Raw genomic sequence first — 137941 nt, forward strand, 5'->3', positions numbered from 1 at the left:
TGAGCCAAGCTATTTGCACTGGTTCACACTGGCTGACACACCTAGGGCCAGGAAACACACCCATTCCCACATATCCTTGTATTCAACTATGGTGACCTGCCACAAAACAGTAACGGGCAGAGAGGATTCACTTTGTAAAAACAGGCTCTGAATGTGCAAAATAGTCATCTCCCTTATATTGACGTGATATCCCTATTGCGCAATCCACATTTCAGTTCTTTAAAAGCTCATTGTCCAACTCATTAGCTTATCGTTATCAGCTTATCTAGTTCTCTTCTAAATCCTGTGGATTGATTTAGCTTTAATAAGGGTTAATCAGTAGGTGATAAAAGCTTTTATCTGGACTCACCTCATTAATGTAAGAATAAGTTCTTGAGTAACAGTGAAAGTGCTTACACATGGCCACTGAGCAGTAGGTAATGAGCATGTAACAGGGCAAGTGTTTACTGAGGGGTTGTTATGTGACCATAAACATCTAAAACCTGCAGAAAAGTTGTTGAGCAGCACACTGTTCAGACAGGCATCCTGCTGTTTACATATGCACACATCACAGGAGTCGTCTGTCCAGAAGTAGCAATTGCTCTGAACTGAAATTGTTCATCAAAGGCAAAAAACAGCCACACCTCAGTAGCAAAAAGTCAAATATGCAAAGATCTGAGCAAACAGGTGCAGTGGCAAGACACTTTGAGTGAGGAGGATAGAGATCCTTTTCTCTAGTGCAACAACACAATTCTAGTCTTGTAGCTGTGTACACAGAAAATCAGCAAAGGGTTAACTGTGGTCAAATGACAAATGATCTCTGCAGTTGATAAAATGATGTGACATTTTGCTCATCTACTCATTCACAGAATAGTTATATAGAAATGTGTTTTATATGAGGAGCCTTTTTACTGTTCTTTAGTATTGTTTATTTAAAAGACTGTTGCAGTCCAAAGAGTGAAGCAATAACACCCTTTATACAGAGATCTTTAGGGTCCCTACTTATCTTACACATGGTTGGGATTACTGCTTCACTTTTATCTCAGCATGCACACAAATAGTGATTGTTAAAGAGCTGCACCCTGTTTTTCAGAAAAAAAAACCCCAAAACAAAGCAAGAGTTCTCTTTACTCATGGGGGTGTCATGTAGTAATATTAAAATATATTTGTGTGTGCATATGTGTGTGTATGCGTGCCACTCCCTGTTAACTCCTTACAAAGCAACTTCCCCTGTGTTTGCTCTACTCCATGCATGTTGTTTGTTATTTCACCTCATTGAACACATGTGACATGTGGAAAAGGGGTGTTTCAAGGACGCTGATCATTGGTGTGTTAGGTGGAACAGCACACAGACACACAAGTACAGGCAGCATAGTCATGCACACACACACGTACGCTTTCATGCACATCCCACATGACATCTTAAACTTGGATGCACTCACATATCTTAAATCATTCTTATTGTTTTAGTCGTTATACTCATGGCTATCAGACATTTTAATCTACAAACCTGTAAAATCTCATTTGCTGACCCAGTATTACCCATAATCCCGGTCTGAATTTGTCTGAGACACCACCCAATATGACTGTCTCCTTGACTCATATCTGCTTCTCTCATTTCTTAACCACATTGTTGAAACAGATGCACAAATCAGCTGTAACGTCATTGTACAGTATAACTCTTGATGATCATTTGCAAAGTTTTGAATTGAGTCTACAAACAAGATTGAAATGTGAACAACAACAGTATTTTGAGAGGAAAATTGACACATCATTACTATACATGATGGCTGTAAAGCAGTATTAAGTGAAATAACAGTCTGCTGTAAGAGGAACAGTACTTGCAACAATAAGAGTGATTTTTGAGTTTCGTTCTGAAATATTGCACCCTCCAGATGAAAAAAAAATCATGTGAAATGGCTATTTAAAAATGATTGCGGGGAAGAGAATATGATCTTCCTGCTGACAATTACTGAGATCACTATTTCTATCGCTATTTACTGCTTATGAAATCATGGAGAAATATGAAGAAGAAAGAAGTCTCAAAATATTGAAAACATTTCAAAATCCAAAACAGAAAAAAAGTTATTCAATATAAAACACACAATTTAGTAAGATCTGGTACAAGGTCATTGTTATACAAAAACTTTAGCGAAACCTATTTTGTAAATACACACTTTGCCTTTTTATGTAAGTAAAGGACTCACTCCTGAGTCATTTTGGTAATGATAACTTTGTGTCAGTTTGTGTGCAGTAATTTAAATGCTGTAATAATATGTTTATGTCATTGTCTATCATATGATACCCATTCTGTGGTGCGCTTGCATGTGTACTTCGTTCTTCCTCTGAAATGTGAAACAAAAACGAGGCAGATGGAAAAACTATTTGAAACTGTTTTATTTTGTTTAAATTGATGATAAAATGACATACAAGTTCATATAAAAGATTCAGCAGATTTTGTTGATCCGTTGCAAGGCTGCTCTCATCACTGTGTGAGTAAGTTAAAGGCCACCCCTTTCATACGGGTGTTAGTTGGGTATACTGAGATGCGTCACGTACCATGCTTTTTCCTAAAACTGGCACACTGAGTCAAACTGATGACTTTCAGGGTTTTTTTAATTACTATTATCAGTTAAGATGAAGCAATATGTTTTTTTGCTTGAATAAAAAATGAAATGACAAAAAAAAATCCTTCCTGTCGAAGTGAGAAGCTACCAGTAGTCACTGGTAGTTTCTCACTTCGACAGTATTTGACAAAAGTAGTGTCGAAAGTGCTCACTGTTGGTTAAATTTTGATAAACGTAAGAACTTATGAACATTTAGTGTAGGTATTTTATGGTGAATTGATGTTTCTTTGAACTTTTTTAAGCAGAAGTCACTTTTCCTGTTGCCTGTCATTGGAGCCTGCATATGAAGCAGTGGGTGGTCCCGTGGTTGTTGAGGGCCAGTCCCTCGCACCGGTCCCCTCCCCTCCATTCTCCTCCCTCTGCAAACCAGGAGCCCTACCCAGCTCCCTGTCCAAGCACTCTGCTCAGCCCAGAGGAGCAGCCACACAGAAAAAAAAGAAGTTAAAATCAACTTAGAGCTGAGGAGGGAGGGAGAGAGGGGTGAGAAAACGCCCTGGAAACTCGGTTGATCGAGAAATAGGAAAAGAGTGACAGAATCCCTTCAGACTGCAAAGTTGAGACTGGAAGAAGTGCTTTTTCTTGGGCTGGGGAGAAGGGGAGAGGACACGTTTTCAAGGATGCTCAAGCTGGTGTGAGGCTTCTTGGGCGCAAAGACTGCGCACAGGTAAAGATGCACTTTTTTTCTTTTCCTAGATTGAAGTGAATGTTTTTTTAAACTGTGTTTCTGAACTTTGTTGCCAGCTGTGCTTTGCTTCAAATTTAATTGTGCTGCAAAATAGAAATGAACTTATAATAACTTGGTGAAAGTTCAAACAATGAAGCTGCAAAAGTGATTAAGTTATCAGCCCAGCTGGCACTTGTAGTGAGTGTGTATCAGTGGTAAGATTACAGTGACTTTATCTTACTTTATGACATGTCTCCTGTGGTATCCTATGGTTTTTTTGAAAGGGGAAGCTTTGCTGTGGCTTTGGATTGTATTAGGAGAAAAACTGTTTAATATTAGTTCACTTTTTTTTCTGTAAACGTGCAAAGTGGCAGTGATTTTGTGATTATCATCAAAAGTTTTAAATGATGATTTTAGATAGAGTATAGGTCATAGTGGGTGTGTACGCACAGCTACCACACAAATGCAGAGGCTTGACTGTAGTTGCGCACTTCAGTTTTCCTTTAACTGCAGCACAAAGGTAGTTATTCAAGGTGTATATGAAGGCTAAACCCATTCTTTTAATGAGAATATACTGCATCTTCATATGGTTTTAGACAGTCCCTTTAGAAATAAAGAGGTAACACCCAAAATCAGTCTATTTGTAGAAATTTTATTATGTCGCAACTTGATTTTTTTTACACACGTAATCCCAAATATTTGGGATATAAAACTCTTTTACAGCCCTGGATTATCTCAGACATTAGATGAAAGTTGAATGAAAGAAGCACTGGAAAGATATAATGTTATCTTGTTTGTTATCAGGTTTTTCCTTTATATATCCAAATAATTTTTTGGTGACTTGCAAGTTTAAAAAGCAAAGGTTCTTCCCTATAGCCTGCAGTGACAAGCTTGGGTGTGGACGCCTCTCCTTCACCTCGCTCCACACCCCTCCTTTTTTCTCCCTCTCTTCTTGCCTCGCTGTCTCCTCACTGAGGCACACCCTTTACGCCCCCCCCAAAAAAAGAGAGAGGAAAATCTCCATACATGAGGCGTCTCAGTGGGGTTCGCTAAGTACATCCAGACTCCTTTATCATAACTTTTTCTCTGCTTATCCTCAGTTGTACTGTGCCATATAATTATATATACTCATAGAGAGCAATGGAAATCTCATATTGCTGTCTTTTTAATGTAGTCTGGTTTTGATGAATGAGACTGACTTGTCTGAGGGTCCTTGGTATGATATGAGTCAGTGTTTGAACAAGGCATACCACCTCTCCAGCTATACACAAGCGTTACGCAAGAGAATGTTTAAAAACTATCACTGCTGCTTTGTACTGAGGCATGTATGTTTTTTTTTTTTATGACTGGCTTCTTAAAGTTTTGGGCATAGCGAGATTTCTCCTCTTTCTTTCTTTTACCTTGGCTCTCTTAACCTGGGCTTTCGGCCAGGGTGTGCAGGGGAGGAGAGACGTGGGGAGAGGAGAAGGAGGGAACAAGACGGGGAAAGAGAGTCAGGGAGTGAGTTAGTGAGGGGGGATGGGCGGGGCGGGGGCGAGGAGGGGAGTAATGGAATGTAGTGGTTTGGAAAGACAAGCTAATTGAAACCAGGTTTGAGGCATACAGGGGGAGCTAAGACTTCGCACATTTGGAGAAAGAGAGAAATACATTTTATCTACCCAAAAGTTGAGGGATGTAACGTTTTCTGTTTGACTTAAGCACGTATTTAAACATAAACGGCATCTTTCAAGGTGTGGTTCCAACTTGAATAATCACATAGTGATAAACTGTATTTGTTCATATTGAGGAAATAGCAGATAATAATCAAGACCAGACATAATCCCTTGTTGAATCATGATTGAAAGTCAAATTTCAACTGTGTGTATGGTTGCCTAGCCTCCACAGCCCTCTCCTGCCACACCCAAAAGTCATTTCAGTGGAGTGTTCGAGGGAAAGCTGCTTTCTGCTTTGCTCTGCACAGTTGTTTCTACAATATGCAGTTAACTCATGTTGAGTGCACCACAACTGTAAATGTCTGGCATTGCTCAAATTGCTCTTGTCAAGGTGATTGACTGTGACACAGACTGCTTGAAGAGCAATATGGTGACACAGGGCAAAAAGGTCCTTAGGTCGTAGGTTGTCATTTAAGCTATAGTATGTTAAGTGTTCTTAAATTTAAAAAAATCATGTTTTACCTGGTGATAATGTTGTGAAGTATTGTTTTCCATATGTTACTATAGGTGCAGAGTTTTGCTCCAAGTAGGGCAAGGGCTTATACAAACAGCTAATATATATGGAACATATATTTCAAGCGCTGACATTTTGAGAACTGGTTCTTGACTGCCTACAGCTAAAACACTTGTCGGTCTTGGCTTGGGGCGGATACTGTTTGTTTAAATACTGGAACTGTCCAGCAATGCAGCAGCACAGAGGCTACATTATGTTGTCACCTGAAGCAACATAAGACTTGGAATTCTAAAAACCACGCTGTGAAATTTTGAAGCAGCTTTATTAATCAAATCTTGCTCTATCATTGTAGCTAATTTTTACAGTACACAGTGCCACTCACGCTGATTTTGTTGCACTTGCCATCCATGTGACAAACAGCATCTTTACTAGCCTAAAGACGAAGGACATGCCTTATGACTGTTTGGAGTTTTAGCTCGTATATGTCAAGGTATTTATCACAGCACTCCACCAGAAGAATACATTATGTATTCTTTCCCTGTTGACTGGCAGGACAGATGAGACAAGTGGTGTTACTCAGCTGTGCCAGTGTTAAACGGAAAGAAACTGGTCTCTAGCACACTTCCTCTGCCATTTCCTCATGGGTTTGTTGAGTGGGTGGTTGGAAGTAGGGACAGCGTGGGGGAGGCAAAGAGAGCGAGGTGGATATAGTGAATAAACTGAGAGAAGGGATGGTGATTACAACCAAACTATAGCTTATTTTTTCACACTTAGTATTCATTTAGAAGCTAAGTTAGACTCTTGGATGTCCTGAAGCTCCCATGGACTCACTAAAGTCCCACCCTAGAGATGGGTTAAATAAAACAATAGCAAATTTGAAGATACACAACTGTTCCAGTGAGGGAAATTTAGTTTTTTCCAGCTGCAAGTAAACATCCAACTGTAGTGTGTGATTTTAGAAAGTCTTTCTAGGTAATCTACCCAGCAGCCACTCCCTTCTCATCCACCCAGTGCTGGTTTGGAATGTTTCAGCATGCCCTCAGTATGCTCTGTGCAGCGTCTATGATTAGCATTGCTTCCCTTGTTGTTGAGAAATAGTGATTTGAGAGAAATGATGAGACAGTCATCACCGGTCACACGTAATACCCCTGATAGTCACACCCATGCATATGCTGTTTCAGATTGTTTATTATAACTTGCTTAGAATTTAATAAGGGTGTGAATAATTTTTTCCTGATAAAGCAAGATCATAGCCAGACATCTTTGATATGAAACTGTCAAAAAAACAATAAAACTTATGTAACTTGCTGTACTGCACGCCCTACCTGTCCCCCACTACTGTCTGACCTAAACCCCAACCCCCACAAAAGCTGTTCAGTTTCTGTGAATAAGGAATGACATGCAGCATCTGTTACAAAAACTATTTGGAATGAGGTGTCCAAAATGTCAGAGCAGCAGGGCTTGGAATGTAAATTTAGAAATACATTCAGCTTTGTTTAGGTTTTCTTTATCTGGCAAGATACCCAAGGATGGCACTCCTCGCAATCCAACACTCTCTCTCTAAACAACTCTGCACTACTCTGGTGTGATCTACATACTAAGTATACATACAGAGTACATATCCCCATGCTGTGCTTATGCCTTAAGTTCTACAGCTATGGAAGTCTTATTTCTATATATACATTCTTCTGCTATGGTTGCCGTCTAGCCCTCCTCTTAACCTTCTTGTCTCCTGCTCCATGAATGGACTTGCATTTGTTCTTGTTCAAACAGCAGCTGTGGAAGACAGAAACAAATCCTGACTAAATTGCCAAACTAAATTGAGTTGAAGTTGGGCAGTTACATAGTGTGGCCTAGATAAAGTTGCTATGGTTGTCTGTAAACCTCACATGATGTGTTATATTTGTGGTATAACTGTTTAAACTTCACTATCCGTCTTTCTCATTAGCTCTTTGTAGTGTAACTAGTTATGCCAGTTCAAACATTTGCATCTTTGGCTCGGTTGATCTGTACATCTCTTTGCAGAAGAATTGCAACTCTGCTTCTCTACATCCTATGTTTTTTACTTTATTATCTGCTCATTATTTTTGGTTCTGAAACTGCCCCAAAGTACCAGCCCAGGATCACTTCTCATTTCAGTCCTTTCAGAACTTACGTCATCACCAAAATGTTTTGTTTCATTTTTGCAAAAATGCTGCTGTTTTTTTCTTTTTCTTGTATAGCCCAATATTACATACGTTGTCTCAGGGGGCTTTAGAGACCAACAATAGCAACTATTCCTGACACAGCAAAAGTTCTCTAGGAAGACAAGGAAAAACTCCCCTAAAACATTAGTGTATAAGGAAAAAATGGAAGAAACCTCTGGAGAGGAAATTCAAAGAGCGAATCTTCCACCCTGGATGTCTAGGGATGCAATAGAAAACAATGAGACATAATAGGATGAGTTATCTGTAACTTACTGCCTCATACTGTATATTAACTTTCTTTGACTGAACATGAGGCTTAAAATGAGATTTACATGGAAATCAAGGCATAGTGGAAGTTCACTTTTAATGCAACCTCTGCTCTTGTTTGTGATCTCGTAAAAACAAGAGAAGAAAATTTTAAGAGTATTCTTCAGTTTTTCCATTTTGTGTACGACTCCTGCCAAAGTCACAATGGTTTAATCAGCAGCAGGCCAAGTTGGCGTCAGTGGGCAGGCTTTGGTCTTGTGCAGGACTTGTGGTTTGGTTTAGGGCAATGTGGACTATGGAGTGCAGAAAAGAACCATTTATTTTGACGCACATTCCTTTTATATGTGTCACACATGCATGTCCTATCTGCATTTTTTGAGGGAAGAGTGAACCTAAACTGGGGCCTGCTGTGTCTCTCAGTATCCTTCCTTTTGTGTTTGTTGAACTTGTTGCCTCAAACTACAATGGAGTGAGAGGAACAGGGAGTCTACTCTGTTTTGACAACAAGACTGATTTGGTCACTGCTCCTCTCTCCCTCTTTCCTTATCTGCACTGAGGCCTTTTTATTTGCTCATAATCAAATCTTATCACTCGCCAGCACCGCTGTGTCTTATTCCCACACTGCTGAGCTTTAATCATTGTCACACTGCTCCTGTTTTCCGTTTACCAAATTGATTGGATTGCACTCAACCTGATGGATTGACTGAAGCCACTTTGATCAGTTTCCAGAGTGCTGTGACCCACTTAAGCACAAACTATAACAGTCAAACAGTCCAGGTATGTGCCCTCAAGGCATGAAAGAAAAGATAAGGTCTGGAGCTGGGTGAAAACGGATGGCAGAGAGGTGTAAAGTGCTGTTTGGTGCATCAACCAGGTGCAGTTCCTGGGTGGGTGGGTCCTCAAATGATGATCATAATGATAGTGAAAAGGGGATCCCTTTAGCCGACCCAGTGTTTCTCCTCAGTTATCATTTGAGAGTGTGTGTCAGTGTGCCAGTAAAATGTGCATATCTGACTGAGTGTGGTGTTCTTGTTTATTTGAGCAGAACCTGGAGGTTGGGGGTGTGGTGGACTGACTACAGGGGGGTTGGGCACTCAGGCTGGGTGCAGGGTGGGCGACATAGAATGAAGTTAGAGTCAGAGTCAGAGAGAAAAAGGACATTTCTTTGGAGTTAGTCACCGTGGGGAGAGGCTGGGCTCACTTCCAGCTGGCCCAACGGCTCTTTGAAGGAATGTGTGTGACTGGAGGCCTGGGTGGGGCCGCGCACTGAGCTGTTCCCTATGCAAGTAGTGCACAGAGGCAAAGCGATGTGATCCACCTCGTGGCGTGGTGTTTCTACTCCTCAACACACCTTGTGTTTTTATTTGCTTTCCCCTCTGTTGGTAACCACACTTCACCTTACTGTGCAAGCCCTGCTGTCTGTTTATGAGTGTGTGTGTGTGGTCTCACCAAACTATTAAGAACAGAAGGTGGAGCACCCTCTTCCTTATCTTTTGAGTTTGTGTACTCATATATGGGCATTGCAAAAAAAATACAATATTTCTTTTTTACAGTACATATCTGGGAGTCATAGCAAATCCCATTCATCAACAAATCTCACACAAACAAGTCATAAGCATTTACCCACATCAGTGATCGAGGCCACATTGCTACTTTTACCTTTGTCTTTAATTCAGCCCTTCACCTGAATTACCCCCAACATGGTGGTCTGATTAATAAGTCTGTGTAACAAGAGTATGGGCTAGAAAGTGTACACAGCTGCTGAACTGCAAGTCTCCCTACACAAACATAATGACAACCACATATTGGCTGGCATTTACCTTGGCTATGTGCCATCTATTTTAGTAAAGCCCCCCCTTCAAAAAGACAGTCAACAACAATGAATGTCTTTGGCAAAACTTTAAAGAGTTTTACAAGTTTTGCACCAATGTCACTAGTGTTAAGGAGCATGTTTACTCACTTTCTCTCTATTGAATTTACTGTTTAGCATAGGTATTTGAAGCCTGACTGTTAAGAAATGTTTTCAGTCTCACAAACACAGTTATTTGGCATAATTTTCACTAAAGTAATGAGCAGTTTAGTTTATTGAACATGGGGGATTGGGTAGGGGGAGGTTAATGATGGGCTTTGAGAGGCTGTCTCTGAAGAATTTTTCTGAGGGACATGTTCCCGCCGGTATATGCCTGTCTGTACACATCAAGTCTGGTTATGTTTGTACTAGGACTAACAAAGAGAAGGCTTTGTTTCACAATATGCCAGTAGGTTGAAGCAATAATACTTGTAAGTCCAATAAGATTTTTGGCTAGCTGCAGCGGGTAAAAGTAAAATTTATTTTTGGCATGCAAAATAATACTTAGAATCCAATTTATAGCTATACCGACTTATATGTCTGCTGATTTCTGGATCAGCCATCATTATTGGCAGTCCAGTCTTGGACTGCCAATGATGATGGCAGTCCAAGATTCCTCTACAACTGGATTTACTTCTTTTCAACTCTCAGTTTCAAATTCCATCAAACTGAACTGGATTCTTGAAAGGTAGCATGCTAGTGTGTCTGTCTATCTCCTCCTTTCACACCGAACAAGTAGCTGGATTTATTGACTTAAAATGAGTGTTTTGTATCATTACCTGCCAGGATCAATATGCTACGATTGGTTAGGTAATTATTAAAGCCTCTGAAGGCTCTGGTTGGTCATGTAAGGTCTGAGCATGGACATAACACTGCATGCCTTAATGCAACAATAACAAGAATGAGAGTAATATGTTTCATTATCTGTTAAACATGCAGCTGAAACATTGTATATTATTGCATTAGATGATTCATTAAATCTAACCCACTATTCTTGTAATTTAAGTCATTTTTAATCATGTTAAGTAAATCCTAACCTTGTTTTTGTTTTTCTGTCAACAGAAGTCAAGAATCGAAAAACCGAAGCATCAGACTGAAGCCCTTGGCTTTGCTTGAGCAATCCGAGGTAAGTGTCCTTTCACAAAATGCATAAAAAGATTCACATAACACGTGTTACTGGTCAAACAAGGGAAAGACAACGAAATTTCTTATCATCCATCACTCCACTCCAAGGCCATCTAGTCAGTGTCACCTCAGAACAGCGTTTTATTATGTGGCCAGACACCAAACCTCTGTTGGAATGTTTGTTGCAAAGCCTCCTTTGAACCTGGAAGGTCATGCCACTGCAATTCTACTGTGAAAGGCCTGCCTTGTGGAAACCTGACACTTGGTTGCTTCTGCTCCCTGTGCCTTCTCTTTGCACGCCTCTTTCCTCCCCCAGCGACCACCTGTTCCGCTCGAACCCCTTTCCCCTTCTTATGAAACAACCCTGTCAAAAGCCCGCCAACCTCAAGCTGTTTTAACTGTTTGTAGCCGGCAGCTGTGGACGAGTTATTCATTTTGAGTGGAGGGAAAACTAGTAGACGAGGCGATCCCAAACCCAAACTGTATGCAGCCCCTGATGGCCAGTGACAGACCATAAGATAGACATACACCGAAATGCTCTGTGGTTGCACTCTAGCTAACAGAGGCTTTTGTCTGGCTGGTTGCCCCACACCCCCCTTGCTCAACACACATACCAGGCCATAATAAAACATGGTAGATAGACTAACTCGTCTGCCCCCCTTTACCCTCATTTTCTCTCTCTCTCTCCCTCAAAGCTTTTTGGAAAAATCTAATTTTGTGTGGTCTTCAAATATGCTTTTGATGACATCACTAATCAAATTTAAGAACATGTGACACCAGGAATGTCACTCTGAGGCATGTCAGATAGTGAAATGAAAGGGAAAGAATAGAGGACTGCTTGATTGTCATGTTGCCTGATAGCTTTGAGTCACAGACTGCCTGCCTGTCTTATGATCCCAAGAACAGAGGCTTACTTATGAAGCATCTGTTTACAACACAATCCATATCTAATCATATGATTCTTTTGGATCATATTAATTGTTCAACTGATATCATTTTCAAGTTAAGGCATATTCTAAACTTACCCCAAAAAGGGAAATTCTGATAAAGATTGAGGAGGAAAATTGAAGTCTTCCTGTAAATATTCAGGATGTTCTATGCACAGTGTGGTGCTGGAAGCTTCTGAGGAGATTCTTTGGTGATAGCCCTGTATTTTCATTTCTACTTGGCTGTTTTCTTTCCCCCTCTGCACTGTTAACTCATAGGCTAACATTCCACAGAGCAGTTTCACAACCATTCCTTTCCCTTTCTCACTCACTTTCATTTTTTTTTTTTTTTTACCATTTCCTCTTCTCTCCATCTCAACCACCCCCTCACCCCTACCTCCTCCCTCTTTCTAAGTTTCTTCCTTCCCTTCTCTATTGCTGTGAGCCTCAGCTCCTCCCTGCAGTTTGCTGCCAGAAATATGTCAAAGCTGTGAGAACAGGGACGGCCCAAATAGTTCACTCTGGACCATGGAGAGTCTCAGAGCGAGGATGAAATGTGGGAGGAGGAAAAGAAGTTTAAATATGAAAAATAATTACATATGAAAATAGATGAATAGAAAGAGAAAGTAATAGAGCTGTGTCCAGAGGTTAGCCTTTTTGAGTGAGGGATGGAGAAATGAATAAAAATATTGTTTTCGCTCTCTTGCTCTTGGGGAATTTTTGTGAACACATGAATGTTGCCTTCTCCCTCCCTTTGTGAGCCTTTTTTTTTGTAAATACTTAATCCAGCAAATGATAATATCTGCCTTGTTTGAGAGTTAAAATGCTTTGTCTTCATTGTCCGCAAAGCAATGTCAACAAGCCCTAAGAAGCATGTGGAAGAAAAAAAAAATACCTCAGTGAGGAAAACCAAGATCATGTGAAAAGTTTGTCAGCTATTTTTGTTTGCTTTCATTGACTGCATGAAGTGAAGAGGTTGATGTGTAAAATGAGCCGCATTGTGACTCATGGGGAAAACACAAATTCCTTTGGTGCAGTCCAAATGCACTCAGTCTGGGATCAGAAGGGCCTGGTTAAGATACTATAACTGGCAGTGTCAGTTGACCTGAGTAGAATTTGATCTACAGAAGTTAATTGGGTGAAGCTGGGTTCTTTGGCACTGCAAACTGCCTTGTTTGTCCCCTCTATACTCACACATTTCAGCTGTGTTTGATGCATATTTGGCAGATAATGTAAGGCTTGGGGTCTTAATAGATTCATGTTACAAGCCTCAGTCAAGTCACACTGACAGACACAAAGAGATAGAAAGAGATAGTAGGCGAGGAAGAGAGAGAGAGAGGGAAGAATATCAGGTTGTAGATGCCTGCGGGTAGTTGGCGTCATCTTTGGCACGAACACCATTCCTATCCCTGGTATTATCACTCTCAGTGGCCCTGGCCCTTGTTATTCAGTCCTGAGAGTCTGCAAACTGCTATTTTAGAGACAGGGGTTAATATTACCTCAAAGCATTGCATACATTTTCCAGTATTCCCAGTCATGCAAGACCAGTCTATTTATTGACTTGTGTTAATTGGTGTATTGCTTGTTATGTGCCCTTGGACTGGGTCCAGCAAACTAGGGAGAGAAGTATACAAGTCACTTGGTATTGTAAACTTTCTCACATGCCTTAACTTTCACAACTTTCAGCTCTGTTAATTTTAGTTTTATGATCTTTACCTGCACAGAAATCTTCATCTGTTCTGTTTTCGGTGTTTTTTCATTAATTTGGATATTGTACAACGTAACGGTTGATGTCCAGATTTTCAGACAGAGAGGAAAAATGAGATTTTGTTAAAAAGTGACAAACACACATTTCCCAAAAACATCTCTGGGTCTGTCTCTAATGTAAAGTCATTGTAGCATATCCAACTATTGTTACTGTGCATGGCACAAAACTAGCAACATGGTGATATCTGATACACGACCTAAATAAAAAATTGTAACTATAGCCTACAATTTAAATGGTTACGATACCATTATGTTAAGAGACAAACAGGTCAACAGTCAACAGTCACAAAGAAAAACATGCACCACCTAGATTGTCTGACATCCCACTTAACTAGCCAAAACATCGGTGTTGTCTTCTTCTAACTTTCTCATCTGTTCAAAATACTTTATATTGGCAGGGGGCAAGAGTGGCAGATGGCCGTTGAGGGAATGATGCATATTACCGACCCTTTGGAAACAGCTGTTTCTTTATCTTTGCCTCAGGTTCCTCTTGTTCCCAGCAACTTGTTATCTTACAGAGCAGTCTGGCAGCTTCAGCGAATGGGGAAGGGATTTGTGGCTTACTGGTTTAGTTATGTTATTTACAGTGGTGATAAATAATTTGTGCAATGAAAAACATTTGTAAGTGTGGTTTTAGTAATATCTCAGACTGACAATATTCTGTCAGATAATTTTGAAAAACAGAGAATGTGAAGCGATTTGTTACAATTTTTTTTTTCTTCTCAGTCATAGTTTTTCCTTAAAAGAGAAAGTCTTTATTCAGACCTTAAATTGATCTGTCTGATCACATGGAAATCTAGCTTTACAACTAAAGTTCCATCAACATGTTAGAGGCTAGTTATGTCAGTTTCTTATGTGTATACATGTGTTATCTTGTTATATATTCAAGTGTGTATGAATTACATGATCTCTCATGGCTTGTTATGTGTTACAGTATCTGAAAATCTGACTACTTGATGTCACCTTAAATAATTGTCTTGGAGGAGGCCTACTTATCTTGGGGTAAATTTTAAGCCAAGACAAGCCCAGTGAATGGCAATAGATGACACAAACAAAGAACGGCACTCATAAACCAACTGCAAAGGCATAATTACCCCCCCCTACACACACACACACACACACACACACACACACACACACACACACCCACCCTTTTTGCTGACCACCTAGAAGTTGTATCTTGCATTGCTCTGAATAGGTATTGAGGGGATTGATAAAGTCATTGAAATTCCTCACAGTCCCTTTCCTAGTTCGTCTCTGGTTGTCAAGTCCACCCCATAACAACACAGACAAACAGTCAGCACCATGACTCATATCCTGTTTCTTTTGTGCTGTCCCATGGATAGGCTTTTGCCACTTATATTGTTTGGTTAGAGGCAAATAGACAGTTTGCTGAAACCTACTGAATGGCTGTACATTTTTGATGTGGTAAGCTGCACCAGGCAGTTGAATGATTGTCTCATTAAAATGACTGTTGTGAATTAAGCTTTTTCAGTGTCTCATGGTGCAATATCATTCAACAGAATTGTGTCAATACTGTCAAATATTGACTGGTAGCAGTTGGCATGATCAAATCAAATGTTCAAACACTGGATGAAAACACAGCACATTGAATGACTATGATTTTTAGAGGAAACTATTTACAACAGTTATCTGTGTACAGCTTTTCTAATGAATTTTCACAGATTATTATTTAGATTCTCTTTAGTCAGAAAGTCCTCTGAACACTGAATTGTTGGTTCATGCATTGAATCATTAAATTTCTGGGTGGCTACAGTTCAGGTGGTTGAAAGCATAGTCTGTTAATGTTAAGCTTGGTGATTTGGACTATGTGTCTTCACGTCTATGCAAAGAGTCTTTAAGCAATGTGAGTCTTTAACGCTGAACCCCTTATGTGTGTGTATGTTGGAGAGAAAATGTAATTCACTTTGGACACAAGTGTCTGCCAAATTAATGTAGTGTGGAAACATGCAAACCATTGCTGGCTTGGTAGAGACACATGGCTCAGGCAGCCTTGTGTAATTAAAAGGGTGGTTTGTGGAGAGTTTGGTATCAATTAAACAATTGGTTGTCTGTTCCAAAGAGGAGAGTAGGTAGGACTAGTCGGCATGTTTGAAAAGGCAGGTCTGAGATTGATATAAACAAACCATACAATCGTGACAACTGCAACTGAGTTTACTTCAGTGCACAAAAAGACAGACAGTAATAGAAAAGTTAAAGGACCAATGTGTAGGATTTAGTGGCATCAAGTGGTGAGGTTGCAGATTGCAATCAACTGAATACCCCTCCCCTCCCCTTAACCCCTCCCTTTCAAACATGTAGGAGAACCTACAGTGGCTGTGAAACTTGTGAAAAATGCAAAAGGCCCTTTCTAGAGTCAGTGTTTGGTTTGTCCATTCTGGGCTACTATAGAAACATGGCGGTGCAACATGGTGGGCTCCGTGGATGAGGACCCACTCCCTATGTAGATATAAAGGGCTCATTCTAAGGTAACGAAAACACAACAATTCTTATTTTCAGATGATTATACACTAATTAAAACATACTTATGAATATTATATTCCATTTCTGCCAAATCATTCCCCTAAATCTTACACACTGGTCCTTTAAGCATGTCTGTTAATTGGCTTGATATGAACTGATAGAAGTAAGGTGAATTATTGCGACATTGTTTGCTTACTCAAATGGATTGTTTGCTTATTAAAAGGATCCAGAATTGTGCCCAGCGATATCTAGTAAGGTCTAATGACCACACCCAATAAGTAATATATGTGCTTTTGTAATGCTGAATACACTTTAAAGATGAAAAAGGTGGATAGTGTGCACATTCAACCCTAGGTGTAGGTACAGGTGCAGGACAAAAACAGCAACAAGGAAAAGGAGGGGATGACCGTACACTGAAATTTACAAGCTCCCAATTATTTATTGCATCAGTTCAATGCAATGTGCAAGGTCCTAATTAGGCAAAAACTTTTTGCCTTTTTTGCTTGAAGACCTTGGAGATAAAAATGTTGCAATAAATACTTGGAGGCTTGCAAATTCCAGTGTGCAGATAGCCTCTCCTTTTCCTACACCTTAAAGGTGACTAACTTTGTGATGCAGTGGTAATCATGAATACAACTACAGCAATGTAGATTGAAACTGATATTTAGCTGCCACTAATAAACAGAATAAGAAGTTTGATGGGCATTGTGTGCATGAGCAAATACAAATATATACTTGGTTTAGTATTAGACTACCTTGTAAATGTGAGTTGTGTTTGTGTTAAAGAGAGAGGGTGTGCGCTTACATGTTGGTGTATGTGTTTCTGTGTGTGTTTTCATAAAGCAAGCCAGCTTTAACCATCATTGTTCTCTCTATTGACATTGGAGCTGGGGTGTAGGCGCAGGATTGGGCTGCTTTCCTCACTGCAGGGTGTGGTCTGACTAAACCCAATTTCCAAAACACGGAACACACAAGAGGGAGGGAACTGATGGTTTGGTGTTTTGGGGAGAAAGGCTGTGTTGTTTGAAAGGGTTTTAACACCATCTAGTGTTCATCATTGGGTCTTACAAGTCAGACCTGTTACAGAGCAGGGTTAGTAAATATTAAACTTAGGCAAATGTTCAAGTTATATTAAAGGTGAAAGAAGAACATTTTGTCTGGAACAAAATACTTGTGCAAGCCACATGTGGTGTTTGTCATGATTTTGTCTTAATGATTATTACTATCTTGTCTTTATGCAGGAAAACCAAGGTAGAGTTTCCATCACACCAGGGCTTGAGTAGAAGAACACAAAACAAGGTATTTTATGAAGTTAAAGACACACTAAATCCACATTAATAGGTGGAAATGCATATAACTAAAGTTATATCCTCTACCTTGTGTTTTTTCTCTTGAACCCATTATTTGTATGGCCATATTTGCAGATGGCTGAAGAGGAGGAAACTAGGGAGGTGCTCTTTCCAGACTGGGAGGGTCCAGACAAAACTGGCTTAACCATTGAACAGACAAGGGAAGGAGAGATCTTTGTCAAGGAGGTGAAAGGAGAGTCACCTGCAGCACGGTCTGGAAAAGTATATGAAGGTAACACTTTTTTTTCTTAAATCAGTGTCTTTTATCAAGTTTTCAAGTAAAATTTGTCTCAACTATATGCCAACTAATGTCTAATATTCTTAAAATACGTTTTGCTGCTGTCTTCACTTAATTAATAGGTGACCAGATTGTGGGCGCTACTATCTACTTTGATAACATGAGCTCAGAAGAAACAGCTGAGCTACTGAAGACATTGAACCGTCACAAGGTTGGACTGAAACTACAAAACAAAGGAGACAAATCCCCTTGCTGCTCACCCCTGAGCACACCATGTCGTTCACCAATGGGCACCCTGACATGGGAAGGGAAGACCCGATTTGGAGGTTCCAGTCCAGACATCATCCTTGTAAGTTTGATTAATCTCTGAATAATCTCTAATCTCTTATTTGTTTGTTGGAAAGCTACTAAATAAAATACATGCCTTCCTTTCTTTTTCTATCAACAGAGTGGGGATGATGAGGACTATAAGAGAATATACACAAAAAAAATAAAACCAAGGCTGAAGTCTGAAGATCTTGCAGAGGGAGTAGATGTGCGCACAGAGCGGCATAGCAGCACAAGCAGCGATGGCAGCACAATTACCACCATCACCCGCCGCATCACTACCTACACTGTGGATATGCCAAGTGGCATAAGTGAGCAACTTGAACTTTCAAGCCCAGAGTTCAAGGGGCTAAGACATGAATCTGGGGATGGCTGTCCTCGTATCAGAATCTCACATGGCAGCCCTTCAGGTAAAGTGGGAACAGAAGAGGGAGTTTTTGAGTCAAGCAATGTCTCTTACACAGGGCCACAACTTAGCTCCACAGAGACACACTTGGGCACTGGGGGAGTTCAGACCACAACAATTACAAGAGAGATAGAAAGAGAAAGAGGTACAGGTCTTAGATTTAAAGGGCCTAACTTTGGAATAACAGGGGGTAAAGGCCAGGGAGGCATTGAGATCTCAAGAGGGAGTGGAGAGCATGGAGATGGAAGCATGACAATAAGAGATAGCACAAACACTGGTAGTAGGCATGTTACAAAAGGAGAGTTGGGAGGTGCAGAGGCAATCTCAACTGATGAGAATGGAGGGTCAGTTAGTCTGTCTTTACCAGGAAAAAGCATGCAGATTATGACTACATCAATGGACAAAACACAAGAGGGAAGTGTTGACACCAGTTTAGGTGAGAGGACAAAGGTGAAGGTATCTGGAATTACCATCAGTCACCCGCAGGCAAAGGAATCAGGTAGTATTCATATTCCAAATGTCACACATGATGGAGGTTCCATGGATATTGATACTGAATTGAGAGGAAGCAGGATAGGAGGATCAGTACCAACATTAGGCTATGATACCTCAGGATATTCCTCAGGGCCAGGCAAGGTTTCAATGGCGGGTGTGGATGTGAACCTTACAGGTTCAAAGTTGAAAAGTGAGGTTGATGTCAACCTGCCAAGCTCAAAGGGAGGAATAAAAGCATCAGGAATAGACACTGAAACTGAGGACACTGTAAAAATGTCAAAAATCAAGATGCCTGCATTTGGAATGAAAGGAATCAAGAAAGAGGGAACTAGTGTTGAAGTTAAACTCAGTGGTGAGACAGATATGTCAGTACCGGTGACACATGAAGAGGTGCGAAAACCTGAAATAGAAATCAAAGGTACACATATGCTAATCAAAGGTCCCAGTGCTAACATTGATGGACCAGCTATCAAAGCTCCTAAGGTTGACATTAAAATGCCAGAAGCTGTTGTTGAAAGCACTGATGTGAAAATAAAAGGACCCAAGTTCAATTTGCCATCCATATCAGGATCAAAGATGTCAGATTTGGAAATAGGTAAAGTCAAAGGAGATATGGATGTATCAGTTCCACAGATTAAGGGAGAGATAAAAGGTCCAGAAGTTGATGCAAATATGTCAGCTCCAAAGATTCAAGGTGAAATAAAAGCTCCAAGAGTGGATATTGAAGGACCAGATGTTGACATTGAGTGTCCTAGTGGTAATATCAAAGGATCAAAATTTAAAGTGCCATCAAAAATCTCCATGCCAGGTGTGGATTTAGGTGTCAAAGGTCCAAAACTCAAGGGTGATATGGATATCTCAGGCCCAAAGATAGAGGGAGACATAAAAACACCTGATGTTGACATCAAAGGTCCAAAGATCAATATTGAAGGACCAAAGGGTGGATTTGAAATGCCTAAAATCAAAATGCCATCATTTGGCTTGAAGGGTCAAAAAATGGAAGGTCCAGATATTGATATAAACCTTCCCAAAGCTAACATTGATGTGAAAGCACCTGCTGTTGACATGGAAGTACCAGAGGTTGATGTTAAAGAACCTAATGTGAAACTCAAAGGACCCAAATTTAACATGCCAACTGTTTCAGGACCGGAAATCTCCATGCCAGGTGTGGATATCAATCTGAAAGGTCCCAAACTCAAAGGTGACATGGATGTGTCAGCTTCAAACATAAAAACACCTGATGTTGACATCAAAGGTCCAGAGGTAAATATTGAAGGGCCAAAGGGAGGATTTGAAATGCCAAAAATCAAAATGCCCTCATTTAACATTAAAGGTCCAAAAGCAGAAGGTTCAGATTTAGATCTTAACCTTCCCAAAACTGGAGCTGATATAAAGACCCCTAAAGTCGACATTAAAGCCCCAGAGATTGACATTGAGGGATCTGATGCAAAAATCAAAGGACCCAAACTGAAGATGCCCTCCATAACTGGACCAAAGATGCCTGATTTTGACATCAAACTAAAAGGTCCCAAGGTTGAAGGAGATGTGAATGTTTCAGTTCCAAAAGTTGAAGGAGACATAAAAGCACCAGAGGTGGATTTTGAAGGACCAGATGTTGACATTGAGGGCAATAAGGGTGGATTTAAAATGCCTAAATTCAAAATTCCATCATTTGGCTTGAAAGGTCCAAAAGTGGAAGGACCAGAAGTTGATGTAAACCTTCCCAAAGCAAAAATTGATGTGAAAGCACCTGAAGTTGATGTGAAAGTACCAGAGGTTGACATCGAAGGACCTGATGCAAAACTCAAAGGACCCAAATTCAACATGCCAACCATTTCAGGACCGAAACTTTCCATGCCAGATGTGGATTTCAATCTGAAAGGTCCCAAACTCAAAGGTGATGTGGATGTGTCAGCTCCAAGGATAGAGGGAGACATAAAAACACCTGATTTTGACATCAAAGGGCCAAAGGTTGAAATTGAAGGGCCAAAGGGTGGGTTTGAAATGCCTAAAATCAAAATGCCATCATTTAACATTAAAGGTCCAAAGGTGGAGGGCCCAGATGTGGATCTCAACCTTCCCAAAGCTAACATTGATGTCAAAGCACCTGATGTTGACATTAAAAGTCCAGAGGTTGACATTGAAGGACCAAACGCAAAACTCAAAGGACCCAAATTCAACATGCCAACCATTTCAGGACCGAAACTTTCCATGCCAGATGTGGATTTCAATCTGAAAGGTCCCAAGCTCAAAGGTGATGTGGATGTGTCAGCTCCAAAGATTGAGGGAAACATAAAAACACCTGATGTTGACATCAAAGGGCCAAAAGTTGATATTGAAGGTCCAAAGGGTGGATTTGAAATGCCAAAAATCAAAATGCCATCATTTAACATTAAAGGTCCAAAAGTGGGGGGCCCAGATGTGGATCTCAACCTTCCCAAAGCTAACATTGATGTCAAAGCACCTGACATTGATGTTAAAGGGCCAGAGGTTGACATTGAAGGACCAAATGCGAAATTGAAAGGACCCAAATTCAACATGCCAACCATTTCAGGACCGAAACTTTCCATGCCAGATGTGGATTTCAATCTAAAAGGTCCCAAACTCAAAGGTGATGTGGATGTGTCAGCTCCAAAGATAGAGGGAGACATAAAAACACCTGATGTTGACATCAAAGGGCCAAAGGTTGAAATTGAAGGGCCAAAGGGTGGATTTGAAATGCCAAAGATCAAAATGCCATCATTTGGCTTGAAAGGAAAACAAGTAGAGGGTCCAGATATTGATGTACACCTCCCCAAAGGTAACATTGACATGAAAGCACCTGACGTTGACATTAAAGCTCCAGAAATTGACATTGAGGGCCCTGATGCAGAAATCAAAGGACCCAAACTCAAGATGCCATCCATAAAAGGACCAAAGATGCCTGATTTTGACATCAAACTAAAAGGTCCCAAAGTCGAGGGAGATGTGGATGTATCAGTTCCAAAGATTGAAGGAGACATAAAAGCTCCAGGGGTCGATATTGAAGGAGTGGATGTGGACATTGAGGGCCATAAAGGTGGATTTAAAATGCCTAAATTCAAAATGCCATCATTTGGCTTGAAAGGTCCAAAAGTGGAAGGACCAGAGGTTGATGTGAACCTTCCCAAAGCTAACATTGATGTCAAAACACCTGACGTTGATGTGAAAGTACCAGAAGTTGACTTTGAAGGACCTGACGCAAAACTCAAAGGACCCAAATTCAACATGCCAACCATTTCAGGACCAAAACTTTCCATGCCAGATGTGGATTTCAATCTGAAAGGGCCCAAACTCAAAGGTGATGTGGATGTGTCAGCTCCAAAGATAGAGGGAGACATAAAAACACCTGATGTTGATATCAAAGGTCCAGAAGTCAATATTGAAGGTCCAAAGGGTGGATTTGAAATGCCAAAGATCAAAATGCCATCATTTGGCTTGAAAGGAAAACAAGTGGAGGGTCCAGATATTGATGTAAACCTTCCCAAAGGTAACATTGACGTGAAAGCACCTGACATTGACATTAAAGCTCCAGAAATTGACATTGAGGGCCCTGATGCAGAAATCAAAGGACCCAAACTCAAGATGCCATCCATAAAAGGACCAAAGATGCCTGATTTTGACATCAAACTAAAAGGTCCCAAAGTTGAGGGAGATGTGGATGTTTCAGTTCCAAAGATTGAAGGAGACATAAAAGCTCCAGGGGTCGATATTGAAGGAGTGGATGTGGACATTGAGGGCCATAAAGGTGGATTTAAAATGCCTAAATTCAAAATGCCATCATTTGGCTTGAAAGGTCCAAAAGTAGAAGGACCAGAAGTTGATGTAAACCTTCCCAAAGGAAAAATTGATGTGAAAGCACCTGACGTTGATGTGAAAGTACCAGAAGTTGACATCGCAGGACCTGACGCAAAAGTCAAAGGACCCAAATTCAACATGCCAACCATTTCAGGACCGAAACTTTCCATGCCAGATGTGGATTTTAATCTGAAAGGTCCCAAACTCAAAGGTGATGTGGATGTGTCAGCTCCAAGGATAGAGGGAGACATAAAAACACCTGATGTTGACATCAAAGGGCCAAAGGTTGATATTGAAGGGCCAAAGGGTGGATTTGAAATGCCAAAGATCAAAATGCCATCATTTGGCTTGAAAGGAAAACAAGTAGAGGGTCCAGATATTGATTTAAACCTTCCCAAAGGTAACATTGACGTGAAAGCACCTGACGTTGACATTAAAGTTCCAGAAATTGACATTGAGGGCCCTGATGCAGAAATCAAAGGACCCAAACTCAAGATGCCATCCATAAAAGGACCAAAGATGCCTGATTTTGACATCAAACTAAAAGGTCCTAAAGTCGAGGGAGATGTGGATGTTTCAGTTCCAAAGATTGAAGGAGACATAAAAGCTCCAGGGGTCGATATTGAAGGAGTGGATGTGGACATTGAGGGCCATAAAGGTGGATTTAAAATGCCTAAATTCAAAATGCCATCATTTGGCTTGAAAGGTCCAAAAGTGGAAGGACCAGAAGTTGATGTGAACCTTCCCAAAGCTAACATTGATGTCAAAACACCTGACATTGACATTAAAGGGCCAGAGGTTGACATGGAAGGACCAAACGCAAAACTCAAAGGACCCAAATTCAACATGCCAACTATTTCAGGACCGAAACTTTCCATGCCAGATGTGGATTTCAATCTAAAAGGTCCCAAACTCAAAGGTGATGTGGATGTGTCAGCTCCAAAGATAGAAGGAGACATAAAAACACCTGATTTTGACATCAAAGGGCCAAAGGTTGATATTGAAGGGCCAAAGGGTGGGTTTGAAATGCCAAAAATCAAAATGCCATCATTTAACATTAAAGGTCCAAAAGTGGAGGGCCCAGATATGGATCTCAATCTTCCCAAAGCTGACATTGATGTCAAAGCACCTGACGTTGACATTAAAGGGCCAGAGGTTGACATTGAAGGACCTAATGCAAAACTCAAAGGACCCAAATTTAACATGCCAACCATTTCAGGACCAAAACTTTCCATGCCAGATGTGGATTTCAATCTGAAAGGTCCCAAACTCAAAGGTGATGTGGATGTGTCAGCTCCAAAGATAGAGGGAGACATAAAAACACCTGATTTTGACATCAAAGGGCCAAAGGTTGATATTGAAGGGCCAAAGGGTGGATTTGAAATGCCTAAAATCAAAATGCCATCATTTAACATTAAAGGTCCTAAAGTGGAGGGCCCAGATGTGGATCTCAACCTTCCCAAAGCTAACATTGATGTCAAAGCACCTGACGTTGACATTAAAGGGCCAGAGGTTGACATTGAAGGACCTAATGCAAAACTCAAAGGACCCAAGTTCAACATGCCAACCATTTCAGGACCGAAACTTTCCATGCCAGATGTGGATTTCAATCTGAAAGGTCCCAAGCTCAAAGGTGATGTGGATGTGTCAGCTCCAAAGATTGAGGGAGACATAAAAACACCAGATATTGGCATCAAAGGGCCAAAAGTTGATATTGAAGGTCCAAAGAGTGGGTTTGAAATACCAAAAATCAAAATGCCATCATTTAACATTAAAGGTCCAAAAGTGGAGGGCCCAGATGTGGATCTCAACCTTCCCAAAGCTAACATTGATGTCAAAGCACCTGACATTGACATTAAAGGGCCAGAGGTTGACATTGAAGGACCAAATGCAAAACTCAAAGGACCCAAATTCAACATGCCAACCATTTCAGGACCAAAACTTTCCATGCCAGATGTGGATTTCAATCTGAAAGGTCCCAAACTCAAAGGTGATGTGGATGTGTCAGCTCCAAAGATAGAGGGAGACATAAAAACACCTGATGTTGACATCAAAGGGCCAAAGGTTGAAATTGAAGGGCCAAAGGGTGGGTTTGAAATGCCTAAAATCAAAATGCCATCATTTAACATTAAAGGTCCAAAAGTGGAGGGTCCAGATGTGGACCTCAACCTTCCCAAAGCTAACATTGATGTCAAAGCACCTGACGTTGACATTAAAGGGCCAGAGGTTGACATTGAAGGACCAAATGCAAAACTCAAAGGACCCAAGTTCAACATGCCAACCATTTCAGGACCGAAACTTTCCATGCCAGATGTGGATTTCAATCTGAAAGGTCCCAAGCTCAAAGGTGATGTGGATGTGTCAGCTCCAAAGATAGAGGGAGACATAAAAACACCTGAGGTTGACATAAAAGGTCCTAATGTTGATTTAAAATCTCCAGGGGGACATTTTGTTGGGCCAAAAATGAAGTTACCAAAAATTTCTGGACCGAAAATATCACTGCCAGATGTTGACATCAATCTGAAGGGGCCAAAAGTAAAGGGTGATATGGAAGGGGACATTCAATTGCCGAAAGTTGAACTTGAGGGACCCAATGTGACTGCTGATGTTCCAGACATTGGCACAAAGAAATCAAAATTTAAAATGCCAAAGTTTGGATTTAAGGGTCCAAAGGCAAAGGCCCCAGAAACCGATGTAAAGTTGGGACAAGGAGACATCAGCATCAAAGGGAAGACTGGTAGTTCTGAGGGTCTTGATGTTGATGTGAGTATGACTGGCCCAAAAGCTAAAGGATCCAAATTCAAGATGCCAAAATTTGGTTTCAAAGGACCAAAGGTTGAAATGCCGGACACTGATATTAATCTTCCCAAAGCTGGGGCTGAAATGAAAATTCCAGATGTTGACATGGAAGGACCAGATGTTGACATTGACAGTCCTAGTGGTAAAATCAAGGGACCAAAATTCAAGATGCCACATATCTCAGGACCAAAAATCTCCATGCCAGATGTAGATTTCAATCTTAAAGGTCCGAAACTCAAAGGAGATGTGGATGTGTCAGTTCCAAAGGTTGAAGGAGACCTAACAGCACCAGAAGTTGACATCAAGGGTCCTCAGGTTGACATTGAAGGGCCAAAGGGTGGATTTGAAATGCCTAAAATCAAAATGCCATCTTTTGGCATTAAGAGTCCTAACATGGAGGGTCCTGATGTTGCAATTGATCTTCCAAAAGCTGATATGAAAGTCAAACCTTCTGAAATTGACATTAAAGCCCCAGATGTTGATGTTGAAGGTCCTGATGCAAAATTGAAAGGACCCAAATTAAAGTTGCCATCCATATCAGCACCCAAGATGCCAGAATGGGATATCAATCTGAAAGGACCCAAGCTGAAGGGAGATGTAAATGTGACAGGTCCAAAGATTGAAGGTGATATAGAGGCTCCTAAAGTAGACATTGAAGCACCAGATATTGACATTGCAAGTCCCAGTGGTAAGATTAAGGGGCCAAAAATGAAAATGCCAACCATTTCAGGGCCTAAAATTTCCTTACCAGATGTGGATTTCAATCTGAAAGGACCAAAACTGAAAGGCGACGTTGATGTGTCACGTCCAAAGATTGGAGGAGACATAACAGCACCTGAATTTGACATCAAAGGTCCAGAGATGGATATTGAAGGCCCTGACGCAAAAATCAAAGGGCCAAAATTCAAAGTTCCAAACATCACAGGACCAAAACTCTCCATGCCAGATGTGGATTTCAATCTAAAAGGTCCCAAACTCAAAGGTGATGTGGATGTGTCAGTTCCAAAGATTGAAGGAGACCTAACAGCACCAGATATTGACATCAAGGGTCCTCAGGTTGATATTGAAGGACCAAAGGGAGGATTTGAGATGCCCAAAATAAAAATGCCATCATTTGGCATCAAAGGTCCAAAAGTGGAGGGTCCAGATGTCGATATCAACCTTCCAAAAGCTAATATCGATGTCGAGGCACCTGAATTTAATGTTAAAGGGCCAAAAGTTGATCTTGAAGTCCCTGATGCAAAAGTCAAAGGACCTAAATTCAAACTGCCATCAATATCAGGACCTACAATGCCAGACTGGGATATTAATCTGAAAGGGCCCAAGGTAAAGGGAGATGTGGATGTGTCAGTTCCGAAGATCGAAGGAGACATACAGGCTCCTGAAGTTGACATTGAAGGACCAGATGTTAATATCGAGGGCCACAAAGGAGGATTTAAAATGCCTAAATTCAAAATGCCATCCTTTGGCTTGAAAGGTCCAAATGTTGAAGGCCCAGATGTTGATGTCAATCTTCCAAAAGGTGACATTGATATTAAAGGCCCTGAATTGGACATCAAAGGACCAGATGTTGACATTGACAGTCCTAGTGGAAAGATCAAGGGACCAAAGTTCAAGATGCCACATATCTCGGGACCAAAACTCTCTATGCCGGATGTGGATTTCAATCTGAAAGGTCCCAAACTCAAAGGTGATATGGATGTGTCAGTTCCAAAGATTGAAGGAGAACTAACAGCACCAGATGTTGACATCAAGGGTCCTCAGGTTGATATTGAAGGACCAAAGGGAGGATTTGAGATGCCCAAAATAAAAATGCCATCATTTGGCATCAAAGGTCCAAAAGTGGAGGGTCCAGATGTCGATATCAACCTTCCAAAAGCTAATATCGATGTTGAGGCACCTGAATTTGACGTTAAACGGCCAAAAGTTGATCTTGAAGGCCCTGATGCAAAACTCAAAGGACCTAAATTCAAACTGCCATCAATATCAGGACCCACAATGCCAGACTGGGATATTAATCTGAAAGGGCCCAAGGTAAAGGGAGATGTAGATGTGTCAGTTCCGAAGATCAAGGGAGACATACAGGCGCCTGAAGTTGACATTGAGGGACCAGATGTTGACATTGAGGGCCATAAAGGAGGATTCAAAATGCCTAAATTTAAAATGCCTTCCTTTGGTTTGAAAGGTCCAAATGTTGAAGGCCCAGATGTCGATGTCAATCTTCCAAAAGGTGACATTGATATTAAAGGCCCTGAATTGGACATTAAAGGACCAGATGTTGACATTGACAGTCCTAGTGGAAAGATCAAAGGACCAAAATTCAAGATGCCACATATCTCAGGGCCTAAACTCTCCATGCCAGATGTGGATTTCAATCTGAAAGGTCCCAAACTCAAAGGTGATATGGATGTGTCAGTTCCAAAGGTTGAAGGAGACCTAACAGCACCAGATATTGACATCAAGGGTCCCCAGGTTGATATTGAAGGACCAAAGGGAGGATTTGAGATGCCCAAAATAAAAATGCCATCATTTGGCATCAAAGGTCCAAAAGTGGAGGGTCCAGATGTCGATATCAACCTTCCAAAAGCTAATATTGATGTTGAGGCACCTGAATTTGATGTTAAAGGGCCAAAAGTTGATCTTGAAGGCCCTGATGCAAAACTCAAAGGACCTAAATTCAAACTGCCATCAATATCTGGACCCACAATGCCAGACTGGGATATTAATCTGAAAGGGCCCAAGGTAAAGGGAGATGTGGATGTGTCAGTTCCAAAGATTGAGGGAGACCTACAGGCTCCTAAAGTAGATATTGAAGGACCAGATGTTAATATCGAGGGCCATAAAGGAGGATTTAAAATGCCTAAATTCAAAATGCCATCCTTTGGCTTGAAAGGTCCAAATGTTGAAGGCCCAGATGTTGATGTCAATCTTCCAAAAGGTGACATTGATATTAAAGGCCCTGAATTGGACATCAAAGGACCAGATGTTGACATTGACAGTCCTAGTGGAAAGATCAAGGGACCAAAGTTCAAGATGCCACATATCTCGGGACCAAAACTCTCTATGCCGGATGTGGATTTCAATCTGAAAGGTCCCAAACTCAAAGGTGATATGGATGTGTCAGTTCCAAAGATTGAAGGAGAACTAACAGCACCAGATGTTGACATCAAGGGTCCTCAGGTTGATATTGAAGGACCAAAGGGAGGATTTGAGATGCCCAAAATAAAAATGCCATCATTTGGCATCAAAGGTCCAAAAGTGGAGGGTCCAGATGTCGATATCAACCTTCCAAAAGCTAATATCGATGTTGAGGCACCTGAATTTGATGTTAAAGGGCCAAAAGTTGATGTTGAAGTCCCTGATGCAAAAGTCAAAGGACCTAAATTCAAACTACCATCAATATCAGGACCCACAATGCCAGACTGGGATATTAATCTGAAAGGGCCCAAGGTGAAGGGAGATGTGGATGTGTCAGTTCCGAAGATCGAAGGAGACATACAGGCTCCTGAACTTGACATTGAAGGACCAGATGTCAATATTGAGGGCCACAAAGGAGGGTTTAAAATGCCTAAATTCAAAATGCCATCCTTTGGTTTGAAAGGACCAAATATTGAAGGTCCAGACGTCGATGTCAATCTTCCAAAAGGTGACGTTGATATTAAAGGCCCTGAATTTGACATCAAAGGACCAGATGTTGACATTGACAGTCCTAGTGGAAAGATCAAAGGACCAAAATTCAAGATGCCACATATCTCAGGACCTAAACTCTCCATGCCAGATGTGGATTTCAATCTAAAAGGTCCCAAACTTAAAGGTGATGTGGATGTGTCAGTTCCAAAGATTGAAGGAGAACTAACAGCACCAGATATTGACATCAAGGGTCCTCAGGTTGATATTGAAGGACCAAAGGGAGGATTTGAGATGCCCAAAATAAAAATGCCATCATTTGGCATCAAAGGTCCAAAAGTGGAGGGTCCAGATGTCGATATCAACCTTCCAAAAGCTAATATCGATGTTGAGGCACCTGAATTTGATGTTAAAGTGCCAAAAGTTGATCTTGAAGTCCCTGATGCAAAAGTCAAAGGACCTAAATTCAAACTGCCATCAATATCAGGACCCACAATGCCAGACTGGGATATTAACCTTAAAGGGCCCAAGGTAAAGGGAGATGTGGATGTGTCAGTTCCGAAGATTGAGGGAGACATACAGGCTCCTGAACTTGACATTGAGGGACCAGATGTTAATATCGAGGGCCATAAAGGAGGATTTAAAATGCCTAAATTCAAAATGCCATCCTTTGGCTTGAAAGGTCCAAATGTTGAAGGCCCAGACGTTGATGTCAATCTTCCAAAAGGTGACATTGATATTAAAGGCCCTGAATTGGACATCAAAGGACCAGATGTTGACATTGACAGTCCTAGTGGAAAGATCAAAGGACCAAAATTCAAGATGCCACATATCTCAGGACCTAAACTCTCCATGCCAGATGTGGATTTCAATCTGAAAGGTCCCAAACTCAAAGGTGATGTGGATGTGTCAGTTCCAAAGATTGAAGGAGACCTAACAGCACCAGATATTGACATCAAGGGTCCTCAGGTTGATATTGAAGGACCAAAGGGAGGATTTGAGATGCCCAAAATAAAAATGCCATCATTTGGCATCAAAGGTCCAAAAGTGGAGGGTCCAGATGTCGATATCAACCTTCCAAAAGCTAATATCGATGTTGAGGCACCTGAATTTGACGTTAAAGGGCCAAAAGTTGATCTTGAAGGCCCTGATGCAAAACTCAAAGGACCTAAATTCAAACTGCCATCAATATCAGGACCCACAATGCCAGACTGGGATATTAATCTGAAAGGGCCCAAGGTAAAGGGAGATGTGGATGTGTCAGTTCCGAAGATTGAGGGAGACCTACAGGCTCCTGAACTTGACATTGAGGGACCAGATGTTAATATTGAGGGCCACAAAGGAGGATTCAAAATGCCTAAATTTAAAATGCCATCCTTTGGCTTGAAAGGTCCAAATGTTGAAGGCCCAGACGTTGATGTCAATCTTCCAAAAGGTGACGTTGATATTAAAGGCCCTGAATTTGACATCAAAGGACCAGATGTTGACATTGACAGTCCTAGTGGAAAGATCAAAGGACCAAAATTCAAAATGCCACATATCTCAGGGCCTAAACTCTCCATGCCAGATGTGGATTTCAATCTGAAAGGTCCCAAACTCAAAGGTGATATGGATGTGTCAGTTCCAAAGATTGAAGGAGAACTAACAGCACCAGATGTTGACATCAAGGGTCCTCAGGTTGATATTGAAGGACCAAAGGGAGGATTTGAGATGCCCAAAATAAAAATGCCATCATTTGGCATCAAAGGTCCAAAAGTGGAGGGTCCAGATGTCGATATCAACCTTCCAAAAGCTAATATCGATGTTGAGGCACCTGAATTTGATGTTAAAGGGCCAAAAGTTGATCTTGAAGTCCCTGATGCAAAAGTCAAAGGACCTAAATTCAAACTGCCATCAATATCAGGACCCACAATGCCAGACTGGGATATTAATCTGAAAGGGCCCAAGGTAAAGGGAGATGTGGATGTGTCAGTTCCGAAGATCGAAGGAGACATACAGGCTCCTGAAATTGACATTGAGGGACCAGATGTTAATATCGAGGGCCACAAAGGAGGATTTAAAATGCCTAAATTCAAAATGCCGTCCTTTGGTTTGAAAGGTCCAAATGTTGAAGGCCCAGACATCGATGTCAATCTTCCAAAAGGTGACGTTGATATTAAAGGCCCTGAATTGGACATCAAAGGACCAGATGTTGACATTGACAGTCCTAGTGGAAAGATCAAAGGACCAAAATTCAAGATGCCACATATCTCAGGACCGAAACTCTCTATGCCAGATGTGGATTTCAATCTGAAAGGTCCCAAACTCAAAGGTGATGTGGATGTGTCAGTTCCAAAGATTGAAGGAGACCTAACAGCACCAGATATTGACATCAAGGGTCCTCAGGTTGATATTGAAGGACCAAAGGGAGGATTTGAGATGCCCAAAATAAAAATGCCATCATTTGGCATCAAAGGTCCAAAAGTGGAGGGTCCAGATGTCGATATCAACCTTCCAAAAGCTAATATTGATGTTAAGGCACCTGAATTTGACGTTAAAGGGCCAAAAGTTGATCTTGAAGGCCCTGATGCAAAACTCAAAGGACCTAAATTCAAACTGCCATCAATATCAGGACCCACAATGCCAGACTGGGATATTAATCTGAAAGGGCCCAAGGTAAAGGGAGATGTAGATGTGTCAGTTCCGAAGATCAAGGGAGACATACAGGCGCCTGAAGTTGACATTGAGGGACCAGATGTTGACATTGAGGGCCACAAAGGAGGATTCAAAATGCCTAAATTTAAAATGCCGTCCTTTGGTTTGAAAGGTCCAAATGTTGAAGGCCCAGACGTCGATGTCAATCTTCCAAAAGGTGACATTGATATTAAAGGCCCTGAATTGGACATTAAAGGACCAGATGTTGACATTGACAGTCCTAGTGGAAAGATCAAAGGACCAAAATTCAAGATGCCACATATCTCAGGACCTAAACTCTCCATGCCAGATGTGGATTTCAATCTGAAAGGTCCCAAACTCAAAGGTGATATGGATGTGTCAGTTCCAAAGATTGAAGGAGAACTAACAGCACCAGATGTTGACATCAAGGGTCCTAAGGTTGATATTGAAGGACCAAAGGGAGGATTTGGGATGCCCAAAATAAAAATGCCATCATTTGATGTCAAAGGTCCAAAAGTGGAGGGTCCAGATGTCGATATCAACCTTCCGAAAGCTAATATTGATGTTAAGGCACCTGAATTTGACGTTAAAGGGCCAAAAGTTGATCTTGAAGGCCCTGATGCAAAACTCAAAGGACCTAAATTCAAATTGCCATCAATTTCAGGACCCACAATGCCAGATTGGGATATTAATCTGAAAGGGCCCAAGGTAAAGGGAGATGTGGATGTGTCAGTTCCAAAGATTGAGGGAGACCTACAGGCTCCTAAAGTGGATATTGAGGGACCAGATGTTAATATTGAGGGCCACAAAGGAGGATTCAAAATGCCTAAATTCAAAATGCCATCCTTTGGCTTGAAAGGTCCAAATGTTGAAGGCCCAGACGTTGATGTCAATCTTCCAAAAGGTGACATTGATATTAAAGGCCCTGAATTTGACATCAAAGGACCAGATGTTGACATTGACAGTCCTAGTGGAAAGATCAAAGGATCAAAATTTAAGATGCCACATATCTCAGGACCTAAACTCTCCATGCCAGATGTGGATTTCAATCTGAAAGGTCCCAAATTCAAAGGTGATGTGGATGTGTCAGTTCCAAAGGTTGAAGGAGAACTAACAGCACCAGATGTTGACATCAAGGGTCCTCAGGTTGATATTGAAGGACCAAAGGGAGGATTTGAGATGCCTAAAATAAAAATGCCATCATTTGGCATCAAAGGTCCAAAAGTGGAGGGTCCAGATGTCGATATCAACCTTCCAAAAGCTAATATCGATGTTGAGGCACCTGAATTTGATGTTAAAGTGCCAAAAGTTGATCTTGAAGTCCCTGATGCAAAAGTCAAAGGACCTAAATTCAAACTGCCATCAATATCAGGACCCACAATGCCAGACTGGGATATTAATCTGAAAGGGCCCAAGGTAAAGGGAGATGTGGATGTGTCAGTTCCGAAGATTGAGGGAGACATACAGGCTCCTGAACTTGACATTGAGGGACCGGATGTTAATATCGAGGGCCATAAAGGAGGATTTAAAATGCCTAAATTCAAAATGCCATCCTTTGGCTTGAAAGGTCCAAATGTTGAAGGCCCAGACGTTGATGTCAATCTTCCAAAAGGTGACGTTGATATTAAAGGCCCTGAATTGGACATCAAAGGACCAGATGTTGACATTGACAGTCCTAGTGGAAAGATCAAGGGACCAAAATTCAAGATGCCACATATCTCAGGACCTAAACTCTCCATGCCAGATGTGGATTTCAATCTGAAAGGTCCCAAACTCAAAGGTGATATGGATGTGTCAGTTCCAAAGATTGAAGGAGAACTAACAGCACCAGATGTTGACATCAAGGGTCCTCAGGTTGATATTGAAGGACCAAAGGGAGGATTTGAGATGCCTAAAATAAAAATGCCATCATTTGGCATCAAAGGTCCAAAAGTGGAGGGTCCAGATGTCGATATCAACCTTCCAAAAGCTAATATCGATGTTGAGGCACCTGAATTTGATGTTAAAGGGCCAAAAATTGATGTTGAAGGCCCTGATGCAAAAGTCAAAGGACCTAAATTCAAACTGCCATCAATATCAGGACCCACAATGCCAGACTGGGACATTAATCTGAAAGGGCCCAAGGTGAAGGGAGATGTGGATGTGTCAGGTCCGAAAATTGAAGGAGACATACAGACTCCTGAACTTGACATTGAAGGACCAGATGTTGACATTGAGGGCCATAAAGGAGGATTTAAAATGCCTAAATTCAAAATGCCATCCTTTGGCTTGAAAGGTCCAAATGTTGAAGGTCCAGACATTGATGTCAATCTTCCAAAAGGTGACATTGATATTAAAGGCCCTGAATTTGACATCAAAGGACCAGATGTTGATATTGACAGTCATAGTGGAAAGATCAAGGGACCAAAATTCAAGATGCCTCATATCTCAGGACCTAAACTCTCCATGCCAGATGTGGATTTCAATCTGAAAGGTCCCAAACTCAAAGGTGATATGGATGTGTCAGTTCCAAAGGTTGAAGGAGACCTAACAGCACCAGATATTGACATCAAGGGTCCCCAGGTTGATATTGAAGGACCAAAGGGAGGATTTGAGATGCCCAAAATAAAAATGCCATCATTTGGCATCAAAGGTCCAAAAGTGGAGGGTCCAGATGTCGATATCAACCTTCCAAAAGCTAATATTGATGTTAAGGCACCTGAATTTGATGTTAAAGGGCCAAAAGTTGATCTTGAAGGCCCTGATGCAAAACTCAAAGGACCTAAATTCAAACTGCCATCAATATCAGGACCCATAATGCCAGACTGGGATATTAATCTGAAAGGGCCCAAGGTAAAGGGAGATGTGGATGTGTCAGTTCCAAAGATTGAGGGAGACCTACAGGCGCCTGAACTTGACATTGAGGGACCAGATGTTGACATTGAGGGCCACAAAGGAGGATTTAAAATGCCTAAATTTAAAATGCCGTCCTTTGGCTTGAAAGGTCCAAATGTTGAAGGCCCAGACGTCGATGTCAATCTTCCAAAAGGTGACATTGATATTAAAGGCCCTGAATTTGACATCAAAGGACCAGATGTTGACATTGACAGTCCTAGTGGGAAGATCAAAGGACCAAAATTCAAAATGCCACATATCTCAGGACCGAAAATCTCCATGCCAGATGTTGATTTCAATCTGAAAGGTCCCAAACTAAAAGGTGATGTGGATGTGTCAGTTCCAAAGATTGAAGGAGAACTAACAGCGCCAGATTTTGACATTAAACGGCCCAAGATAAAGGGAGATGTGGATGTTTCAGTTCCAAATATTGAAGGAGACATAAAACTTCACAAAGCCAATATTGATGTAAACGTACCTGATGTTGATCTCAAGAGGCCAGACCTTGATATTCATGGTCCTGATGCTAAAATCACAGGGACCAAATTCAAAATGCCATCCATTTCAGGACCCCACATTTCCATGCCAGATGTAGATTTCAATCTTAAAGGTCCAAAACTCAAATCTGATGTGGATGTGTCAGCTCCAAAGATTGAAGGAGACATAACAGCACCTGGTGTTGACATCAAAGGTCCAGAGGTTGACATTAAAGGGCCTAAGGGTGGCTTTGACATACCTAAAATCAAAATGCCATCCTTTGGTTTTAAAGGTCCAAACATGGAGGGTCCTGATGTAGACATAAACCTTCCAAAATCCAACACTGACTTTGAAGTACCTGATATCAACCTGAAAGGTCCCAAAGTGAAAGGAAAGATTGATGCATCAGTGCCCAAATTGGAAGGTGATATCAATGGTCCAAATGCTAACATTACAGTGCCCTCCATCAGCATGGAAGGTGCCTCTATTGATCTTGAAAGAACAGGTGTTACATTTCCCAAATTCAAAGGTCCTAAGTTTGGAAGGAAATCCCCAGAAGTGGAGGGGCCTGAATCCATGGTTAAGACACCCACGTTCAGTGTGGGAGCAAAAGGCTCCAAAACAGACGTTAGTCTTCCTGGTACTGAGGCAAGTCTTGATGCCCCCGATATTGACATCAATGTAAAGGGGAAGAAGGGTAAATTTAAACTTCCTAAAGTAAAAGGAAAGGTCAAGAAACCTGATGTTGACATAGAAACACCAGCAGTAGAACTGGATGTAGACACACCCAATATCCATGTCAAAGAAACAAAGGTAAAGAAGCCTCTCTTTGGTAAGCTTCATTTTCCTGATGTGGAATTTGATATCATGTCACCAAAGGTGAAAGGTGATGGATCTTTATCATCATCTGCTAGCTTGAACACTGCAATTGAGGGTTCTGGTATTGACAGTCCCAATGTTAGTTTGGAGGGGCCAGATGTGAAATTAAAGACACCTAATGTTAAAATGTCAAATGTGAATGTGTCTACTCCTGATGTTGATACAAATCTAAACAGACAAGGGGGGGCAACCATGTCTGCCAGTTTTAAAGGCCAACAAATGAATGTGAAAGGTGGTGCTGAGATGGATGCAAGTGTTTCAGGGGGCAGTGCAACTACTGGCCTTCAGTACCCAGAGGGTACTGTAACATTTCCCAAAATTAAGGTGCCAAAGTTTGGTATTGCTTTGCCCCAGTTGGAAGGCCAGAAGGGTGGAGGAAATGTTGAATCAGAATTTGCGGCTAGTGGTGGCATAAACATACAGCCTCCATCTGTTAGTGGCCATGTCAGTTCACAAAATATTGAGGTTCCCAGTCCAGAATTGAGGCACAGGGAAGGCAAAGTAAAGGTCAAGATGCCAAAATTGTTTGGCAAATCAAAAGCAAAGGGTAGTAGTGCAGGTGACCTTCGGGGACCAGAGGTAGAATTGAGTACCAGTGGAAAAGGCAGTAAGGTCTCTAAAGACTTAAGTGTACATAGTGGGGAACTGATGGGTGGAAAAATGGAATTAGAGGGTGATCCTGGACTTAATGTTTCACCCAAAGGCAAGTCAGCCTCACTGGATCTATTTAAGAAATCAAGACATCGATCTTCTTCTCTGAGTGATGAGGGGGGGCTTGCAGTTAGTTCCCCTTCAGCTCACTTAGAATCAGAGGGTGGTGACATTTCATTAGACCTAGGAGGAGCCAAGGTGAAAGGAAAGAAAGGCAAGTTGAAGTTTGGCACTTTTGGAGGTTTTGGTTCAAAGTCAAAAGGCTCATATGAAGTGACACTTGGTGAGGACAGTGAAGCAGGAGTCGAGGGAAGTGCAGGTGTTTCTCTACCCTCTAAAAAGTCAAGATTGTCTTCATCTTCCAGTAGTGACAGTGGGTCAAGAGGTGGTTTCAGGTTCCCAAGAGTTGAACTAACTGTTTCACCAAAAAAATGATTAATTATGAGGCAAATTAAACTTTCTCATGTACACCCAAATACCCTCTCCCAATGGGGCAAATCCTTCAAACTTCAGCTCTTTAAAACCAGAGGGGAAGTACACAATCATCTCATTGTTGTAAACTAAGAGTATTTTTCATTAATTAGACAAGAGTGCATGAGATTGTTTAAAGTCCCTTCAAACTGTAAATAAGATTAATTTGTATTGTAATAAATATTGTTTTTTTGTACATAGTCCAGATTTATTAAACATATACCATCTCACCAAATTTTCACTAATAGTTTATTACAGGGTTTGTCATTTTGGCATATTTCATTCTATCAAATGAAAGTTGTTAATGAATGGGTGTGGTATATTTGTATCCAGGGGTCTATTGCACAGAACAGATAGTCACAATAGCTTTTCTGAAGGAAAATGTTGTTTATACATCCATAAACAAATATAAACAGTTATCATTTTTTTATGTATGAAATGATTTTATTTTCAAGCTTTGATATTATATAATCAGTGCAGAAGCATATTTACGCAACATAGAGCTGGCCCTGTATAACATATTCTAAAGAGTGATGGTGTTGTATAGACCATAATTGCAAAGACAATCACTGTTTGGAAACTATCAACTCTCTAAAGTGCTGTCAGTGCCTTCCCAATCTTTTTTAAAGTGAATTTATTCACCTTTAAATTCTGTGCCATTTACCAAAAGTATGCATTTGCTTCCTTTGTTTTTAATCATGTGTTGCTTCCTTTACTGTGCCATTTTCTGTCTTATTTGTTTTATGATTCTCTGTATTTTTTTCTTTGTCACTCTCTTTGTACACACACTTCATGATTACGTGAAACATGTCACAAATAAACAGTCACTTTTTGATGTCATTTGTTTGCTAACAAAATCTGTGTTGCATGAGAGTTGCATAGTTTTGATCAGACATGACAGAGATATAGAGAATGATTATTTGGGTCTTTTCTTTTGTGTGCATTCTGCCAAATAAACTAAATTAAAAAAGTTATTCAGTTTATGAAGTTTTTAATCAGTATTTGTCAATGCCTTTATCACACCCAACATATCATTTGTTTGATATGGTATGATATGATATGATACATGATATATATGATATATGGCTATATTTTATTGGGATTGTCTATATTTTGTTCCACACATTTTATCCAATTTCCCAGTTATGTCCTTAATGTTGCTCAACTGCATTACCTTGAACAGTTGCCCATGTATCCAAATCCATCACGCTCTCAAATTTATTTCAGTAAAAACATTATTCATGGTGAAGCAGGCATTTGGATTATTACTTATTTTTATTGGTAATCATCCATCAATTTATGCAACTTTAATTATCAATTGTATTTGTGAGACTTGTGAGACTTGTCATTATACACTGTTCACCACAGATTCAGAGACATAACAGACAACACTGTACTATGCACTATACTATACTTGACATACTTGACATACTTTATAGATTATTTATAAGCCATTGAAAAGAAAGAAAGAAAAACTTTTTGATTGCCAGGTTGTGGAAAATGGATAGGCTATATCATCTGTGCCTACATGATATGTGTACCATTTAACTTGTTATTATCAGGCCACCAAGTTATCTCAGTTTTCTACTTTGGTTTGTACTCATGCATTCTATGGAATAGAATGAAATTTCAAGAACAAAGTCACTGCAGATAGCCAAATCACGCTAACACACCCTTTGCATTTGGGTGTTATACTTAAGTAGGACTACTACTGTTTAGCCGCTACTGCTACCAATGGTGAAGGAGGCTCTTGTGAAGGACATATTCCGTATGCACAACTCTGATTGTCAGCCATTCCTAATATCAACTGTGGCCCAAAAACATACACTAGTGGAAGGGGGCGCTCCTCTGTCCAGTGACTCAGGGCCAACTGTTACTCCATCAAGATGGGGAATGATTCATTTCATAGGCAATTTCATGGTATTTATGACTGCTAATTTCTGTGTTATCTATGTGAAGTACTGGCATAACAAGCCCAATAAGGCTTTTGTCACACATAATAGGTAGCTAATATTTGCAACATTCACATTTTCCTCACATAATATATTTAGTTAAACATCAAAGTGGAATGATACAGTTCAACTGTAAGCATGGGTTTAAGTGTAAGCTTGATTTAGTATTCTTATTGTTCTTCATATTACTGACATCTAAACTGCTGAGGTCATGTTCCTCAGTGCATGTTACTCTTTCTTTAGCCGCACTTATTGAGAATCTAAGTTCTTATCCATGTACTGATGGTCACCTGCGCATAACACTACATTTGTTAAGAAAACAATGTCTGTTTGAATTTGTGATTATTATATGCACAAATAAGTTTTATCTGCTTCATAGGTAACATGTCAGAGCCTTCTGCTGCATATCAGGTGCAGAGCAGGGTTTAAATAAATCTTAAATCATTGTACAGTACTTCCTTGTCATCTGATGTGCCTATTAGGGGAATGACCACATAGTGGAAGGTCCCTGCACTACACAAAAAAGCTATTTGTATTTTCTGAGTTATTATCACTCCCCAGTCTCTTCAGTGCTTAACTTGGTCACAAGATCAGAGCCTATAGATGCCAAATATAAACTGTGTATATTCTTCATTCGTGAATAATCCATTCCATGCAAGTTGGCTGACTGAGCTATGGTTAAAAGGTAGGTTGTAGACTAGATGTGAACCACAGTCCTTGATGTTGAAGTTTTTAACACACTTTTTACGTCACACCATCCCCCCAATGTCCTGCCTCACAGGTTTTATGGTGGTATAGCAATATAACATCTTTTTTCGACCTTTGCTACTCAGAGAAGACAATTAATATTTACATGACTGCAAGTGGTGGTTTATCAGCATTCAGTATACTGTAAATAACAGCTATGTAATGCATAACTGAATAGACAATTACAGTTAATTGTACAATTATGTCACACACAAATTTATGATTATAATTATAATAAGATTTTATTATACTGCCCAGAAAAAAAGATTATTATTAATGTAAGACATAGAGCAATACATAGTAAGTAGCACTTGACATTATTGGATTAATTCAGCCCTAGTTACTATCATCACACTGTTCACATTATCTATAATATACCTCACATTGAGCTTGAACGTGGGACTGTAGATGAAGAACTGCACATTTTTTGAAAATAAAAATATTTTATGGCTCAATACCCTTGACATGCCTGTCACTGACATCAAGGTTGTGCTCATTAACCTCTGTGATGAATGGGAGAAAAAAAAGAAGAAAAAAAACCCCTCCGTGATGAAGACATTAAGATGAGTGTACTGACAAGAAAATGTTAAATACGCCACCCAGTGGTTGAACTGTAATGCATCGCCACTGCTACAAGAATTTGATGAATACAGTTTGAGACTTTGGTTGATGTTTTTGTGATTAAATAAATATCAAAATGGACTAGTTACAGCTACCTTCAGTAGCAATTGTATCTTGGTAACATTAAAACTTATAAATACAAGTGCAATTACAGAAACATAGAAACAAAGCAGTTTTTTGTCTCAAACACAGGATATGATCCCTGTGCTCCTGCTTGCTTGAATACAATTGTTGATGTAGTGCAGAGGAAGGGACTTATCAAGAGTTTCCTTTGAAAGAGGAAAGTGCCCCCTTCCTTTCTAGAGAGGCAAATATTTTTGTGCTGAAAGAGGGACACAGGAGAAGAAAAAGTTGGAACAGTCCTGCACAGTTGTGATGCCTAAAGTTAGGATTACATGTAGATCGTCTCTGTTGGCTATTCATTTTAGTGGATAACTTCCCTCTGTGAATGCAAAGGAGTCCCACTTAGAATCCATTATCAGGTAAGAGCAAAGATTACGGATTGTCATAATTTTTTTCCCTACAAATTTTCAGAGACATTTGTTGTAAATGAGCATGTCTTATACATTACCAAGGATTAGTGTATTGCCAGAAATACACATTAGTTTAACTGGTTTGTTTAAATTAGGTTGATTCCTCAGTAAGAAATCCACCATCTACCAGTGTTGGATCCTGCATTCTGGATACAGTGTGTCCTTTGTTACGTTCAAATGTGTGTAAAATAGCGTATGATGTTGACTCAGGAGGCACTGTAACCTCGTCTGAAGGTTCAGCCATAAATGGAACATTAAATGTTATTTCTCAACTTGTCCCTTTTCACCTCCATAGTGAGTGAAAGGCTGCACCTAATTTCTGCACTGTAGTCATAGGCATATGAGGTTAGGGATGTTACAACGAAGAATTAGAAACATGTATATTTAAAGGTAGTATTTTATATTGCTCTGAAATTTCAAATCGCCATTTGTGTGTATGCCTTTTGTTAAGATAAGAGTGCTGGTGAGAATGTGAGCACATGTTTGTGTGTGTGGTTGTGTTTGTCATTGCATTTTATTTGCTGAGCTATATCCTCTTGTTAGTCTCATGAACATGGACAATGGTCAATTATATTTGAAATATCAATGCCCAACACAGCTGAAAATTTGACATGCAAAGCATTTCTTTCATCTTTCCAAGCTGCATTCAGTTTGTATTCATGCTAAGATCTTATAATTGTAACCGGGGATGAAGGGGCTTTCCATTCATGCGTGTATCTCGTATTATCCAGAATACTCCACAGTGTAACCCTTTGACTACAATCTAAAATATAATAAATATAATGTCTCTCAAACAGTTAGATGGCAGATCACGTTACCAGATTTCTGACAAGGCACGTAGGTATTTTCACTGGGGAGGCAGATGTTGGATAATAATGTGGTTTACCACACCAGTCTGACATCTGACATCTTATGTGTCATGCGAAGTGCAGCCAGATGGTGTCCTTGACTCCTGCAAGAATAAAAGAGGTTACCCAGTGTGATAGCTTGTTACTATACATCAGATCATATCTCACTCTAATGGGGCTGTATTATTATGATGTACCTAGACGTTCGAGACAAAATGCCTTATTCATTTTAGAAAACCATAAAAGGAGTGCTTATATTTATAAGTTGCCCGCCCACTGGGTTACATGTAATGTGGAATCCATTTGGCATTGCTTTTACTGGTAATGAGAGATTTCAGGGAAATTGTGCAGTTTGCTCTCTTTGATTTTTAAATATGAATGTGTTTGGGTACATTACAGCACACATAGCCTACAGCTTGATTGCAAGATCAAATTGGCAAAGCTGCTTCCATAATATGTTGGATTTTGAAAGGTATCAAGTTCCAAGGAGTGCCATGTGCCTCACTGACATGGGACATGAGAAGAATTTCTGTCTGATAAAAAAACAAAACAAACAAACAAAAACAAAAAAAATAAAACAAAAAAAAAAAAAAACAAACAAAAAAAACAAAGGGGACATTAAATATTCACTGAGTTCCACTTTTTATTCAATTGATGCATACAGCTAATACTACCTGGGGTGATTAATACGACGTTTAGTTATTACTTTGTGTAAAGATCTGCTGTTGGGGGTTAACTTCCATGGAAAGGCACACTTGCAAAGAAAATAAATAAACAGCGTCAACAACAACAAAATCCCTACATAATTAGGTTGTTTATTAACAAAATTAACCTCAACATGGGCAACGAGATATTCCTTACTATCATTTTGCTCAGTTAAACAAAAAAGTTATTTACATTTTAATGTCTGTAGTTAAGTGTGTCCTATCCTGGTTGTGGGACAGCAGAATGAGGTTCATATCACCACAATTATATGTACATTTAAACAAAATGTTTTGCATGTTATTACAGCAACAACAACAAGAGTGTTTTATGGCATTATGTAGTGCACAACTGATCACTTATACTTATACTACAGCATGGTCGACAAATACATCTATTTGCTGCTTTTAATGAATGGCAATTTTTGACTTATATGTTACATTATATATGATCACTATCCCTGTCATGAAACAGTTGATGTCAGAAGGTGAAGGTCTAAGGCAGGAGGTCTACTAGCAAACCAAGATGGCTTCCTTTTCAGACAAAAGGAAACCCAGAGGAACTAAACCACTGCTGTGGTGGATACACAAACTCAAAGCATGTGTATAAACCCTTTCAATTATCAGTCACCAGTGGGGACCAGTTCTTGCATGCTGGCCCTTTTGGCCCCCAAAATAACATAATACAATGTAAAATATTTTTATATGCAGAGAAAGCTCTTATTAATAATTCAGTGTTTTGCCTCTTCACTGTGAAAATAATGTTTGAAGCTCACCCATTCTTATTGTATCATTAGCATAAACACTTGGATATAAACAAAGGATGATCCACACTCTTCATGCAGTCTTTCAGCCTGCTGTAGTTTCTACCATAGAGCTGATTTGAATAATGCATTGACCTGAACATTTTATAACATGTCTTTCTTGATCTCATTTGTCTCTGTAGTAATCATAATCTTTGTCTCTACTTTAATATTTTTCTGTGTGTATGAAGAAAACGAAGACTTTAAGTAAAAGCAATATTCTCAGCTAATTTTAGTGGGAACAGTTAACTCACAAATGCTTCTGTGCCCAAGTTGCAAGCATTTAAGTGGAAAGAAAATGTGTGGATTTCATCCTCAGCTTTAAACATGGTATTTATAATCAGCAAATGGATGCAATACGCAGTTTGTGAGCAGAAGATATTTCAACATCTTTTATAGGTCAGATCAATTTCTGTGTAATTACCCCATAAATTACTTGGGCAAGTATGGCTTAGGTAGATAGTGGACACGAGCTGGTTACGAATAACCTCTTGTTAACAGTAACTGTCCTCTCTTCAAAACCTGCAGTGGGAGTGAGTGGAGGTGGATGAGAGCTTTCACAGTATTGAAATCGAGCAGTTTGAGTGCATAGTTCCCCTTTCACCTTTGTCATGGAAGTGGGAATTTGGAATGAGCACAGAAAGACAGTGTTGCATTTTCATTTTCAACCATTTTTCAGGATTTGAAATTAAGCTCACTGAAGTTCTATTAAGTCTGTGTAATGTTATAGTGATAAAAACACAGCGTTACATAACATGGAGCTCAGGTGCAGAAAAACCAACACTGATTGAATTATTCCAATTTAGAAATCCATAAACCCTTACCAGATGCTATGCAGTATCAAGCAGGTAGGATACGGCTGGTTCTGTTTCACATTCTTTCCTAGTTCACAATTCATTTCTAAATCCAATTACTTCACTTGCCCCATGGGCATATACAGTTTCCTTTGACAACTGACTCATAACAAAGTACTTAAAGCACTCAGATCCAATAGTGTTGACACAATACCCTAGCATACCATGTTTTCAGATGCCTGTGATGTGTCAGCATTGATTGAGTATCCCCAAATTACCTTTGTATGCTGTCCTTTTGATTTTGAAGCAGGAGTTTAGATATTGTATATCAGTTACTTACGATGGTGCACTGTTAAGCTTATGCAGAAGCAGGATTTATTTTTGAAATGTTTTCTGAAGCCCTGACAGGGGAATAGGCAGCTTACTGACCTTGAAGGTTCATCAGTATGTAGTTTTTCACTTGTAATCGCAGGGGGCTTTCAAGACAGTGACTGAAGGAGAATATTTTTTCTGCATGGCTACCTACACTGAGCCCATGGGATTCTGTCTGATGTGAGAATAGCAGACTACACAGATGTGTGTTACTGTGAGATACATTTTGCTTGCCTTTAACAGTGTGAGTTGGTGTGTGTTGGTTATTTATGAGAGAGTTAACACTGTATCTCCACATTTCTGTTAATGGATGTGCATGTGTGTGTGTCCACAAACATGGATAACAAGCTCTTACTAATACACCTGATAGTACAATGTAGTTAATCTTCCTCTTTTCCTCCTTCACTAAGCGATGATTTACTTTGTTAAGGTGTGACCTCATCATCCTGGCTCCATGATACCCCACCTCCCCCTCACAGCAAGAGCAGGCAGCCTTGTTATCTCACACACACACACACACATACACACACACACACACACACACACAAACATTCACATACTCACACAGGGACAGAGCAGCAGCAGAGGGGACTGGGCAGGGCTTGGGAGATTTTCTCATTTTATTTCCAGAGTATATGTGTCTATCTCTGAGAGAGAGAGAGAGTGTGTGTGTGTGTGTGTGTGTGCACAGGAGAGACAAGCAGAGAAGGAGAGAGAGAGAAAGCGAAACATGGGAGGCGAAGGGGAGGGAGTGTGGATCATGCATGTGCATTAACTCAGCTCCAGCTCCAGCGGCACAGCAGCAGCAGCAGCAGCAGCAAACAGAAACAGCAGCAGCACAGGAGGGAAAGAGAGAGAGAAAGACAGAGAGGGAGAGTTGGAGGGAGGGTAGTAGTCTCAGGCACAGAAACAAAAGCTGCAGAGGACTGCTTTCCATCTCCACTAAAAGAACAACGGAGGAGTAATAGGAGGAGGAGGGGGTAGTCATGATAGTGATGAGACAATAACGGAAGAGGAGGCACATTGTAGTCAGTGAGGACTGAAACCAAGGCTCTTCTCTTCTCTGCTCTCCATGTTTTTGGGCACTCAACGTACCATTGCCTTCGTCTCCAAACCCAGAGGAGGATGTCTGTGTCGGGGAAGAAGGAATTTGATGTAAAGCAGATCCTCAGGCTCCGCTGGCGCTGGTTCAGCCATTCATCCCAAGGTTCGGCTGGAGGTGGGGGTGGTGGCGTTGGCGGGGTGGGAGGCTACATCCAGCAGGATGGCCTGGACCACAGAGGGACCCCCGTCCAGGGCCGGCTGAAGAGTCACTCACGGGAAAGAGGTGTAGGAGGACTACGGAAGACTAACAGCCCGGCCCACAGTATCTTAGCACCGACGCCGGGGCCCACGCCTGTCTATGTCAGAGGGGGTCATCAATCATGGCACCATCAGCAGAACACCATCCAGGGTCTCCAGGTCAACGAGGAATCTTCAAAGAGCAGTTCATCGCCCAGCACCACAAGGAAAGTGGAAGCCAACATTGGCCAAGAAGATGTGAAGAGCAGCACAGAGGAACCTGCAGAGGTGGAGGCCAGAGAGAGGTATGACTGTTATGAGGTGGTAGAGACACAGATTGATTATGTGGTGCCACATCAGTCATGCTACATATCATATCTTCAGTTACTGGAATCCAGATTATGGGATGCTATTTTGGGAACACATGGTTCCCTCAGATTTCATAGAAAAGAGTATGGATGTTAAATAAAATCTTCATGTAATGAAGAAAGTCTGGTGCCTGAGGCAGCATTCCGGTGTTAAAAAGTAAGAATGTTTTGTTGTGGAGAGGAAAGATGAGCACAACCCTGCCTTAAACAGCAAATGTTGCTTATGTAGCACATATCAGTCGTATTCAAAACATGTTTTCAACATGAGACTAATTATATATATATATGAAGAGTACAGCTACCACCTCATTTCATTCCACATTTGCAGTGCAATTCTGCATGTACATCCTTTAATTAGGTAAATATTAAATTATCTGCACAGCTATCTTTTTCCAATTTACTCAGGCTAGGCAGCTGCCACCATGGCTCACCTGGGGACAGCTCACTCTTGTTGTCCACAACGTGTTAGCCAGGATAAACCAATAAAGCATCCTTTTAATTATTCAGTGGATCAAAAGCCAAGGCTTTTTCTGCTCCCTTGTATGTGTTGTGGTCCAGATTACATGCAAAGTATGTCTTTGCCCGAGTCCTTAGAGTATTTAGCTTTTACACAGAACACTAATGCAATCTTCCATAGAGTTAAAAGTGTATGGCGGGAAAGAGCCATTACATCATGTAACACACATAGGCCCTATAAAAAAAGGAAGCAGTGCAATCACATGAATTATCCAGACTGCCACTACAACCACTTCATAAGCCAAAAGCTATCATAGCTAGTGGTCGGCACAGGGTATTTGATTCATTTTTTTTTTTTTTTTTTTTACCAAAATCATTATACAAACCCTGATGCAAAACTGTCACGGTCATAGATGTTTTTTTTCCAGCTATAAATCCCACCCCCTGCCTCTCCAGGTTGCGTTTTTTCCCCTTGTCTTCCTTGTGATCCTACATCTTCCTTTAGGAAGTAAACAGGTTTGGAGATGTGTGTGAGTGTTTGTGTGTGTATGTGTATGTGCTGTCTGGCTGAACACTAAAAGCACCTCACATCAAGGATGAAAAGACTACGTCTCCTTTTATCTTGTCTGTGACATTCTAAGGTGATTGGTAAGCTTTGCTGATTCCTATACGCTTTTGTTCACCTGGTGATGAGGTGAACAATGAAAGTGAACCTGTCCCTTTGTTTCACGAGGAGCTCACTGTGATTAAACAGATAATTCTAAATACATACTCTCTACCTACAGCCAAAAATGTGTCAATGTGGATAAAATGACTGCTAGGGGCAGTGGACGGTCGGGCTCCCTGAACAGAACATGAATTATTCTGAGTTAAGATACAGTTTTGAAATCAGCTCGACATTCTGCTCTTCATGTTGGCATAATTGGCAGATGTTCATGTTTTGGGGGTCCCTATGTGTGAAGAGTGCATGCATAAAAGATGTGCCTCACAGTAAAAATGTGTAACTCTCCAGCTCTCAGGGGGACCTTGAGTTCATGCTGGCCATGTAAAATACAGTGCAACCATCATATTTTGACAATGATACTGAAATATTAAAATGGTTCTGCTTTGTTGGATTATAAAATATATCCTTGGTTTAACTGTACTTGATTGTAGTGATATCCATTTATGCATTTGATAATTAGCAAAAGAATCTGACATATAAAGTCATTTTGATAGCTTTGATTCCTGTTTCCCCTGCCCAAACTATAAACAAGGTACACAGGAAATACATCTTCCATTCTAAATGGCAGTGTCACTCATTAAGAACATTGACAGACAGTTCCATCACCCCCTTCTCTCACACAAATAAATTGATCACCCTGTCAGCATCTGTTTTACATAATTATTAAATCAAGGAATTAACATTCTCTGATTATTCAATGGTTTAAATGGCAAGCAAGGTAGTAAAAAACACTTTGATGAGAACAATAATCAGGGACATACATTGTTATGTGCGTGATGCTACTTTTCAAACAAGATTGTGTTTAATGGAAAGGCAGTCACTCGATGACTGTGAAAGTCTGGTTGCTGGAAATGTTTGGACAAGCACCGCATCTGTAGATGTATAATTTTGCCAGTGACTGTGTGTCACATCATGGCTTGCATGTTCATCGCCGGCTAAGCAGATGTGTGGATGTCACTGAGATATGCACATTCATTTACTCCACCAGCTGGGTGGCCCTATTATGTCTCACATCATAAATCCTTGACACATAATTTGTCACAATCCCTCTGGCTGAATCTAGAAATGAGTTCTGCTGGATGTGAAAAATACAAAAGTTTTAGCAATTCTTCTGTAGTTGGAAAATGTCATTTTGTGGTTCATGCTCCTTAGTGATTACTTTCATTCACACAATGTCAACAAGAAATCCATCCCATTGTTTTCTTCCATTTCTCCATTGATTTGGTTCTCACTTCTGTTATTAATATTTAATATTGTTGTCAATTGGATCCAACTGACAATGTCAGTGAAAACAGCTCATCCTAACTTGTGGGTGCACCTTCTTTGAATAAATTATGTGATAAACCATCCATTTAGGATTCTGCTTGACTTGAAAATTTGTTATGATGATATTTTGATGACATTAACATACTTAATAAGGATAAATCATAAATTGAAATCATTAATTTTATGTGTTCACAATAGTTCACTGGTATTTATTTGTCTGGGAGGTTCTTGGAAACCTCAACATAAAGCTAATAAAACAGATTATTCTCTTTTTATTTCATGTAGTTAATTAAGTTTTTGTAGCACATTCTAAAAATCTGCGTGGGTGTCATGAGTATTGAAGATAACTCATAAAGTCAGTGACTCATTTATGTCATGGTCTGTGCCACGGGTATAATTATTCTCACTCTATTAGCTTTCCCCTGAATTTGGTGAACCTTCCTCATCTAACTGACTGATATGTATCTAGAGAGTTGTTTAATCAAATAATATCAAAAAAATAATACCTTGTTGTTTCCCACTCTTGCTTCTAATGCCCCAACATATCTATATACTGTATTTGTTCTGTCCTCATGACTCTCATCCAAATAACCCTCTCCCTATCATTGGCAGAGAATATATGACAGAAGTTAACCTGAATGGAATGGAAACCCTGACCTCTCCCATATAAACACTAACAGAGGCTTGAGTCAGCGGGCTGTTAGTTTGAATGATATCTCAATTCCCTCTCCATCGCCTTGGAAAAGAAATAGCACCACCTCTCCCCCATGTCAACAGCAGTAATTCAGATATTTGTTGGATGCCTCATAACACCGCAAGGCTTATAAGGTCTCGGTCTGTGTGTGACACCCCCAGCGGAGGCATCCAAGATGCTGTAAATTACCAAACAAAATATATCTGTTGTAATCTCAAAATGACATCCTCATGGATAAGGAGATTTTGTGATCATGTAATTGATTCTGAATGTTTCATTTTATCATCGCCAAATCAGCATTCTTTATGCAACAAGGCCATCTTAGATGGAAGCTGAAGATCAAGCCAGAGATTTTGGTAGCCCCTTTTACTGCATTTGCAAAAGGCTTTGAACAGTGGAGAGAAGAGATACAGAAGCATTATATACGGGACACATTCTCTCATTTCCGTTCAATCAGTCATTTTTCCCCCCAGATGGCCCTAATTCAAAGAAAATAATCCCTGACACAGCTTTTCATGAATTTTACATGGGTACTATTAGTAGAGGCCATGACTTAGTTCAACAGTGTCCTGAGGCACTCACATTCAGTAATTTGCATTGAAAATGAAACAAAGGGGCATGGATAACTGTGATCAAGCTGAAAATGTGGTTCAACTAAATCATATCTGGGAGGAAGGTGTTTAAGACAATATTCTGTGCATTTTTCCATAGTATTTAGATTATATAATAAAATATAACATCTGAGAGATGATTGTGGAAAATGTACAGAGGACCATACAATATAGTGTATAAATACACCATGTTTACAGTTCTGCAGACAGGATGATTTTTTAAAAATATGTGTTTGATTTGAGAAATCATTGACCCAGTTTTAGGGTCCTGTCAACAACAGGCAAAATATTTAGCCTTCTAATTCTTAAGTACATCAATCTAGATAGGTTGAAAATGCATATACGATCTAAATATCTAATATATATATAAATATCTATAAATCTCTCATACATACAGAAAACCACATGGGACACAGGACACACTGCTGTAATAATGCGGATTCAATTGTTTACCCACTCACATCCGATGTAAGTAAATTATGGACAATCCAACAAGGATGACAGTCTCATACACTATAACCTGCCATCAGCGAACCAGTGAGGAGCTTTCTGCTAAGATCTGCACATTTTTCACTTACAGGACGCCCCCAACCCCCAACACACACACAATTTACACTAAATTCCTCTTCCATTAGAATGCGGAGCAATGTAATCATAGTTCATCCATGAACAAGGCCAGAAAATTATTTACCATACCATAAAAATGTACTTCACCAATGGTTTTGTTTTAAGTCAGTTACACTGCTAGTATGCTGTGCTTAACAACAGAAAAAGTGAAATCTCTATTTTGAAATATATTAATTTTCTAACACATTATTCCACAGTGGCCTCAAACAGATATCTCATATATGTGTGCAAGTCAATTATGCAGAATTTCATTATTAAACTATCAGATATTTTGACTTGATTTTACATTTTTACCATGCAAAATTGAACTCCTGTTCACGTAGTTTTTTAATATTCAAAATAGGAATGGGTATCCCACCTGAGATGTTCATTATCTGTTCGCAGGCATTATGCTGACATGACTTCCCCACCACGCTTCTTCTTTACAACGTGTGCGGTTTTGGTAAAAGCTGAGGGGAAAAGCAATAAGAAGGCAATATTTCATTCCTGTTAATAGCTGTGGCAATTTTCCACTGCACTCTTTTACATAAAGGACCCGCTGGCCACTTTTAGAGCAGATTTCAAAAGACACAGTTCCTGTTTGCAGCTACATTTCCTCCATCTTTATCAATATTAAGCATGTATGTCCGGTATAACAATGGCATCAGACGAAGAATGTCAGTGTTGAGCCTCGGTGAGATAGGAAAAGTGCAGGGAGGAAAATCTATTTCTCTGCAGAGTTATCTCAGTCTCACTGCTGGGCTCAAGTTATTACAGTCAGTGTATATATTTCTTTCTACACAAAGCCGAATGCCAGTGTACTGACTGTCAAAGTACAGAGGCATAAAGATCTCATGGAATATACTGTATAGACCTGGCACATGCTGTGTGAGGCTTTGTAGGAGTTGCTGGATTCTCAACCCAACCCAAGCTACTCAGCAGCCTTCATGGGCAAATGGCTGTTATAATCCATTTTGAAAGAGACATTTCCCATTTGGCCTAGGCAGGCACGACTTTCCCTCTTGTAGAGGGATGGAGTTGACACTAGTTGGAATAAGACTGAGATCTTCAGTAGCATGTCCGACTCATAACCTTTACTGCTAGGGGCTAATCTGGGCTGACAAAAGCACATCTTGAATCGTCCAGCCATTCATCTAGAAAGGCAGTTTTGGCACAGTGTGAAGTCAGACTGATTACAGCAGACAGGACCGAGGAGAGAGCATTAAATGTGATAATTTATACAACTCCTCTGTATTTAATGTGTATCTTATATTTCTGTACCTTGTGCTAAAAAATAGCATATGGAGTTTCCATAACACAGTCTCCTCCAGTCGTGACAACATAAGGAAAAACCTCATTGCCTCTGCTTCACCTGTATAGCAGAGTTTTTTGAATATGCAGTGTCTTTTCTCAGATCTAATTAGTCACATTGTGGTGTGATATTTTTGGATAGGTGTGAAGAGCAAGAAGCATGATGAAACTTCAGGTCACTGAAAGAAACCTGATGTGTACAGTAGGATATGTTGAGATGGGAAATAAAAACCTCTTCTGTTCTTTGGTATTCTATCCTATTGGACTAATTTACATTCTCACAGTTATAAGACTGCAAGTTAGCATATTTAAAATTGTAGTTTGCAGAGCACAAAAGAAATCTATAGGCCCTGTTAGACTCTGTGACTCTCTGTGAATTGTTTAGTAATATGTGATGTACAGCACTGTCCCTACAGCAGTTTCTCTGGAGTAAGGTGTTCTGGGGCTTTAGTGCCTCAATAAAATTGGGCTATACCTCTGATGATCGAACCCACTACTGAAAGCGAAATATACACCTCCGAGAAATTTACTGCCCCCCAGAATGTGATACCAAAGCAATTAGTGTCGAAGAGATTGGTAGGCGTGAGAAATCCCTATAGCATGCCTTGGAGCCAATACAAAGGCAATGCATCTCAGTTTTACGGCCCCATTGCTTATTCAGTCTTGTTTGGTGTTCCTCTCCAAGACACCAGAGTCAGTGGGGAATTATAGTGACAAGGCAATAAATTGCACTTGCATTTAGCAAAAAGTCTCCCAATAAAGATTAGACTATAGGATACTGCAGTGACCAGAGTGCAATATAAACAATTCCCAGAGAAAAAATGTTATTGCTTTTGGGAATCAAAGAGGAGAAAATCACACACTTGGCTAAAAACTTTATAATAGTGCGTTAATCAGGGTGTCAATAAGAGCCACCACCCCCTACATCCTCCCTGCATTATCAATCTTAGTGTATGTCAATACATTGTGCTGCCAAGCATTACAGGGTTTTCAGTTCATTTGTATTGACGAATCTGTAAATTTACACATTTATGCAGCTCTCATATCAGCACATGAGTGGTAATGAGTGAGGACATAAAGTGTTGCTTTAAATAGCAGTGACATTTTTTCTTGAGCACTATCAGTCTTAACACAGCAGAAGGACCATGAGATGACAGTAAATTCCCTCAGAGAGACGGTTTTGGTCTGTTTATGTAGCATAACAAACAACCCTAAATGTCAATGAGTGGACTTGCTCTGTGAAGGACACCAAAGTGACTGGGCTGCATTATTTGCCACGCGTCTGAGGGATTACTTGGAAGCCTGTAAAACAGCATGTAATCTAGCAGCCTGTGGGGACAGGGACTCAGCCTCACCACAATGCTATGAGGAACAGGCTTGTTCATTGTTATGTCCCTGTCTTTGGGAAACACACGTGCACACACAGATATGCAGACGCACACAAAGGCATGCACACATACAAACACAGGCAGATTCTGTATGGAAGGCTGTTGCGTAGATTGTGGTACTGCTCGTCCCATTGGATTGCAGTGCTTAGTTATCCACTTATGTACGGAGTTTAGTCCAGAACAGTTTTAATTTCAGCTTAGAGTGGCAAGAAAGATGCAGATGCACTGCAGGGAGTAGAGGATTCGGGGGTGTCATGTGCCCAAAAAAGCCCTATTGTGTCTTCAATAATTTGTTGCTTATCTCGCTGTGTACAGCTTTTTAATTTAAATTTTTATTTCATACTTGTGATAATGGACATAGAGAGGAAACAGTAAGTGAAATTAATTAATTTTTTTTGTTAATTTGTCTCCCTAAATTAAATTTCCTTGTTTATTTCACCTTTCTTATGTTTTTTGTGTCATGTTCTGTAAAGTCCCCATCAAATGAAGTTCTTGCTTACAGCTTATTATTTCATACATGTCTATGTCCAAAAAAAGTAGTATTGGACAAACCTAATGCAGCAGAACTATATGTACCTTTGTGATCTATTCATTCAAATGTTGAATGAATAGATCACAGAAAATGAGAGAGAACGTAGAAAAGTGAAAGTTCAATCAAAAGAAAGCACAAAAAGCACAGAAAGCAAATATGCTATACTTATTCAGATGGGGTTCATTGCTTTAGTCCATGTTTTCGGTTACATCACATCTCTCTTCTCTTTCTCCCTTCTTGTTTGTCTTCCTCAGGTTAGCTCTGAGCACTTTCTCCAGAATGAACACCAACTCCTCCGATGAGTTTTTCCAGGCGACAAATCATGCAGAACAGACTTTCCGTAAGATGGAGACCTACCTCCAGCACAAGCAGCTGTGTGATGTCCTCTTGATAGCAGGGGATCATAAGATTCCAGCTCACAGGTTGGTGTTTGTGCCTCTGTCTGCTTTCATTGAATTAATTACACCTGCATCTGCTTTAGTTAAAAGATACAGCAGCTCATTTGGATTCAGTTCATTAAGTTGTCAATGCGGGCATTTTTCAAGCTTTGGTCTCCACCACATTTTGCATACTGAAACATATCATTAACACATCAGTCACATCCATCTGAGGAATAATCCAATAATCTCTCAAATTCAAAGCAGGATTCGCCAGATTTTCAGGTGACAGTTGACAGGAAATATAAGCAAACCCATGAAACTGTGGTCTGCATCTAAATAATGTACACTTATGTGATCTAATTACACTTCTGCCCTTCCTCATCTCCACATTAAGTTTGAGGCATGGAAGAACACTGTGATCCACCACATAGAGGTGTCAATATTTGGGCATCCATCCCTCGGTTGAATGGCTGAATTGAACAGATCACATGCCATCCCCTGAATGCTGCGAAACCTTGTGTTCACTAAGAGCATGTGCTTCTATGTCTATCCACCAGCATATTTTGTTAGTTCATCCAGACGGAGTCATGAAGCAGAAACCAGAATACTCCACAGAGAAAAAAAAAAGTATCAGTCACTGACCTACTTGGGTGAAATGAACAGTGCTGCGACTGCCTATTTCAACGTGGCTTTATTTGCTCATAGGACACATCCACCTAAAGTGGGGGTGGAGGTGGGGGGTGGTGTATAGATATAATAAACAGCACCTGATAAAATAAATATAAATATTAGACACTCCCAGATTATGGAAATACGGATGTGGAAAGTTTTATGTCACTTTACTCAATGTCATTTCCTTGTAATGCCATTTGATCTATCCTTTCCTTCATGAATCAGCTGATGTGTTATGTGAGCTAGACAAATGAGTTAACATAATTAGATGTCTGACCTCTGTAGCTATTAGCGACATGAAGCATGTGGGATAATTTCATTCATCATACACTGACAAAGTGTATGATACAGAATGTGGGAGGAACGTAAATTACACAATCTCTCAGTGACCTAGCATGGTTCAAAAAGCACACAAACATCATTTATTCCCTGTGAGAAACAGTAGTGTATGAAATTACAGTACAGTGTGATACAGGAGATATGCCCTAATGTACAAGAGCATAAATTCATTGCATTTTTTTTTTCTTTTTTTAAATGCCAGATTAGTCCTCAGTGCTGTATCGGACTACTTTGCTGCTATGTTCACCAGCGACGTGAGAGAGGCAAAACAAGAGGAGATCAAGATGGAGGGAGTCGATCCTGAAGCCCTCAGATCTCTGGTTCATTTCGCCTACACTGGTGAGTGCTCATAAAGACATTCACTAGCTCTTGTAAGTAGTTATGAGACTTCTGAAATCCAACCATGATTAAAATGGATCAATAAGGCAATATATCACTTGGCTGACTGACAGGGCATCACTTCAACATAACAGCCAATTCCCCTTTGATAAATCTCCTACCATGTGTGGTAAATGGTAAAACATCATAATGAAGATTTTCCAGTATGTTTTGCTGTATATTCACTTAAAGGACCAGTGTGTAAAGTTTAGTGGTATCTAGCAGAACAGACTTGGCAGAAATGGAATATAATATGAAAATAAAAATCATTGTATTTTTGTGAGCTTAGATTGAGCCCTTTATATCTACATAGCAGGGGGTCCCCTTCCAAGGAGGCCGCCATGTTGCACCGCCATGTTTCTACAGTAGCCCAGCATGGACAAACCAAACACTGGCTCTAGAGAAGGCCTTTCGCATTTTTCACGAAAACTTGCAGAAGACCACAGGTTCTCCTACACGTCTGGAAGGGGAGAATGAGGAAAGGTGTATTCATTTGATTGCAATGTGCAACCTCACCACTAAATACCACTAAATCTTACACACTGGTCCTTTAAGCAATGCATATCAGTAACTTGATATGCATTGAAAAGGGAACTATGCATACCTGTACCTTTAACATGTGGGTCCATTTTACTGCCAATACTTGTTTACATTACTTTGGTGAAATTTTGAATGAAATACTTCTTCCACCAGCTGTTTCTGACATTGCAGCTACATTCAGTCTGCACATATAAAATGTATCATGCTTGTCCTGACATTGCAGGTGTCCTTGAGCTGAAAGAGGAGACCATTGAGAGCTTATTGGCGGCAGCTTGCCTCCTCCAGCTTTCACAAGTCATCCAGGTCTGCTGTAACTTCCTGATGAAGCAGCTTCATCCCTCCAATTGCCTGGGAATACGCTCCTTTGCAGATGCCCAGGGCTGTGTGGACCTGCTCAATGTGGCTCATAACTACACTATGGTAGGAAGGCAAATAGAGCTAGACTATATTTATATGGCTGGGTGGGCTAAATTATTTATTTTGTAATAAGGGATTGCACACTCAAAGTGAGTCTTCATTGCTTGAATACACAAGGGCAGCTGTAATAACGAAAGCTATAAAGTTAACAGGAGTATTTAAAAATTTAGTTTAATCACCACTATGTAATTTCACATTAAAGGCAGCAGACAGCATAGTGAATCAAATCAACTCTGCCCCACATAGTCTAAAGAACAGTACTCACAGGATTTACACAGATTTCTTAAGAATAAACCTTTTTAGCCTGTTTCAGATTTTTATTTTTCTCACATAAACTCCCAGCCGTGTCCTGTAAAATAATCTTCAGTTCAATCAGATCAGTTCAACTTGACATTAAAATTTATTTGTTTTGTGAATTCAGTCAGTAATGCAATATGTGGCCTATAGATAGTGTCATGGCTGGATATACTGTACATAAAACATTTGATTATTTACGACCATCCTCTGCTTTGAGGCTAGTTAATTCAAATAACCTGTCATAACCTGTAAAGGAATAAACTGTTGGCGTCTTGGTTATTTATATCATCTAATTTCAGCAGAGAAATGGGTGACATGCACATTTGAATAGAAATTGAATAGTTTCATGCTTTCACTTTATCTAATTTGGTTATGTGGCTGTCAGTAAGAGATACCACGTAGCTGCTCACTGATTAGTGCACTGCCTGACTTGAGAAATTGCAATTTCTATATATTTCTGAGAGAGATATTTGCATTGGATTAAGATTCATGCACATATTTGTCAGATAAGGTCTTGCTGGCCAGGCAGAAGTGACAGCGCGAGGCAAGCGTTATCTCCTAAAGGACATCTGCTCAGCCTGTTTACATAGTCCCCATCCAGGACCAGGAGGTTAATCTAATCATCAAACTGCACAAGAGGGCCAACTTCCTGTTCAATCACTTCAGTAATGAGCAGCAAGAGCTGTGGGCTTCCTGGAAGTCTATCCTCTGGGTTCTGAGTGGAGCAAGTTGTGTTTTGATAAGCTTGTGTTTCCTGGTTGAGCATGGCAGCCACGGTCCGCCTCTGACATCCTTTTCCTTTCTAAAAGAGTTGCTCTTTTTTATGTTGCAGTAGATAAAAGTGGAATGTTTCATTGTTTGGGAAAACAGTATTTCTTTCCAGTTCCAAAAAAAGTATATCTCACATATCTCAAATATTACGTTATTTAGATTTGCTTAATGAATCCCAGTTTCAAAAAATAACAAAATATAGTGGTTAGTTTCTCTAAATTACATGGTAACAAAAAAGTTGTTGAATGTTGATCCTCCCAGCCGCTCCCTGATTAAACATCAGTGTCCCTCCTCATCAGAAAACAGTTATTGCACAATTGCTCTTGTGCTGTGGTTAAATCAATTAGTGTCCTTCCTGCTGATCTTGTTTTCCAAGCAGTTTACCCACCAATGAGTTTGCCAGCATCTGAAAATACATCCTTTTAAATGGTTATGAAACAAACTGGGCTGAGCTTTCAATTTTGTTGTCAGACTGGTAATTACAAATAATTGGTCTAAGGCAATGTCAGAGAGTTGGATGGCATTTCTCCCTCACTATTACCACAACAGATCAATGGATGTCCCTCATTTCATTAAGGCTTTCTGAGTTAAGCTCTTAAAACCTGCTCTCATAATAAATTGGAGCAGGACACTGTAATTTGTTGAGAGTTGATGATCAATAGCATGCTTGTTTTTCGTAATTGTTGAGCATCCAATTTACAGTGAGCGCTGGATTTGTCAAAGTTATTCGGCAGGGGCGAATCTAGGATCAGACCTTGAGGGGGGCTCAGCACCTAATGAGAATATGACATGTAGACTATGCCTTGCAAAAGTGTTCAACACCCCTTCTAAATCACTCATTTCACTGGAGTGAATACATTAATATTTTTCTATATATTATATTTTACAACAGTAATGCTTTTAATGAATTACTAGTAAATAACACTGGTTTCACACTGGTAAACCTCAATTCAATTAGGTACACAATATTACCTTTAGAAGCAACTTAATTGGTTGGGTGGTCTATTGTAGTGTATTATAATAATGGTTCAGAATGAACAATCACAGATTTCAATATAATACACCTGTTTTAGAGAGGACCCTCAGCCAGTTAATGAAACCTGAGGCAAATACTCATTCATAATGACCAGAACTTTCCAAAGTAAGTAAAAGATCAAGTTATAGCAAAGCAGATATGAGGAGAAATGTACAAAACATTGTTCAGTCTCTGAACCACATGGGGACAGTCCACTACATCATCAAGGAATGAACAAAGCATCATACAATACAGATATTGTCAAATCAGGCCATCACTCCAATCTGTGCACCTGGGCAAGAAGCAAACTGGTAAGAGATAACAACCTGAGACCAAAAACAACTTTGAAAAAGGTCAGTACCTGCAATAAGAAAAAGAGTACATGAGTCACATTTTCTGAATGCTGTACAAGTATGGTCTATATGGCATGATGGCAAGAAAGAAGCCATTACTTTTTCTAAAAAATGGGGGGAAACTCATTAAAGATCTGAGTGACAAATGGCCCGAGGCACCATGGTTTTAAACTTCAAACAAACCATCACCCATGAACCCCAATCCCAAAAGTGAAGAATAGGTTTATAGTCTGTTGCTTCAATCTTGGAATGGCAGTGATCCAGTTCAAGCCATGTTTTGAATGTTATAAAAGGTCAGTGCTGAGACTTAGAAAATGCTATTTACAAGTGAGTCCATGCAACTTGAGCTCAAGCTCAAACTGATTTGCCAATGTGCACACAACTGCATGTGTGTGAGTGTGTTACTGTAATTAAGAGTTGCCAATTTGTTCAGCTACTCTCTGCTGACCATTTTAGACCTGTTAATAAAAGCATTTCCTCTTATAGATCAACTATTCAATTATGTGACTAGAAAGACACCAACAAATCTGTGAAAACTTACTTTAATGTTGAGCCACAAAGCCATCACTAGGTTTACAAAGGTTATATGTCTACTTTCTCACCTGGTACTTGCTCTCTCTCTCTCTCTCTCTCTCTCTCTCTCTCTCTCTCTCTCTCTCTCTGCCTACTCTATCCTGCTCTCTCTCCTTCTCTATCCTCCTCTCTTCCTATTTGTCAACAAGAGAACTAACATTACCCAATAATCTCTAAGTTAGCTAGCTAGCTAGCTTGTGAGCTCACTAATAAAGTTAACATTTGAGATTACTGGCAGTTAACATTATGGCTTGTTCTGAAACGTCAGTGTCTGATAACTTCTTCACCTTTAAGCCGTACATTAAAATTACATTGATACATTGCCAAATACATCAAATCAACTGCACAGCAATAATGACCAATTTGACCCAACGTTCTCTGTCAGAACATTCAGCAATTTTATTTGCTAACGTTTCAACTTGTGTTTTTCTGCACCATCAAATCTTAAATTCACTACTTAGCTACATCTCACACGCTCAGTTTGAAACTAGGGGTGGGTAGCATGGCACTGATTTTCAATTTACAAGCATTTAAGCCCTCAGACAAGTTTGAAAAATCTAACAAAATCTATAATAATAATATATGTATTTTTTTTTTAGTCTTGCTGAGATATTAAAGTGTGCTTGTGCACCCCTAAAAAGAGTCTAAAATCATCAATGTTATTCAGGCAGTTTAATAATTAATGCTCAGTTGCTTATGTCACAAAGGTAACATGGCACCGTTATGGCCGAGGCCTGCTATGTATGTGTTTCATATGTTTTAATGTTGGACATAACACACTGTAGAGGTGTAAAGCAGGAAGGGTGTTTTATATGGCATAATCTCTAATGGAAGTATCCAGAGACATGTCCTTGAGAGGTAGCCATGCAGTGCTGTAATATCGCCTGGGCTTGTGGCCAGTAAATGGAAGATCAATCTTTAGGAAGGCAATAGAGAACAGCTCCCACAAAATTTAGAGCTGGGCACCGCATTGGTGTGATGTTAATGTTGGTGTGCTGTGCCCCTTTGTTTCTCATGAATAAGCTTATAAAGGCTTAATGGTGTCATGTATGAGCAGCAGCAGAAATGCTTTATAAGCTGATGAAGAATGTTTTTTTTTTTTGGAGATGTTTTATGCCAGATTGATTTGTAGCCTGCTGTTGCGTGGATCATTTTTATTTAATGAGCTTAACAGATGATAGTTTCATCTGTTCTTTCAAAAAATTTTGGAAATAGGGAGTACTTCACTGTTGTTATTAGTGATGTAGGAGTCTAGGATATAATGGATGGAGACCTTCAAACTGGCATTGTGCTTGCATTCATTTTCTTCACCTCTCTGTGTGCTATTTGGTCCTCATAGGCATAGAAATACACACACACACAGTTCAGTGCACCACGCGTACTCCTTGGCTAATGACTGATGATTATCTGCCTCCTCCACGTCTCCTCTATGTTCCAGGAACACTTCCTGGAGGTCATTCAGAACCAGGAGTTCCTGCTGCTCCCTACGGCTGAGATTGTTAAGCTGCTCTCCAGCGATGACATCAACGTTCCAGATGAGGAAACAATCTTCCAGGCTTTGATGATGTGGGTGAGGTATGATGTCCAGCATCGACAACAGGACCTAGGGGTGCTCCTTGCCTATATCCGTCTGCCTCTTCTTCCTCCACAGGTGAGACAGCAAATGAAGACGTAGGGTGGTGGCGGAGGAAACCATATGATCAGGACTGTATATGGTGCATTTGCTTGAGTATGTAGCTGAGAACTAAGCTGTCACGATGCTTCCTTTGTCCACACTGTCAACAATAGCTGTCATTTCCCCCCCTTTGCCAAATCTGTCAAGGATGCAAACTGCTGGATTTATAATGCACTATTTCACAATATGTCTCTTCATATTTATATAGGATTTCAATCATTTTGTCTATAAATGTCAGGAAAAGGTGAAAAATTATTTTACTAATGTCCCAGAGGCTAGCATTACGTATTCAAAGGTCTTGTTTTGTCTGGCTGTGTCTGAACAACAGTCTAAAATCCAAAAATATTAATTTTACTATCAAATAAGACAAAGGAAAGCACATCTTTACAGTTGAGATGCTGGAACCAGGCTGGGAATGTTTAGCATTTTTGCTTGAAAAATGAGTGAAACAGTTATTTAATTATCAAAATATTTGACACTTAAATTTCTGTTGATCCACTAATCAATTAATCGACTAATTGCCACAGCTCTAAGCCACATACATTTACTGCAGGAGAATTGCCCAGTATAACCTCAGCTTTTCAACTGACCACTGAAAAGCAATGAACCACTGAATTGTCAATAATGACTTTATTTATGTTGGTGGCTGAAGTAAAATCTCCTCTCGTAATGATAAATCAAACTGGCAGTATGACAACAAGTTTTTATTTGCATGAGGCAATTAATAGCTTGCTTATGTTTGAATTATTGTTGTTTTAAACAGCGCAACTCATGTTTTATGAATGCCATATTTCTGAGAGGGAGCATTGTTTTACAATTGTGTCATCCTAATTTACATAACATCAATCACAAATAAGCCATTTTTTTGGCAGATCTGAAATATGAAAATATTTCCCTTTTTTTACATTAACACTGCTTAATGGATTACTTTCCAAAGCTTATTTTGCACATGTCGGTTTTATAATTCACTTTATATTGGGTGACAGGGGTGGCAGGAAATAATAACTCACAGTATTGCTGTTTGAAAACAACAATGAAGACAATGTTTTTATGAATGGAAAAAAAAGTGGAAAATATGATCTAATTCATAAGTTATCTCATCTATCGGCTTGGGAGATACTGCTCACTGTGAGGCAAATAAACAACAGAAATGAACCACTGCTTTCATGAAAACCAGAACTTTATTTTTTTAAAAACTAAGAAGATGAGTGTTGCTGACATTACTCATAGGCATATCAACATCAATACATTTATACAAAACATTAATTCATGAAAATGAAATGTGTTGGTATTCAATAAAAACACATAAGATCTTACTAGGATGTATAAAAGTATGCCTTCAAATCTATATAAGTTGTGATAGTGTGAATGGCTTTATGACTAATTTGTTCAGTTGTTTTATCTCAGGCTGATGTTTGCACATGTGTTTCCATTTAATGTGTTTTGTTGTAATGTCTGGTTTGATGCAGCAGTTCTCTTCATCCAAGACAGTTTTCTCCTATGGGAGACAATAAAGCAGCTGCATTAGTTTTCAGTGTAGGCTCGATGATACATGGACATAAGACATTTAAGTCTTTGAGTTTAGATATTTCCCAAATAGATGCAAAATGTGACTATAGAATTGTCATAAATATTTTGCATTTAACATAAACCATTATAAATAATAATATGTTAAGACTTGCTTGTATCCAATCTAAAGATAAGACAGTTTTGTGTACAAGGGTCCTGCATTCTGTTACATTTAATCTAACATTTCACACATAAAGTACTCAAGGTAATTCTACATGAGATTAACCTGGTTTTAGATTAACAGGCCTTTCATTGCATCCCTCCAAAGGTCATTTGTATAAATACCATAAACGTTATCAACCACATATGTTTCTTTATATTTTAATGCATTCTTTCTTATGATGTAGCCTATTGATGAGATTTTTATTTTAATCCAGCTTCTTGCAGATCTGGAAAACAACAAGATGTTCTCTGATGATCTGGAATGCCAAAAGCTGCTGATGGAGGCCATGAAGTACCATCTTCTGCCTGAGCGACGTCCCATGTTTCAGAGCCCAAGAACCAAACCTAGAAAGTCCACTGTTGGTGCACTTTATGCAGTAGGAGGGATGGATGCCACCAAAGGTATGGCCCATATACAGCACGTATCTATATACAGCTGTGTGTGGATACGTTATTTAAATTGTAAAACCTGCTGTGTCTATGGTTGCAGGCTCCACCACCATAGAGAAGTACGACCTGCGGACTAACACTTGGGTGCAGGTTGGAATTATGAATGGACGCCGGTTGCAGTTTGGCGTGGCGGTGATTGACAACAAGCTGTATGTGGTCGGAGGAAGAGATGGACTCAAGACGTCCAACATGGTGGAGTGCTACAATCCAATCAACAAAGTGTGGTCCACCATGCCCCCCATGTCAACACACAGACATGGACTTGGTGAGTGTTCACAGTGTCTGCCAGACAACTCCACTTATTTTGTTAAAAAGAAAGTAACACACTGATAAATAATCTAATGATGGAGACATAACAACATTGTTTTGCTTAGATTAGTTAGTTAGTAGATTAAAACTGAGAATAAAACAAGGACACCCTCTGTCAAAGCAGTAAATCTGCTACAAAGAAAACTATTTGTTACTATTCTCAAAGATCCAAATATGACATGAAGTGTGTTGACAATAAAACACAAATTCAAGGTTTGGGTTTTATATCGGTCAGCCTACCTGGTGTTATAAAACACCCAAAATTGCAGGATGCATGCTCGGAGGCGTCACAGCTGGCATGCTGTTAAAAAATCACACGTTTCTTTTGAGATAGACCTTTGATATTTTCCCATTCCCCTATCAAAGATTGGCAGGCTGTGCTGGCCCTGCTCTTCCTTACCCTTCCCTGCCCAATAAATTTCATATCAGAAGGCGTTTTGATTCACAGTTGAAACAGGTCTGGGTAACAGAACAGGGAGATCTTGTCAAAGCATTCAGCTCACTCACTCGGTGTGGTCGGAGGTATCGGAGCGCCCAGGAGATAACACTGTACAGATTACCTGTGTTGTCTTTGATGTTTCATGTAGCAAATATCTCTTGCTGCTTTGCTTGTGGTGTGCATATTTTGAGTATGAATATATTTGAGCTTAGTGTCCACCAGCGTCCCTGCACAGCCGTTGCCTGCTGTGTGCATTATGAGTAACAACAACAAAAGAAATTTCTTGAAGATGACAAAAGTATTTCTTTTTTATTCCAAAACCACCATTCAGTAGTATAAAGAGAGCGCCACTTCAAGAATTGCTTCTGTCTGACAGTGTTTATGTCATTCATGAGTTCTCTGAATGTGGTCTTGCTCTTATGTTCCCTCAAAATAATTGAACTCTCACCAAAGGAAATAAGGATAAGGGTGGTAATATAAAAACCCATTGTGTTAAAACATCCTCTGCATTGTTGCTGGTGAAAATCGCTTTCCTCTGTGACTTGGGAATGAGGAATAACAATGCTGTTTTATAGTCTTCCTGTTTGAATACATTTGGTCAGCTGCATGACTCACTCTGTTCCATGCTCAGCTCTAAGATTAAAAATGTACCTCTGCCTCAGCTCTTTCCAAGAACTGTTGAAAGAGGGGGTTCAATTTTAAAATGTCATTTAATCTCTTTTCACTGATTATTTGCTAGCATGTGGTTTACATTACATTGTGCTGGCATTATGCTTTGTGATGAGAATTTGAAAAAAGACACTGATCTTTGTTTCATAAGCCTCAAAGAAGTTTTGTAGCTTTAGTCACCCTTTTGATATAAAACGTTTAGCATTATAAAAACAACAGTTGGAGGTCACAGATGTTACAGCATCAACTGTGTGCCTGTACTACTTGTACTCCTGTACTAATTCATTAAGTGCTTATATTGCTGATAATGATTACAAATGCACTGTCCTTTTGTGTTTACATAGATAAATAAACATAAAAATACACAAGTACGAAGTAATAATAAAGTATATTAATCATTCAATGTTATAATTTTCTTCCTATTTTACAAAATCATCCAAAAAAACAGCATGTTATTTTGGGTAACATGTGCCTCTTGCATCAATTTGTGTAGGTATTGCTGTGCTGGAGGGCCCCATGTATGCTGTAGGAGGCCACGACGGCTGGAGCTATCTCAACACAGTGGAACGCTGGGACCCTCAGGCCAGACAGTGGAACTACGTGGCCAGTATGTCGACACCACGGAGCACCATGGGAGTCACAGCGCTCAATGGAAAGTAAGTTGCCTTGTCTATATTCAACTCACAGACTATCCCAACATGGCCTAATGATAAAATTACACTATAAGGCAAAATATATTGTTGTCCTTCTGCTACTTTGTTTCCATACTGAGGCTGAGGTCAGTGGCAACCGTAACAGACACTGAGGGGGCAGACGAGTACAGGCAATGTGCAATAAAAAAAGGAATGCCAGTATTAGTGCAGAATTTTGAAATATTCTTCTATTTAAATGTTGAAGTTACCAGTGTTCTTGCATATTGTTGCATGTTTTAACTTTGTATTTAGACTTGCTTAAAATTTTATCATCATGTCTGCTTTTATTTTTGCTAAAGATAAGTTATCTCTCCAAAAAATAAATAAAAGCAGATACTGTATTATGTTAATCCACAATATTCAATAATCTGCAAGTTAATTTGCATAATGTACAGTAATAAATGAAAATGGAAAAATGAGAAAGAATCTAAAACACTACTGCATGCTTTGCTTTGGAAAATGGTCAACATTCAGCAGTAATGTAATACGTAACTTGGAATACAGCGTACAATAACATTGGCACGGTTGTATAACTTACAGTGTGCTGGTCCAAGAAAAGCAGAAGCGCTGTATTCAGCAGCTCAAGGCAGAAGCTGGTCTGATTAGTTTGATAATTTATACTGTGTAATCTAGACTCCATAAAAGCAAAACACTTCATGTATTTGTATGTATTAAATTCCTAACTGCGCTATTTGAAAGTAAATTAAGCAAGAAACAGACCAGCTCAGCCTAATTTAAATATGTTTCTGTGCTGAAGGAGAAAAGAGGCTGCTGCTGCTCGGCTACATCCAGAATTCAGTGTTAAAGTCGACGCTGAGTTATTTCTGCATCTAGGTCAAAAATAGACAAGAAGGAAACTGTTTCCCTAGCCTCTACTTTCTTGCTGTCGGGTCTTTGAGCTACAAGCACTTAAAACACTGATGTGATATTTCTGGAGGGAACACTCTCAAGGAAAGAGCCTTTGCAAGATGCTCTCCACTGCTCACTGCTATATCTCATAAAATCTGTCACATTATCACTGGTCTGTCACTATTCGACAACTGATATGAGTTATTCCTGCCAGAGATGCAGAGGTAGGTACTGTATGTACAGTATGTTAAATATTTGATTTTGAGCCTGTTTTGTTTATTTTCTTAGATTGTTTGCAGTAGGTGGTCGAGACGGCAGCTCATGTTTGAGGTCCATGGAGTGCTTCGATCCGCATACCAACAAGTGGAGCATGTGTGCTCCCATGGCCAAGAGGCGAGGAGGAGTGGGTGTGGCGACATACAACAACTTCCTGTATGCTGTAGGCGGACACGACGCTCCCGCCTCCAACCACTGTTCGAGACTCTCCGACTGTGTAGAGAGGTCAGTAAACGCTTCTTCTCTGGAGAAAAGACACAAACAAGAAAAAATGTTGTGCAAGCAGTTGATGGAACTCAGTCAAAGGTGGGGCTGAGGCTGTTGACTTTCTCTTAAGAACAATAGAGAGTTAAAATCATCTTGATCCCCACCCTGTTCCTGCATTTTGAGACATGTCGGCGTTATACTACGTGATACTCCACTGAAGAGATCATAGTTTCCACTGATTCTTTCATTTTATAGTATCTGGCACCATCTTGTGGCCACAATATTCTCCCGTATCTGAACCTAATGTGATGTAGGTAGAATGACACCTTCAGTTATAATTTACTGCTAAGAAAAACATCTCTTGTTTAAATAAATTAAATTGTTTCCCATTATTTGTGAATTCATGTAGGGATTCTATGATTATTGCAATAATGTTGAAATAACATGAAATGCTAATTGATGCCTTTATTTTGAGAGTGGTACTGATAGAAGTTTACTCAGTATAGATTGAATCATCTTTTTAGGTGGGCACATGACATCTATATATTGACATGTGTATTACCTTACAGTATGCTGTTTAATTTATAGACTGATTCTGACTGATACATATTTTCTGTGTCGTATCAGTTTGTAAGGAGTTCAATGATTTTCTGAAAACATTTTCAGCATTTGTTTTGACCTACTTATATTTCAATAGAGATGGGCAAACTGTAAACTTTTAACTTTTGCATGTTTTAGGCACTTTAACCAGTTTGTAAAATCAAATAATGAGTAACTTAGTGCCTACAGAGTCATATATTTGTATGATTACTGTAATTCTGTTTTACTTTTTTTACTTATTGTCTATGTGCATAAAATTATGTAGATTGCCTTCTGCCACATCTTTATTTTATTAATTTAACTTACTGATTTAAAGCTGCATAAGGCAACTTCAAACTTTGGTAGCCTCGAGTGTCATTAAAACATCAATGAATTTCAGAACATTTGAGTGATTTCACTACACAGAAATTATAGAAAGTAAATCATTTTCACCATCATTTTATCATCTTAGTGGTCCACATGGTAAAGAAAAAAACTACTTTATGCAGCAACTTCTTCCCTCGCTGATTAGTCCAGCTCTCTCTGGACCCAGCATCCGCCAGATGTTGTTCAAGAGACAGTTTTGCATTTTTGCTTTTTTTTCCAATTTGGTTCTCTGTCTGTGCTGAAAGAAGTTCCCATTAGTGACCATTCAGACATCTGTGATTAAAGAGGGCGGACATAAGGATGTCTCAATTAGTGGGGATGGGGGACTGTTTTCCACTGGAGATTTAGGCTGCTTGGATAGATGAATTTTTACAAAACTCTTTTCACCCTTCATCCTGGCGATGATAAACCATGCAGTACCATAATGCAAAAACAATCATTGACCAAATGTTGTAATTTCAGATATGACCCAAAGACAGACACGTGGACCACTGTGTCCTCCCTCAGCGTTCCCCGGGATGCAGTGGGTGTTTGCCTGCTGGGTGACAGGCTGTATGCTGTGGGAGGATATGATGGCCAGTCATATCTGAACACTGTTGAGTCCTACGATGCACAAAACAATGAGTGGACTGAGGTAATTACATCAACCAAAACTCATTTATTATGAGTATTTGTCCATCACAACACAAAACACAGTGCATGTGACTCATACTCTTAGATATTAGTAAAAATATTATGATGCTAATTCTGTTTTAGGGAACCTTTGGTTACATTTTTTAAGGAACTGTTGCTTGCTTTTGTCACACTTTGTTACTTTACAAACCCATTGGGTTCATCTGCTGAAGTCACGGAATCCTATCAAACATGTTATGGCTTGCTTTTCTTTTTTGCAACATATTTTTCCAATCTTGCCACTGCAACCCTCTTATCTGCATGAAGTCAAATGGGATTTTTTTTGAAGACAACCTCAGATGAGAAGCTGCATGTTAACCTCTCTGTCTTCCTGTAGGAGGTCCCTCTCAACATTGGCAGGGCAGGTGCCTGTGTGGTGGTGGTGAAATTGCCTTGAGCGCTTTGTCTCACGACAGCATGGGAAAGAAATGAAAAGAAGTTGCGAAGAAGAGTGGACAAACAATACAACAGATCAAGGACACATCCTTCGAGAGTCATGAGTTTTTGTTTTTTTTTCTTCCTCCAGATTTTTCTGAGGAAAACACAGACAGAGCCTTGCCCATAAACCATTGTTTCTATCATTAGTGCACACATCTGCCCACTGGGGAGGACTTGCTCAGAAACTGGAATGCAAGGCGCATTCTCTACATTCTCAACCGATCAAGAATTTTCACAGACTTGGCTAAGCTGTAGCAATCAGTGCCAAGTCTTTGTTGTACTGGTTTGTTATACTAGATTTATGAAAAGTTCTGTGTACGTCTTTAAGATATAGATTTACAAGTTTTGATCAAGTAAGCCTAACTACAGGTTAGATTACATTTCTACCATTTATAACATTTCCTATCAGTGCCATCACAAACAGTATATTTTTGGGTTTATATTTCCCTTTACAGCCACTCAAATAAAAATGTTATAATACATAGATGTAACTATGTATCAGTGTCTTTCCTGAGTGAGTGGTCTGAACAGACTCTTTAGCAAAAAGGACCACTGTGAACACTGAGGGTGAAGAGTTTGTCCAGGCTGAATTGCAGAACAGAGAGGAAATCAAACGTTTTCGCTGAAAAAATGTGTTTGGACATGTTTATAGTTCTTTTTTATTGAAACTGTAGCTACAGAACACCAAAGTCATTTGCTTGTCTTAGAAGTCTTGTTACGCATTAAATAAAGGTTTACAAAATTGTGAATTACAGAAAATATATCATATTGATATTTCACATTGCTGTACAGATTTTTGTGAACTTTCTGAAACTACATTTGTGTTGATAGAACCATGCCTAAACCAGTGTACTCTGGTGACTACACTTATTATTCTTTTGTCTTTATTTCTGGGCGCGCTAGCTGAGCAAATGTTTTATTTGATTTATACAATAGTGTATATCACTGTCTGTTCTGTATTTTTAAGTATATAATGCCTTCTGGGTCATGTAGATGATCTTCACTGACACAACACACTACATCCAAACTAATTACCCAAGTCTATGAGAGAATTTCAAGTACTGTTTTACATTTTTATGTGAAACACTCGAAAACCTGATTTCCACAGCACTTCACTGATGTGACTTTGATTAGAATTTTTAGATTTGTAGTTGGTTGTTCTGCTCTTAAAAGTAAAAGATAACTAACTTGTTCATGATGAGAACAATTTGTAACTGTAATTATAACATGTTTTGGGGGCCAAATGTTACTTTTTATGTTTTTATCCTAATTTTGTACAGCATGCAAACCTATAAATTAAATGACTTCAGTCTTCTCTGCATGTTCAAATCCATGTTTCGAACTGAATGTGACCCCTCAGCGGGCATATTTTTATTTCTCTTGTTGTTCTGCTTTAAGTAAACTAAACTGATTCTTTGACTAAACAGACTTGGATACTACTTTGATGTCAGCATTAACCTCTGTTTTGTTCTCATCTCAGCACCCACTTTTTAAATCAAGCAAGCATGTTTGTTGATATCGCTGTGTATTTTTCACTCTCATCAACAGACTGAGGACCAACTGCTACTGCTTTCCTTTGTTTTTTTTCACTGTTTACCCTCCAAATAGTTTTCAAATTCCCTCCTCCGCACTCTCCTATAGCTTGTTCGGTTTGATTGTGATGGTTTTTGCTTACAAAATACCAGCTTATGTGTCCACATGTACAGTTTTAATACAGAAACTTGCAGGTCTCTTCAGAATACACAAAATATTAGACACCCGTTAGAGCAAAACCTCCTTTGCACAATCCATATCTCAGTTGATTTGAAAATTAATCTCCTTCTCCAACCTTCTATTTCTGTTTATCTGCATCTCCTCCTGTCAGATCTTATAAAGGAAATCAATTAAGGACAATAGCTTTTCCCTGAAATCACCTCGTCAGAGTGTAAGATTACTGTCAACATGTAGAACATTTATCTTAATATATCTCTGTCCAATTAATTGGAGAAACATAGTGTTATGGCTGTAGGAACATGAGACCATAATGATGAAAATAGCTTCATCCAATTTGCCCTGCATTGGATTGTTGCAAATGTGGAAGATCCTTCTCGAATTCATACTTCTCTGTTATATTCATCCGTTGGTTTTAGCTTAGTGTTGCTCAATCTTCAGTTCCACATCTGTCAGACAAAACTGCTTTGTCTGTTTAGTTGCCACCCATATAGTAGGTTAGCAACCACAGCTAAACACACACAGTGATCTAAACAATGACAGTCAGTACCATGTTATGTGAGTATGATGCAATACGCTATCTAAAAGTCATCAGGTTTCCAAATCTGATTCAAGGGCTCAGGGAAACATGTGCTATATGACATTATTACATTATAGAACAGAGCTGGAAAAACCAACAAAACACAAAGATGACAAAGGACACTCTTACACAGGCTTAATTTGACTGTTGTTGCATTTGCAGTCAGAATTCTTAAGTTATAAAATTTACTGAAGCAATTTAGAGGTAAAGAGGTTCATTAAACTTATTATTATCCTATTGCAATCCTAACATGTAAGCCTTTTAAGTACTTAACATGATTGACATCACTTGAAATAAAACCTGATCTTACTTTTGAAGAATTTTTTCATTTCCTCTTGAACTTTGAATTAATTTAATCTGAATATTGCATGTTTCCTGATATTGTAGTCACCATCAATGCCATAATGAAATAATAAGTGCACTAATTAAAATCCACAAATCCACACCAAACTATTCATATTTACACCATAAAATAGAGCTATTCCTGAAATGATAAAGAATAATAATAGAGAGAATAATTAGGACGTTATGTTCTGGGTCATTATGGCAAATAAATTGAATATAAAACATACACTTAGAAGGAACATTTTCTTTTTTCAAGATTTCAACACTGAATGAATTTGTTTCATGTTTCCAGTGTTGAATGAATTAGAATAAAACCCACTGTGCCTTACTGATTTCCTTTTTGAAACCCAGAAACATTATAAAGGAGGAGATGGAGGAAAGAGAGGAACAGACATATTGCAGAATTCGTTTTAGGCTTTGAGACAAATGAGTAATGGATTTTGTTCATTCAATATAGAACAAAATAAAAAGGAAGTAGAAATAGGATGTTTTTTTTTGAGTGCAGAAGTCCCTGCAGTAACTTACATTGTCAAATTCAAATTCAGGCACTTTAATGAAAGGATGAAGTCAAATTATTCTAAATATACATCCATCCATTTTGATTTTGTTAGAGAGTAATCAGCTTTGTTAATTTTAGCAATTTTGGTTTTAGTATATTTCCACCACCATCACACACAGTCAGTCTGCTCTTTCATGGTGATGTAATCATATCATAAATTATCCAGAGAGGGTGCTGTTGCACTGCAGAGGACGTACCAAACCACACTTACCACCGCAAAAGGCAAATCAAAGATCTCCAGTACCATTACTGTTCATAATAAATGTCAACTAGCATTAAGAATGCCAAGGACAAATACTTGAGCTAATAACCCTGCATAATTATTGAGACATGATGATGAAATGTTGGGAAATTGGATGTTAAGTCGTCTCCTTCTCTTACTTACAAATGAGCATCTTGCTGAGTTTTAAGGAGAAGCCTACGAGCAAGATGAGTTCTGACGTGAGAGATGATTTGTCAGGTTTTAAAAGGATTTTGGTATCACAAAAGTTTGAACAATCTCTTATAATTGTGTGACAAATGTAGACAGACTGTTCTATTTTTGATCTCTGCTCCTAGCCTTTTTTTTCTTATTTTTTTTAGGAGTGAGGGAGCAGCTCTCCCTCGTATTTTATTCTTTTTTTTGTGACAGTGAACAGAGATGGAAAGTGATGAGAGAAAGATGCAACAGCACAGCATGAGTTGCAGACATTGTACAATATTGATTGGTGGTGAAGACATACAGTACGTGTACTAGGTTGCTTTCTTATGTAATATATATTTTTGGATTTAGGAGACATGAAAGCTTTCATAAATTAAAAATCATTGCAATACAAAAATAACATGTTACAGTCATTGAGTTTTGATTTCACCAAACATTTTCTTTTTTCTGTCAGATAAATGATAATGCAGCATAATTGTTTGCTGTCAACAGTCTCAGAACTTCAGTGCAGATCCGTTGGCCTAATGCTCACTGAAGAATGCCTGAGAAAAAAAAAAGGATTTGGATGGTTTATTTGTCAAGACACAGTGTTCTAAGAAAGACTGAGAATAATAATAATAATAAAAAAATATATATATAGCATGTGAGGGATCATCTTCACCACAGGGACAAAAGACAAGATGGATCCCTCTACAAGTGCCACAACAAACTGTCAACTTAGAATAAGATTGTCTCGTCAAGCCTGCTTAAATAAGCCTGTTAACATGGCACTTTTGACATCTTGCAATGTAGTGCCGTGTCAGGCAAAATGTTGTGTCTTCTCTTCCCAGGTGATGGCAAATTGATTTTACACTGCAACATTTTTTTTGTCAAGCGTCTGAATTCAGACAGAGATTTAACATATTGCACAGGCAGCAGGACAATATCTAACTGCAGAGACGTTCGTTCCCGTTCAGCGAACAATCCAACCTGAAAAATTACCTGCTTACCTGAGGAACTACAATGCAAACTATAGCCTTTAAGTGACACCGGCGGTGATGAAGTAGTTAGCTGAGCTTTCATAAGTCCACCACAGATACAAAGAATGACAGTTGCTTTTCTCGTCTGATCAAAGGCAGCAGACAAGTGCTGTAGAATGTTTCTCCCTCCATCCTCCCCCCAAACCCTGTCTCTGTCTAATGATAGTTGAATACATTGTCATCTCATTATCTTTGAAGAGGGGAAAGATCCCTCCCGTATGAGTGGGCACTGTGTCTCTTGCCATCAGACGGGCCCTGAGATTGGTGAAGCGCATTCTTGTCTCATTATGTTGAGTGAGAGATATCAGACACATCCCATCTGCCTAACGCTTTCCACACACATACCGCCATGCTTCAGCCATACACGCTGCTACTGAATCCGTAGTTCTAAATCTCAGCTAGAAGACTCGTATAAGAAGCAGGCTGGGACACTGCTATTAACTAAATCACTGCACAGTTAAATATGAGCCAGTGCGGGAATACTAACTTTGGAATCGGATGAGTACAAGCAGGGCTGGATACCAACAAAGAGCCCGTGACATGCATCTATTCTGCATTTCATATCATCATTAATGTTGCAGCCTATGATGCAGTTTGTTTCTTAATGGTTTTAAACTAGAACGCAGAACTCATTTACCCCCAGGGCAACTGGCTGCAAGGCTTTTTTCTGGTTCCTTCTGACAAATGAAAAGAGAACAAAATTTCACTTCTACAGTCCCTCCCTATTTTCCAATTTGCAAACCTTCTCCAGGGTAAAGAAACAGAACAGAGAGGAAGAAAACTCTGAACATATTACAGAATCACACAGTCTGATGCAATGACACCACAAACTACAGCCTCAAAAATAAACACACACATATAGAGCATCATACTTCTTAATTAACTTTTTAAAATTTTCAGTTTTCAGACACTAATTTTGGTGCTTGTGTGACTATTCTAATGTGAATGAGTAGTACCCAAAGCCAAAAGCTAACAATAACTTGTGACAAAAGTGCCAAATTGGTCCCAGTTTCTCTTGACTGGCTCTAAAAGATGTCATGGGCCGATTGCCAAAACATCTTATCGTGGACACAGTACAGTGAAACCACTACACTGATATACATGATGGATGTCAGATCAAAATGAATCCAGCCATGTTTTTACCAGCTTTGAATTCATGCATGGGAAAGCCTGTCAGGGGCGAGAGATGATGTGGACACTGGCTCTCACTGTTTGTCAAGATTTTACATCCCTCCCCCTCACTACTCGTTTGAAGCTAGTCATCTGCTGTCTAGCAGCTTGCTGCCAATACGCCTGAGAATCTAGATTCAACATTTGTAGACTTCTCACAGGAATGAATGCAATTAGACTGTTTTGTGGGTGTAAAACATCCCTTTGCATACACCATGCAATCTATCATTTTAATGGGCCTCAACTTTCCCAGGAAACATGCTTTAATTTGGTAACTACACTCGTCTATTTCTTATTTTGTGTGTCTAATTCAGTCAGGAAACCAGTGACCCATCAATGGCACATTTTTTCATAGCAGTTTTGCTTCTTTAGAAGGCTGGATGGAATAAAAGAAACACAGAGCTAAAAGCACACTTTTAAAAGTTGAGCATCAAATGATGTTTTGACATCAAATGGAATAATGAGGAAACATCAAAACCTGAAAAAGAATCACATACGCAAACAGCCCAATTCTTTAAATAAGACGAGTTGTTTGTTTTCTGACTGATACAGCTGTGACAACAAAGTTGCTCTTGTCCAACTCACTTTCTAAGCCTTTACAGCATTCAGAGAACATCATGTCCACTTCAATAATAAATTCTCCCTCTTTGAAGGACGCACACAATATACATTTTACTGCCTCTTTTTTTCAGATGAATCTTTGCAGTGGGAGGAAAAAAAGCATCTAGAGTTGCTTGTGTGCCACTATTGTGTCAGCTATGCCTCTTACCCCATATGATCTTTCTCTTGGCACATTACAGCTGCCCCTGCAAGGCCCGCTTATGAATTGCCTCCAGAACTAAATCACTTCCTTTGTCAGACATGACTGCTTTTCTTTCCCAGACCCATTGCTTACTGCTATTGTTAGCGAAGATGAACGGCCCACGACAATTAAAGGTGTGGACCATTACTTCTGCTGTAAGGAAGGTTAGGCCTCATGCTTTACAGCCTGAAGGGAGAACATTGCAATATCTACATCTGTCATCTAGGGCCATAATGGAAGGTCTTGGAGTGGACTAGAAGCCAACAAATGTCCACTGCTCTGAATGCACTGGGTCAAGTTTATACAGCCATGTCAGAGGTCTGAGGGATGCATGGCAAGAATATTACTGAAACTTACTGAAAGTTGAAGAAATGTACTGCAAATACAGAAAACACAAGCATCTGAAAAGCTGCAAGACCAACTACGGGGCACACTTAAACCGATTAATATGTCAATTACTGGGCAATGGTGATTAAAAATTAGCTAACAATGTTTATTTTAGTTTTAACACTCTGATAAGGTGACTTTGATATAAATGAATTAATATGTATTAATTGCTTGCATGCTTATCAGTTTTAATTGTTTGTTGTTATTTGTGTTGTGACTATTGTTGGGCAGTTACGGTAATATGATAGAAAAGATTACAATTTGAAATTCAATAATTACATTACAGTAAGGCTCCATTTGACAATTTGGGGTTTACTTGTTCTCTGTCTTTCCAGGGGTTTGATGGAGGGAAATAAATTAAATAAATGCTGTCTCTGTGTGATCAGACCCGTTAGCTTAGTGCAGAGGATGGAGGTGTGGGAAAGCAGCTAACTTCTACCAAAAGTAACAAATATGTGACTTCCAGTATCTCCAAAGTTATTTTAATGAATGCTCCATGTCATCAGTACATACCTCTAAACTGTAGGGTGGCTGCTTGGTAAACCAGAGGAGGTTTTGGAGTTGTTTAAAGGCACCTTTGACGGAGCTAGGCTGAATAATGAAAGTAAAGTAACAAGTAATTTAACTAATTACTTTTGCTGAGTGCTTAAGTAATTAGCAAAGCAGTGTAATTGTTTTTTTTTAATGATTAATACATTGATTAAAGTTTTCAGGTAACTTGCCCAGTGCTGGTTGTAACTATTTTTGTTGTGATATACAACTTGCAGCATTGCTTCACTTTCTTGTGTTCCCTATTTGCACATCTCTTAATGTTGTATATGTGTTGTCAGATTGGTGAATGTGTTTCTTGTTTCTTGCTATGTGTTTTCTTCAGTTGCAGAGCATTGAGCTCTCTTGGCTGCCATAAAAAAAGAATAAAAAGAATGTGAAAAAAAGAGGAATATGCAAATGTTAATACATATGTCTTTTTTATAGTATATAACACATTATATCTAGACTGTATTATTCAAACTAAAATTCAAACTGAGATCATTACCTTGAATACTGCTTTATTGGTTTATACCAAGTATTGCTCTCTGTTTACTCCGTTTGTTTGCAGTTCCAATTTCCTGTGGGATGTGTAGATTCTGAACATCATAAAAATCAAATCAATAAATATTAATTTTAAATTGTTAAATGTTTATGTATCTGGTCATGATGAAATAAAAAAAAAACACTGTGTGATTCAGTGATAGCTAACTGAAAAGCAAATGTTATCATAACTAATGTCAGAGAAACAAGCAATGCTCCATAAAAGAAAGCAACATTTTGTAAAACTGATGTAAAAGCTTTAGCTCAGCCAAAGTCACCTCATGTACTGTAATATGGTGACACAGTTGTTTGATTCATTGATAAACTGACTGACTTGTTGATTGTTTTGCTTCTAATGAACACATATTGTACCAAATAATCTTTGAGACAATAAAAGTTAGTAGTAAAAGAACGCTTAAGTCATAAACTTTACACTTTAGTTGCTTTTTTCTGGCATCATCTTTGGTGCCAGCCTGTTGTGTTTTTGTACAGCACTTTCCAGAGACTTTTTTTTTATGAAGAGTGGTGTAATGACTGCTGGTGCTATCTTATTTTTTTCAGCCATGGTGCTTTGTGCTAATCTATCCTCTTCTCCCTCTGTTTATAACAAAAGACAAAATCTATAAAAGTAAAATGTATTCCTTCTTGTGCACTAACGTTTTTTCCAAGGAAAGTCCTGCCAAACATGAGCAATTAGGGTAAAAAAAGGGGATTCCATTCTGTAAAAATACTTTATAATGGATTACTTTCATCTTTAAATCACTTTAAAATCTTCAAATGTATCTTACAGGAAAATGTACTTTATTGAAAACTATATAGAGACTTAAAGGTTTGGTCAAATCATCTTACATCTTTGAGTAACTTCTCCCTAGACAATACAGATGTGACACATATACATATACATGCACAGAGATGAAATGACATTTATATGAACGTGACAAGAAAATGAAAGTTCTAAAGTAAAGTGCAAGTACAATGGTGTGATATTGCAAAACTGAACACTTCTGCTACAACATTCCAGCTGTAGGCGATCTGGTCTATAACTACCTACAGATGGGATCTGAACACAGACACACCAGGGCGATTTAATCAATTTTTAGAACATTTTGTTTCTTGCTTAACCCCAGGCAATCAGAATCACACAGGCAAAACCCACACGGCAGCCATATTGCCAGGAGGATTGCCCACGGTGGACAAAAGCTGAACCTTTCTTATCCTCCTATAGCCTTGCGTCTGAATCTGAGAGCGTATGCATGCAGATAACAACTTCAAAAGATTCATTCTCTTCTTACTACACATTTTTTTTGCAGGAAAATCTCTTGTACTCAAAGTAGCCTGATTCTTGTGTTACATAGCCTTTAGCTTGGTAAAGAGCTTTCCCTTCAAATTCATCCTGAGGCAGGCTCATGCCTGATACCCCTGTTTGACGTGCAGAGGTGTTGAATTATTTAGAGTGAATCTGTATTTTGTTATAGAATGGAGTGGGAAGCAAGAATACTAAAATGTATCAAGTTACAGGGTATGAAGGCTGCTTTGGGTGAATTAAGCACAGGATATTGACCTTGTAAATACTGGGTTTGTACACCTGATCATTACATGACTTAATGTTTCCCCTGTTGCCCCTAAGCACCTCACATTTTAACAAGTGAAAGTGTTCTCAAGAAAAAATTCTCAGGAGAGTAGTGCTTGTGAGCTGGCTTTTAATGACTATAATCTCTACAGTCAATACATGTGACAAATAGTCAGTAAAATGTTACAGCAGTCCTAAGCTAACAGGTCAGTGTTTTAAAATAAAATAAAACAAAAACATGAATATAGTGCCAAGACAAACAGTGAATGCCACCGTTTTATTGTGTTCAAGCTGCCCCTTCTCTTGCTTTTACTCTGTGCTGTATACTTTATGTCCTTCACAGCACAGGAAACCATGCATAAAGACCAGGCTTCCCAGCATGCCTCAGGCTTTCCAACATACTTGCCAGCAGGATGCAACACTGTGAAAGGTGCTGCCTCTTTAAGTCTCCTGTGTGGCATGTTAAGCAATGGTAATCTGCCGCAGTGCAGACAATAAATTCCACTGCATAACTAAGCGTCGCCATGGCATCGTACCTGGATGGAATATCATATGGGCAGATGGAGGGATAGATGGATAGAGGCCATGCCCCTTGCAGAATAAATATGTGTCACTAATGTTGACACAAAAGGGACAAAATCTGACAACTACTCGCAGTGCCGTGTCTTGTCCATGCGCTGTATTAGAGGAGAAAAAAATAGGACTGTGCATTAATTATTTCCCCTAGCTTAGTGGCGGTTTGGTCAGCATGCGATTCATCTGTTCAGTGCAACAATGGAGCACAATGCTATGACAAATCTGAAGGCCTGGGCTGTCTTCCCAGTTCCCAAAAGCTTAATAGTGTGCCATGTGGAATGATGTAATGCTTAAAACACTGCAAAACTTGAGTGCTCACCAGCTTTAGTGAGGGCAGGGGAAAGAGGGAGAGACAGACCGGAGAGAGGGAAAAAGAGAAAGAGAGACAGAAGGAGACTCAAAGGGCCTGATTACTGCATATCATCTAGAATACAACTTGTACCACACAAATCTCCAGTGAGATCCCCATACTGTTTGAGTATGATAACAGAAATGAAAAGCTAGTTTGTGTTGAGGCTCTCTTTTCACAGCCGCCTCGCAGTGTTGAAGAAAGTGATCTTTCGAATGTTCACTGCATGACTTAGACAGCAACTCTGCAGTTATTTGACAAACTGAAAGCCATTTCAGGCTGTCACAAGCAAAATTATTTGGAACACCCTGTAGCAAGGACCTATAATCCCCAACAAAGAAATGTTATTATTCACAACAGTGTGAACAGAGACACACCAAAGCTGCCCTGCACTAAGTGCGGGTTTTGCTACAGGTTTTGATCATTTTTTCTCAATTTTTTTATGAAAGATATTAGACTGACTTTTCATTCTTGTCCCTTCTTTCAAGTACAGAAGATTAAAGGATGGTACTCTATAGCAAACACAGTAACACTTGATAAAACAGCTCTTTACATACAGTAGATATTACTTCTTACATGAAGGAAACCAGTGACAGCATGCTTTCAAATGTAATGACAGATGCTAAATCAAATGCAATGAAATTATTAATGGCATTATTATCCAATTGTTCTAATCCATTCATATGATCTCTTCTGTAAATGTGTTTGCCTCAATATGCAATACTAATGATTCAATTATTTAGAGGTAAATTAATACAACATTGCCTAAAATCAGCTTTTCATTCTGCAGACAGTAAATTAGGGATATTATACCATAATGAGTAACTAATAATAAAAATGTGCTATTGCTTCCAACTTCAACAATTTAAGTTATACTTTGTTGAAAGTGAGGCAAAATACCCATGTCAGGTTAACAAATGTCTATAATCACTAAAATTACAAAAATAATATTATGTTCCAAGAAGTTCATCCAAAGCACATCACCATGGCATTTACATGACTTGAAATAAAAATCTGATATGATTATTTTTTATCCCTAACTGCAGTCTGTGGGCATATTTCAGCACCTCACACTGTGCAAACATTCACAAGGAATACATATCAGATCTCAATCAGAGACTTCCAGAGTTGTTTTAAGCCTCTCTTTTAAGCCTCTCTTTTTATTATGTTACCAAAAAAAATTACATTATGTCATTAGGCAACATAATTGCAATTTGTATTTTAAAAATGATTTAGAGTAAAAAGTATTAGATCCAAGGTCTAATGAGGTCTGATTCTTAAAAGGTCTCATGAGTGTAGTTTCTTTATGGTAAGTCTTTATTATTGCATGACACAGAAATCAATTACAGTTTTATAGAGAATCTTGATCCCTTATGGGGAATTCAGCAAGGAACACTTTGCATTTTTACAGGTCTGCCGGATTTAGACAGTAATGAAAAGCGTTCACTAGTGACATGTCTGTGGTGTTTTGAAGCCAAATGCATGTTGAAACAAGCCTTCTCCTCCTTCTAATAATTCATTTGGTGGAAAACAACAGATAAATACCACTATCCACTACAACTCTATCCAGCAGTACCTGACTGAAATACTTTACTGTGGCTATTGGTGGCTGTATGACAAACTTGGTATCCAGCATTCATTGTCGATTTTCTATTTCAATTCAGATCCCAGACCAATTTGTTTCAGCCCGTGGAAACACGCTCTTTACTATGCATGGCGTTCTAATACCCTTGGCCCTTTTGGACAAAAGGAAGAGCAGAGAGCCAGGGGCATTTCATTTCATGCTCTGCCTCCTCAACCCCAGATGTTCACCTCGAAAACATCTCCACTGATACAGGTAGGAGCTTAATGGCCGGCAAATTGCCCCGAGCTCAGGTAAATGAAATGCAACCTCTGTATAATTTTAATTGAGAACTCTGGATGGAAATCAAATGATAATGAGCTCCATGCATGGAAAGTTTTCAAGTAACAGTGAAATTTGTGTCTGGTGTGTAAGTGCAGTTTGGGCTAAGGTAAATGGCTTTTTCCTTGCGAGCTTCTCTTCATTTTAATTGTGGATTGCAAGGTGTAATAAACGAGTTGGTCATCACTTAGCATCTGGTAAATGAAGCAGAGGATGTACACACCTCTGAATGCACAATGGTGCTCCATATTTACAATTCAATCCGACAGGGTGCCTATTAGAAGCCATAAAGCTGCTCAACTGTTAGATAAGATACCCTCAATAACCCCACACCTCCTCCTTCTCACCCCCTCCCCTTCTACACAGACACGCATACTCAGGTCCTCTGCTTAACATTGTTCAGTTGATATGTCTTCATTTATTTTACATGTTTTCTCTGCAGGTATTTGCTTTGCTTCATTAGTACCAACACAGAGAAGTGCCCTCATACATCATCTGTTATTCTTGTTTTTGGGCGAGGTTGTAGTTCATGGTAGCCTGAATTGCCCAAAAGTGGGTGTATAAAATCCATTATAGCAAGCTAAAAGTAGCTACTGTTATCAACTCAGTCAATCAGCCAGTGAGATCTTTATTTTGGTCGTTATGTCTTCAATCTACTCCTCTTAAGTTCTTGCTGAGTTTTATTTAGACATTTTGGATAATACTGTAATGGAAAACAAATTTGAGAGGGAGGAAGCTTTTGAGAGTTAAACATCCCCATCAACAAATGTATTAGTGCTAATTACTAGAATGTTGGAGGAATATTTAAAAAACTGAACTGTTAATTAAACCTGCATTTTTTGACCACTCGGGGCTAGTGCACCAAGCTGTAAATCATGGATGTTGCAGCCCAAATAGTATTTTCCACATAAACCACCATTATAAAAGAGACATCTGTAAAATTTTGACAGGGCACTTCTAACAATGTAAATGATTACTCTCTGTATTATGCATTTTTGAATCCATGAAGGTTGTGTATTTGTAAAACTTTCCCTGAGCCTTGAAAGGTGACTTTTATGTGTGTGAAGTCATCCCTGTGTGAAATTTATGGGACGAATGGGAACAGGCAGGTGGGCCAGTGGGACAAACATTAATATGCTGTCGGCCGCACAACACGTAAGCAAAAATGGCTTTTGCGCTTGTTGAGCAATTTTCATTCAGATGCCATTTTGGAGTCTGGTATCCAGTTCTTATCATACATCCATGCTGTAAACACAACCATGACATATTATCACCTTATACAGTTGATATAGCAAGTGGGTTAGCATAGAGTATAAGAGCAGCGTGAGTGACTCAAAATCAGTATAGTTTGGCTGTAAAACCAAAACAATGAGCTGAAAGATGCTAAAATCATCTGTAGAACTGAGGTGAACTGCAGAATCTGTTGATGATTCTTTGTGGATTTGTCACCACAAGCAATATCTTTCACAATACACAACGTAATTTGATCCATATTAAATAGAAAAATATATAGATTATTCCAGATTTATCATTATCATCATCATTTATTCATGAGAAGCAACATCCCTCTCTAAACTGTAGATTTATACCACAGTTGTTGGCTGAAAGCAGGTCAGTCAACAGGTGTCGGTGACATTGCGGGTGCACTGCACTGTGGGACAGGCTTGAAAGACTCAGGGCAAACCAGATGTTGCCAATCTGTCAAATGAACTTGCACCATTGCGACAAACATAGTATTTGAAGCAAAACTTGAGTGACAATGACATGATTAAAAAAAAAGATGGGGGTGCTCAAGTGTTTGAAATACTACCGAGAGCCAGGCTTGTGAACAGTTTACCAAAAAGCAATTTATATACAGCAAATTATATGTCTTCTTGGCTGTGTCATTTGACATGTGGTGCAGAAGTGCAAACTAACTGAAGTGCTGGAATCATCTCCAGACACTACTTCTTATTTGTCACCTGTCTCATCTCTCCCAGATGTTCACAAGGGTCCTAATGATGTGCTCTTTCTCTCCTTCTCTCTCCTATCTTCTTCAGGAAGAGCATGGGATTTGTGCTCTGCCTGAAGTTGACTCTCAAGTATGTTGCACATGTACACAAGCACACACATATGCACACATAGATACATACACTTAGGGCATGGATGGACCATATTCGAAAGCCTTCTGACAGGCAGCAGGTGATGGCGCCAAGGCCAGCTGCTCTTGCCCCACCTCTGCTCAGCTGTCCGAGCCCAGAACAGCCTTTGAACAGCCTATTACCCCGACACAGCACCGGGGGAAAGCAATCAGCTCCAGAGGTACACCGCTCTCACACCAGATGGTGTGGGAGATGAATCGAGCCATTATATTAGGGCTGGATAATTCCTCAGATGAAGCTAATTAAAAAGAAAAATAAGTGCTATCCTCCCTCTTCTTACCTCCTTTGCAATCTGAATGGAAACTCTGCTGACAGCCTTACACTTCATGGAAAAATAGAGAAATAGTCTTTTCTTGAGATTCTTCAGATTAACTTTCCCTCAAACATCAATAAATAAAAAGTTTCTTTATAAAATGAGATAGCTCTATTTGAAAAAACTGACACTTGATCTTACCAAAAATGACTGACAGCACAATCTGAGTCTTCTTTTTCAGACAAAGAATGCCGCTGACAAAGAAGATACACTTTGCAGGCAGGTACCTGTGTGTTTTAATTTAACTGAATAAGATCATAATCTGATTAGATCATTGGCTCATTATCACTTTATCCCAATATGTTTATAATGCTTTGGGAATTAACACTTCAGCTGCAGAGGCAGTTAGATTATATAGACACGCTTTTATGAAAATTTTAGGCACCATCACATTAGGAAACATAGAATTCTTTTGAAAAAGATTTCAACAGCTTCAGTAAAGATTTAAAAATAACCCTTTTTTGTACACAGTTAATGTCACTGGTAGTCATTAAAGCAACGCACAGAGGCACAGCATCTTACTGATTTTAGGAATTCTGGATGGAAGTTTACATGGGCAGCTGTGTGAAATTAACTTTGTCCCTGCTATTGTTTGTCGTCACACCTTGAAAAATACAGCCGAAAAAGTATGTCAAAGAGCTCTGTAAATATGGTACCTGCATTGGCTTAAGCTCAAGCAGACAGAGACGGGCGACACCAGAATATGAATCTCACTTAGCTTTAAAGGATTTAGGTAAACTCTGAAACAGTGCTTATTGCTCTCTTATCCACTTTTGTGTTAATGAAAAGCATGTCCTGAATCTGTCAAGGGAGATTAGGTGAATATCATTCCTATTGTCCTTTTGCCAATGTAGATTCACTGTATCCACAGGGATTATAGTCCAACCCATTCCACGTGTATTACCTCTCTCCGCCAAAGGAACTTAAGGAAAGGTTGAGCTGATGATAAGGACCAGAAATCATATGTCACAGGAAACTCAGACTACATGAAATTACATCAAAGGTGGATACTATTTTGACTACACAGATCCAATACACTGTCCCTAAATCAAGGTAATGAATTTAGGATGTTTTTTGGGGGTTTTTTGGCAATGGAAGATTAAAGATCATAATAATGATTTTTTCTTATTTTTTTCTGATGAAATTGAAAAAATGTGTAATGTCTTCAAATCCGCCTGTCCTCAAAAGAAAAACAACAGTATAGTTAGAAAATTCAGCCGGCAAAAATGACATACAGTTACATTTGAGTGACAGACGCCATCTAGCGGCTGCAGTAACTCAGAGAAGTGATGCAGTTCAAATGATGTCAATGTAAGGTGACATATTTCCATAACTGGTGGTGGAGGGCTACATAGATAGATAGCAAAAAGTGGACTTAGCTGCAGGAGACCGCTGTTCACTTCTCGTTTCCAGCTGTGAGTTGGGATAGTATTTTAAAAACCGTAACTATGACTTTAACCCACATCACGTTTCAAGTGATAATTTTAACCCAAACCATGATCTTTCTCTAATTCTTAACCAAGTGTTTTTTGTGCCTAAACCTAACCAGACCTTAACCACAGCGTTGTCACAACATAAAACGTCATTGTTTTTTAACAGTGATTTGTAACGGTTTTGGAAAGCAACAATAGAGGCAGCATATTAGAAAACACTCCTATGGGTCATTCTGGAGTGCATAGTGCAATCGACCTATGAGGTCATTTAATCATGAGGATGTGTTGCTTTAAATGCACCACATGAACATATACAAAGATTTTTCATTATTTGAAAAAAATAGATCAGTGATTCAAAAACATTTAACACATACAATACACAAGGAATATACAGTAAAAGAAAGAGAACAATAGTGTCTGTTGTATAGGAGCGATTTAGTCAGGTCTATAATCAGTAGAAAGGAAGACACATTTTTAAAAGAAATATCTATATTATAATAGTCATTGAATCAATGGTTTAGTCAATTGGTAACAAATTGTGTATTCCCCTTGTTTATCTATATTCCTTATCATACCATAAAATGTTGGTTTCCTACCTCTCATGGTGGCAGACATTTGGTATAATGTGTGCTCAGCCGGCATTTGTTCATCCTATGTGTAAAAAAAGTTTTCATTGGCAGCTCCAAAAATAAACTCTTCAGCTCTTCTGGAAGTTTTTCTCTAGCTCTCAGTGGCCCAACACCACAAAACAGACTTTCTATGTTGATGTTTCCTTTATATGCCACCAAAATCTATATCAAGGTGAAGTTATTCGTATTCAGAACTGTGCTGTGCTGGAGCTTAACTCTCAAATTGGGCACAACATCAGAAATATTTAAATCACTCATCTCAAGCTCCTGCCCCATGGCTTTTGAAATCAGGGGCAAAAAGCTCTTGGCCTTAATTCCAAGAAAACGGACAGGTTCACCTGCCAATGCCTGGAGACACCTTGAGGGCTTTATCATGAAAAATTGCATCAACCGAATTATATTTTTAAATTAGCTAGTTAAATTAACACTTTACATTTACATAGAATTTCTTGAGATGAAGCCATATCTACCCTAGACATTTAATACATTTGCAGCTTAATGATTTGCTGTTTTTTTTTTGTCTTTTACAACAGATAAAAAATGTTTTATCAATAAAAAGTCAATAATGTCATACCATTTTCAATAAACTAACTGCAAAAATAAACTTTATTTTAAAATTCATGATTATAGCACACTTAAAGATTTACAGTATGATTAAAGCAATCAAACGTCTTATTTCGAGAGTACTTCATTCACCGCAGCAGTAAATTATGGCACATGTCACTTAGAGGAGTGAATCCCAGTTATCAAAGGTCATACTGCTTTGTTGAACACTTCTGCTGCAGCCAATACAACGTTTAGAGTTGAGGACAATGTTCTCCGCACATGTTCAGCATTTAAAAAAAACTCTGCAAAAAAGCCAGCTGAGGATGTCAGCTCGAAATAGAAAAAAAAATTGAACACAGACAGAAAATGCAAAGCAGCCAATTATGTAGTCTGTGTAAGTTGGTGTTAGTTGAAAATACATCACAGGCATGGCAGTTGCTGTCTGAAAACTGTTAAACATAAACTTTATTTTAAGGCGCATGTGCAATGGTCAGCAATGGAAAGGAAACAACAGAAGAACCTCTGGTCCATTATTATTAAAATGCTACCCAAACCTGCAATTTATTGCTTTTCACTGTTCATTTCTCATTTAACTAAAATGAAACAATGTGAAAGTAAATCAAGCTCTCTGCTCCACCATTTTTTCCTTACTGACAGATGAGCTATGCCTTTTTTACAGATCCATCACCAGGACGAAAGTGTGAACACACACAGCACAGAGCTGAGGGAATTTAAAGAGTGAATATACAATCATAATACATGTATGTCTACAAGTTCCCATCCACAGAATGCAATTTGTTTTAGCCAGTAATGTAGTCAAGAATATGTTTAATCATTTCCATGGTGTTGAACATTATAATGCTGATATTATAGAGCACACGAGAATCACCTGCTTGTCTAGAGAAATTTGGTACTTTAAACTTAAGGTAGTTCAGAGCTTTGAAGAGGACTGAAGGCACAAATGAGATTGTCAGTGCCACAGGTTACAGTCTATCCCTGAAGCCAAGATGAGCTTAAAAATTCATAGAGTATCGATCCCTACTCTTGAGCAAAGTAAAATACCACATATAAAGGCAATATTGATGTATACAGTACCTGCAGTATAATGTTTAAGATACAGGTTCAGTGGACCACATATTGTAGGTCCAAGAGGAGGTCTGATCTGATCTCAGTGATGTGCAGGTCCTCTAACCTTGGAAAATTTGTAGGGCAGGACTTTTTTTAGTTTACACAGGAAAAGAACAAGGGGAAAGTTGAGGGGTTAGGGCTGTGTGTACATGTATGTGTTTTGCTTGTACAACAACAAAAGAATAGGTTCAGGAGTATTGAAGTGGATGTATAGATTGTAAAAAACTTAGAAAAGCTTTTCTAAATAGGCACAGATTAGCTGTTTACAGAAATACAAGCCATGTTAATCAGATTTTTTAGGTGTTAAAAAGTCAATCAATCTGGTCATTTGGTTTTCTCTGTACAATTGTAATTTACAGCCAGCGCTCAGCCCCGTTTAGCAACTAATCATGCAAATGGCATCGAGAGTGCCACTTTTGTATCTTTCATAGGAGACACTCTGTGCCCACACAAAATAGACATTTACACACATAAGCACGCACACATCCACGCAACAGCAACACAAAGATACACTTAAAAATACATACTGTAGACGAACATCACAAAATTTCCATACAGTTATCGTTAACAGCAATTCCATCATGCAGAAGCTGTCGGACTTTATGAGTGATATACAATCAGTGGCAAAAGTAATCCATAAAATAGCCATGCACTTGTGCAAGGTGTAATTTCCATTTCAAGATGTGATTGCATGCAGTTGCTGAGTGAAGTGAATTGGAATACTGTTTATATTTCTTTTCTTGATTGATTTTCTTATCACCAGCTGGATACTGCATGATTTTGAATGTTTTTCTTGCATCTTACCGCACAAGATGCCCAGTTATGGACTTTTTCTCTATCTGATATTCAAGGCAGTGTTTGTTTGTTTCACAGACTCAAAACTGATCGCTATTTAATGACCAATTTCATGTCCAAAATCTCAACACCACGTCTTTGGAAAGAGACTAATTCAAACTATGAGCGACCATATAACTGTAAATAGTATATGCAAAACAGATATGAACATGGTGTAAATGCAACCTTGAAATGCTAATATTTCGCAAGTCTCAAGAGTTTCCCTGACAGATACTCATAAGAATAGTTTGATGTTTATGTAAATCATATCTTGCTGACAGATGTAATGCTGTCCTTGGAAGTGCAAACAAAGAAAAACGGGGAAGGGGAAAGTGAGCACTGAAGAGCATGTCTATTGTTTCGACAGCTTGTGTCCCCAGCATCTGGCATCAAGCAGGAACAGCATGTCAAGATTAATGAAATGTTACTTTTATTGATCTACAGCTTGCAGTATATAAATATATACTTCTTTAGAAACTGCAGACACTCATATCGTACACAACAGCAAGTGCAAGCTCAGTTTGTCAAGTTTCTGAAGTTTTAGGGCTTGCAAACTCAAAAGGATCCAGCCATACTGTACCACAATTTAAAAACAAATGTTCAGCGCACGGTTTAGGGAATAGATAATCTTAATGTCTTCCTTGCTATATTCCGGGGCTTTAAATTCCAATCAATGAAGTGAAATTAAAGACCATGTGAATGACTTTCAGCGCGAGTCGACTGAGCGGACTTGTTAGTGGGAGCAGGGGCACGGTGACAAGAGCGTGGCAGAGACTGCTCCCTCACTCTCCTCTCCCCATTTAATTTTCCAATCCACTTCCTCCACATAGTTAGGAGAAGTGAGTTTTGTTCTGGTTTGATACACCATCTAATGAGAGCTACTAAGAGCCTGTTGAAATCATTCCCTAATAACACATTCTGAAGGCTGCGAATGAGGAATATTTTCCCTCTATCTCTCCATTCAGAGTTTAATACATTTTTTCACTCACCTCTGTTCCATTTCCTTTCCTCCACTGTGTTTCTCCACTTTCATGAGCTGTATTTCAGGAAAAGAAAAAAAAAAAGATTTTCAACAATCATTGCACTTTGATTATATATGACATTAACAAGCGATGCATCTTGCTATTACAGTATGTGGTCACTGGCTGCTGATATAGAAAAAAAGACTCTAGAAAGAAGTCTTAGAAACAGCACAAGACCAAGAAATGAGCAGCAAAGGGTTTGAAATTTTCTATGCAGAGATTTGCAGATATGAGGATTGATGTAAGCATAACTCCTTATCTCAATACGGCCATAGGCTTCACCAGGTAACCTCGATTTGATCTGAAATTGGTCACACATCCACCATGAAAATATGTTAAGATTCTGTTTATCAGGCAATACTGTATGGGCAAGAGATGCTTTCTAAAAATAATTAATTAATCAACACTATGCATAAACAAATGCCCTATTGAACTGAATTGTACATGACAGCATAACTTGTCCACCCTTAATCCATTCTACTTGCTTGACACACTGGAGCTGTAACAAAAACAAGTGACCCGACCTGTGTTGCTATGCCGTCTGCTTAAAACTCCTCAGTGGTACAAATGTTATCTATTTCAAAGATAGAGCACCCTCCCCTCCACTTCCTTGGGCAGTGGGTATTAGTTACAGCTGAAACACTGGTTGGTATTCTGCTTTGAATCCTGGAATTGTGTCGGCACCTTGACGTTTGATTGGATCTGTGAAAATACATGTATATGCAAATTTGCCAGATATCAGTTCTTACTCGGGGTAAAATGGGAAACAGTGGTTGCATTCTGACGAGCATGCTGCATGGACTTTCCCTCTCGTTTTCCTTAGAGAGCAGCATGTGGTGATCTATAAATTCCCAGTAAATCTCAGAGCCTGGGTGCCTTCCCTGACATTTCCACGCTCCCACATAGCATATTTTTAAGCAGGTAAAATCCATAATCTGTGTCAATGGTATCACACGGAGTATTCGCAGGGGGCCCTGTACACACTAAACCGGCCAAGGATGCAGTGCAGAGGCTCAGAGGAGGTAAAAATGTTTGTTCTTACCTCTGTTGTCATACCCGTGCCTCAGGGCCTACACCAGAGTTACTCATACCTCAGCAGAGACAATCCAATATTCTGCTTAGTGTTCTGCAAAGCTGTTCATCCTACAAGACTAAATGTATCTGTATTTATAGAAAATACGCAAATATTAATGTATTGAATAGAAACAGTGCAGTTATTAATGCTGCAAAGCAATAACATAGGTCAATCCACATGTGATATAAATGTAGTTAATTATACAAGAATATTTTAATATGTCAGGTATATCAGGTCACTAAATGAACAAAATATTAGGGGCATCCTTGTTGAGTTGCAGGCACTTTTGCCCAATCCACGTCTTAAACTTTCTCTTTATCAGCATCTCTTCCTTTGTAGTGGTTTAATCAAGATTGTTGTACAATTTAATCAATATCAAAAACGTAATTGTGCAGAGAGTTTATGAAATGTTTCTATATGCAGGGTAGAACTATTTAACATGTAATTATGTGATTTTCACTTACACTTATCACACTAACATGTATTTTTTTTTACCTGTATCTTTCCAAAAATACTGTATTTCCCAAATGATGATGCATTACATCAGCCACCTCACAAATACTGTGCAGTAGTATAAGTCATAAATAACTTTTGAGTAATTCAAATGAATTTAAAAGAGCACAGAAATATGTCCTTTTATTCTGTAATGATGGATCAAAGTCTGCGCATTCTAATCATTTGTGGTGTTTGGATTTAGATGCATTGCTACTTTGACATTCATTCTTGCAGAGAAGAACAGATAATTGTATATGATACCCACTAAAAAGCGGTTACACTGCTGTGTCTGCGCATCTATGCATTCTGACAGTGGTAATCATTAGTCTTTCAGCGATCTTTGCAATTAATCTATCTTGACATGATAATTTGCGTCTGTTCTATTTGAGGTGTTTTTGTGAACCTTTGCTCAGCAGGGTGGCACGGTGGTGTGCGTCTGTAGAAGAAACAAGAGGCAGATGCATTCAGTGTTCCAGTCTGTCAACACCACACAGGCTGTTAACAGCAGAGATCAGAACAAAACAGGCCTTCCAGGTTTTGTTCATTGTGTCACCAAATTACACTTGACAAGTGGAGGGGAAATTGCTTGATTGATGAACAAAGTAATTCTCTGCATGTAATTAATACACTACTAATGGCTCCCCATTTGTCTTCCATACTGCGCAGTAAAACTCAGAAGAAGGTGGGGCAACATATCGTAATGAAGGCTCCAAACTGACCGCCCTGTGATGTGAAAGATTGTGTTTCTTTCACAAGATTTTGTTACCTAATGGCTTGTCCGGAAGCCGTAGGGACAATGTAATGGACCATGTAATGGATAAAGGATGGTATTGATGGGCATGTGTTGACTTAACAATATTGATCTGGAGAATTTATATTGATAAATGCAAAAACATTTTTCACCAAAACACTAATGCAGTTTTTATGATTCATACAATGAATAGCTCAAAGCTTTTGCCTCAACATAAAGTAATAATGTGTGACATTTTCATAAAAACAAATGTGTGTTTTGCTACTCTTTATCACTACATTATATTAGATACTGTGAAAGCCTTTACATGTTCTACACTAAACACCACAAAGTGCTTCTACAAAAAATAAAAATAAATCCTCTGGTGCAGAGAAGGTGATGCTTTGCATTCTCATCAACAGAAAAAGGAAAAACTGAACACAAGAACAAAGTTGCCATAATGAGCTGTGATGCCCACTAAGGTTGAGCAGATAATGGAAACATCACCAGATACAGTCACTCAAACTTCATAGATGGAAAATCAAACTAAAAAGATGCAACTGAAATAAACAGTATTTGACTGAGAAGACATCTCTAGGGAGCTTAGTTCAGCAACACCACAGCAATAAGCACTTAGCACCAAAGCCAAAGGCAAAGTAAAACAACAAAAACTGTTGTTAGCAAAGTCTTTAATTGAAACTTTAAAAGAATTGGGATTACCGCGTCAATTATAGACGAGAAGGACAGTTCGACAAATAAACAGATAGATGACAGAGCACCTAATCAAACAATGTGAGCACGGTATAGACAGAGAGAGAAAGGAAAGAGAGGAGAGAGATTGTGATGGATGACACAACATCCAGCATAGTATCATATCTCTGTGGATTAAATGCTTTGGGAAGCTGGCCCCGGAGTGTGCTTGTGCATATCATTAAGCCCCATGAAGAGGAGTAGGAGGGCACGTTGGAGCTGCTGCCCAGCGAAGTGCATGGATAGGCCACGTCTCACAGCTGGCGTTCTCTAGACTCCAAAGGCAACCGTTTCTAAGAGGGATTGGGTTTTATAACTTGTATATTTTTTCACAAAGTATTTGAGATGATAAACATTTCATCTGGACAGAGGCAGAAAAATCAGAGTAGCCCTGCAGGACCCAGTGATTGTTTGTGTGTATCTGAGTGTGGTGTACAAGATAGAGTGTGTGCATGTGGGTTGTTTTGCACATGTGTGCACATCCTTGTATACCGTTCAGCTTGTGTGCCATCCAAAGTGTATTTACCTGTGTGCGCTGGTGTGTATGTGTGCACTGTGTGTGTCATTCTTCCGGAAGGCAGTTTTAAAAACACACTATGTCAGATATTGGATGACTACTGTATAATTTGACGGGTCTGTGCACAGAGGCCGGCTGTGGTATGAGTCATTGATTACACATCAGCTTAGTATGCTGCAGTGCAGACCCCTACATTGGTGGAGAGGCAACCTGAAGCCCCCAATCAATAGCTGCAGGCCTGTGAAGCTTTCCATCAGGTCCGGAGTGAAGGACTCCCTACCTTTCCTCTGGGCCCAGGCCTAACCTTTTCCAAAGAGAGGTGATGAAGAAGCTCATCATTTCTAATGAGGAATTAGTGATCGGGCCAGAAGAAATGACTGTCAGCACCACATGGAGGAGTCCAAAAGGTCTCAGAGACTGAGAAGTGCCAAACAGTATTCATTAGGGACTTGGAGATTTTCTTAATTTCCTTTGAGCAGCAGACAGCAGGCTTTAACTGCAGGTCTGGGAAGCCCAATGATTAAATATATGTGTGTTCCTATCATTACATTTTTTATGTTGCGAATTGGGAGAGAATGAACATTGCTTTAAGAGAATCCAGTTGTCTCCCCTTGTGGTTACTTGCGAGGAGAGAACAAAGCAATATCAAGAATTATTAAAGATTTCTTTTTTCAGAGAGTTATATTTTAATAGCAGAACTTTTAACCCAGAAGACATACACTTGTTCTAAAATCAGAGCCAACACACCCTTTCTGAAATCACGTGAATCATTTCATGTTCAAGAGATGAATCATTCAATTGACAGAAACATATTCACAGCTAATTAAAAACGTAATTGCGTGCACTTTAGCCATTTAGAGCAAGATGAATGTGAAATCATTAGGCATCCTCTGAAAACCAGATGTTCATTAAATTATGTCTATACAAATGCCATTGTACAATAGATTGGCAGAATATATGCTTGCAGTAAAATGCTGAGTAATTCATCCCTTAAAGCGCTTTAATTGATTTAAGCCTGCAAAAATAACCCATCACTGCATGACATTAAAAAAACCAGAACTGGCATGACAGTTAACTGTTATTTTTACCCCTTCTTGCTGTTGTTCTATAAGTCATCTATTATTAAGATCCATTTTAGAATCTGAAATGAAAAGTGAATGAATAAGAAGTCTGATTAATCTTAAGAGAATGATCCAGTTGCCAAGCGATGTTGCTTTTTAATAAATAATATCAGTAACATAGTAATACTTATGAGTGTAATATTTTTCTGACGCATGGTAATCACAGCAGAGATAAGGCGACATTCCCCTTCGCCTGGCCTCAGACAAAACCATCTCTAGAGAATGCAACAATCATGCCTCAGTTTCTCTCTCTCAATTAGCCCCCGCTGTGCAATTTATTGGGTTTGCTGTAACAGTCCCTTAACAATACTTACCAAGACTAGTCATTACTCATTTCTACAAGATAGGGACAGCCATCTGCATATCTGGGAGACATAATGTACAGTCTGATACAAACGATCCAAATTTGATGGCTCCTGATGATGAATAAGGAATACATAATTGTCCAAATTCATCAAAACTAACTGAGAACAGTTTTGGTTTTCTGTTAAAACCACCTACATATTATTCATTTCTTTTAGTTCTTGTCAAGTTGAGCTCAAATGTTGGCCATAGAACACAAAATCTCTATTTGCACTGCCAAGTGGCAATGACAGTCTGGAGACAAAAATCCGCACAATGTCTCACTCGCATTTCTTTGGTTTTTCGATTTTCTGGCTTTTGCGGATACATAAAAAAGTTGCAGCAACTATCTCAGTTTGTACAAATTGTATATGTATTTTCTGTTCTCTGTATTTTCTGAGGCTCTGCTTCATCGGAGGGGTAACGGTTGTTTTACTGGTAGAGAAAAAGGGTCTCTGACCTTTCTGATATTATTCCTCTATCTCGCTTCTGTACATTTCCTTCTTTCATATACCCAGTGGAACCCTCTTTTTTGTGTTTTGACAATTATTATGAGTCTCTGTCAGACACCAGGAAGCCAACTCACTGTGGTTTATGTACCTAATAAAAGCTATGCTGAATAATTTCAGTTTCTCTGAAGGCTTAACAACAGCCACTGCCTCTGCTTTTTACATTAGACAATCCACTGACTGTGGATTGGACAAATGGAAAGCGTACTTTTTCTTGGAAGAATGGGCAGAAGAAGAGAGATTCAAACGGAGAGGAGGAGAGAGTTAGATGGTGAGGATGACAGATGAGTGGAGTACAGTTCTAATTGGTGTTGATACTGTACAGCATCCTGTTTATTACATACAACATTCTGTATCTTTTGCTTACATTTTGATGTAGTCTTAAGAGGTTGCAAATGATTGACAAATATAACAACTTACTCAGAAATCTCTCTTGTTCAGTTGTTTTTATAATATCTCAAATGTCAAAGCAACCAAATGAAACATGTTTGGATTCCTTACCAAATTTTACAAATCAACAATTCATTCTCTGTGTGACTGCTGGCAGGAACCTAAATGTACAGCCATCAAAAGCATCTCTGGCAGACAAGCTGAGACACCTTGCTCAAAGCAGCTGCATCTATCTATCTAGCAACCAGATGGGGATCTTTCAAGAGCATTCACTAGGTGGCAGTCTGGTAACACAAAACCTGTTGGCTGACATAAGCCTGCAAGCATACATCAAGACACAGAGAGATGAGCCGATAATATGGATTAACAAGATTTGGCTGTTTTACATCTGCATCAGAATATAACATTTATGTTGCGTTTGGAAATAAAACTTTAAAAAAGAAGTTCCATACATACGGGATGCTGCTGACTCTGGTAAACACTTTTTTCCTCTCCTTTCAATAGATCACTGTGTTTGCCGATGCAGGTGTAGAGGATGGAGTCTGGGGTGGTGATGCGGGGTGAGATGGTCCTTTTACTTTAAGGATCTGTAAATTGTCCAAGCCTTGTTTTTTCCTCTGATACCTAACCACTTGAAACTGCTGTTCCTACACTTCACTGAAGCAATTATAGAGAAGGACTTTGGCAGATCAATGAAATCCCCTTTAGATCAGAGAGCTGTACGGGCGTTTTGATCAATTCCAGATCAATTTCACTGTTTTGCCCAAACCATGGCCAAATAAAAGTGGGACTTCTGGTTGAGGAGTACTCACCAGTAATGATAACAGCGCCTCTGTCAATGGCTGCCTGTATCTGTTTTCTGGCTTGTGTCTGGCTACAGTATTTTGTCTACACTGCTAGGCTTAGCACACACCCGCTGGTCTTTCTCTCTCTGTATGTCTCCCTGTCTTCCCTCTTTCAAATGTGGAAAAGTGACAGGTGCTTGAATGCAATCTGAGTTGGCAACTCACATCAAAGCTCTCAGTAAATTCTAAAGAGGAGCTGAAAGTCGTCATTAAAGAGACTCTACATGGATAAATCTGACAAGACTAAGTACTGAGTGTAATTGAGAGAGGGCAGGAGATTGAGTGATAGAATAGCTGCAATTTCTCCCAAAATTTGCTGTCATTGTATACTATGTTCATTGTCAAAAATACTGTCAGTACAATTTTTATGGATTGCAATAATGCAACCCATTGGTTCCTTTTTAAGAGTAAATGCTTCATCCTGTTACTGTGTTTAAGTGGCTCCAAATTGTAGCTAGTCAACTGTTTGAAAATTATAACTTCATTTGCAGAAATCCTGTAAGGTGATATTTGTAAACAGCATGCCACCATTACACCATTATAAAAGAAAGAAAGAAATACAGCAAAAGGAACAAAATGATCTACAGCTTGTAAGCTTTCTCTGGACAGAGGTCTGGTTGCTGAGAGATATTCATAACAACACCAGAATTTCATCTGGGCAAATATAGGCCAAATCAATGTTTTTTCAATTAGCGAGGATGGGACTGTCTTCTCTAATGCATCCTCACTTTGTGATGAAGCTGATAAAACGGGTGTCTTTTTACATTAAAAAAAAAGCCTTATGCAGCTTAAAAAATATCGACAACTACCGCAGGACATTTGTTGCCATCTGAAAACTGGTTTGCTTGCTGACAAAAAGTATTTATTGAATCATTATTTTACTCCCTTTGTTGGATGAACATTTTTCTCCCATTCTCATATATTTTAACCCTCTAGTCACGTGGAGCTCTGCACACTCAAAAGAGTTAACATAACAAGTGCAAATGATGATTTCATACACTTCAAATATAAACTCTGTTCTGATCACCACACAGACACACAAGCTGTGCCTCTTCTCCTGTATATGTAGCGAGCACAGGCAATATTTGTAGAGTCAAGCATACTCATCCTGTACTTTGCACCAGAGCAAGTCAGGAGCTGTTAATACATTCTGTGCTGCTCCAGCTCTCACCAGCTTCACGATAATATATTTCCATCAGCTGAAAACAAGAAAAACACATCTGAGGCCTTTAATAATGTAGACAAGAGCCACTTTGCCCCACCCGCACAATGCATCCAAAAATTAGTGTCAAATGCATGCATCTTCTGAAATAGCTTGGCCGCCAAAGCAGACTGAAAAATAAATATGTCAAATGTATTGGCATTCTGTATGAATAATGGATATTCTAATACATCAGTGTGTTGTATTGTATTGCAAAAGAGCCATATGAAATATACATCATCTAATTAGACAATGTTCTCGGACGTGGCGCAGCCTGTTTTTGATCAATATGTAATAAGATCTAGTATCAATTAGTGATGGTTGGGGGTAGAGATTTAGCAGCAGAAAAATGGCAACTCTAAAGGTAAATAAAACAGCAGAAAAATCACTGCAGTAGGAATAAACAAATGACACAATAAAGATTTAAAAGTGCCATTTTGAAAGCAGAATATTGAAATCTTTAGATTTACTGCATCATTATGCTGTGGCTCAGCTATAACAACTCTATTGATCAAAGAAATTATGTATTTTGTGGTTTTGTATGTGCAAGACTTTTCTATCTGTAAGAAGATAATTACTGAAAAGGTGACACAAACGTGGCAAAAAGATTCCTGGCAAAGCAATTATTTTTGTAATTAAAATGTGCTGCATTTATTCACAATCACAAGACCTTTGCATGAAAAACATCAATATATATATAATATTTATAAAGGATGTTCAAATACTACATTTATATATGTTTTTTCACAGTGTAACTGGATGACAAAACAACTATTTTTCCTGAGGTTAACTTTTCATATAGAGTTGGACAGACACTAAATTAATACTATTATTGTATAGGCTCTATATACAATTGTTACTGTTCTGCCTTGTTACACAAACTAGATTAATCCTGAGTTATGTGCACATCTATCAATCCACTCATACCTACAAGTCAGGCCTGCACAAGGATCTCAAACAGGGATGGATTGTAAAGGAAGATTGTGATCTGACCTGTTCTGCCGCTAGTGGTGGTGGCAGGCAGCCTATCTGTAACACAGGGGCAGTGTGCGTCTGTATGTGCCTGTGTGTGTGTCTGTGTGTTGAGGGAAGTCACTGAAGCAAAGACAGAGCGTGCACTTGAATGATTGAGGTTACCCGGGTGACCTCATAAACCAAAAACCGTGGCAGTCTCCCAAGGTGAACTCTGAATTATGCCGTCATTAAAGGACAGGCCCAGTTGCCAAGGTTAGTATGTAAAGTATAATCATCTTCCTCCCCCTTCTTCCAGTCACTCATTAGTCCCCCTCATGGGCCAACAGAGATTATACCTTGAACTTGCTTGACTATCACTATCTGCCCACTGGGAATGGCTCCACTATGGGCCATTTATATCCCCTCCCACTATCGCCAGCTAGCTAGGTCTACAATTCTGCAGGTGTTGGGTCTGTATGTGCCTGTGTCTGAATGTACTTGCATGGGTGTGTCTTCTAGCCCACACTCGGCACACAGATCATCGAGTTTGTCCCATAAAAAAATGAGGGATGCTTTGACTTACCGCCACATTATGTCCCAATTTATAAAAGAACCACCGGGAAGAAGCCCAGTGGCGTTGCAACAATTTGTTAGAATTAGGACCATTTGTTTTGTTTCCCAGGGCACTCTCTGCTGATTCAAATACTTTGCTTCCAAATAGTATCAGCACCATTTTAAGTGGAGCAATGCTACCAAACATCACATAAATACATGTCAAACATAACTTCAGTCTTCAATTGTAAAGGACTATCTGCTGAAAGTAATGGCAATCAAAACACATATTGCAATCAAGGATGGACACTTTGGGGTACTTCATCATATTAGTATGCAAACAGGGCAGCCAAGTTTAATCAAACCCTGGAGAGGAACCAAAGGTTTTGTTTTCAGAGGAAATCATGTGCTGCTAAAATCAACCTGACCATTCATCACATTAATTTTCCTTTGTTTACCTGACAATGACCACTCAGAAACAAGTGTCATTTAAAGTCACAGCAATACCTAAAATTGACACTGATTTAAATTATTAAGTGTTGTTTTTTTAGTGGTGCCTCTTTGGACTAAGGTATTACTATGAGATGAGCTGTAATCTTGGTAAATATTGTAGCAATAATCTAGACAGTCTGTTTATGTTTGCATAAAGTGATAGATAATGTTTATCCACTTTCCCATTTATTCTAGCCAATTGCCTGCTAATGTTGGTATCGGACGCTAAGAGAGGGTATTCATTTCGAAATTGGCAACCACACTAAGCACACTTCAAGCTACGGGTACTTCTAGTTGGATGTACAGCTGCTAAAAAGTAACACATTGTGACTCAATTGATGTGTCTCCTTTGAGTTAGTCATACATTGCCATTCCATTTAGTGAGTATCGTTTTCGCTGCTTTTTGTGAATGGTTCTACAACAATACATCAGGTAACCATTATATTGTAGGCTTATAACATCAGAGTCTCTGACAGCACATCTCGACCCCCTTAGGAGAATAAAGCACTGCTTTGTTCCTGTAAAGTTGGGAAAAAGAGAATATGATCAAGATAACTGAGTTTTTTGCTGGACAGTGATAGAAAACCAAAGGAAGAGAGGGAAGGGTGTGCCACACACTCAAAGTATACAAAGCTTTATTATCATAAATTAGACTTTGTCTTGACAACTAAAGCTTTCTTCTTGTCTTTTTGAAAATACAGTCTTGTGATGTACTATTCTTTCAAATGGATTAAAGCCAACTGACATGTGCTGTAAGGCAAAGACTGGCTTTTTCATGGTTCCAACAGACTTTTATGTAACAGAGTAATGTATTGCACAATAACGGGTGCTATATAAAGCACTACAGTTTGTGGTACTGATGAGTGACCCTTTAAATGCAAAAGATAATTTATTCTTCATCAGCTTTCTCACTTTTATATAATGATAGAAGCAGTTCAATGATCACTGGCAGAGCTCTCTCCCCATAACAAAGCAGCAGCTACACAACCCCTCATTCACCGAGTCTCCAGGACTGGAGGGCTCTGCTTGCAATGTTAATGTTGAAGCAAGCTAGCAACCTACACACTGACCATGTACGTGCAGTTTGTGCCTGTCTGTTGAGACTGTCCTTCCGAGAAAAACAAAAAATAAGTTGTTTCAGTAAGTTCTCCTAAACAACATATGTTTCATTAAAATGACAAAGCCCTAGTGTCCTCAAATTTATGTTCAATTTCACACCTTTCAGACTACAGATACTATTTTTATCAGTCTTTCTTTGTCTGGCTTTGGCTTCTTATGGGACCCTACTTGTTTAAGGGGCTAAGATCATTCATACATAGCCTGCTGAGTTGATAATATATTAATAATATTATATATAATATATTAGTAATATTATCTGCATTTCAGGCTTAAGAAAAAGGAGGATCATGCCCTGAATCAGTAGTGCCGCATTTTAAAAAGCTTTTAAAAACCCTCTTGTATAGACTATATTTTTATAACCTTTTTATGATTTTGACCCAAAGGTTTCATGTTGTCCTTTGTAATATCTTGTTTTAGGTCTCCACATATGTTTGGCCACTCCCTGAAATTCTTGATTTGTTTAATGGTACTATATTTTCTGTGCAGCTGTGAAGCACCTTTAAATTCTGAAAGGTACTTTAGAAACAGTTACTTACTGTACAACGCCTTAAGTCTTAAATTAAATCTATACTGTTATTCCGAAGGGGGCTGTCCAATGCCACACACTGCATTGAATCCTGACTGACACAGTGCAACAGGCCAGCCTGTAATGATCTGCCACATCTATCCTAGCCTCAACAGAAGCTAGCCAAGAACAAGGTGGCCCTTGTGCTGAACATATGAGGTCTACTGCACTGTTTGTGAGCTGTGACCATTAGTATTGTAAGTCTGGCAAGTAACAAAAAGTTCATACTAACGTCTGAGTAAAATGTTCAATGACAACGGAATTTATTTTCGCCAAAATATCCAAACTTGCAGTAGGCTACTATATCTGCTTGTATTGATGTCAGCATTATTCAACTTTTTATGGTTACATTTAGGCAATGGCAGCACTTGGTTAGGGAAAAATCTTGGTCTTGGTTTAATACAGAAAAAAGTCTGTGGTGACTTGAAGCACAAGACATGACATAACGAAACTATAATCTTTCACTACCCTTTAACCAAAGTGTTTTTAGTGCATAATCTAACCATGCATGGGACTCAGAATGCAAACCTCGGTCTCTGGTGTCAACGTTCTGTGTTTTGTGTGCCTGCCTTCTACCCTGACCACCTCCCTTGTCTTCAGTGCAATAAATTAATGTAGCGTACATTCATTCAAAAACATTGCCTGTAAACATAATCCAGACAGCAATTACATTGGTCAGTGCAAAGTAATTGGGAAAACAATTTAGTAGTATATAAAATTAATTTCTAGGAGACAGGCTTGGTCTCACAAAACAAATGTTTTATGCACATCCTTTAATGCCAAGCACAGCTGTGAAGACCCAGATATATTCGGCAGGTAAAGCTGATAAATGGAGAGAGGAATCAACCACAAATCTCCTCCTCACAGGTTGCACTGAACAAGTCTCGATGCCTGAACACTTCTTGAGGAATGCGCACGAACAGCTGTAGGAGGATCCCATTTTGATATGTCATCTTCCCGGGACGAATTATGCAACCTCTCTGTCACTGTCCCTGTCATCCTTACGAGTGGGAGGACTGAGTGCATTGAGTTGTTGCACCAGAGCATGAGGGATGGATTCTGTTTGAGGCACCACTTAGATCTACTCTTTTAAACATGCAGCTCAGGTTTACCAAAAGCTACACAAATCACTCACTCTCTTTGTTGAGGTCAAAGAAAGTAGTAACACCATCTTAATTGCCAGTGACTTAAGAAATTTTTCAAATGTACTTGAACGGCTCCTTCGAAAATCACCTTAAGAAACAAAGGCAATCCCCATTAAGGGACAGAGAAACTGATCACTGTATGATTCTTCTCAATGCCCGGTATAAAATGCTTCAAGACAGAACTGCTAAAATCTGTCCTTTCTGCAAACCCCTCACGCCAACAGACAATCGCTGATGCATATAGTTTTACAGTAGAATGCACCAGTCATCCTTCAAGCAGATGCTACATAAGTCATAAGACAGCACAGAACCAGTGCAGCAACACAATGGGTCTCATGGGAGAACATTTTCGGATTCTTATCCTAAATCTCTCTTACTTCTCTTTCAAGCTTGCTCATATGAGTGTTCCAAGTCAGTTTCACGAAACTCTCCTCTCAACTGTCCTAAATTGCTCATTTCAACCGAATGAATACCACCTGTCCATGAGCAAGTGTGTATTCATGAGATTTCATCATTATAATAATCGATGCCTCTAAAATTGCTTTATAATGTGAAGTGTTCTGCTGCGTTTGTGGGCAAGTTCTTTTCACATGAATTTTGCACTGTGAAGCTTCAAGTCAGCAGGCAAAAACATAACAAATTTAGCAGTGCCAACAATGGTATTAGTGGACAAAATATATTACAAAATATTAATAGTACAGCTGTCAATAACAGTCCATCAGAGCAGTGATGTCCTGTAACAGAAATAAAGTGTGAAAGGTTTGATTAAATGTACATAACTATGCTGCTGCCTTTAGATGATTGTGGGGAGTCAGACAGCTGAAAATGAAGGCCTTAATACAGATTACTGCCATAATCTGATAAAATGTGTATTTTCTCCTTTTTAACTAGACAGGTTTGTTGACAGGCTGTACACCCCCAACTCAACAAGTTGTTGTGTGGACTACTACTTGCAGCATGAAATCAGGATGTGGTTGTAATTATTTTTGACAGACTTATTTATTAAAACAGTATGAGTCTGTTTTGGTTGTGTTGTAAACATATACACAGTTGACTGCTCTTTTTTATTTTTGACAGTAGCTGTTCAATGCGTTTTTGCTGTAGTATTAAACTGCACTTGCTGTTACCCGAGTAGTTTTGCCAGTATGGCACCAGCGGTAAACAGCCTTAAATGGCAAGAAAGTTTTATTTTGTTTCCAAAATTGTCTTTTATTTGGCAATTTGGATTTTTTTTTCACTGTCACAAATAACAAAATGACATTTACTAATAAGAATAGGGGAAGCGCTGCTTCCCCAGGGTGCAAAAATTCCCTGCCAGTCGTGGTTCAGTACAGCTTGGTGTGGATTTTCTTCAGAAAAAGCCCTGGTAGCTGGGCCAAACCCAGTAGCCTGCTCTTTCCTGCTCAGCAGCTTAACCATAAGAGCAATGGGAATAGGTTTACTGCGAAAGGTCACTGTACCGTAGGCCGATGGAGAGAAAGCTCAGAAGGGCAGTTAGCCCACTGCTCACATTTGGACACAAGAAACAGAGAAAGATGTGCTACATTCTAAGGGTTACTGCAGCTGCAGCACTGAAAGTGTTTGAGTCTTTCCAGCAATCTCATTGTCCACTATCAACAGCAGTCAGTGTGCCGCCATAGCTCAGCTTGTGCTATGCTCTTTTTTTGAGGCATTTGAAGCTCAACTGATAAGTGGATAAAGAGCAGTATAACTACTGTCCATTTATGGGGAGCAGTCCCCATAGGCCTCTCCTGATTGGCTCAGCATACATAAAAATTTAGAGAGAAAAATTTAAAGATGAGTGGGTAAGCCTACAAAGCATTGTTAGAGGGTGAAAGCAGGATCACACTTTATCATTAATTAGGCAACCATTACCATTTACCAAAGTTCTTTAAGTAATTTCTTTTTAGTCAGCATATGATCCACTAGAAAAACTGCTTCTGAAGAAAAACCTGCTTGTTAGGCATAAGTGTTGAAGGTTCATGAGTATTATATTTGAAAATATTTGTACTAATATTATTATTTTATATTATTTGTAATATATTTAGTCAATAAAAACATTAATTTCAAACATCTGTGAAGTCATGTTTGCATTTATTAACAATATGTTGAATCTGCACACATGAATCATCATGATTCAATTGCAGATTTACATATATGGGTGGGGTTCTTCATGTGATGTAATGATTGAAAACATTTGCTATCTAGCCCATTTAGATAGAATTACTATTCTTTTTTTCTGATTCATTCACCAACAGTGTCCGATCCATGTACTGTACTCGACTCTCAGAGATAAAGAGTCTCATAAGCTGTCTCTCTCTGTGAGACAGTGACTCATCTAAAAAATCTAATGGCAATGTTTATTGACATACATGTTTATTGACATTAATACATATTAATTTGCACAGAAATCATTTAGATGCAAATGTTATTAGATTCATTCTTATGAGCAATAATGCTTGATTTATTCAAATTGGGGGGTATTTGTGTGCTTGTGATTATTAAAGTACAGCACATTACATATCAGAATTGTGTATTTAATGTAATATATTTCTAAATCTTGTATTTGTGTTTATCACAATACACGTTTGTCAATTGAACTGACACTTCTCTCTCTCTCTCTCCATTCTGCTGTGTCTGAGAGTTCAAGTATTGACCACAAAAGGTTTTAGAATTCAACATTTTGCGTTGACTGTTGGCTGACTGATGGCATTATTTTATTAATGATTTAGCACTGAACTTTGCATTGTGCTGACACCAGAGATGGGGTAGCTAAGCTGTGAATTAAGCCCCAAATCCTTTCGATTCCCCCTGGCTGGCAGTCTGCTCATCACCATTACTTATTCACCAGAAATAAAAAAGGGACTTCCAGTGTGGTAGCGACCCTCTACATACACTATATCCTCCAAGTCCTACCTACCTGTTATAATCCTGCATAATGGAAAAGTGGAATGTCACCTTGTGTGAGAGGCAGCTGATATCTCTCAGCGAGCAAAAGAAAAAAAAAAAGTCATTTAGCACAAGTGCAGATCACATTTAATTAGACGAGAGGATTTAAATTGCCATGCATCAAACACTGCGGATGACCAAAACGGAAAGAACTTGGGCCATGGGCCAGATTCCATGAGCTCTTCCATAACCCATCAAAATCCCTTGAGCTACGGGGGTCAATAAGTCAGAACACAGCTGCCTTAATTAACAATGACCATAGCTGGGAGGTGCCCAGAATTTCAATGCCTGCCACCTTGATTCCAATGAAAAACTGAGGAAATTTACAAATTAGCAGTTTTAGTTACAAAATTGCCATTGTTGTTTTATTCATTTGAATCTCTGTCATGGAATGTGCCATAAAAAATCCTGCTGCACGGGCAAGATCATCAGAGGATTATACAGCAGTAACTCATTACATGTACAAGCAGCACAGGCTCGCCCCGGGCCTCAGGCCTCCAGGGGCCTCACGAGACATAAGCTAAAAAAACAAAACAAAACACAGTCAACACAATGTAGAAGAGTAAGCTACCTGTGATGAGGTGTGAATCCTCTTGCAGTGCTTCAACACTCTATGTAAAAACATGCTTTACGTCATTACATTACTACATTACTTGGCGGCACTGTGCAGCAGCAGTTTTCATCCAGCTCAATGGCTAGCTGCTTTTGCTTGTCAAAGTAAAGACATTGAAAAGGACAACAAAAATATCCTGTGGACTTGGAGGAGGACTTTGTGGCAGAAGTGATTCAATTTCAGGAGTTTGTGTGCAATGAGATGAAAATATTAGCAGTTGAACTGATTGTGTTAACCGGCGAAGCTGAGTGCTTCGTGGTTGCTCGTAGAGACGGCAGCCGCTGAAAACACCAAGACAACAAATAGTGTCCTCGCAAATTCCTCAGTAGTTTTACTTTTATTACAAGTTTAATGAATATTTGTCAGATTATTTTGGTCTAAGTTTGTAAATGAAACTGTGTTGACAGCAAGAAGCATTCACCTTTCTTAAAATTAGTTTGAGTGTGTTTCATGAAGGACTTCACATTACTGTCAGTAGAAAATGTGGCCCAACCAATAACCTGCTTTGATTATGGATGTATTATAAGATCTTATTGTACATACATGGCTTTGATACTTTAGAATCAAATGTTGTGGGAGCTATTCACAGTCATGGCCAGTGTAAAAACATTTAGGCTACTATCCACTATGGAGTATCAGTCAGTTAGATAGCCTGTATTTAATACACAATTTGTCAATCTGCATTATTGCGTTATTATCATTTACATGCTACATTAAAGCAACATCAGTTATTTTTTTCTGAAATTAATCTCTTTAAATGTTTGCTTGTTTAAGGGGAAACACTGCACTTTGTTGCAGTATCCCACTCTGATGGTCACAGGTTAAACAGACGAGACTGGTCAAATCTGGTGGCTACTGGAAGTGCAACCACCACACAGTTTGTGCACAATATACGTTCCTGCACAGTGTAAGTCCACAGTGACAGAGAAAGTTAAGTTTAATATGAATATGAGTCACTTTTCCAACTGAAAATAATGGTATAAAATCTGCTGCACTGCTAAACTATGCGTATTGTTTCCTACATTAAAAATAACAAGAAGTGAATGCTTCTTACTCAGCACACAGTTTCACTTATAGAAATCGTCAACTAAGAAAAACACAGATTAGTATGTATTAAAATGTCATTAAAGAAAAATTAAGGTATTGATGAGGACACTAGCAGTCACTAAGAGCAACCACGACACAATTAGCTGAAAGTCGCTAGTTAATAGGGTCACTAGTTGACGTATTGTCTTATTTGGTGAGTTTCATATTCTGTTTACTGATTAGGAGGGCACTTAATTTACTATTTGTCACTGTCTGTTGATGCAGCGTGCTGAATTAATGTTGCCTTGGCATATTGTGAAGGGAGGCGTGCACTTGGAACAGAGGGTGGAGGGCAGGCTCCAAGACATCCGTAGCAGCGGGACCTATAGCAATGTTAAGGCGCCCCTGTGTACAAGATAGATATCTTCACAAGACGTCTCAAGATAAAATGAATTTGATGTTTCTAGTTCACTAACGACTCTGGTCTGTGTATGGAGAGGTAATTTTTTGATACATGTTAACCTGTCAGAGTGGGCGAATATTTTCACCATTTAACTGACACCTATTGTTGAGGAGTGATTTCACTTTCATTATGCTTCCCAGAGATATCAATAATGGCCACGCAGCTGTCAGAGTCCATTAAGACACATCTACATAAGGATGGGAGCATATATTCATAGGCATATCAGTTTTCTGGAAACTGCTCGGTGAGATGGATTGGAATGACACAAAGATGAACTCCCTTTTGAATCCATTGTGAGACAGGAACTGCCACATTGGCTCAAGGTAAAATATCACCCACACATGAACACACATACTGAGCAGCACACACACATGTATGCACACACACTACAACTCACACTTAGAAATTTATTTATATATTTCTCAGTCATGTGGCACTTTGGTTCTATAAAGCTGTTATTGTCTGACAGCTTTCTTTCCAATGTCCCATTGCAGAGAAACTATGGAGGCTGGACAAGATCAAGAGATCACACGAGAATCCATCTTGTCAGGCCACCAGTGGTTCGGACCAATCAGTGTCCTACTGGCATCTATGGGCGTGGTTTAGGTGTGATGACAGCAACAAACGATAGCACATGATAGACGGTGATAGACAGATGGTTCAATCACCTGACAAGTGCCTGCCCTTTTCCAGTTTCTAGGGACTTCTGTGTAATAAACCATATGGCACGTCAGGTTAGGACATGGAATCACTGATTCTGATTCTAAGATATTTGTTTGCTGTTTTAACATACTTATCTAGGCAATATTTAAATAGAAGTACATCAACATTTCGCTGGTGCATTACACATATACAGAACTCCAAATTGCCTAATATTAAATAAATATGAATAAATATAATCAAATAAATACCTGAACAAATAAAACTGCTGGGATCACTCTGAATTAACCAGCTAGTTGCTGTAGCTACACTTTGACAGAAAAATACTAATAAAAAATATCCAAGCTCACAAGCCAAGCTAGCTGGTTAGCTAGCAAGATAGGTAGCATTTCTAGCCAACCTGATCAGGTTGTTTCTAGCCTTGAAGTGCTTAATGAAATTAGTGTCTGTGCACTGTATTGATTTACAGCAGCAGCTAGAAGTTTGTTCACAGTTCATTATCTCCTTGAACAGCTAGTTGGCTACAGTAATTAAGAATTTCTTTGACATTGCTCTAGCTCTAGCTAATATGAGGTAGTTAGCCAGACTTTAAAATTCCACAAAGTATATATATGCTGAAACTGTAACTGGGAAAAATACCTGTATGAATCTGTATAAAAACAGAGTTTTGAAAAAAAAAATCATTTTGAAAAATAAATAAATAAAGAACGAGAACTAAAGAAAGAAAATGGTCTACAGTAATATGGTGCATGGACAAAATATACAAATAAGCCCACTAACTCTCATGCGATTGCACCTCAAACAAAGCAATGTTTTTTTCATTAGGAGCATATGTTTTGTACAATTAACTAGAACTTGCTCATTGTTCTTGATTCACATCTGTAACATACAGAGCAAAACGGCCATCACATGGAAACTGAGTTAGCATGCACTGACATTATTGCCTTGATAGCTCCATAGCCCTCAGCAGTCTCTGCATAATGAGAACAATGTACTTGATGGTCTCATGATTACTGCATATTGCTTTGCATACACAAGACCTCAATTCCACCACATAAGCCTATGTGTAGGTTTCCATGCATTGTACTTACATTAATATTAAAAGGCCTATTGACTGCATTGTCTGAGCTCAGCAAAAATAAGAAGAAGAAGAAAAAGAAAAGAATAAAAAATGCACCAGTATTACACTAGATCAAATCCCAAATGGAGCAATGACCGACTATCCCAGCCCACATCCAGGTGTCCCTGGAAGCACCAGTATTGACCATCACAACAGTGAGAACAAGCTTCCCTGTGGGGGCCAGATGAGTAAAGAGCTGTCAGACTTGGTGCCCTTAAGCGTTAATAGACCCCCTGCAACTATCTCCAGGTCTGCATCTAGCCTCCAGCTACGTTCTCCAAAGCTTTAGCTGTAGAACCCTGGTACTATATTCACCTCCATTTCATTCTGTCTCATAGATGAAGAAATGGATAAAACCTCACAGAGATAATGGTGAAGTTTCAGCATATACATATATATATATATATATGTAATGCATATGTTAACAATGATTTAGCTCATCCATGTTACTCTACTCTATACAGTGTGTCCACATTTGTGGCTCTGAACTGATTAATACATTGTGCAATGTCTCTCATGGTATGTTCACTTGACGTCGACTTTATTGAACTCTGTTTAAATGGAGGTGCACTTCATTTTTGATTTCAGAATTGTATAATACAGCATTTTTGTTGAGGCAGATTTGTGTTGAAGTCAGTGACTGAAAAGTTTGAAGATACAAAAGCTGAATACAAAATTGCTACATTAGCCACAGACCCATGGTTACACAGGCACAAACCTTTCTTTTGCTTTAAACTTATAATCTTGCTTTGTTCAAAACAAATTTTCTGTCAAGAAATACATGCAAGCAAGGTTACAAAAAGAAAAAAGTATTCAATTTTATTTCAATACTGTACCGGGAATAAAAGTATTGAACAAGAATGTGTCGTGAAAAAAGTATTACATAAACAAGCAAGTATTTAGCTGAAGATTTCTGTTTGGACTTTTCATTGGACGGAGAGTAAAATAAAAACTGTAACCAGATCTATTGTGTAGCTGTTGGACTCAGACAACATGTTCATCTGCACAAGACAGAAAGAAATATCCAACCAGAAACCCCTGTTTTAAGTGTCAAAACTCTTAGCCCCCAGTAGGCTTGAAAGATGGCTCTGAAAGCTAGCTCCTTTGTGCACCTGTAGTCAGCTTGAATTTAACGGTGTTACAGTGGAATCAAACGACTCTTAAACTGTCCATAGAGACCTTTAAAGCCACTCCTGCAGCATGACTCACTTCTCCACTGTTCATCTGTGTGCTCAGTATGTTCCAAGTAGTCATATTTTGATGTTAACTGTTTACGTAAATGCCATGCTTTGCAAATGTAAATGTAACAAACACTAATTACGCTATTGTCAAATGGAAGCTGTATATTTTGGCAAACATGAATTTTGGGACAGACATACTGAATACAAATGGACTGTGGATATGTAGATTATCCTGAAAAGTTTCTATGGATGTTTTGATACATTTTTTTTTGGCACAGGAACTGGGTCACCAGTCCATTGTAACCACTTGTCTCTTTAACAAAGACCATGTATAAATTGGCATAGTTGAGACCAAAGAGTCCCTCAAACATGTCCCTTTGTCTTGCTCTGTAATTCAGAGAAAGTTGCCATGGTGATACCTCTTTTACCACCAACTATGGAATACATATAGGGGTTCTTTTTGGGTTGGCAAAATTGATAGTCCTTCACTGTTTACAGGCTCTATGGCCCTTGTGATGGCCGCACTTGCAGCCACACAGCTGCTTTGAAATTTGTATCCCAGCTGGCACTCACACTTTGGTCTTTTACATTTGTAGCTCATTTTTTCCTCAGTTAGCCAATTTAATTACATTTCACATTACATACAAATAAATAACAACACACTGGATTCTGTTTCATACATCATACTCATTTTATTTTACAGTTTGGCAGTACATTCTATTTGTAGCACGCACATTTGGTCAACTTTTGTACAGTCGTTAGTTTAAGTTGTTCTAATTTTTATTTTTTTGAGTTACCAGTGTTGGGGTGCTGCTCCTGCAGGACATCTGGCCAGGCCTGGGCAAAGGATGTGCACCAGGATAATGGAATGGTTAAATACAGGAAGTGGCCAATTGGGTCATACCAAGTCCTGCCACTTCATAGGGAGGAACTGTTTATTTCAAGTTTAGTCATATTGTTTGTTTCTCTTTATTGAATGTTCAGTTGGGTATTTTTGGTTTAGTTGATTTAGTTGAGTTAACCTGTTTTGGGGGGGAATTCTGTTGTTTATTGCTTAGTTGGTAGTGTTTGTCATTTGTCAGTTACCCCTCTTGTGTTATGGTCTGATCAGCCAGTATATATGTTCCCCTTTGTGTTCATTTTGAAAGGTCTGTTAGTAGGATTAAGTTCACTTTAATTGAGTTCTGTTTATTTGACCTCTTTTATGGGCCCTGAACTTTATTTACATATTTTGTCATTTGCACCTTTTTTGCCTTTTTTGGGGTAAAATAAAAACCCTCTTTTTTTGAAACTACCTGAGTCTCCTTTGTCTGCCAGATCAGTCCCTTACAGCCCTGTTCACACTCACACCTAGCATAAGAATGTGTCTCGAGTGTCCACTTGTGTTGGAATCTCACTTCCCTGCTCTATATGCAAATAAACATATACATTGTTTGCATTTGCAAAGACCAAATGCATTGTTTTTAACCGGCGGTTGGCAGCAATGTATTTCCTGTGCTTAGTCTGCTGGATATTAAAAGAAAAAGATGTTTGCAAAGACAGGCAAAAATGTAAATCAGACAGCATGCGTTGTGTGTACTCTATGCACGAGAATCCATTTTGCCTGCTGCTGTGGCTTCTTCTTGTGTTTTCACACTTTAATATGACGCCATTGGCATGCGAATGAGTACGTACTTCCGCTTACACAGGGGACGCCAGCTAAGTAAGCGGTCCTTCAGTGTGGCCCAGGACATTTTCGCATACACAGTGCTAATAGAATGTGGCCAAACGCAGCCCAGACCACCTCTGAATGTGGCCTGAGTGATCGGATCTCAGTGCGTATTCAATGCATCTTGGGTGAATTCACACCTGTACTTAGAGCTGTCCACTTGTGATCGGATCACCCAAGATGCATTTTAATGCCAGGTGTGAACAGGGCTTTTGTCTTTTAGTCATATTAACCCCACAAATTCCAGTTTGAAGTCCATCTACTTTTCTTTGTCTTTGAGAGATTGAATTTTTGACAACAGTGTTGCTGTTACAGAAGCACCAGCACTACAACAGCAGCAACACCATTTCCTTGAGTGAAATTTGTGAGAAGCAAAATAGTTAAACATTTAAACACTCTAACAATTACTAGTGAGAAAAAAAGTTTTAAAAAAATGGAATAATAACTGTCAGCACATACACTGGTGTTAGAGGTTGTGTGTTATTGAAGACCTTGTCACAAAAATGCACAGAAGCAACGATTTAGACGTTTATTTATTCAACTTAATTGCTTTCATTGGTTTCAGGACAAGTTCATTAAAGCCACTGAAAGAGTTTTAAAAGTAAAGGCAGAGGTTAGCTGCGGGGGAGATATATGGATCTACCCTGACTGAGCTGCTTTGTTAAACGAAGGAACACATTGTGCAATATGGTTGATGTCCAGGTGAAGGTAAGGGTTTTTAGTAATTAAGTTAGTTCTGAGAATCTGGGTTTCTTTTCCAGAGACTCCAATTTCTTATTCTGAGACATCCTCCATTATTTAATTCTTGGCCTCAACTTTAGCCAAATTCTTTTCCTGTCATACCTTCATTAAAGTTATCTTATTTTCCTTTTCTCTCACCTAAATCCTGATTCTAATTCAAACTAGGGGTTGTAGCTCTAATTGGGAGAACAGTGATTGTGGCTTCAAAACTATGTAAATCTTACAATTCCACTGCATATATTTCAGCTAACTAATTTGACATTCACATCCATACCGATCCATGCCCAAAGACTTCAAAAAACTTTTCAAGTTCTTACAGCAAACGTAGGAATCTCACTGAATTCCTCTTCTATCCAGCCATTTTATGGTCTACCAGCCAATCAGAATTCTCTCTGACTTTCTAGATTATTTATTGTCTTCACCAGCGTATTGTTTACTTGGGCTGTGCTATATGTATTATAGCATACAGCAAGGTTTGTTTGAGCTTGAGGGCTGAAAGCGGCTGCCCATTTTTTAAAGTATAAAACATCAAACATAGCTTTTAAGCTGCTGTAGATTGTATGCCACAGTTGAGGTGTTGATTCACACTTGCAGTTTTCACATTGCTATGAGTCATTTGATTCAGTGTTCACTGGTAATAATTTTAAAAAATGCTTAATGCAGCTTTAGGGCACAAACACAACGATAGGCTGACAAGATGAATGAGATGTCACAATCTTCATTCTTGTGATTTTGTACATTTAGGACTATTTCTCATGTCATTGTTTCACTTTTCTGTTAAACCAGATTCTACTAAGTTGGTTATTTTTCAAACTAGTAAACTAACTCCATCCTATCATTGTGAGATACCACCTCAGGGCATGTCATAAATCATGATGTTAGCTTGTTACTACAGTAAAGGCAATATGTTTTCATTGTTGTTAGATTTAACCACTCAGCTATTTAGTATTGCTGTGGCCATTTTGACTTTGCTGATTTTGTGGCTGCTCATACATATTTTCAAGTGTGACAGTTTGCATTTTTATTACCATTTACATCTAGATGGCGCTACCCGTAAAGGTGAAAATATCTTACTTATTCTTTCTTGGAAAGACGCACACAAATGGATATATACATGTACACACATACTTCCAAAACATACAATTACCCTGATGGCCAATTTTTAACAAAAAGATGAGTCACTCAGTAATCAACAAGAAAAGCTCCGCTGAAAGGGCCAAATGATACCCTTCCCTGTTGTAGCCTTTGTGATTGAGAGTTACATCACCTCGATATTACATTCACACTGTTGTTTAACAGCTAGAAAAAAAGTATAGATAGGTACAAATGAATGCATTCATACATAGATACACAGATTGATTCACAGATAGATGTGTCTTAACATGATTGCAACCATTGATGATCAAGGTGATCAATTGTCAATTCATGACAACATGTAACCCTTTCTGTTTTCCATCTAAATGTATATTCCTTTACTACTTTGCCACTGAATTTCTCTGTAAATGAAGGTTTAATTCCCTGAGCCAAGGTCCTACGACACCTTACATGATGTATGTCTCTGAGTTCATCCACTCCCATTATAATCCTGTTGTAAGTGTCTCATGGCAAATACCATCAAAACTCTGCCTCATTGAGATGGACAAGCACAAAAAACACAAGTGACAATAGGAAATGTAAAGGGTAAAAAGTTTCCATGGCAACAAAGAGAAAGGCTTTGATACCTCTGGGCATGAAATGATGAAGACAGAGAAAGACTGCATGGATTTGCATCTGAGTCCTGCACCGTGTGAATAGGCATGCCATTAGAATACTTGTTGTCCGTGATGAAACCTTAAAACATTTTGAATTTAAACTTAAACATTACTTTTTTTTCATCTGTGCAGTTATGTCCATGTTTTTACTAGAGAATGGAATGGCACTGAGGTATAATCACATTTCTAGAGGATTCTTGAGGCCTTCACCACTGGCTTTATCTGTCTTTATCTATCCACAGAGTCTTTGTAGTGTTACAAATTATCATGAATAATTCAAATATTTCTATGTGAGATGACTTTAGTGTGAGGCAACATTTATTCACCTTTCTATAACTTTCTTTGTCAAAAATGAATAACTTTGTTATTTAATTTAGAATGTCTTCTCTAATTGACATTATCCAAAGTTATGTCAATTGCTGACTTGTTTCTTTCTTGAAAAAACATGATATACCATACTGAGATGTAAGAGTGTCTCCTCCGTTTTATAGCCCGCCTGTCAGAGTACATTATTACAAGCCTTATTGGTTCCCTGATTTTCATTTAATCTGCCACCAAGATGCATTATTGCTCACCCTTTATGATCTCATATTATTTTATTGAACATGCATTGTGCTTCTCTGGTAGTACTTTCTTTTACAGCAGTGCAGTAAATTCCACTCTTTTAAGATGAAATCTTGAATTGCTTTAAAAAAGTTGGTGCTGAGCAGCAGGGAGGTAAGGCTAAATTTGGAAGATGCGTTGTGGTGAGTTGTGGTTTAATGATGGGTTCACAGAATGTTAAGGGCCAACTCTGGTGGAGTAGGATTTATTTAACTGATATCTGCTGCATAGCAAGGCAGTTGAATTTCACAACAACATCAATGTACTTTCCAAAAGCTGTCACCATGGCAGCTTGATAATGACACTGATAAAAGGTTAGCACTCATTGGTTGTCTTGCTCTGGCTGAAAACATCTTGTAATGTGCACATATAAAAGAGAAAGGTGATATGTCTTAGAATTTAAATGACTGATGTTGCTGATGACATTAAAGATGATGTCATAAATGGACACAATCCAAATTCTGATGATGCCAGTTTAATGAAGGACGGCAGTAGCGAGGGGGCATTCTTAACAATGATTATGCGTTTCTATTGACTACACCCCATAATTAAGTATTTTGCTGTACATTAGACACCAAACTGAGAGGACTTACAGAAAAGCATGATCAAAACAGAAGGTTACCACCTCCTTGATCCCTTCAAGGCTCAGAACATAAGAGTGTAGCAACCTGACTTTATATTAATTATTAACAGAGAAATATGTATTTGACTGAAAGTTTAAACTCTGAAGCTCTGGTTGAATATCCTGGGGTTCCAACAACTGGTGTTATAGAAATAATATTTCATTTTTTTATTATTATCATTATTATGCTATATTTTATTATTCTGAATTTACATATAATAACATATAACAACAGAAAAAAAGATATTCCAGTGAGTAAATTACTGTTGATTTGAAAATCATACAAAGCAAAATTACTGACATTTAATTTGTAGCTAGCCTTTTTTTAATTTTGTTCTATTCTGGTGTCTTATTACATAGCTGATGCATCTAATTGTCTCTGTATGTGTCAGCCATTCACTGTGCATTCACAATTTATGTTATTATGTTCAGACCTACAAACTAACAATTGCCTGTTAGCTCCAGATACCATATTTAACAAGAGAGCTGCTTAATCATAGGCTAATTAATTTCCCAACTTTGCACTGGGCCCATCAACACCTATGACAATTAGCGCTATAGCCTGCTGTCTTACAGTCATTACTGCTGTACTGTACTTACATTTTAAAAGTGTTTTTATTGTCTGTTTATCTATACATAATCCTAACACATTACAGAAAAGGATTTTGAGCTTATGAAACTACAGCTGAACGTGGGTCCAAATCTTCCTTTCTTAATTTTTCGAACTGATAGATAGCGAAATTAAATACAGTCATGAACTAGCATGTTTCCTGTTAAATGTGTAGTCATTATTACATGACAGGGTGTTATATTATAATATTTGTACTGGACAACACTGATGCAGCTGGGGTTGGAGTTCATATGCATTTTATTGAATCTGAATTTATTATTTAATCTACCTTCAAAATAATATTGAAAAAAGAACAATGTATTTTATCAATTTGGAAATGGATCTGAAATGAAAACGACAATCAGAAACCAACTCTATACATCCATAGGCAACACCAGAATGGTTATAATTCCAGTAAGGCTGTCCTTCCCAGGAAATACAAACACAATAGCGACTGACTGTTCTTCAATAACTAGTTGTATGACTTTGATACAATGGTTCTAAACACCTGTTCCAAGTGTAAAAAGGAGGAGCACAATTATATTACTAACAAGCTCCCTGGTTTCCACAAGAATTGGCTTGGCAACCAATAAAGCATGGCTTGTTGTGCTTTATGGGAATTATCGGTTCAGTTGGAGTGCATATTTGACCAAATTGCTTGGCTGAAATGACACATTATATAACAGTATATTAACCACAAACTCTGAGTCAGCAGAATTTGTGATGCATTAATATCTCCTTTTATTATTATTATATCAGTGGTGAAAGGTATTGCTTTATTTAATTGAATGTGCAGTGAGATGTGTATGCAGTAGATGCTTTGGTGCATTCAGGCACAAGGGATATCCACCAGATTTTGGGGAGTAAAACTTGGATTTATGTAATCTAAAACATCCTGGAGTGCATCCACAGTACACCTACAACCAGCGTGTGGTTCTGAAATGAATTTATTGGCAGTACTGCATACTATTATGGTGCTATACTGGAATCCTCTGACGACCTTGAGATACCTTGTCTAAATGCAAAGCTAAGTAATAAGTATGTGTTTCCATTTCAGAGCACCCAAAATAGCATATTTTTTTCTCAGCATAAAATCATCCATATCTTAATCACTTGTACTAAAGTCTGGAAGAACTACTGAGGTGATGCCATTTACATCTGTTTTGCAGAGACCTCCTGATGATATTTACTAGACGTCAGTAAGACATATTCATTGCAACTATTTTTCATGCTTAGGATCTCTAGCCCCAGTGCTGCGTACAGGGGAAGTCTTCACAGTGAGCAGAATCATATGGACGTATAAATCAAAAAGTGCCTTCTCAACTGATAAAGAGGAAGATAAATAGGTTCAATCCAATAGTGTCTCTGGAAGGAGCTGTGGGCTTGAGGCATTCAAAAGCAGCCCACCCTCTTCAATAAGCCATGAGCAGATGAATGGACTGTTCTCCCATTCCAGGCTGATTGGTGCTGACAAACTATAGATCACCTGTGAGGGAACAGCACCCTATTTCACCAGGACTTGTCTCACTCTATTCCTCAGCCACTGAAATCACTCTACCTAAGACAAAACGACAGCTTTTTTGTGTGACTTTGTGATTTTTTTTTTTTTTTCACAGCCAGGTCACCTCTAACAGAAACCTCTTTTTTGCTTACAACACATCTATTGTGATCATGAGTTGGAAAATCTTTGCCCTTATAGTTAATTTCGAGGAATGCACTTTTCTTTGAAGAAACCCATTGCATTTGTTTTCTTTTGTGTCCTCCTGCTCTGTCCTTGCATCTGCACTTACACTTTTTTTTTTTTTTTTTTTTTTTAACACAATCCAGTGCCATCAGATAATTAAGAAATGGAAGCACCTACAAGTTCCATCACCACTAATCCACTGGATCCATAGCTTCCTCTCCAACAGACCACAAGTAAGGGTTGACAATTCACTGTCACCCACCATTTTACCGGTGCTCCATGAGGGTGCGTACTCAAGGCTGATTTATGGTAGGTCGCTCAACATTTTCCTTTCACATCTCGCACCTGGAGAATTTTTTTAAGTTGCAGACTCATATTTTGTCGTGCAATGTGATTGGGTAATGTTACTAATATCAACATGGAGATTTTAGTTTTCACTGAACTTCCTTATTGATATTTTGGTCTGTAACTTTAGATGACTTGTAACATCCTTGTTTAATTAGTTCAATGGAGACGACTGAAACGTTTTATTGAAGCATAAATTGAAAGCGTGGTGCAACTCTTTAATTTCTGTTGAGCGACACTTATCAAAAGTGCCAAGCGACCTACCATAAATCAGCCTTCAGTTCATTTCTCTGTACCCTTTATACAAACAGCTGTCATCCAAGTCCATCCACCATTACCCTCTACTTAAAATATGCCGATGTCACGGCCATCCTCACACTACTCAATAACAACAATGACTCTCTCTCTGCCTATTAACATTCCATATCCCATTTTAGCACATGGTGTGATGATAACTTTCTCCACCTTAACATCTCAAACACTAAAGAACTGCTCTTTGGTCTACCTTGGCATCATACTGGACAATAACCTCAGTTTCAATCGGCATACCATGGATTGTCAGCAGGGAACAACAAGTGTTGTCAACACTGACTTACAGCCATCTGTAAACTAAACCACTTGTCTGTCCAACCCCATCTTGTTTCTCCTGTACCGTAGCATTATTGAGCCAGTATGGTGCCATCTGTTTTTTCCATATGTTTACAGTCACAGATAAGAATAAATTCTTAAGGATAATTAATTTAGCCAGCAAACTCATTGGTATTCCCACCCCCAACTTATCCGATTGTGTCACCTCATACCTGATCCGCAAAGCAATCACAATCACACATGACCCAGACCACCCACTCTACCAGCACTTTACCCTCCTTCCTTCTGGCTGTATGTATAGACTACCAATGTGTAGAATGGCCTGTTTTGGCAAGAGTTTTCCCACAGCCATACAATCATCTTTAAATAAGTAACCTCTTCTTAAGTTATAAGTAATGCAGTCTGTGGTGTGTAGAGTGTCAATCCATGTTTTAGTCTCTGTTGCGTGACCCCTGTAATTAAATTTCCCTGTAAATCCTGTATTTTGTACAACTCCTCATAATTCTGAATGTCTTCCTTGTATGTGTATGCAACTATTGTGGAAAAGAATTTCCTCCTTGAGGAAAACTATCTATCTATATACTTGGGAAGAAGCTAGGTAAAGCAAATTTGGATTGCTTCTTTGTTGATGCTTCTGCGTTGATATGAATGTGCGCTAATTGGAGAGAAGATTTGTTAGACATGTGAGAACTTCACCACTGATCTCAGCTGGTTTATGTCTTACTCCTTGTCCGCGTGGGTGATGAAAGCCCTCAGATTAAAAATCACATGCAGAGATTGTCACCAAATTACTGATATACAGTATATATGAATTCAGCTCATATCATACAGTTGAGAACATTCTGTATGACAAATGATGTAATGAGCCCACGCCCATGGAGACTTTTACTTTGAGAAACAGCTCATTAGAGACAGAGAAAAGTATGTGTTTCTAGCTATGACAAAGAATAGTTGGTTTAGTAGTTATCAGAGCAGTTTTATTTGTGAATGATGAAAATAGCCTGTGAACTACAGGCACTGCTGAACTTATCAATTGAATAAATTGCAAGATTTTTATCCTGTTAATATATCCTTCAAATTCATTTTTAATACATCTTTTATCGCCCATGGCAAAACTCTGTTTCTTTGATCCTCTGCAAGTCTGTGCATAAAGGATCATAAGGATTTGTACCATTAGGATTAGGGGAACAGCTTCTTTTATCAATTATATCAAAGTTTCAGCTGGTGCCCATTAAATACACGCTCACACAGACACACAAACATACAAATACACATGCACACCATTTAATTCTCTGGACATCCAAAAGATTGTTGGTAAAAATAAGGAGCACATTTTTGTACTCGTCTTGACTCAGTGTCTGCATAGTAATCAGCTTGTAAATTTGGGTTGAATCACAAGTCAATCCTCAAAGCATCATGCTTGTTAGATCCATAGGCTTGAGGCTAGGAGCTTGGAAGAAAGCCAGGGGCATTTAAAAACAGTCTTCTATCCAAAGAAGGGATGAAAGCTTACTTTTAACTCCTACTATGCTGCCAGTGTTGAAAGTGCACTGCTGACACTGTTACTGTGTTCTGTGCAAACATGCTGAACTGTACACCAACCGCAGATGACATTAATGATAATAAGCAGCAGGGAATATTTCGTTGTGTTCTTATTAGAAACTGAAATTGCAGCTGCTGTTTATTGTATGAAAAAAACCAACATGGATCTGATCAAGACAGAAAATATATTTACAGTCATTATTGGAAAGCAATTAAATTAACACAGTTGTAGGAAGTAAAAAGCACAACCTCTACAATGCCTTTGTGAGATGGTAAATTTTATGATGGAGCCCCCTGTGTTGGGCATTCATTGAATAGAATCCCTCATGACTTGTTATATGGCAGCTAAAAGGAGATGGATCACCCGCTCAAAGCAGATGTTGCCAGCACACACAGGACCCTCTGAAAACAATGTGATCCTCCAGGACCAAGTAAGTACACGCAGAGGCAGACAAACAAAACACACACTGATCTTAATATATTACATGGACAGGCCCCCTGCTTGTAGGCTAAGCAGACACACACATGAATATAGTTCTTTATATACTTTTACAGTGAACAGACACACAAACACAGGCACAGATATACAATGGGATTTTTTGGCACACAAAATGCACATCACCCAAGCTTTATTTGTTTGCGTTTTATTCTCAAAGCTGCAGAGAGGACATCACACAGTGAAGAGCTGTCGATAAAACCTGCTCAGTGTGCCCTGTAGTGTTTATTCTAGTATGAAAGGTAAGGTCACACCATGTTGCAGACAGCAAGTTCCTATGGAGCAAATACATCCTGAATGCTGATATCATATCCTCCTGTAATCCTATAGGATATATTCTGAAATCCTATTCCATAATGTGTAAAAGATGTGTTGCAAACCATTTGTGTTTGTTAGTTGTTGGTTGTCAAATAAGTAAACCAGACAGAACTAGGTATTTAAAATCATGCATGCTCTAAAAACTTGGTAAATCGACAAGCTGCTTCCTAATGAAGAAGCAGCACACAGGGGACCGTTTTTCATTCCTTTTTAATATGCCCTCTTCCTTTCGAAATTTAGATGCCTGCATGTTTTGTAAAGTCACCATTGTCATGGGAATAGAAATGGAGCACACACAAAGCTAAATGTCAACCTGCCTCCTATGGGTAGATGACTCATATGGTGTTTGGAGTAGAAAGGTGTATAATAGACCCAAGTTGGACCCAAGTTAAAAGTTGGTGGTAGATGGCCTGTTGAAAACAAGTCACACCTGCATTTTGTCTAAGTGTTATTTTCATATAAATTACATGAAAATAAATCTTAAATTAGGTGTCAAAGAGAGATGCAAAATGAGCAAACATGGTGTAAGCCAAAAGACAACGTCAGTTTTGCAATTTTAGGTGAAAGTCCATCTTTCCTCAGCAGGAAGGACAACGCTACGGGCTCTGTGTGCAAACTTCCATCATTGTCTCCATTGTGTGATCTGTAAATGAGAGACAATTTGCATTACGTGGCATTGGTAAAGGGATTAGGAGACATGATTTATGCTCGAAAGACATTTATCGTTCAAAGCAAATGAGTTTCTTTTCTCAGTGGAACAATAGAGGACTGCCTGACTCCTCCCTTAATCTTTGTGAACAAAAAGGGCTCACTAAACTGGAACCGAGGGTCCATGTAATTCAGACCCTGATTAAGCTACTTCTCCTAATTTTTACATTAGCCTGGCCTTCTATTTCCCCTGGTTATGAGCATTAATCACAGTTACACAAGCAAATCAGAGGTGAAAACAATCTGATGGGTTGCTTTTTTATTGGTTATTGTTGAGGCAGAGAGGCAAAGGTTTAAATCAAAGGTCTTCTTCATCTTTGAAATAGTTAGAAAATTGAAGGAAGCAAAAGTAAAAGAAAAATGGTTTTGTTTCTTTTGTTCTTTCTTTTTCTCTTTGTCCAGAGAGACATTTGTAGACCATGAGGTGAAGGTGCCTTTCGTTTCTCTGAAATAGGCAGTTAGGGGGAAAAAAAGAAAAAAAAAAACTCTACTGTTTACTACTGTCCCTTTTGAAAATGATTTGTTGGAATTGGTCCCTGACACAGCTGCAGGATATTTTGTCGTTAACATCCCAGATCTGAAAATGTTTTTGACCTCCTTCCATCCCTTTTCCAGCATAGCACACCTGCACCACAGATCTGAAAATGCACACTGTTTGAACCTCGGTCCAGAAATACCAGGCTGACAGTGTTGAATGGAGTGTTATGTATTATGGGTTTTCTCGAGTCATCAGAGGTTTGTCCATAATCATGTGGAACCCAAGGGGACGTCAGAGTCAAAGGAGTCAATATGATTGGCATGACTTTCAACCTTGGTGGTGGGGGTGCAGGGTCTTGGCTGTTAACACATGGCATAATACTCAGCCAGGGAGATTAATGGTTCTGACTGAATCAGCCCAGTGACTGGGGATCAGAGGATGTAATTGGGTTGAGCCCAAATATGGGCATTCTAGACAGCTGCTCATAGCAGGAGCCAATCACACGCCTCCATCCCTGCCACACTTCCAGTTGTTCGCCACCTCATGTAAAGATACTTGAATCTCTCTTATGCACTGAAGAAGCTGCTTTGAGATTTAGTTCTTGATTACTTTTCTTATGTTTTACGAGTTTCTTTCCAAAATCAAACACTCATTAATCCAGACATTTATCAATACTCAGAAAAAAATAATCACTGGTGGGATTATTATATCTCTAAAGAAACACTTTCAAAATAATACAATTTTAGAGGACCATTGTATTACCTTAAATGCTGTTCGTAACATTCATTGACATTTTTACTTAATTTCAAACACAACTACACATATATTACAGTAACACAACCATATCCATTACACAGACTCTTCAACACAAAAAATGTATTTTATCAAATGCACTACAAAGCCTGGCAATGTAACTGCAGGTTCCCAGTTTATGTCCAGCTGGCCATCTTTTTCGCATATCATCTCCTCCTCACCCTGTGTTTCCTGCCTCTCAAAAATAAAGAAAAATGCCACAAAAAGCTGATATGTAAAGCTATATTAGCAATATTTTTAGTCTATGATATTATTGTGTGTGCACTGATTAAAGATCTTTTATGTGTACAAATTGTACCTATTATAAATATCACCTATTATAAAATAATTATTAAATTATACTATTTTTATATATATAAAGTAATAATCTTAACTTCAAAACTGGCCAACTTGAAACGAGCTGGTCCTGCTCTTTTGACATTGTCACACTCCCCTAATTCCAGCAAAGTCCCTGCTCTGATCCCAGCTGTAGCAGGAAAGAAATCATGTAAATTTATTGGTGACATTGAGATGGTTCTTTGCTATTCAAATGAGGCATGCCTCGTCAGACGCTAAACGGTACCGCGTATTGGCTGCTAGCGCTAACCTCCCCACAAACAGCTGTGACCCCATGCAGGAAGTCAGACATCCCACTTCCTGTGGCAAGCTGTGCCGCTGGCTCTCTTGGCCGAGGATGGCTTTCTAATTGGTGTCCTCTCACCCCTTTACTCTGAGATGCTCCTGCCTGACAGGTCTTGGCAGCAGGAGGAGATGTCCTTGGGGGGAAAAAAAGTCAGATCTGAGAAAATGCCAGAGTACAACATTTTAGAAAACGTCCCTCAAAGTCTTTTCAGAAAGTAAACTGAGGGGGAGTTTTATTAGACATAAAGAACAGTGAAGAAAAGAATCTATGTGAGCATGTCATGGATGGCCTGATATTGATGCAAGTGAGATGCTTTGAGAGTAAAGAGAACTTCTGCATTGTACCAGCCGAGTGCCTGGCATTTAGTCAATTGAAATTTATCTTTGTATGAGGGAGGCTGAATAGCTGGGTATGTAATGTGAATGGTTGACTGATAAAAATGATTCAAGGTTTTAGCAAGGTGTGCTGTTTTTTTAAAAGAATTCAGTGATGTAGGTGTATTTTTTGTTTTCTTTCCTTTTGTTTGAAAGTGGTATATTCAGAAGTAAGTAAGTATAGTGATTTTTGAAAGTTGAATGCAGAAATAATGTGCAACTGTGTGGAAAAAGGTGTTTTATAATTCCCTACACAGTAAACAGTGCAAAAATACAGGATATAAACACTTGTAGATGTCATTTGTTTGGTGATTTATAAATCTGCTATACTGTTTTCCATTACTGTAACTTGGAAATTAAAAAAAAAAAACAACTACTACTGATAGAGTAGTCAGGCCTGGTACATAAGTTCAGGGATGTTTTCCATGTTATGTGAGCAATACAATATAATGACCTACAGTATGCTGAAAATATCCTTTGCAATGTAACTGGCTGTTTTTTTAATGTATCTAACTATGCTGGATCATCAAAGAAATAAATACTATCCACTTTAATACACAAGGGTCCCTTTTTGTCATAACTCACTAGCTGCACTTTTGACTTCAGGTTCAGTTCTGGATCATGCACCCTCCAGCAGTTCTTTGATGATTTCATTATAGTGGGTGTCTGGTGGAGTAAGGAGAACCATCTGCAACTAAATGTCAGTAAGATCAAGGGGCCGGTGGTGGATTTCCGACAGAGCGAGAAGCTACTGACACCTGTCATCATTCAGGGTGAAGAGGTGGAGATGGTGCAGACCTACAAGTACCTGTGTGTAAATCAACAAACTGGGACCGATCTGACAAAAAAGAGATGCTGTAGGAGAGAGGGCAGCACTGACTGCTCCTCTAAAGGAGACTTAGGTCTACATAACATGCTATTCATGCTCAACCCAGGGCACTGTGATTTGTGACTATAAATTAAGGAGTTAGGGTCAAAGGTTAAAATGCAGTCTATTAAAAACAGGTGAACAAGGCTATCCATTTTGTACAATGCCTCCTCTTCAGTTTGTTCGGTTGCAACTACTGCTGATCTTATTACCGTACTTTATATAGTGTGGGACATTAATTTTTACAATTCATACACACCAAAGTAGAGTTTAACCTGCTCTAGAGCCAAAAATGTTCATTTTGTATTTTTGTGTGTCTTTATACAACCCTCTTTTGCTATGTTTGTATTTTTATTAATATTCTTCTCTCATGTACACTGTTTCTTTTTTCTCTGTAATGGTGTCCCATGGCGATTATTAAATTTCCATCTTATCTTATCTTCTTATTGACAGAACACAATATTTCCAACTCAAATGTTTGCAACCTATATAAAATCCAATTGTATGGGTAGAGATACTGCAGTAAGAGTTAATAGAATAGAGGAATCCAGTGTGTGGAACATACAGCATCCCTGATATCCATGGTTTTGATATTGAGTGCACTAGCTGTGCTTTCAGACTTTATCTGATGATGTGCAGAGGAAAGGAGCACTATCTATATTGTTAAAGCCAAAGCCTGTGGGCATCAAACATCGAAATGTCAGGGTTGGGCTAAATTCAAAGGATAAATTATTCATATGGCCCCAGTAAAGGCTGTGCATGAGGTCACCAGCAGGCCTCACAAGCAAAGGAGAACTTGACAGGGAGCAGCACACAAGTAGTCTTCCAACCCCTGTTAGGAAGGGGGGGTCATCACTGAAGCAGCTGTTCAAGCAAGCAGGGGAAGTGACCTGCTCAGTAAACCATAAACAAGCATGAAGAATATGCAAAAAAGGCTTCCGTACTGTATATTGAGTTGGATTTGGCATGATAGCGTGCTCACCTTGGGAAGGTGATGAATTGAGATGAGAGAGGCACGGCAAGTCAAACACACTGATGTCACTACAGATTTAAGAAAGCGTTTGATCCCGTTGATGTCGCTAACATCTTGACAGGAATCTTTGCCACTGCCTATCAGATGACAAGAAAACAATCTTGGGTCAAATGAAACACAATGTTGTTGATTGGGTTGCGCTGTGGGTACAAAGGTGTAAAAGAAAACGTCAAATTTAGTTCTTTTCTCTCAATTTAATTTAGATAGCAAGAAAGCTGAGAGGATTGCAGGCACATTGGGACAAAAGACTTAGACAGGTAACAAACGTTTGATCTTACAGTAAGTCTACTGGGGTGTAACTCCAGATAGATATGATGGCTTATGAAAGATTATTTAAACATAGAGGCTCATCCTTAGGGGAAAGAGTTTCAGCTGTTATCCTTATTTGCTTGAGCAGTTCAGTCTATATTAGAGAACTTTAGATTCCTCTCATAGCCAGAGATAAGACAGAAGAGTTTGTCTGCACTCAATCTGAGATGTCGCAGAGCCTGATTTGTTTTGTTTCAAAACTGATAGTAATGAGCTCACTTAGAACAAAAAATGGTCATGTCTCTGCATTTCTTTGATTTCACACATTAGTTGAGATGCCTTTAGTTTTTCTATTAGTTTTGGGAAAAGTTGCCTAACTTTAAGGAAGTAGTAACTTTAACCCACACCACATTTCAAGAGATCCTTTCAACTCAAACCACGGTCTTTCCCTAACCCTAACTAAGTGGTTTTTTGGTGCCTAAACATAATTATTTTTAACAGTGATTTGACAAATGATGTCCTGCCAATTACTGCTGATAGAGGCGTCTGATTAGAAAACAGTCCTATGGGTCGTTCTGAGGTGAATGGTCAAATGACCTTTGTGGTTGTTTAATTTGGGGGACTTGTTGTAATAATACTGCTTAGTGTCCTACATCAAACCTAAAATGTGAGTGGTGTTTTTCTTTAATGCAGCAAACTGTGTGCACGTGCATGTGTGTGCATATGTTGTTCATACTGTATAGATATACTTCATATACTCTATACTTACACACACTGTTTGCACACATTTAGCACACACTGAAAACCATGTTGCTCTAAAGAGAAAAGTTTTATTGAACCAATTAATCCCTAAAGATAAAAGCAACCTCTTCCCATCTTGCAAGACCTTTTTCTTTCAAAAACATGGAGCTGCTATATTTCTACTGTGCATCTCTGTGGCAGTGACAAGGAAACCAATGCTGACCTTCATTTAGACTATGGAATGACAATACCGGAGGGGAATAAGAAAGGAGGGGAGGGGAGAAAAAGGGAAAATCAATAGCTCATTTTCTGCTTTTTTGTATAGGGATTCAGATGTTTGCTGAGATAAAGGTCGACAAGCCTGAGAGATCTCTTGCACCATCTCAACTTCAACAACCCTCAAATTGCTATTGTGTCCGTGGCAATTTAAAACTGAGAAATCTGATTTTGCCCAGTACCCTTTAATGTGTCTCATGGAAATGAGACTAGAATTATTTATGTGCATTGTCTTATTTTTTCTTTGTAAAAAACACAAGATAAACTATTCCTCAAGTTTATTTTGTTCACACAAAAACAGTTCAAGACATCAGTGTATATATATATATGACACAAATGATCTAAATTGGAATAGTACTTCAAATTACAACAGTAATTGGAAGATACTGCAATGTGTTAACACATTCCAGTTGCAGTGTGTTAACAACATATGGATCACAGCTGGTAAGGTGTGCCTAAGCTATACATTGCACATTAGATACATGTTAAAAGATACTTGAAGCAAAACATCAAAAACACTGAAAACAGCTTGGATGGGAGGACCACCAGATGTTGAATTCTGATAATAAGAATTATGACTGATGAAGGGATGTTCAAGAAGAAAAGAGAGAAAAAAAAAATTGGATCTTTGATTAAACAACATGAATGGAAAACAAAGAACGGCATATAACAAGACTATAGTCACTGGTCATCTCATTAAAAAAAGTTATCTGAACAGAATATTCTAAAATTATGAATAAAGAAATGATGAAAGATTTATCCTTTTTCACAAATGACAATGCTTCTTCACCTTGTTCATCAGAGGACAATATGGATAATGCACCTAATGTCAAAATGGATCCCTGCTTCCTATTTTAGCAAAGTCGTCCATCCCTTACCAGATGCTCCCTGTTGCGTGTTCTCACAATAATTTTTTGGTTCTGAAGATGGTGTGATTATGTCCACAGGAGACTTCCACATCCATCATCACTTCCATCATTTCCCCCCATTCAAAGGGGACAAGTTCACAGCCTCAGGTAATTATGATGTCTTTTCTCAGCGGGAGAGACAGGTCGAGAAGGGTCAGAAACCTCCAACTCAGCCTGCGTTAGGGCTACTTTAGAGGGAAAAGAAATGTGGACAGTGTCTTTCAAAGGATGACACAGGAGCCAATAAATATTCAACAGACAGAAAAAATAATAATTGTGACATCTTCGTTTCCAGTGCGCTGTGATAAAACAGTCCTCTATATACAGTAGACTCAGTATGCCATTGAATCAATAAACCTAAATGTGCATGATGGAAAATGAGGGGCAATTAAACATTAAATAAATAACAACATAAACTGCTCTGTTAACTGCTGTGGATATTTTAGCATAGATGTGTTTGTTTACACGGGTTGTACCATGCAGAATTAAACATTACACCATCTATGTATTGAATTATACTGTGTAATGAACTTTATATTCCATATTACAACTTTGTTGAGACTGTGACAAGGAGGTGTTGATCTATTTTTTTTTTAATCATACAGTATACTGTAGTTGAATAAACAACCTGTATGCTGAACATTACAAGCTTCATAAAGGTAGCTTTGCTGTTATTATACTGGATTGCATTAAATTATAGGGATGTTCATAATAGTGACCAACCCTAACATTAACATGTAACATTAACAAAAATAGCAGGTGTGCTTGAATACACCCTCATTGTCCCTGCACACATGGCCTCTAGCACTTAGTCATTTATGGAGATGTCGCCTTTAAAAGACATGGCAGGTGTTCTATATGTCACTGTTTTTCTTAGTAGCAACAATCCCATAAAAAGTCAAATCAAGTTAATTTTATATGTATAGCCCAATATCACAAATCACAAATTTGCAAGCAAAGCGAAGACCAACAATGTGTTAGTCTGTCTCTCAATATTAGGTCTGTTGCACTCAGCTGCAAAGCCATTCATTCATACTGAAGATATAAATCTGTAAAACAGGTCACAAATATTTTGCTTACTCAAACAGGAGAAAATAGTGCATTTGTTGGTTGACTATTCGCGGCCATAGATTTATATGCTCTAGTGAGTACTCATAGCAGCAAGACGGTGTATGTGGGACGGTGTATGACTCAAAGTAAACTACAGCACCCATGTTCATATAGTCATAGATGAAGGATCATGACACCCACTGCAACAGAATGGCTGATTGATGTGTTTTAAATAGTTTTTGGAGAACAATAGAGGTCTGTGATACACATGAATAAACAGTGTCAGGCAGATACTCAGATATATATATATATATATACACTTACTAGTGCAATCAGTTCATTAATGCATCGTTTTGGGTCTTTTTATGAGATTTGTTGATTAAAAAATAACAAAACAAAACATCACTAGCCTTATTTAAACAGAACTAATGACATTTTCATAACATGTGGAGCTATTTACTATTTTTAAGGCGTTAAATGACTAAGACTTGATAAATTGTCATATTCTCGTATAATGTAATTTGTTTGTAGACCTGATGAAGATTCTTTGATCATGGTCAAGTCATGGTCATTTTTTCCAAATGTCTTGCTTTTAAATCTGGTACACTATAATTTCAGCTCCACACTGCACATGTAAATGTATCTTCTCAATTCTCAATAATCTCAAAAATGATGTCAACATTTTGTATAAATAGTGCAGAGTAATACAAGATAATGCAGAGTGCTGGATCCTAAAGTACCTGTAGCTGTAAAACCACCTGTTGTATGTGATTATTTGTGACATTGATGGCATAAGGACTGGAACCAGATAACAGATGCTTCCATCTAACCAGTCTGCTGGGCTACTAATGAATCACGAAGCCCTTGAATGCTAAGTGGCATTTGAGAAGTCCCAGGGTATGCTTGGTGTTTTTCTTTTTTTTTTTTTTGTCAGAATGGTTTTCCCAGTGCACCTACACTATGACTGCTAGATACCTCTCTTCCAATGCTTCATATGGACAGCCTACAGAGTGTGTGGTGAGGGATTTTTGTCCTAATGGGGAGTCAATGACTTAAGTTATAGAAATATATTGATTGTATGGTCATATTTTACCAAAATATATGTACATTTCCTAAGAAGAAACATCCTGCCAGCTTGATTTCCTGTCGATCATGATGCCAACCTATCAATGAAAGTGACTGGTTGGATGTTAGAGATCTTTTATCTGAATAAGCAGCATCCTTTTGCCCCCTACAATTGACTTGCACACATCAGCTGTTGTCTGCTGTGATCAATTACCTCAGATGAAAGTGACAAGGCTACTGCACCTTTACAGTGTAGCATTTCCTGTGCGAGCTTCAGCCCAAGGAGTGATGGGATGTCTCTGTCAGCAAATCTATCTCTTGAAATTCAGGCCTCTCAGCTGTGACACATGCTCAAACAGCAACAGAGATGTGACTACGGTATGGAAGAGAGGTGTCAGTTATTGAATGACCTGCTCATATATTGGTGGAAAAGAATGAGGTGTCAGAACAAAAGTGGTAATAGACTGGAATACATTAAATGATGTGGAGTGTCCACCGGACTGGAACCAATTCTACCCGTTTCTTTAAAGCTCAGTTGGTCGAGAATCAGTGACAGAGAGTGCGTAACCATGTGTGGTTTAGAGGATTATGAGAGGGGGAAAAAATGAAATGTAAACAAAGCTTTCTGTGCTCAGAGTCATCTTTGATTTTATCTGCATTTGGGTGTCACATGGGAAAAAGTTTGAATTAAATACATTTTTTTTTAATCAACAAAGAATAACAGAGGATGTCTGGAATTCTATATTTATTCAGCACTCAGAATCCAGAAAAATGTAAAATAATAATTGTCATGATTACATAATACATCCTTTTATAAGCAAATAATTGTAAACAACACTCAGTGAAATCATATACATAAATAAAATAGTCACATGGTTATTTACCTTTTGAACTTCATTTTAAAATATGAGAATTTTGCAAGTGTGTTAGTAATAGACAACAACTGATAAACTTGACACTTCAAAGTGCAAGTGGTAAAGAGAAAGAAGAAAAGAAGAAAAATAAAGGCTTTCATCCATTTCCTAAGCCTTTTAAAAGAAAATAAAAATGTCACTGCTTTATAGTTACACATTTGCATGTTGACGCTACACTTAAGCTTCACTGCATCATCGTTATGGAAACATAATGCCTCTTGTGACTCCTATTTGTCTGGCATTTCAAAAGATTTCAAAGTACATCTATGCCCCTCCCCACCACACATAATACACACACACACACACACACACTTCCACACCCTCCTCTCTAGTCTAGTAAATCTCATAGCATCGCCTGTGAAAGCTGCTGGGATCTGCTATTTTGTTCTCTTTGGGATTGCTGCCTCTTCCCACTTGATCCAAACAGTCAGCTTAGGGAGCTTGTGGCACACAGGCGTACAAGTTGCCAAGGAGCTGTCACAGAGATGTCCGCACAAAGGATTTCTGCTGCAGACTAGTGGAGTTTGATATACAGAACAGCACTTTCCCTCGGTATTTGAATGTACATATAGCAGGGGGTGATCCAATTGCAGCCCCAGGAAACGCTGGATTTTATACCACAAACCTAGTTCAGTAACAAAATGACAGCTTGAGAAATAAATTGGTGTCGATGAGGTACAAGATGCAGCTTGACAACACTGTCAACAGGATTTATTTAGCAGAAATAGTCGATATCTGATGCCATGCAAATGAAAATCAGGCAAAACTAGGGGAAGGCAGTTGAGGATGATAACATGGTTATCATGTATTTTTTAACCGAGTCCCAAGACAGGGTAATGCAATGAGTATAGAACACAAAAAGTCAACAACACAGTAAATACTGGGTTTGAAATTAGAGACGTACACAGACATCATTATCTGTATCTGTATCTGTATCTTTTCAACCAACAAAATTGTCTGTCTCTGTATTCGGATAGAAGGCCAGAAGTAGGAATGGTTTATACTGGAAGTCACGTTAAATCGGGCAAATGTATTTTCTAACCTAATACTCTTCTGAACTAAGTTTAGATAGACTGTAAACCATCTGACCCCCACCACCAACCCCCCTAAACTAGCTAGGGGACACTGAGCAGTCAGTTTGAACTAGTAAAATGAAGCTGTATAAATCAAAACAGTCTTTTAAACATTTTCTCACTGACCTCTTTTTGTAAGGCAATACCTCCCTCATGGTTCAATGAATAAGAAAAACAGCCTTACAAATCGAAATATTGTTTTGCATTGGAAATGAAAACTAATTACAGTAGGCTACATTAACTTTTTTTTTTTTGCCTATTCTATTTTTTCTTTCTGTCAAAGACCCTTCAGACTTTTTCTTGAATGATAACCTTCCTTTGACAAATAAAATAAAAACAGAAAGCGCACCCATCTTTATGTATGAGTACAAATAGTAGCCTACACATCTTTGTGCAATTACTCAAACTTCCCCAAGTTGTATTTGTTGAGAACCAGCTGCTGCACATGAGCTGGGAGCAGTCTGGAGTGATGGGGAGACACGACATCCCCTGCTGCGCTAAATAGTCTCTCTGATGAGACGCTTGTTGGGGGACACAAGATAAAAATGCCCATTCTGTTTGCAACATAGGACTTTGATTTCACTAACTAGTCATTTCATTTACTACACATTATTGAAAAATGATCGCTATATTCTGTAGTCGCCCCTACCGAGTCAGGTGTGGGAGCTAGCGAGACAAAAGCCTGTTGTGGCAGCTGGATTTCAAAATAAAGCTTATAACTTGTAGTTTTTAGCTGTATGTGTTAATTTCCTCCATTAAAGGGGCCATATTATGAAAAACTGACTTTTTCAGTGCTTGTATGCATTTTGGTCTCTGATGTGCCTACTAACACGCTAACTGTGAAATAAGACCACCCACTCAGTTTGGTGTGGGTTGGCTTGCTCTGTGTATGTGATTCAACAAGCCATTAAGATTTGATGCCTCTTCTTATGTCACATGGGGCGAAGCTAGGCTAAGGCTAGGCTAAAGTTTGCATGTATTGTGGGGCTGTACCTGGGGAGCAGAGTTGAAGAGTCCTGCGTTGCCATTGCTGTCTCATCCTCTGGAGGAATAAACATCTGCTGTGATCCGAACAGTTTACCAGCAGGCGGAGTTTGTTTTTTAAACTTTTGGGATTAAGAAGATTTATCTTCAATCTTGCCTCTCAGCCTAGCCCAAGCACACACCACCTCAGCTGCTGTCATCAATAATAAACATCTGACATACCGGTGAGTTTATAGAATTTTAAAGTTACACAGTATGTAGATATCTATGTGTATAAAAAATAACGTTGTTGCTGTATTTATGCCTTTAGATGACATTATATTGACTGTGGATGGAACAGCTACAATGTTAGCATAGCTCTGGTCAATCTTAATTCCATTCAGAAGACAAACATTTTAAAAGTTGTCTAAATTTATTTATCAAACCGGCCGTTCTTTACATAGCTGTCTAGACAGGATGAGAAGGCTGCTGTGACGCTTGATCTTTGTGGTATTTTGACCAAAGCATGTTCGATACATTTTATTACAACAGCGAAAGGCAGAGGGCAGCTTCCGAGAACTGGCCAATCAGAACAGAGTGGAATCCTTGGGAGAGGGGTCTTAAAGAGACGGGCTAAAACTGGCTGTTTCAGACAGAGGCTGAACTGAGGGGCTGTGCAACGGGTCAGTATAAGAAAATAAACAGTTTTTATTAACTGTAATTCATGCAAAGATATTCCAGTAGAGCCCCAGATTAAAAACATAGACCAGAAAATATGCATGATATGTCCCCTTTAATGATAACACCTCCCTGATGATTGTTGTTGATGTTGTTCCCATCAGTATGCCCTGATGATTACTGGCGTACCAGTGTCATTCAGTTTGGACAGGTTTGGTTCAAGTGTTGAAAAAAGCCAGTGAATCTTCAGCTGCTGTCCATCTAATGGCATCAGAGACTCCAGAGAGCCCCTGACCACAGACAGCACTCAATCAGTCTGAGCCTTCAAACTGACCTTGCTCTGCAATCATCTGGCTATAGGGGATTAAGCAATCACTCAAACCACCTGGAAAGGACTGTTTGTTCACATCCTACAGCCTCCATCATATCACAGATGTATACGTCAAAGCCCTTTTTTTTTCTTTTAAGCCCCGGGATTCATCAATAACTCTCTGATTAGGGAACAACCCCAGTGTTTCGTCCAAACAAATTTACAGTGTCAATTGTTCATTTATCCCTTTCATTTTGGCTGGTCCACAACAGCCCTATAACTACGAATGTCTGTCACTGACTGAGTGAGTCACTGACTGAATGATGAAGTTACACAATTGGTCAGCCGAAGCTGGCTGAAGGCCGACGAAGCTAAGTATCCCAGAATGCATTTCGCACCACTGACAGCAATGGCAGAGATTCAGCTGTTGTTATTTTTGCTGTGGGGCTGTTAATATGTCACTTTATTTTATTTTCAATATTTTTTCAAGCAAGAAAGTAACAATTTAGATTCCCAATGCCAGCCAGTAATCTCAGCTGCTAGCAGTCTATGGCGAGTGGATAGTGCCACAATTACCTACCGAAGGAGACTGTCATATGATATTTACCTGAGAAGAGAGGATCTGTGCGCCACTGCTAGTGTAACTTACTGTCAATTTCAGCATGTTACATGTGTCTAGCGTCTTTTCGATATACAGCACTTCTGTGTTCATGGTAAATAAAATAAAAGCAATATAACAGTTACATTTACAAATGCAAACTTCACACTGTATCAGGGTCATTTACATTTAGCATTAATGATTAACTTGATAGTTACTGCATTAAAGCTATTTTTGGGTTGTGGGTAAGTGAAATTATATATAAACAACACGTTCTCACTCCCAACTCGTCACATATCGAAGCTTGGTCAGGACCCCCTGGTGTCACTTTTTAACGCACGGGGTACCCCTTTAGCGTCATTTTTCAACGCGCAGTATCACAGTAGTCACTGTTATAAAATAATTATATTTTATAGTGTGACGACGCAGTAGTTAAGGTCTGGTTAGGTTTAGGCACAAAAACCACTTGGTTAGGGTTAGGGAAAGATCATTATTTGGGTTAAAATAAAAAATAAAATAAAAACGGCAAGGTGGTCTCGACCGTGCGCTGTGCTGACTTCCAACTTCCAACTTTCTGCCAACAAAATTACAAGCCATCCACCGACCACTACACCTCCTAATAAGAAAGTAAGTCAGTTTATATAGATGTCATGTGAAGTATTTCACTCCAGAAATGTTGATATGATACGTATTGTTGAAATGTTAATATGCTCCGTATTACAGGTGTTGAAATGTACATATTCAACATATCTGTGGTTTGCAGAAACATACAACGCCAACGTTTTATTCTGGCGACTAGGCTGAAATTTGTCACCTTATTTAGACGTCATTGGTCTCATAGCGTCTATTTCAGATGTTGTGGGAGTTCAGCAGAAGTCTATCGGACTACCCTGCACATTAAAAAATGATGCTAAAGGGGTACCCAGTGCGTTAAAAAGTGACGCCACGGGGTCCTGAACAAGCATCAATATGTAACGAGTTGGGAGTGAGAACGGGCTTATATAAAACATATAAAAAAGTAGTGTAAATCTTAACTCAACCCTTCTTACAACAGCACTATATAGTCTCCACCCAAAATCTGGTGCAATGAGTTTTAAGTATTTTTAATGTTTTTCTTATGTGTACAGCACCTTGAGTTACAACTACTGTATAAAAAGTGCTATAAAAATAAATAAGCTTAAAGTTTCATAAAACAAACATCTTTGAAAAGCTGGCGATGTCCATGTCTGATGGTAACCAGGCAATGTACAAATTAAAAGCCCTCTAGCATTTCATACACGGTTCAGCCATATGCTAGGTTTTGACCTCGTCTTGTTTAAATAGAGATATGCCCATGCACTCCTAATTGGACATTGTGGCTTGATTATATCTATTATACAATCAGGTAATGAGGAACTTCATGAGACATTCGGGCTCGCCTGCTTTTAGCAACAACACATACAGAAAATCAAGTTTGCTCATTACTGTACACCCTTTTTTTCTTAGTTTCTTGTAATTGTTTGTCTCTGTAATTGCTGCAGTCTTCAAAAGCGGTCATGCTTTTTGACACTTATTCCCACCAGAGCAAGGGTGTCATGGAAGTGTCCCTCCCTCCACCCCCTGACAGAATCATCAGGTCGCTTTGTGATTATTCCCCCCTACCCCCAGTGGCTTTCATACTTTACGGTTTGTATGTTAATTGCAAATTATGATCAAAGACAAATCACAACTGAACATCACACCGATGTTGTTCTGTCTTTATGTCTTTATGGTTGGATTGGTGTCATTTTGGGCCTTATTCTAATGACAGAATGTAGTTAATGCAGACTGTAGAGTGGATACAAAATTATACCAGTGTCCAACAAATTCACTCCCCTTGAAATATTTCGAAAACATCAATGCTTGCTTTTTTACTTTATAAATGTAAATGTTATTTGCAGAGTGGAACAACATTCATTTTGATCACACTGTGTATCAGAATGGACATGTGCCTTTTAGTAGAGGCACTTTGAGCAATCAACATTAAATGAAAAACGTAGCTCTTCTTTTAATTCAGTCCTTTCATTAAAGCCCTTGCTCACTTGATGCAGCATGCAGCTGGATAGCTGAATGGAACCATATCAGGGCTAAATGCATAGCAACACAGCTAGCAAAGAAGCATCTAGAACAACTGGCATGTTTTAGCACTGCAGTACAGTGCATTGGCACTCAGTGTCCTTCAGAAGGTAAAGTGAACTTGTAGTTCCAGTCAAAAGACTCAATGACAAATGTCAGTGCATGATATCCGTTATGCATATTCATTAAAATCTGATGCCAGCTGTTTGAAAGGAGCACCTAGAGCATCTATTCAAATTCAAGCCTTTACAGAGATGCTGGCATTCATCTCTTTATGTGGTTCAACTAGTTAAATTTCAAAATGTATCGAGACGGCTGTTCTCATCTATGGTGCAGTGTCTGATATAAACCTGCTGCCCTAACTCAGCAACACTTGACCAAACAGCGAAAGGAAAATGATTATTACATGAAGTGAGCGAGCCAGCTCAGGAGTGACTTTTCAACTCAAGACACCAAACATCCACTCCGCTCGTCCCTGGACTCACTGATAGATGTCGATGTGTTACTACAAATGAGAAGGATTTGCTGGCGGTCATTTTCAATCACAGCACAGCATCTCTTTCACTATCTCTGTGGTGTTCCCTATAATAAAGCCTTGTTTCAAGAGAAAAAACCTCTATCTTGCTCTTGCTTTACGTGATACTTCCTGCATCCAATTACGGGCCACATTAGGGTAATTTTCTCCCAGCACTGCATTTGCATTCTGTATGAGACAGGCGAAAGGGATGTCAGTCATTAATCATGGCCCAATGAGGGCTGTCAGAGCATTGTCATGCTTGTCAAATGTCTGCTCTCTAAACTCCCTCCAGTTATCAAATCCAGATCTATGACCCACCTGCAAAGCTTGACAGAGCTAGAGGTGACCTCTTTGAAGCAGGTAAAAGCATGGGGGGTGGGGTATGTGTGTGTATGTGTGTGCGCATTTATCTGTCTCCCTGTCCTTCTTCTTCCGGCACTTGCCCCATGTCACTCACGG

The 137941-nt window shown here is 39.0% G+C and overlaps 2 protein-coding genes across 5 annotated transcripts; both read left to right on the plus strand.

Annotated features, from left to right (window-relative positions):
* Positions 1–3003: 3003 nt before the first annotated feature.
* ahnak (AHNAK nucleoprotein) lies at positions 3004–38078 on the plus strand. The gene is made up of 6 exons (XM_067599408.1): positions 3004–3270; positions 10801–10864; positions 17282–17339; positions 17465–17621; positions 17750–17976; positions 18076–38078. The coding sequence occupies exons 4-6, from the start codon at positions 17465–17467 to the stop codon at positions 37066–37068; spliced, it is 19377 nt and encodes a 6458-aa protein (XP_067455509.1). The 5' UTR covers positions 3004–3270; positions 10801–10864; positions 17282–17339; the 3' UTR covers positions 37069–38078.
* A 2664-nt stretch (positions 38079–40742) lies between these two features.
* On the plus strand, positions 40743–70244 carry klhl4 (kelch-like family member 4). 4 transcript variants are annotated; one of them, XM_067599409.1, is made up of 12 exons: positions 40743–40906; positions 45167–46061; positions 53967–54134; positions 55306–55442; positions 56245–56441; positions 60886–61098; positions 63069–63255; positions 63344–63568; positions 65214–65376; positions 66550–66843; positions 68173–68344; positions 68720–70244. In XM_067599409.1, exons 2-12 carry the CDS (start codon positions 45601–45603, stop codon positions 68777–68779), a joined length of 2277 nt encoding a protein of 758 aa, XP_067455510.1. In that variant the 5' UTR covers positions 40743–40906; positions 45167–45600; the 3' UTR covers positions 68780–70244. The 4 variants fall into 4 exon arrangements, with proteins under 4 accessions (XP_067455510.1, XP_067455511.1, XP_067455512.1 ...); XM_067599410.1 differs by having other exon boundaries at positions 45595–46061; XM_067599411.1 differs by having other exon boundaries at positions 40744–40906; positions 66550–66762.
* The last annotated feature ends 67697 nt before the right edge of the window (positions 70245–137941 follow it).

The sequence above is a fragment of the Thunnus thynnus genome, chromosome 9 (assembly GCF_963924715.1).
Source record: "Thunnus thynnus chromosome 9, fThuThy2.1, whole genome shotgun sequence".
Classification (NCBI taxonomy): domain Eukaryota; kingdom Metazoa; phylum Chordata; class Actinopteri; order Scombriformes; family Scombridae; genus Thunnus; species Thunnus thynnus.

Coding starts and splice junctions, on each gene's coding strand:
- ahnak (XM_067599408.1), top strand. CDS start 17,465: ATGGCTGAAGAGGAGGAAACTAGGGAGGTGCTCTTTCCAGACTGGGAG. Junction 17,622..17,749: donor GTCTGGAAAAGTATATGAAG/GTAACACTTTTT, acceptor CTTAATTAATAG/GTGACCAGATTGTGGGCGCT. Junction 17,977..18,075: donor CCAGTCCAGACATCATCCTT/GTAAGTTTGATT, acceptor TTCTATCAACAG/AGTGGGGATGATGAGGACTA.
- klhl4 (XM_067599409.1), top strand. CDS start 45,601: ATGTCTGTGTCGGGGAAGAAGGAATTTGATGTAAAGCAGATCCTCAGG. Junction 61,099..63,068: donor TGCCTCTTCTTCCTCCACAG/GTGAGACAGCAA, acceptor ATTTTAATCCAG/CTTCTTGCAGATCTGGAAAA. Junction 65,377..66,549: donor GTCACAGCGCTCAATGGAAA/GTAAGTTGCCTT, acceptor TTATTTTCTTAG/ATTGTTTGCAGTAGGTGGTC.